Source organism: Oncorhynchus mykiss, chromosome 14 (genome assembly GCF_057628025.1).
Source record: "Oncorhynchus mykiss isolate SJ-2025 chromosome 14, ASM5762802v1, whole genome shotgun sequence".
Taxonomy (NCBI): Eukaryota; Metazoa; Chordata; class Actinopteri; order Salmoniformes; family Salmonidae; genus Oncorhynchus; species Oncorhynchus mykiss.
Genome location: NC_143035.1, coordinates 11,635,426 through 11,751,538, shown reverse-complemented (window position 1 = coordinate 11,751,538; position 116,113 = coordinate 11,635,426). Strand labels below are relative to the sequence as shown.

General features: G+C 43.5%; 9 protein-coding genes, 1 non-coding gene and 1 pseudogene across 11 annotated transcripts; 5 read left to right on the top strand and 6 right to left on the bottom strand.

Moving 5' to 3' along the window:
- The first annotated feature begins 12,226 nt into the window (after positions 1–12,226).
- LOC110488803 (N-alpha-acetyltransferase 15, NatA auxiliary subunit) lies at positions 12,227–27,524 on the top strand. Its single transcript, XM_021561197.3, has 20 exons — positions 12,227–13,019; positions 19,044–19,128; positions 19,454–19,558; positions 19,943–20,100; positions 20,183–20,317; positions 20,586–20,739; positions 20,843–20,962; positions 21,142–21,237; positions 21,388–21,494; positions 21,609–21,681; positions 21,756–21,925; positions 22,055–22,207; positions 22,335–22,463; positions 22,710–22,923; positions 23,094–23,287; positions 23,536–23,644; positions 23,736–23,834; positions 25,186–25,329; positions 25,623–25,720; positions 26,381–27,524. The coding sequence occupies exons 1-20, from the start codon at positions 12,966–12,968 to the stop codon at positions 26,588–26,590; spliced, it is 2,607 nt and encodes an 868-aa protein (XP_021416872.3). The 5' UTR covers positions 12,227–12,965; the 3' UTR covers positions 26,591–27,524.
- Positions 23,324–23,459, top strand: LOC118938776 (small nucleolar RNA SNORA18). Its single transcript, XR_005036033.2, has one exon. It is a non-coding gene; the product is annotated as a small nucleolar RNA SNORA18 (small nucleolar RNA).
- A 5,304-nt stretch (positions 27,525–32,828) lies between the features above and the next one.
- Positions 32,829–36,109, top strand: LOC110488801 (ras-related protein Rab-33B). Its single transcript, XM_021561194.3, has 2 exons — positions 32,829–33,369; positions 33,766–36,109. The coding sequence occupies exons 1-2, from the start codon at positions 33,139–33,141 to the stop codon at positions 34,264–34,266; spliced, it is 732 nt and encodes a 243-aa protein (XP_021416869.1). The 5' UTR covers positions 32,829–33,138; the 3' UTR covers positions 34,267–36,109.
- A 65-nt stretch (positions 36,110–36,174) lies between these two features.
- Positions 36,175–41,129, bottom strand: zgc:113425 (CD20-like domain-containing protein). 2 transcript variants are annotated; one of them, XM_021561195.3, is made up of 6 exons: positions 40,705–41,129; positions 40,506–40,565; positions 40,216–40,347; positions 37,078–37,224; positions 36,888–36,948; positions 36,175–36,751 (listed from the first exon to the last, which is right to left on the bottom strand). In XM_021561195.3, exons 1-6 carry the CDS (start codon positions 40,867–40,869, stop codon positions 36,645–36,647), a joined length of 672 nt encoding a protein of 223 aa, XP_021416870.1. In that variant the 5' UTR covers positions 40,870–41,129; the 3' UTR covers positions 36,175–36,644. The 2 variants fall into 2 exon arrangements, with proteins under 2 accessions (XP_021416870.1, XP_021416871.1); XM_021561196.3 differs by having other exon boundaries at positions 36,175–36,748; positions 40,705–41,118.
- Positions 38,325–39,332, bottom strand: LOC149978289 (general transcription factor II-I repeat domain-containing protein 2A-like; annotated as a pseudogene).
- A 227-nt stretch (positions 41,130–41,356) lies between the features above and the next one.
- setd7 (SET domain containing 7, histone lysine methyltransferase) lies at positions 41,357–52,574 on the bottom strand. Its single transcript, XM_021561190.3, has 8 exons — positions 51,125–52,574; positions 49,582–49,711; positions 49,260–49,461; positions 48,908–49,097; positions 48,734–48,815; positions 47,015–47,132; positions 43,210–43,367; positions 41,357–42,668 (listed from the first exon to the last, which is right to left on the bottom strand). The coding sequence occupies exons 1-8, from the start codon at positions 51,159–51,161 to the stop codon at positions 42,479–42,481; spliced, it is 1,107 nt and encodes a 368-aa protein (XP_021416865.2). The 5' UTR covers positions 51,162–52,574; the 3' UTR covers positions 41,357–42,478.
- Positions 52,575–58,588: 6,014 nt separating this feature from the next.
- Positions 58,589–59,700, top strand: mgst2 (microsomal glutathione S-transferase 2). The gene is made up of 5 exons (XM_021562170.3): positions 58,589–58,774; positions 58,933–59,032; positions 59,118–59,188; positions 59,280–59,361; positions 59,466–59,700. Exons 1-5 carry the CDS (start codon positions 58,714–58,716, stop codon positions 59,590–59,592), a joined length of 441 nt encoding a protein of 146 aa, XP_021417845.1. The 5' UTR covers positions 58,589–58,713; the 3' UTR covers positions 59,593–59,700.
- A 195-nt stretch (positions 59,701–59,895) lies between these two features.
- LOC110488799 (short coiled-coil protein B) lies at positions 59,896–62,790 on the top strand. Its single transcript, XM_021561189.3, has 4 exons — positions 59,896–60,249; positions 61,431–61,502; positions 61,593–61,673; positions 61,768–62,790. Exons 2-4 carry the CDS (start codon positions 61,484–61,486, stop codon positions 61,908–61,910), a joined length of 243 nt encoding a protein of 80 aa, XP_021416864.1. The 5' UTR covers positions 59,896–60,249; positions 61,431–61,483; the 3' UTR covers positions 61,911–62,790.
- A 920-nt stretch (positions 62,791–63,710) lies between these two features.
- On the bottom strand, positions 63,711–94,184 carry LOC110488798 (alpha-1,3-mannosyl-glycoprotein 4-beta-N-acetylglucosaminyltransferase B). Its single transcript, XM_036942946.2, has 15 exons — positions 93,851–94,184; positions 83,324–83,485; positions 80,533–80,664; positions 80,079–80,212; positions 77,176–77,222; positions 76,883–76,996; positions 76,650–76,725; positions 76,443–76,557; positions 72,779–72,909; positions 72,521–72,628; positions 71,722–71,915; positions 70,562–70,640; positions 65,595–65,670; positions 65,030–65,142; positions 63,711–64,460 (listed from the first exon to the last, which is right to left on the bottom strand). The coding sequence occupies exons 1-15, from the start codon at positions 93,933–93,935 to the stop codon at positions 64,443–64,445; spliced, it is 1,584 nt and encodes a 527-aa protein (XP_036798841.2). The 5' UTR covers positions 93,936–94,184; the 3' UTR covers positions 63,711–64,442.
- A 1,555-nt stretch (positions 94,185–95,739) lies between these two features.
- LOC110488797 (saxitoxin and tetrodotoxin-binding protein 1) lies at positions 95,740–97,659 on the bottom strand. Its single transcript, XM_021561187.3, has 6 exons — positions 97,309–97,659; positions 96,914–97,056; positions 96,708–96,772; positions 96,500–96,610; positions 96,194–96,298; positions 95,740–95,860 (listed from the first exon to the last, which is right to left on the bottom strand). Exons 1-6 carry the CDS (start codon positions 97,423–97,425, stop codon positions 95,790–95,792), a joined length of 612 nt encoding a protein of 203 aa, XP_021416862.3. The 5' UTR covers positions 97,426–97,659; the 3' UTR covers positions 95,740–95,789.
- A 179-nt stretch (positions 97,660–97,838) lies between these two features.
- LOC110489467 (matrix metalloproteinase-17-like) lies at positions 97,839–107,950 on the bottom strand. Its single transcript, XM_036943658.2, has 12 exons — positions 107,837–107,950; positions 104,052–104,415; positions 103,397–103,529; positions 103,053–103,206; positions 102,848–102,956; positions 102,453–102,630; positions 101,991–102,167; positions 101,810–101,906; positions 101,589–101,662; positions 101,116–101,265; positions 99,139–99,399; positions 97,839–98,659 (listed from the first exon to the last, which is right to left on the bottom strand). Exons 2-12 carry the CDS (start codon positions 104,208–104,210, stop codon positions 98,283–98,285), a joined length of 1,869 nt encoding a protein of 622 aa, XP_036799553.2. The 5' UTR covers positions 104,211–104,415; positions 107,837–107,950; the 3' UTR covers positions 97,839–98,282.
- Between the last annotated feature and the right edge of the window lie 8,163 nt (positions 107,951–116,113).

The window sequence follows — 116,113 nt, the reverse complement described above, 5'->3', positions numbered from 1 at the left end:
ACTGACTGCTGGACATTTCGTGTGGTTACCCTCGTGCATGTAACCTGTCGGTTACATGTCACTTCATTGAAGATTTTGATCGAGCTGTCTTCTGGACTGCTTTGAGTTCAGTGACAGACACACCAGAGAACTTGGCAGAGGAACTGTTGAGAGTGGCCAGAGAATGGCAAGTAGATGGAAAAGTGGTATGTTGTGTTAGCGACAATGCAGCTAACATAACCAAAGCAATGGACATTTTACAATTTACCCATCATCCATGTCTTGCCCACACAATCCACCTGATTGTAAGAGATGCTCTGAAGGTGAAGACCACTGTGGACAAAGTGAAAGAAGCTGTGGAGTACTTCCACAGGACCACAGTAGGTGCTGAAAAACTAAAGTCTACACAAAGCCAGATGGGGATGCCTGAGCTGAGGCCTGAACAAGACTGCACTACAAGGTGGAATTCAACATGTTATATGTTTAAGCGGTTTCTTGAGTCAAAGGATGCCATCATCTCTACCCTGACCATTGTCAATGCACCTGATGATGCTCTGACCCAAGAGGATTGGGAGGTGGAGGAGGAGGTGTGCAGAGTCCTGGAACCCTTTGAGCAGGTCACTGTGGAGATCAGTGGAGAGAGGTACAGTAAGCAGTTATTACTACATCATTTAATCCAGTATTATATATGTAGATGAGAATGTAGTATCAGTAGACAAACATAAACCTGAACTAATAAGTTACTGTTCTCTCTTTTCAGCTATGTGACATCCTCAAATGATACTCCTGTGTAAGGGTCTGCAGCGAATCACAGCCAGCCGCCAGAGAGAAGCAAATGTAACCACTCGACATGTGACAGAGTTGATGGACACCCTATGTTCATCAATAGACAGAAAGTTCCACAGAATGGGATATGATCACATGCTATCAAAAACTGCTGCACTTGACCACAGGTTTAAGAAGTTAGCCTTCAGTGATGCCAGAGCGATTGATGAGGCACTTCAGAGAATAACCACCGCTGCAGGGAGGGACAGCCCCAGCAGTCCGCTGGCTCAGGCACCAGGGAAACAGGAAGAAGATCTGCAGATCTTCTGAGCTGGTGGAAGAACAAGGCCTCCGTCTACCCACGGTTTACTAAAGTCATGACAGGGAGACTCTGCATAGTGGCCAAATCTGTTCTCTCAGAGGGTCTTCTCGAAAACAGGACCAATAATTACTGAGAGAAGAAACCGCATCAGCCCCTCGACAGTGAGGCAGCTTGCATTTCTGAATGCAAATCTCTCATAAAAGCAAAATATGGTCAGCATTGCTGTGTTTTTCTGGTTATAACATGGCAATAATGAACAGAGAGAAAAGAGGGACCAGTTTAATGTTTTAAGTGGGATGCTGCAGTTTGCACATCATTTTTTATTCTTTATGGTGTAATATTCTATTATTATGTTCAGATTGTATTCATTTTGAATTGTTACATTTATATGCACTTTGTTTATGTACATTAAAGTTATACTTTAAATGCACATGTGTAATAGCATCTTTTCTACATTTCAATTTGTGGGATGCTGCAGTTATGCACATTTATTTTTCTTAGATATGGTGCAATATTCTATTATGCTGTTCATATTGTGTTCGTTTTGAATGGTTAGATTTACATTCACTTTGTTTATATACACTCAAATGTTCTCAAAAAATAAAACACTCAAAAGTACTTTAAATACAAATGTTTAATAGCATTCTTTTCATAACCACAGTGTATTTAATAATGCATTGGTTTGTTAAGGTAGAGTATGATTTCATTTAATAATTTAACTAGAACTGTTTTAACACCAATCATAGTCAAACTAACGCAAACTTTCTGACTTGAAAAAATACAGAACATATATATTTTTAAAAGAGCCGTTTGGGAGCCAAAAGAGCAGCTCTTTTTGGTGAGCTGAGCCGAACGAGCCAGCTCACTGAAACGAGACGGCTCACTGAAAAGCGCCGGAATGCCCATCACCAGCGCCTAGTATAATTGTAATTGAACACAGAATAATCCATTTCAAACAGGTATGATTTTATTTAGCGACATGAGTCTGCGTTCTTCAAATAAAGTACAACTTTAAACCAGTTACTGTAACGTTTTGCAATAAAATAAAAACGTGTATGAAGGTCTAGTTATGTCTGAGAGAGTATTGAATGAAAGTGTTACATGTTTTTGCATGTTAATACATAAGATGCGTTTTTTAATTTTTTTTTTTTATTTCACCTTTATTTAACCAGGTAGGCCAGGTGAGAACAAGTTCTCATTTACAACTGCAAACCTGGCCAGGATAAAGCAAAGTAGTGTGACACAAACAACAGAGTTACACATGTGAATAAATAGGTCATAGTGGCGAAATAGTTACAATTTAGCATTAACACTGGCGTGATACATGTGCAAAACATACTGGAGTGCAAAAGAGCAACAAAAAAAATATACATGGGGATATATATGGGGTGGCTATTTACAGATGGGCTGTGTACAGGTGCAGTGATCGGTAAGCTGCTCTGACAGCTGATGCTTAAAGTTAGAGAGGAGATATAAGACTCCAGCTTCAGTGATTTTTGCAATTCGTTCCAGTCATCGGCAGCAGAGAATTGGAAGGAAAGGCGGCCAAAGGAGGTGTTGGCTTTGGGGATGACCAGTGAAATATACCTACTGGAGCGTGTGCAATGGGTGGGTGTTGCTATGGTTACCAGTGAGCTGAGATAAGGGGGGTTTTACCTAGCAAAGGCTTATAGATGACCTGGAGCCAGTGGGTTTGGCGATGAATATGTAGCGAGGGCCAGCCAACGAGAGCATTCAGGTCGCAGTGGTGGGTAGTATATGAGGCTTTGGGGACAAAACGGATGGCACTGTGATAGACTACATCCAATTTTCTGAGTTGAGTGTTGGAGGCTATTTTGTAAATGATATCGCCAAAGTCAAGGATCGGTAGGATAGTCAGTTTTCGAGGGTGTTTGGCAGCATGAGTGAAGGAGGCTTTTTTGAGAAATTGGACGCCAATTCTAGATTTAATTTTGGATTGGAGATGCTTAATGTGAGTCTGGAAGGAGAGTTTACAGTCTAACCAGACACCTAGGTATTTGTAGATGTCAACATATTCTATGTCAGAACTGTCCAGAGTAGTGATGCTAGGCGGGCTGGCGGGTGCGGGCAGCAATCGGTTGAAGAGCATGCATTTAGTTTTACTAGCATTTAAGAGCAGTTGGAGGCCACGGAAGGAGAGTTGTATGGCATTGAAGCTCATTTGGAGGTTAGTTAACACAGTGTCCAAAGAAGGGCCAGATGTATACAGAATGGTGTCGTCTGCGTAGAGGTGGAACAGAGAATCACCAGTAGCAAGAGCGACATCATTGATATATACAGAGAAAATAGTCGGCCCAAGAATTGAACCCTGTGGCACCCCCATAGAGACTGCCAGGGGTCCGACAACAGGCCCTCCGATTTGACACACTGAACTCTATCTGAGAAGTAGTTGGTGAACCAGGCGAGGCAGTCATTTTGGGCCTCAGCTAATGGTAACGCAACTCATTGGATTCAACAACACTTCCAGTAGCTTCTCAACCCTACACTAGGCGTTAAATTACTACACACCTTTATAGGGTTCTGTGTAGTGTTCCCACACAGCCATATCTCCATGTAACTGCACCAGTGGCAAAATTGTGAACAAAACATGTGGGATGCATGCCAGCAAAGCCACTACACAACACAACACTAAACAATACATTCATTGCACTATAACGGTGACAAACTGTTGCCCACAAACCTTACCACTGCTCCACCTGGCTATCAGATGAGCCTTGTCTGGCAGTGAAACAGTTCATTAAGCCTCATTTACTGCCTTTAAAAAAAACATAGCTGATGTGGCTGACTTGCTTAAAAAAATGTGGTTTCTTCTTACAATTGTAATGTACAAACTATGACATAAGGGTACGACAAGTGGATAACCGTCAATCCGTAATTTCGTTTAAGACATTAATGAGCGAGCTAGGACGGACGTAGTCAATATAACTATTTGTTCAGCACTTTTGAAATGTACAGCAGCAGAATTCAGAACATGGACAGTTCTTACAGTGTTCTCCCTGTACACCAATTCAGAACTGTAGGATAAATAAAGGGGCATATAAGCAGATAATGAAAGCTCTTACAATATTAGATTATTACATTTCTCAAAAACAGGTTATAGGCTACCTGTTCACCACCAAGTCAGAACAACAGGTGAAATTAAGCGGGGTAAATAGACCAAATTCTTAGGGTAAGGCACATGGGTTATTAACAGCTTACTACACAACATCCACATAGAAATACTTTCTTTGCTACAGTATACATATCTCTCTGGCATATGACATTATTTATGCATTAGCATACAATACATTTTTGGACTCACTTGAACAGGAAGGTGGAGCGGAGGTCGTTCGTGGGCAAATGTTGTCATCAAAGTCTGCCATTCTCTGGATTTATGGTGCTTTCAAGACAAATGGGAACTCGAAAAAGGTTGAATCATGATGACGTCAGTGATCTTCAGGTCGCAACTCTAGAAAGAGGCCCGAGTTCCTGATTAACAATTCCGAGTTAGAATAAAGTTCAAAATGTATTTTCTCAGTCGTAGCTCATTTTTCCCGAGTTCCCAGTTGTCTTGAACTCACTAAAGTCAGATTTTGCAGTTCCGAGTTAAGTTGTTTTGAGCGCGGCAGAAATCATGCTTCATTGACAGTATGGCCAATGTTGAATGTTTATCATTTTAAACTAGGAAAAGAGATCCTTAATCTTAGACTTGGGACTACACAGCTACTCCACTGAATAGCAGGCTAATGATTGCTTTGCAATGTGCAATGCTTACAGTTAGAAACTGATTCTATCCAAACGACTCATTGCTGAATTTGCGATTTCCAACTTGTTGTGCAATGTTTATGTCCAATGGCCAATGAGCACCGATACATTTTATCTATCATTTCTCTTCATATGACAAGGATTAAAAAGGATTTGCCAGTAGATTGTCGACTTGATTCATGATGATGACTGCTAGCTAAGATTTGGAAAATATGATGTTGACATGATTAGTCCAATCAACGGTACTGTAGATATAACGTGATTTGATGTCATTTTATCTGTGGCGAATGACCTTGAGCCTTCTTGGATGGGCACTTCTAACTCTATGGCAGCAACCAAGAGGCTTTCATTTTTTAGCTCTACCCTTAAACTTGGCGGTGAAGTATTGTCCCCCTGAGTGACAGAACACTTATCCAATCATGGATTAATGCTCCGTATTTTCTGCTGGCTTGCCCCACCACCACAGAAAGCACTGAGTTAGGCTGAAACACCTGCATTTTGGAGCTCCCTTACTCAAGAAAACAAAAAAGAGACCATGTTTGTATGGGGCTTTATAAACTCAATGATATATATATATTTTTACACTGTTTGCAAACTGATATGTGACACGTATTAATGCCACAATAACAAGCAAAACAGGCAAGTCCCCCCCACCCCACCCCCCACCTGCACTAAATAACGGGTTGCCACTGAACAGCACTTGTTTACGGAAGACATAAGCGGCCACCTGTGCTAATTAGCTGTCTAGCATGCTGAACACGTGTGCAATCGTAACTGGGGAGGAAATGTAGTTTGTCAACTGAAGGCATACAGCGTATGGATCTGCGCAAAACTGTATCTTTATTTGAAAGATTCTTTCTCGCTGATATGAAAGATAAGGGGAATATCAGCATATGTTTGGAAACCCGTTTCGCAAGCAATGATTGACATTTCTAAAATGTTCAAATACAGTGTCGGAATTGTAGTTCACAAAAAAATTGTAGAATACAAAAAATATGTACTTAAGAAAAATTACTGTAACATGGCCTAGTGTCGTCCGTGTTAGGGAGGGTTCGGCCGGTAGGGATATCCTTGTCTCATCGCGCACCAGCAACTCCTGTGGCGGGCTGGGCGCAGTGCACGCTAACCAAGGTCGCCAGGTGCACGGTGTTTCCTCCGACACAGTGGTGCGGCTGGTTTCCCGGTTGGATGTGCGCTGTATTAAGAAGCAGTGCGGCTTGGTTGGGTTGTGTTTCAGAGGACGCATGACTTTCAACCTTCGTCTCTCCCGAGCCCGTACGGGAGTTGTAGCGATGAGACAAGATAGTAACTACTAATATAATTGGATACTACGAAATTGGGGAGAAAAAAGGGGGTAAAATTCAAATAAAAAAAGTAACAATGAAAAACATTAACTAGGCTATATACAAAGGGTACTGGTACCGAGTCAATGTGAGAGGGTACAGGTTAGTTGAGGTAATTTGTACATGTAGGTAGGGGTAAAGTGACTATGCATTGATAATAAACAGCGAGCCTCCTGTGGGGGAAAAGGCATTGTTGTGCCCTCTTCACAACATTCTTGGTGTGTTTGGAGCATGACAGTTTGTTGGTAATGTGGACACCAAGGAACTTAACTCTCGACCTGCTCCACTACACTGGAGTGGGGGTGTGTTCGGCCCTCCTTTTGCTGTAGTCCACGATCATACCCTTTTTCTTGCTCACGTTGAGGGAGAGGTTGTTGTCCTGGCACCACACTGCCAGGTCTCTGACCTCCTCCCTATAGGCTGTCTCATCATTGTCAGTGATCAGGCCTAATGTACCACCGTTGTCGTCAGCAAACTTAATGATGGTGTTAGAGTTGTGCTTGGCCACGCAGTCGTGGGTGAACAGGAAGTACGGGAGGAGACTAAGCACGCACCCCTGAGGAGCCCCAGTGTTGGGGATCAGCGTGGCAGATGTGTTTACCCAGTCCCAGGGTCCTTAGCTTAGAGATTCACTTTGTGGGCACTATGGTGTTGAGCTGTAATCAATGATCAGCATTCTCACATAGGTGTTCCTTTTGTCCAGGTGGGAAAGGGCAATGTGGAGTGCGATTGAGATTGCGTCATCTGTGGATCGGTTGGGGCATTATGCAAATTGGAGTGGATCTAGGGTTTCCGTGTTGATGGAGTTGATGTGAGCCATGACCAGCCTTTCAAAGCACTTCATGGCTACTGACGTGAGTGCTATGGAGCGGTAGTCATTTAAGCAGGCTACCTTCGCTTTCTTGGGCACAGGGACTATGGTGGTCTGCTTGAAACATGTAGGTATTACAGAATCGGTCAGGGAGAGGTTAAAAATGTCAGTGAAGACACTTACCAGTTGATCCGCGCGTGCTCTGAGTACACGTCCTGGTAATCCGTCTGGCTCTGTGGCCTTTTAAATGTTGACATGTTTAAAGGTCTTGCTCACATCGGCTACGGAGAGTGTGATCACACAGTTGTCCGGAACAGCTGGTGCTCTCATGCATGCTTCAGTGTTGCTTGCCTCGAAGCAAGGATAAAAGGCATTTAGTCCATCTGGTAGGCTTGCGTCACTGGTCAGCTCGTGACTGGGTTTCTCTTTGTAGTCCCGTAATAGTTTGCAAGCCCGTCCACATTCGACGAGCGTCAGAGCCGGTGTAGTAGGATTCAATCTTAGTTCTGTATTGACGTTTTGCCTGTTTTTGTTTTGTCTGAGGGCATAGCGGGATTTCTCATAAGCGTCCGGATTAGTGTCCCGCTCCTTGAAAGCGGCAGCTCTAGCATTTAGCTCAGTGCGGATGTTGCCTGTAATCCATGACTTCTGGTTGGGAAATGTACGTACGGTTACTGTGTGGACAACGTTGTTGATGCACTTATTGATGAGGCCGGTGACTGAGGTAGTATACTCCTCAATGCCACTCTCTTGTAGATAGTGTGGTCTACAGCTTATCATGAAGTACTGAACCTCAGGCAAGCAATACCTCGAGACTTCCTTAATATTAGACATCGCACATCAGCTGTTATTGACAAATAGATATACACCACCACCCCGATGCACAGAAAATCCAGACAACTGTATATTATCCATGTCGTAGTCAGCCCCGACTTGGTGAAACATAAGATATTACAGTTATTAATGTCTCGCTGGTAGGATAGTCTCGAACGGAGCTCATCCAGTTTATTCTCCTGTGATTGCACGTTGGCCAATAGAACGGATGGTAGAGGCGGGTTACTAACCTGCCGACAAATTCTCCCAAGCAACATGCGCACTCCTACAGTTGACACAACCTTATCCCCGAAACGACACAATCCTCTATCCCATGCCCTCCTGCACTCTTCCCACATCTTGGAATCTTCGTCCTACACACTACTGTGACATGACCATAAACGTTGCACCTGAAACAGCAGTGGCTTCGCCACAAACGCTCAAAGGATAAATTATATATCCTAACATGAACATGTTGGGTAAAGACTCTGACTCAAAACTCAAACGGACTGACAGTGACTCCTCCATTTTACCACGCTCACCATCGCACCAAAACGCGGGCGTCACAAACACCAGGAATTTTCAACTTCAATTGCTCCACCTCCACACTTATCACTACCCTAGAAATCACTCCTTAAATGGTGTCCTGTTCCTAGAAGCAAAGCAAGAAACAGATCTCGACCCAAGTTGCGTCGCATGGAGCAATAGAAAACTTTGAGAGCCAATGGACGTGAGTTTTGATGACAAGATATTTTGAATGATTTTAATTGGTCAAGGGGCCGTGAAATGTTCTTACAGATGTAAAGGGGAAACAGTTCATCTTATAATACTTGTGGAATATAAAAATACTTGATTGATATATTTTCTAGTTTCTTGAAATACTTTGCAAATGCAACTTATGTCTGAACTTAAATGGTCTATGCATTCCTTTTCCATTTTAGTAGACACTCTTATCCAGAGTAACTCACTCAGTAGTGATTGCATACATTTTCTTACTGGTCTGGTCCCCCGTGGGAATTGAACCCACAACCCCAGCATTGCAAGCATGCTCTACCAACTGAGCCACTTCATCACAATCCACTTGATGTCTCAATGTACTCAATTACTGTGTTGTGCATTGTTTTTTTCATGGTGATGGAAAATCTACAGGTGCATACCTAGATGACCAGCATATGTACACTATTTATACAAAAGTATGTGGACACCCCTTCAAATTATACTGAACAAAAATCTAAATGCAACATGTTGATCCATGTTTCATGAGTTGAAATAAAAGCCCAGAAATTTTCCAAACGCACAAAAAGCATATATTTCTCACATTTTGTGCACAAATTTGTTTACATCCCTGTTAATGAGCATTTCTCCTTTGCCAATATAATACATCCACCTGACAAGTGTGTCATATCAAGAAGCTGATTAAACTGCATGATCATTACACAGGCGCACCTTGTGCTGGGGACAGTAAAAGGCCATTCTAAAATGTGCAGTTTTGTCGCATAACACAATGCCACAGGTGTCTCAAGTTTTGTGGGAGCGTGCAATTGGCAAGTTGATTGCAGGAATGTCCACCAGAGCTGTTGTCAGAGAACTGAATGTTAATTTCTCTACCATAAGCTGCCTCCAACGTTGTTTTAGAGAATTTGGCAGTACGTCCAACCGGCCTCACAACCACAGACCACATGTATGGCGTCATGTGGGTGAGCGGTTTGCTGATGTCAATGTTGTGAACCGAGTGCCCCATGGTGGAGGTGGGGTTATGGTATGGGCAGGCATAAGCTACGGACAACGAATACAATTGCATTTTATCGATGGCAATTTGAATGCAGAGATGCCGTGATGAGATCCTGAGGCCCATTATCGTGCCATTCCTCTGCTACCATCACCTCATGTTTCAGCATGATAATGCACGCCCCCATGTCGCAAGGATCTGTACACAATTCCTGGACCTGAAAATGTCTCAGTTCTTCCATGGCCTGTATACACACCAGACATGTCACCCATTGAGCAAGTTTGGGATGCTCTGGATTGACGTGTACGACAGTGTGTTCCAGTTCCTGCCAATATCCAGCAACTTCGCACTGCTATTGAAGAGGAGTGGGATAACATTCCACAGAACAACTCTATGCGAAGGAGATGTGTTGTGCTGCATGAGGCATGAGATACTGACTGGTTTTCTGATCCACAATCCTACCATTTTTTTAAAGGTATCTGTGACCAACAGATGCATATCCTCCCAGTCATAGATTAGGACCTAACTCATGTAAATCATGAAAATCTTTTAAATTATTGCATGTTGCGTTTATTTTTGTTCAGTGTAGTGGATTCGGCTATTTCAGCCACACCTGTTGCTGACAGACGTATAGAATCGAGCACACAACCATGCAATCTCCATAGACAAACATTGGTAGTAGAATGGCCTTACTGAGGAGCTCAGTGACTTTCAACGTGACACCGTCATAGGAAGCCACCTTCCCAAGAAGTCAGTCAGGCAAATTTCTGCACCGCTAGAGCTGCCCCGGGGAACTGTAAATGCTGTTATTGTAAAATGGAAAGGTCTAGGAACAACAACGGCTCAGCCTCAAAGTGGTAGGCCACACAAGCTCACAGAATGGGACTGCTGAAGCGCGTAAAAATCGTCTGTCCTCAGTTGCAACACACTCACGAGTTCCAAACTGCCTCTGGAAGCAATGTCTGTACAAGAACTGTTCATTGGGAGCCTCATAAAATTGGTTGCCATGCGCCTGTGACCTCAAATTGATTTTGTCCCCCCCACACTAAACACGATCACAACACACAGGTTGATACAGAGGGGCAAAAAAGTATTTAGTCAGCCACCAATGGAGCAAGTTCTCCCACTTAAAAAGATGAGAGAGGCCTGTAATTTTCATCATAGGTACACTTCAACTATGACAGACAAAATTAGAAAAAGAAATCCAGAAAATCACATTGTAGGATTTTTTATGAATTTATTTGCATATTATGGTGGAAAATAAGTATTTGGTCACCTACAAACAAGCAAGATTTCTGGCTCTTTCAGACCTGTAACTTCTTCTTTAAGAGGCTCCTCTGTCCTCCACTCGTTACCTGTATTAATGGCACCTGTTTGAACTTGTTTATGGCAATTTAGTTAGCTAGCTTGCAGTTTCTAGATAATTTGTCCTGGGATATAAACATTGAGTTGCTATTTTACCTGAAATGCACAAGGTCCTCTACTCCGACAATTAATTAGTCATCTGTCCTCCTTCCAGGCTTTTTCCTCTTTGGACTTTATATGGTGATTGGCAACTAACTTTCATAATAAGGTGTATTACCACAACCGACCTCAGTTCATCTTTCAATCACCCATGTAGGTATAACTAATGAGGAGATGGCATGTGGGTATATGCTTCTAAAAGCCAATGAGGAGATGGGAGAGGCAGGACTTGCATCATGTTCTGCGTCACAAATAGAAGCAAAATCTATTTTAGCGCCTGGTAACGCAGACGCTCTTTGGCGTGTGCGAGCAGTATAGGTGCAATGATTGAATAACATGTATGTGTGCATTTATTTTGCGACGCGTCCGGTTTAGGCACCGTGTAAGATCACCATGCACAATGCCAAGTCTGGGCTGAAGTGCAGTAAAGCTCACCACCATTGGACTCTGGAGCAGTGGAAGGCCCTTTCCTATTTCAGCATGCCAATGCCCCCATCCACAAAGCGAGGTCCATTAAGGGAATGGTTTGTCGAGATCGGTGTGGAAGAACTTGACTAGCCTGCACAGTGCCCTGACCTCAACCCCATCGAACACCTTTAGGATGAATTGGAATGGCGACTGCGAGCCAGGCCTAATCGCCCAACATCAGTGCCTGACCTCACTAATTCTCTTGTGGTTGAAGCAAGTCCCAGCAGCAATGTTCCAACATCTAGTGGAAATCGTTCCCAGAAGATTGGAGGCTGTTATAGCAGCAAAGGGGGGACCAACTCCTAATGCCCATGATTTTGGAAAGAGATGTCGACGAGCAGGTGTCCATATAATTTTGCTTATGTTGTGTACAATACAGTCATGTACATTTTATATGAAGTGGTTTGTAAGGATGGTCAATTAATACGGCACAAAAAGTGGTTGTTTTCCATGTTATTTGGTCAAGAAAAATATAAAATAGCATGTTTTGTGGATGCTTTTTGCTCATAACCTTGCACCTGTTTAAGGACAGGGTTTTGTTCTTTCTGGATTCCATTAGAATGATAATCCCAGAGAAAGGGACAGGGCAACAACTCTTACAATTCCAACTATTGAATCCGGAAAGATACTGTTCTTAATTGTACAACTACCCTGTTAGACAAAGCAGAGATGCTGATTTTTTTGTTTGTTTCCCACAATACATACATCTATATCAGTCTACTAATACTAGTAAAAGCCTAATGCACTACTTTTGTTGAGTATATATATTTTCTATTTAGATTTTTCGGGGGTGCTGCTGCACCCTCACCACCACTACCTCCCGCGGCTATGCTAGCGAAATCGTCAGTTTAATAAAATAAAAACAGCACTATTTCGATCTTCTAGATTTACCCTTAATCATTTCGGGGTGATTATGAGTACAACTATGTATTCCATCCCTGGATTGAGGTACTTTTTCCCATCCATATATCGCGCTGGGCTCTGGCTGACCACCTTTCCCGGCATAGCACGGTTCCGACCCAGGATAGATAAATTAAGGAGAATCGGTTTATTTTGGCTAAGTGCAATATACCTCTCATTGACTGACTATATATGAAGGTACCTTTCCAGAATCCAAGGCTGGAGTTAAGAAAAGGGCTGAAAGTGCAATGCAGCCTTATCAGTAAAGAATCCATTTTACATCACGTCTATTGCCGAAGCGATGCACTATACTTTATAACACGTCCCCCCTTCTGTAACTGTCTTTGATTGATTGGTTACATTTGCAACTTTTCATTTCGATCATTTTGCACAGCACGCACGCAGACGCGGAGAACAGCTTGACCCGGGGGAGAAGGTATTCGGCCATTTTGGTCTAAAGGGGGCCTTGGCTGTCACCACGTGAGGAAGAAGAGCCCGAAATAGAGCAAGACAACTCCGGGAACTTTGCCTCAAAAAGACCGAGAGGGGAGAGAGAGGAAACGTCGATTCATGCTTGAAGCTACAGAAGAGTAGCCAGTTTACAGAATGCCCTCAATTACTCTACCGCCGAAGGAGAATGCTCTCTTCAAGAGAATTTTGGTAACGTTAAATGCCTAGCAGTCGCTAGCTAAATCCATTTCAAGTAACTATAACGTTAAAGATTTGATTGGAGTAACGTTGCTTGTAATAAAACAGCATGCAATCATGTCGTCTTGTTAGCTGACATCTGCTGTTCCTTCCATCGCCTGCTCAACGAACGTTAACTTTAGCTAACTCGTGGACTAACATGTTTCGAGGCACTCGAAATGGCCTGCCAGGTTGTCATTAGCCTGCTAGTTAGCAGTTTGTTTGCAACTGGTAACGTTAGGTAACATGCAACATGGCATATAGCTAGGTAACTTTGGTTTATGTGTGGTCCCAGTTTGTTGTAGGGTGATAGTTTAAAATAAATGTATGACTCAAAAACACGGTTGGCAAATGCTTGCTAGCTACGGCTATATAAGTTAGCTAGCTACGCGAACTAGCTATCTGCAAACTCATTCTACGTCCAAAAGCACAGGTGTTTCGTCATTACTCAGCATTTTAGCAACACGATTATCTGTAACCATGTACGCGTTACATTTCACATGCACAACGTGTTTGCATGATGTCCCCAACTATATTACTGCAAACTTGGGTGTGTTAGCTAATGCAATCATTTGCCACTGATTGTACAACTACTAGAGTTAGCTAGCTAACAAAACCTTGCTAGCCAGCCGGCCAACTAGCTGTCACTCACGCTTTGCTGAACCAGAGATCAGATGGGGACTAATTATACAGTTTGTGTCCTATGATGCCAACGAACTGCACACATTTAGTCGACTTTCTCTGCTGAATATTGAGTACCATTCACACGTTTGTCCTATTTCTGGGCATGGTGTTGAACAATTGTTGTAGTTATTATTCAGTTAGGTGGTGTAATTAGCTCGCCATCTCTTAGGGCCTGCAAATTAAAATAACCCACGCCTACAGTGTGAACTACAACCCGTTGGTTACAAACATATTTTTTCATACGACTTCTATATTTATTTCAGCAAAATACACTACATTACTAAAAATATGTGGACACCTACATGTCGAACATCTCATTCCAAAATCATGGGCATTAATATGGAGTTGGTCCCCCTTTTGCTGTTACAACAGCCTCCACTCTTCTGGGAAGGCTTTCCACTAGATGTTGGAACATTGCTGCGGGGACAACCCTGCAGGCTGACCTCCGTTGAACAGTGTTTCCGCCAACACATTGGGGCAGCTGGCATCCGGGTTAAGCATGCGGGTGTTAAGAAGCGCTGTTTCGGAGGACGCATGACTCGACCTTTGCCTCTCCCGAGCCAGTTGGGGAGTTGCCGGGATGAGATGATTGTTATTGGGTCACAATTGGATATCACCAAATTTAGGGAGGAAAAAGGGGTGAAATAATCTAATTGTATGCTGTAGCATTAAGATTTCCCTTCCCTTGACTAAGGGGCCTAGCACAAACCATTATTCCTCCTCCACCAAACTTTACAGTTGTCACTATGCATTCGGGCAGGTAGCGTTCTCCTGGCATCCGCCAAACCCAGATTCGTCTGTCAGACGGGGAAGTGTGATTCTTCATTCTAGAAGAATGCGTTTCCACTTCTCCAGAGTCCAATGATGGCAAACTTTACACCACCCCAGGCACACTTGGCATTGTGCATGGGGATCTTAGACTTGTGTGCGGCTGCTTGGCCATGGAAACCCATTTCATGAAGCTCCCGACGAACTGTTATTGTGCTGTAGTTGCTTCCAGAGGCAGTTTGGAACTTGGTAGAGAGTGTTGCAACCGAGGACAGACAATTTTTACACACTTAAGCACTCAGCGGTCCCGTTCGCCGCTGAGCTGTTGTTGCTCCTAGATGTTTTCACTTCACAATAACAGCACTTACAGTTGACCAGGGCAGAAATTTGACTAACTGACTGGTTGGAAAAGTGTCGTCCTATGACGTTGCCATGTTGAAAGTCACTGAGCTTTTCAGTAAGACATTCTACTGCCATTTTTTGTCTGTGGAGATGACATGGCTGTGTGCTCAATCTTTGGTTGAAATGGAGGGGTGTCCACATACTACTGTGTGTGTATAGACCGACTGATGATATTTCTTCAGGGTTTGCTCTGTACCAAAAAAACACCACTCTGCTGCAAAGCAAACTTGTCTTTACCATATGATCTTTGCTAGATGATTAAACTCAACCCGCGGTTTATGATTGAGTTGAGCGGCGACTAGTGTGGGCGGACTCGATCTTGAACTTCACATAAAATCACATTTTTGTCAAAACTGGTTTCAGCACCACAAGAATAGCCCGCAATTACAAACTACATTGTTCTGTTTAATTGCAGGCTATTCTTTGGGTGCTGAAATCAGTATTAAATTTTTTTTTTTTTTTTAACAAAACACAATTTTATGTGAACTCTGCGTTTGAGTCCGCCCACATTAGTCGCCGCTCAACTCCATCATAAATCGCAGGTTGAGTTAAATCGTCTAGCAAAGATCATATGGTAAAGAGACATTTGATTTGCATCAGTGGTCTTTTTTTAACCGAGCACACACTGAATAAATATCTTCAGTAGATCTATATACAGTGCCTTGCGAAAGTATTCGGCCCCCTTGAACTTTGCGACCTTTTACCACATTTCAGGCTTCAAACATAAAGATATAAAACTGTATTTTTTTGTGAAGAATCAACAACAAGTGGGCCACAATCATGAAGTGGAACGACATTTATTGGATATTTCAAACTTTTTTTAACAAATAAAAAACTGAAAAATTGGGCGTGCAAAATTATACAGCCCCTTTACTTTTAGTGCAGCAAACTCTCTCCAGAAGTTCAGTGAGGATCTCTGAATGATCCAATGTTGACCTAAATGACTAATGATGATAAATACAATCCACCTGTGTGTAATCAAGTCTCCGTATAAATGCACCTGCACTGTGATAGTCTCAGAGGTCCGTCAAAAGCGCAGAGAGCATCATGAAGAACAAGGAACACACCAGGCAGGTCTGAGATACTGTTGTGAAGAAGTTTAAAGCCGGATTTGGATACAAAAAGATTTCCCAAGCTTTAAACATCCCAAGGAGCACTGTGCAAGCGATAATATTGAAATGGAAGGAGTATCAGACCACTGCAAATCTACCAAGACCTGGCCATCCCTCTAAACTTTCAGCTCATACAAGGAGAAGACTGATCAGAGATGCAGCCAAGAGGCCCATGATCACTCTGGATGAACTGCAGAGATCTACAGCTGAGGTGGGAGACTCTGTCCATAGGACAACAATCAGTCGTATTGCACAAATCTGGCCTTTATGGAAGAGTGGCAAGAAGAAAGCCATTTCTTAAAGATATCCATAAAGTGTCATTTTAAAGTTTGCCACAAGCCACCTGGGAGACACACCAAACATGTGGAAGAAGGTGCTCTGGTCAGATGAAACCAAAATTGAACTTTTTGGCAACAATGCAAAACGTTATGTTTGGCGTAAAAGCAACACAGCTGAACACGCCATCCCCACTGTCAAACATGGTGGTGGCGGCATCATGGTTTGGGCCTGCTTTTCTTCAGCAGGGACAGGGAAGATGGTTAAAATTGATGGGAAGATGGATGGAGCCAAATACAGGACCATTCTGGAAGAACCTGATGGAGTCTTCTAAAAGACCTGAGACTGGGATGGAGATTTGTCTTCCAACAAGACAATGATCCAAAACATAAAGCAAAATCTACAATGGAATGGTTCAAAAATAAACATATCCAGGTGTTAGAATGGCCAAGTCAAAGTCCAGACCTGAATCCAATCGAGAATCTGTGGAAAGAACTGAAAACTGCTGTTCACAAATGCTCTCCATCCAACCTCACTGAGCTCGAGCTATTTTGCAAGGAGGAATGGGAAAAAATTTCAGTCTCTCGATGTGCAAAACTGATAGAGACATGCCCCAAGCGACTTACAGCTGTAATTGCAGCAAAAGGTGGCGCTACAAAGTATTAACTTAAGGGGGCTGAATAATTTTGCACGCCCAATTTTTCAGTTTTGATTTGTTAAAAAAGTTTGAAATATCCAATAAATGTCGTTCCACTTCATGATTGTGTCCCACTTGTTGTTGATTCTTCACAAAAAAATACAGTTTTATATCTTTGTTTGAAGCCTGAAATGTGGCAAAAGGTCGCAAAGTTCAAGGGGGCCGAATACTTTCGCATGGCACTGTATACACATAAGTATGTGGACACCCCTTCAAATTCGTGGATTTGGCTATTTCAGCCAAAAATCGAGTCTGTTAGTCCACCCACACAAGTCGCCTCTACTCCATTGTAAATAGTTACGTTTAGTCGGCTAGATCCTTGCATAATTTTACTCGGCAAATGGGAATAGCCACTGCTGTTTTTGGAAGCGCTTAAGGTGATGGTGGGCGGGACTAGTTTCCCTGTTAAATACTCACCACAAGTGTAATGTTTTGCATAGATGTGAATTCTGTTCCCACTCTTTCTGTTTAACATTATAAAAACGTTTGTTTTAGTTGCTGTGTTGAGCACTCCCAAGTTCTATCGTAGCCACTTCCCTATGCCAGTGGGGATTCCTGGGCATTATCTTTGTGTGGGGAGCTGGCAGGCTGGTTACCAGGTTGGTAGGCCACTGCTGACCCAGGCAGATAGGAATCTCTGACCGATTCTCTAATCACTGCATATCAACACCCATCTGACCATACATTCCCACAAAGAAGGCTAGCTGATTTTTTTTCAGACTCAATCAAGAGACGTATTACTGTATTGGGGTTGTGACGTGCTACTGTGCTTGCTTGCTGGATATTATCACAGACAATCTACCTGCAAGTGTTCATGCACAACCCTATATAGACAGTCAACTAGGACTGGGCGACATGGCCAAAATATCATATCTTATATGGTATTTTTCAAAATGTACAGTTTTTTGATTAATAAAAGTTCTAAATTTGCTTTGAGTAGTGCGTGAACCTAGGGTGGCGACACATATATTTATAAATTATTTCAATGGGTCTTTCTCCATTCTGATTGTTTTATACTGTTCAATTCAACTTCAACCTAAAATAATTTCCTGCATTTCCATAAATATCTGCATTTCCTGCACTCATGTAAGATTATTTCCACACCGCCACGATATGGGCAAAAATACTAGGCCTTATTTTTAATCAAATGTTGCGATTTCGATCAAAACACTTGGGTGAACTTTTGGAATCATGGCAATAGAATGGTTATTATAATTCTATAGTTAGTATATAAATAATAGTGGGTACTTTCAATACAGTGTTTGACATGACAGCGAACGAAAAAATGCCATGGACGAGTTATTGTGACAGGGAAGGAACCAAAGTGATCAGTGTTTCCTAGGTGACTCTGATCTTTGCCTACATTAAATCTTTATTCATATAGCCAACATATTCATGCTTCGTCTATTCCTCTTTGATTTAGAAGATACGGTTGTACAAACAACATGCTGATTTTAAGCCTCCACCAGTACTGCTATCAGGCTGTATTAGCTAGCTACGTTTGCTCTGACTCAGTACTTTTATTAAGCTTGTTCGCTAGCCAGCTAACTAGCGATTAGCTTTAGTGGCTAACACGATTTAGCTTAACTTGCTAAGAAAATACAAACTAGCCGTTTGCAGATGTAAGAAACAAACTAATATAGTAATTATAGAATGCTTGCGGATTTATATTAAGATCAGTGGAAACATCGTTGTCATCAACATTGTTGCATGTGCTGCATTGACCATGCAGACTGAACGAAAGTGTCTCGTGGTCAAGCAACAACAAATGCGCTCCTTCAGTGACAGTGGGTGGGACCATGTCTGTGGGGAGAGAGAGCTGACTTGTAGTAGAGTAAACTGTAAAAATTGACATTACACACGGCGTATCACATTTAGCAAACCAAACATTCAAATGCCGTTATAGACCGATCTGTGCATAAACATCGGTATACTGTCAACCCCTCTAGAATATTTGCGTACATTTTTGTAACCATATATTTGGGGGGTTCCTCAGATCAGAACTCTAAGAACAAGCTTTACAAAAACCTTGATGACAACACCTCTCCCCTGTTGCAGAGATGCTACGAGCACAAGCAGTACAGAAATGGACTCAAGTTCTGCAAACAGATCCTCTCCAACCCAAAGTTCACAGAGCATGGAGGTGAGGCCCGCTTCAACAGCTGCTACTCTCACTTGTCATTCAGTAGTTGGAAAGTGTCTCGTGGTTGACTATTCCTCTTTGATTTAGAAGATACTGTTGTACAAACAACATGCTGATTTTAAGCATCCACCAGTACTGCTATCAGGCTGTATTAGCTAATGACTCAACAACCGTCTGGTCCAGGTTTGATATCCAAACTGGGTGACCGTGGACATTTTTCATATCCTTTACTCAGTTTAGAACATGAGTGATGGTAAATCCTCTTCTGGTGTAGTGTTTAGGCTGTGACTAACACTAATCCCTCTCTCAATCATCTGTCCCTCAGAGACACTGGCGATGAAAGGCCTGACCCTGAACTGTTTGGGGAAGAAGGAGGATGCGTATGAGCTGGTGAGACGAGGCCTGCGCAACGACCTCAAGAGCCATGTCTGTATCCTTCTATACTAGGGCTAATGAGGTGAGGTTTTGTATGAAGTTCCTACTCAGAGGCGTGAGGACATTCACCAAAGGCTCATAATAAGCCCAAACTTTCTACTGCATCCCACAAGCCCTTACTGCGCCATGTCTACTCCACGTAATTCAGTCAGGGAATGGGAGAGAGCTAGATTGGCTCTGATTGTTACTGTTGAGGCTAATAGTCTAGGCCTGGTTGCATTAATACAGGGTCCACTGTTTTGATTTGTCACCATAAGTATTACGTTCTTTCTGTTCCCATGTCCTTTCAGTCCTCTAAATGTTTTTTTGTTTTTTTTGCAAGGATTTTTTTTTTTCTCCGAGGGTGTCTGTTTTGCCTCCTTAACCCATCCTCTCCCAGGCTGGCATGTGTACGGTCTGCTGCAGCGGTCGGATAAGAAGTACGACGAGGCCATCAAGTGCTACCGCAACGCTCTGAAGTGGGACAAAGACAACCTGCAGATCCTCAGGGATCTTTCACTGCTCCAAATCCAGATGAGAGACCTGGAGGGCTACAGGGTGAGGACCGGGAGAGAGTCTGTCTCCTCTGAACTATTCCCTCTTGCTTTGTGTATAATTTTGTCTCTCGCTCTCTCTGCAGGAGACCCGCTATCAGCTCCTGCAGCTGCGTCCAGCGCAGAGGGCCTCGTGGATCGGCTACGCCGTGGCCTACCACCTGCTGGAAGACTTTGAGATGGCCGCCAAGATCGTCGAAGAATTCCGCAAAACACAACAGGTGAGCTGGCCTTGACCTCTCTCTGACCTCTGTTTTTGAGTCTAAGAAGTATCGTTGATTACTCTGTGGTGTTCCTGTATCACCTGTCTGTCAATTATTCTGATTGGGCACCCTGCCTGGAGCAGTACACCTGATTTTTAACTTGTCTGTCAGTAATTTATTTGTTGGTTATGTATTAGTGAATCTCATTCGTCCCCCTGCCTGTATCAGCAAATCTGATTGGTCACTGCCTGTTTCAGTAAATGTGATTGGTGGTGCTGTGTTTCAGACATCGCCAGACAAAGTGGACTACGAGTATAGTGAGCTGCTGCTGTACCAGAACCAGGTGCTCAGGGAGGCGGGGCTGTTCAAGGAAGCACTGGAGCACCTCACCACCTACGAGAAACAGATCTGTGACAAGCTTGCTGTGGAGGAGACCAGAGGTGTGTGTGTGTATGGGTGTGTGAAAGAATGCCTGTGTGTTGAGTGTTTGCATCTGGGGGGGGAAGAGATGTGTAGATCTAACATGATTCTGTATCATTGCAGGAGAGCTGCTGCTGCAGCTAGATCGCTCGGAGGAGGCCACAGAAGTCTACCGACAACTCCAGGAGAGGAACCCTGAGAACTGGGCCTACTACCAGGGTCTGGAGAAAGCACTGAAACCAGGTAACCTTTGAACCCCCCCACTGCTACCCACCCCATTCCCACTGGACCCTCTCACCAGTCCCCTCTTTAGCATGAGTCATCTCACTACATTGACTAATGTGTTTGGTAGATTTTGTGACCAGAATTGAATCGGTGTATGAATGCCATGCTCTGACTGTTGGCTTGTTGTGTGTCCCCAGCAAGCATAGAGGAGAGGCAGAAGCTCTATGAGGAGGCATGGGTGAAGTATCCCAAAGGACTGGTTCCCCGGAGGCTGCCTCTCACCTTCCTCACAGGTACATAAGCCTACCGTTATCATTACTGTGTAATTATCCCTGGAATGAGGACCTTTCAAGACGACGGTGGGTAGACGCAAGCATGTTGAAACGTGTGGTGTGTGGAACGCTGGAGAATGGGGTCTGAGCTCCGTTCACTTTTCTTTTCAGGTGAGAAGTTCCGTGAATGCCTGGACTGCTATCTGAGGACCAACTTCAGTAAAGGCTGTCCGCCTGTCTTCACCACTCTGAAGTCCCTGTATCACGACAAGGAAAAGGTAAAGGGAGAACCACCGCCATTCCATTGGCCCCAGCAAGTCACTGAAATAACATGCCTGCCCTGGGCTGAGAAGTCTGGGTAATCTTGCGTATCCTTGTTCCCATCCGTGTAGGTGTCAATCGTTGAAGAATTAGTGGTTGGATACGAGACGTGTTTGAAAAGCTGTCGAATGTTCAATCAAAATGGTGAGTGCAATCAGATTTTCATGTGTTATGAAATCTAATCGGAGTAGTATTAGAATGTCATTGTGTCTGTGTAGATGGTGGTAAGGAGGAGCCCCCCACCACACTACTGTGGGTCCAGTATTTCCTGGCGCAGCACTTTGACCACGTGGGCCAGCAGACGCTAGCCCTGGACTACATCAACACCGCCATCGAGAGCACACCCACGCTCATAGAACTGTTCCTCATCAAGGCCAAGATATACAAGGTAACACACACTTTCTAGAGCTGCCATCACGGTGAACACTTTAGTGTGGCTCAACGTGATTATAGCGCTCTTCTCTGCTAAAGTATCTCTGTTGATTTTGACTATTACTCTCCATCTTTGTGTCTCTAGCATGCAGGTAACATAAAGGAAGCAGCCAGGTGGATGGACGAGGCCCAGGCTCTGGACACTGCTGACCGCTTCATCAACTCAAAATGTGCCAAGTACATGTTGAAGGCCGGCCTGGTCAAAGAGGCTGAGGAGATGTGCTCAAAGTTCACACGGGTCAGTCAGTGTGTGTTAAGCTGTCTGTGTAGACTCCACATAATGCTTGTTGCCTTGAAGCGCCACACACAAAGGGTTATTTATCTATCTATCTATCTATCTATCTATCTATCTGTCTGTGTTTCAGGAGGGTGCGTCGGCGGTAGAGAATCTCAATGAGATGCAGTGTATGTGGTACCAGACAGAATGTGCTCTGGCCTACAAGTCCATGAACAAGTTTGGAGACGCTCTCAAGAAGTGCCATGAGATCGAGAGGGTACGTTTTCTAACTTGGGTGGGAAGCAGGCACTTATTATTATTTTTTTATGATGAAGGTGATTAGTAAGTTAGATTTCCTCCCCCTTAAAATGTGCTCAAATTAAAAAGAGCAATGTGGTCCCTGTTTTTAGAGATGCTCATGCAGATTCACTGAGGGTTAAACCTGTATAGATGGCTCAGTGGTAGTGCAGGTCTGCTCTGTTTGGATTTCATCATAAACCATCTCTGTTCTGTGTCCCATCAGCATTTTGTGGAGATCACGGACGACCAGTTTGACTTCCACACGTACTGCATGAGGAAGATGACGCTGCGATCCTACGTGGACCTGCTCAAGCTGGAGGACGTGCTGCGCATGCATCCCTTCTACTACAAAGCTGCCCGCACCGCCATCCAGATCTACCTCGGCCTGCACGACAACCCCCTCACCGACGACAACAAGGAACACCAGGCCGACGCCGGTACGTGTGTGTGTCAGCGCCAGTTTGTGCGAGAGAGAGGGGGAGTCTGTCTGCGATACCCCAAACCGCCACTTGTTTTGATTATCACTAATTTGATGTTTCCTACAATGTTTTATTTTTGGGGGGTTTGGTGTAGTTGTGATCTCTGAGTGAACCCATGTGTCGCACAGAGAACCTGAATGACAAAGAGCTGAAGAAGCTGAGGAACAAGCAGAGACGAGCCCAGAAGAAAGCCCAACTAGAGGAGGAGAAGAAGAACGCTGAGAAGGAGAAACAGCTGAAGAACCAGAAGAAGAAGAAAGAGGACGACGACGAGGAGATCGGAGGACCCAAGGAGGAGCTCATACCAGACAAACTAGCCAAGGTGCGTGTGTGGAGCCTGTAGAAGATGGAAGGAATCACTGAGGCCTATCCCGGCAGACTCCTCCCAGTGAGCCCTAGTCGTTGGAAATGTCTCAAAGAACAAACCTGTGGTTTAACGCTTTACCCGCATGGCTACTACCATTAGCCTTGTGGGATATCACTGCAGAACATGGTGATATTACACCAATTAGGAGACTGAGTGTTTGTTTGTTTTTGGAATAAGACCCATTTGTTTTCTTCCCCCTGTAGGTGGAGAACCCACTCGAGGAGGCAGTGAAGTTTTTAACCCCCCTGAAAAACCTGGTGAAGAACAAGATTGAGACCCACCTCCTGGCCTTTGAGATCTACTTCAGGAAAGGTAAAGGAACAAGACGCGGATTGACATTCTGACACACAAAGAATCCCGGTACCTTTTGTCAGTGAAAACAAAGTCTCTTTCCCTCTCGTAGAGAAGTACCTGCTGATGTTGCAGTCAGTGAAGAGAGCGTTCTCCATGGAGCCCTCCCACCCTTGGCTGCACCAGTGTCTAGTGCGCTTCTTCAAAGGAGGTACGGTAGAGTAGGTCTTCTGTCAAACGGCCAGGCTGAGGGGCCTTGTCATTACCCACAACTCTCTGTCTCTGAACCCTTTTGTTGAATAGTTGTCTGTGTTCTGCTACAAAGATCTCTACCACGTTCTGATTCTATGCTGTAATGCAGTGGTCACCAACCGGTCGATCGCGAGGCATTCCTAGTGGAAAATGAAAAGACAAACTCCTCAACTTCCTGGCGGACTTTAAGATCTGTGGCCAAATCGAGTGTGCCTACTGCGCTGGCCAATCGTACGGCTCAAATCACCGTGCCCACAGAGCTTCCATGGCCGCTGCCATGACAAAGTTTGATACTAGCCTACATAAGATTTAATAACGTAAAAGTTCCTGTTGACTTTTATATCCAGCACTGTTTTTATTCAACACTATTACAAAACAACATGCTTCTCCCTGCTTTCACTTGCACTGCAATGAATGAGTAGCCAAGTGTATTGATAGCCCTGCGTTGTGCATGAGGTGGAAGACTGTGTCTCCCCTCTGGTCAGTCTCACCGGAGGAAAGGAAGGAGAGAGCAGGGACCATGAGAGGCAGACCCTCTGCTGCTCTTTCCCTCCCTCTGCTGAGACTGTTCAAAACAAGTGGGACATCTAAAATCTTTGACCTCTGTGAAGAATGAGGTCCAACTGGGAAAAATAGTTTTGAACGGTTATACAACTCGGAAACTGGCATCTTTCTAGACCTCTGACCTGAAGACTATTGACATAGTGTTTTGACCTCGTTTTTTTCCCCAAGTTCCCTGTTGTCTTGAAAGCACCATGACCCTCAGATGCAGGTACCATCAGTACAGTAAAAAAAAAATCTAATTTCAATTTATGCTCAGCTGTGCTTCGCAAGTGCTATACCCAACTGATCTGAGTGGCTCAGTGCTTGAAGCGTCACTACAGACACCCTGGTTCGATTCCAGGCTGTATCACAACTGGCCGTGATTGGGAGTCCACATAGGGTGGCGCACAATTTGGCCCCGGTGCCGTCTGGGTTTGGCCGGTGTTGGCCGTCATTCTAAATAAGAATTTGTTCTTAACTGACTTGCCTAGTTAAATAAAGGTTACATTAATCTATTTTCTAATCAAAGCTTGTTTTGAAATATAATCTGGTCTGAGAACAACAATAGACCGGGCATATAGCCAATATGCTGTGATAATGTATTACGCCTACTTTAACAACGAGGTTTGTACAGAACTGTTTTTATTAGGTTATTGTTTTAAAAAATATAAAAAAATGTGTCTGAGCGGTAGATCTAAGCTTACTTTTTGAATGCGAAAGTAATCTTGATTCCGATTGGTGACCACTGTAATGGGTGTGTTCCTCAGTGTCAGACAGTAAGGACCTACCACAGGCTGTGCGGACTGTTTTGAAGCAGGAGATATCGCGGCTGTTTGGGGAGAGCAACCCACAGAGCTTCAACAAGAACTACCTGAGCCAACACTCCAACTCTATACCACACCGTGTGGCTGGTACGTACACACACACTACCTGAGCCAACACTCCAACTCTATACCACACCGTGTGGCTGGTACATACACACACACTACCTGAGCCAACACTCCAACTCTATACCACACCGTGTGGCTGGTACGTACACACACACTACCTGAGCCAACACTCCAACTCTATACCGCACCGTGTGGCTGGTACGTACACACACTACCTGAGCCAACACTCCCAACCAAGCCCACATGAGACTGTACCATTACCACTCACACACAGTGTACTTGTGACTGATCAGCACCATGTTGTCCTCCTGCAGCTGCTAAGATGATGTTCTATCTGGACCCGTCCTCGGACAAGATGGCCTCTGAGCTGGCTACAGCGCTGGATGAGTCCCTCAATGGGAGAAGCATCACGGTGAGCACTTACTCACTGCGCTTTTATTTGAACAAGTACCTTTTGGCATGGTAGTCCCATAGATGCGGTAAAGAGGTCAATGGAACGCAGACCAGGGGGGATAGGACAACGGATTGGTGCACATTCAACAAATCTGATCTAACATAGTAGATATTCGTCAAATTTGTCATGACTGACAGACCCACAATGTGGTTACTGAAGTCTGATTTGTCTGTTTTCGCTGCATAACATTTATAAGTTGTCACTTTTTAGGTTTACAAGAAGTGACTGCTAAATGTTAGCTCCCGTTCGTATAAACTGGTTGAATAGCTAGCATACAGAAATCAGTGGCAGTAGTCAGTTGTTGTTTTTAACTATAATGCAGTCGATTGGTTAAAATGACATGAACATGTCTTGCGGTTGACATCCGTAAAAGCATTTTACCTCAACGTAAAAGATTTTTACCTCAACATAGGCTAATTTTGCTGGGGAGCAATGGAGATTTGGGATCTTTACCCCACTCGCTTCCATGGCATTTTCCATTGTTTTGGTCGAGTTCCATTGACCTCTTTACCACATCTATGCCTGAAACAGTATTCGCGAAAAACAAAGGCAAGGAACAATTGTGAATGTGGTGTGACCCAAGTCTAAGCAGACACCCAATATTGTCTTTCCTATCAGATCTGCACAGAGGTGCTGGAGGCGCTGCGTGATGGAAATCTGGGCGACGGGCAGCAGAAGGCAGCGGAGGTGTACCGCGCCGCATGTAACAAGCTGTACCCCCACACCCTGGCCTTCATGCCCCCTGGTTACGAGGACAACGCCTCCACCATCAACGCCAACGGAGACCTGTCAGCCGGCGAGCACGACGACATGGCAAATGACATGTGAGAGGAGAGCGAGAGAGTAGAGGAGCACACACGCTGCCAGTCGGCAGTGACAAACCCCAGCAAAGGTTGTTTGTTCGTGAATGCCCCCTGCAGTGCACTGACCTGGACTGAGAGCCGCAGAGGGAAGAGGAGGAAAAAACGAATGCCTATTTTACTTTTTTTAAACCCTGTTGACAACTCTATTCTTTAACTGAAACAAAATAAACAGTATGAGAAGAGTGTAAAGTGGTTAGGGTGGCTGCCGTTAAGTCAGGTTTTTACTCCTGTGTTTTCACGCCTGTATTTCTCCTGTATGTGCATCTGCTTCTCACGTTTTTAAAGGTAATTTATATATTAAAAATGACAAAGAATAAAAAAGTTTGCAAAAGTTGAAAGATATCAATTGTAGTGGTGGTGATGGAGGATTGTGGTTGTACTTGTGGACTGGCGTGTGCCAATAAAGAAAGGTGGAACTTTTAAAAGGAGACATCACTTATTTGGGGGAGGCGTAGGAGCGATGCACTCAGTTACTGAGCTCAAACGGTCCTCTGCTTGGCCACGAGGGCGCAGTGGTAGTTCCTGGCGTGGCCTGCAGGAGGGGACAGGACAGCTGATCTGAATGCAGGGAGACAGAACTCAAAGCTCACCTGGACTGCTGTATGACTGACGTGCAGATTTATTGGGTTTTATTTTATTTTCCGCTCAGTATTTTCCTTTCTAGTTGTACCCATGTGAAAGTCTCATAAAACCACCATGATAAAACAAATGTTTGTTTTGGGATCTGTTTGTTGATCAAATGTTGAAAAAAGGCTTAATCCAAGTTATTCCCCCCCCCCCCTTTTTTCTGGGGGGGGGGGGGGGGGGGGGGGCGCCTTCTCAATCATACTGAATTCTGCACATAGACCACGCCAATCTAACACCAAGGAGTTCTCAATAAAACTAAAGTTAAATAAAAATATATTTCCTGATTGTTTTTCCTGCAGAAGTTTGTATTTTATTGTAGGATTCAGGATCAGCATTCCAAATGCCAAGAAAGATGACATAGTTTGATCTTCAAGAGGAACACATGCATGGGCTGTACGAACTATGAGGGGTGTTTTTTTAATTGAACCTTTGTTTAGCTAGGCAAGTCCATTAAGAACAATTTTTATTTACAATGATTGCCTACAAACCCAGCTGGCGGAGGATGGTGACCTGGGGTCTGGTGACAGCTGACCCAGGAGGTCATGGGTGAGATGAGGGGTGTAAATACCATGCTAAGTTTCAGCCTGGGCACGTCCCTTACTGCCCCACCCTCCAGCCTTTTGGCTTGTGAGGTGAGGTTGGTGTTGTCGGTGGTGAGGAACTGGGAAACCTCTCTTCCCCATGTCTGTAGCCATCAACAACCACTGTTCCTCCTTAGAGGAGGGGGAAGAGAACGGCAGAAGAAATTTCTAGGATGGTGGAATGTTAAAGGAGTTCGAAGTTATTTTGGAAACCTCAAGCGCTTGTCCTACTCCTCCTACCTGACAGTGTGTGACACTCCTACCTGACAGTGTGTGACACTCCTCAGCTTCCCCATGACCTCCTGGGTCAGCTTTGTCACCAGATCCCAGGTTACCACCCTCCCATCATCCTCCAGCCGTGTTTGATGGCAGATCCATTGCCACACCTGGTCACAAAATACTACACAGACATCTTTGATGAAATGGACCATGGACTCTGCACTGGCAGAATCCTCCACCTGTCCCCTGTAATATAAGTGACCTCTGCCTAGGGGAGAGCCATGGAACATTACATCAACATTACTCAATCACATATCCGTTCCAAATAAGTACGATGGTTCATCAGGATGATGCATACCCTTGAATTCTCACCTGTGAGCCAAGCATCTATGAACAGGTTTCTTACAGCAATATACTTCAAGCCGGTCAGGGTTACTCCACCCTAGAATAACGTTTTGAGCAGGACAGTACATGAGATGTGGAATTGTATTCCAGAGAAATGTATAGCATTGTGTAGTACAAATATAGAGTAGTACAATGTTATTGAGTAACTATCCGCTGGAATCCAGAGCAGCTCATCAGGGGTAACCAGGAGGTCATCTCTAAGCAGGTGCATCTGGTTGTCACCCTGAGTATGCAGCTGGAAGGGCTGAGGAGGAAGTGGGAGAGAAAGAGGGGATACAGATAGTGTGAGACTGACAAGTGAGAAGGACAACAGTTCCTTGAAAGGTATAGCTTGTGCACAACAGCTCAATGAGTCCAACATCAAGGACTTACTTTCTGCATGGGCTCTTTCAAGCCTAGGTCATACACCATGAAGCCATCAACACCAGCTTTGATCTCCAGTAACTTCAGTCTGAAATGACTGTGTAGAACAGGTCCTTGCCTGGTGATGTTTACCAAGGCTGCTCTATAGGGGTCCTTGTCCTGAGGCAGCAGCAGGGCTGCCATTCCCCCAGTAGCCAGGGCTCCTCTACGATGACACGTCTGGAATAACTTCTCCGTGTTGACGTACTTACTGTGGTCACCTAGGAGAGAATCATACGGCTTTGTGTAAACTAGTAGTTTAGTGATGGAGCACGATATACCCAAAGAGATTTCCCATGTTAAAACAATTGGTGCATTCCGTTTTATAATAAGAAGGCTAAACTGAGCGGTTTGGGACAGAATGGTCACAATCTAAAAAACAACACTTTTGGTTGAAAGATTGAAATCTGAAAGTTGTCTGCTCTAATAGATAGAATTTTGTAGTCCCATACAATCCCTTAGTTTCCATGGAAAATACACTACATGAACAAAAGAATGTGGACACCTGCTCGTCAAACATCTCATTCCAAAAACATTGGCCTTTAATATGGAGTTGGTCCCCCCTTTGCTGTTACAACAGCCTCCACTCTTCTGGGAAGACATTCCACTAGATGTTGGAACATTGCTGCGTGGACTTGCTTCCATTCAAGAGCATTAGTGAGGTCGGGCACTGATGTTGGGTGATTAGGCCAGGCTCGCAGTTGGTGTTTCAATTCATTCCAAAGGTGTTCGATGGGGTTGAGGTCAGGGCTTTGTGGAGGCCAGTCAAGTTCTTCCACACCGATCTCGAGAAACCAATTCTATGTGTACCTCGCTTTGTGCACGGGGGCATTGTCATACAGAAACAGGAAAGGGTTTTCCCCAAACTGTTGCCACAAAGTTGGAAGCACAGAATGGTCTAGAATGTCATTGTATGCAGTAGAGTTAAGATTTCCCTTCACTGGAACTAAAGGGCCTAGCCTGAACCATGAAAAACAGCCCCAGACCATTATTCATCCTCCACCAAACTTGACAGTTGTCACTATGCATTTGGGCAGGTAGCATTCTCCTGGCATCTGACAAGCCCAGATTCGTCCATCGGACTGCCAGATGGTGAACCGTGATTCATCACTCCAGAGAACGCTTTTCCACTTGCTCTAGAGTCCAGTGGCGGTGAGCTTTACACCACTTCAGACGAAGCTTGGCATTGCGCATGGTGATCTTAGGCTTGTGTGGGGCTGCTCGGCCATGGAAACCCATTTCATGAAACTCCCGATGAACAGTTCTTGTGCTGACGTTGCCTCCAGAGGCAGTTTGGAACTCAGTAGTGACTGTTGCAACCGAGGACAGACGATTTTCCCACTTCACAAGAACATCCCTTACAGTTGACCAGGGCAGAAATTTGACAATTATTGACTTATTGGAAAGATAGCATCCTGTGACGGGGCCATGTTGAAAGTCACTGAGCTCTTCAGTGAGGTCATTATACTGTTTGTCTATGAAGATTGCATGACTGTGTGCATGATTGTATGCACCTGTCAGCAACGGCTGTGACTGAAATAGCCAAATCCACTAATTTGAAGTGGTGTCCACATACTTTTTTTTATATAGTGTACACCTGCTCTTTGCATGACCAGTTGCATCCAGGTGAAAGCTATGATCCCTTATTCATGGTACTTGTTAAATCCACTTCAATCAGGGTAGATGAAGGGGAGGAGACAGGTTAAAGAAGGCTTTTTAAGCCTTGTGACGTGATGTGCCATTCAGAGAGTGAATGGGCAAGACAAAATATTTAAGTGCCTTTGAAAGGGGTATGGTAGAAGGTGCCAGGGGCACTGGTTTTAGTGTGTCAAGAACTGCAACACTGCTGGGTTTTTCACGCTCAACAGTTTACTGTGTGAATCAAGAATGGTCGACCACCCAAAGGACATCCAGACAATTTTACACAATTGTGGGAAGAATTTGAGTCAACATGGGCCAGTATCCCTGTGGAACGCTTTGACACCTTGTAGAGTCCATGCCCTGAAGAATTGAGGCTGTTCAGAGGGCAAAAGGGGGGTGCAACGCAATATTAGGAAGGTGTTCCTAATGTTTTGTACACTCAGTGTGTTTGATCTGACTGTCACATTATATATTGCATTGACTCACTCTGTGTGCAATAATAGTTTTTAACATGATTTTTGAATGACTACCTCATTTCTGTACCCCACACATACAGTTATCTGTAAGGTCCCTCAGTCTAGCAATGAATTTCTAACACAAATTCAACCACAAAGACTAGGGGGGTTTTCCAATGCATTGAAAAGAAGGGCACCTATTGGTAGATGACAACAAAAAAGCAGACAATGAATATCCCTTTGAGCATGGTGTTGAGCAAGTTATTAATTACACTTTGGATGGTGTATCAATAGACCCAGTCACTACAAAGCTACAGGGGTCCTTCCTAACTCAGTTGCCGGAGAGGAAGGAAACCACTTAGGGATTTCACCATGAGGCCAATGATGACTTTAAAACAGTTACAAAGTTTAATTTCAGTGATAGGAGGAAACTGAGGATAGATAAACAACATTGTAGTTACTCCACAATACTAACCTAATTGACAGAGTGAAAAGAAGGAAGCCTGTACAGAATACAAATATTCCAAAATATGCATCCTGTTTGCAACAAGGCACAAATAGTAATACTGCAAAAAAATGCGGCAAAGCAATTAACTTTTTTTTTCTTGAATACAAAGTGTTATGTTTGGGGTAAGTCCAATACATCAAACTTAGTCGTGGCTGCATCATGTTATGGATATGCTTGTAATCGTTAAGGACTGGGGAGTATTTCAGGATACTAAATAAACGGAATGGAGCAAAGCAAAGGCAAAATCCTAGAGAAAAGCCTGCTTTCCACCAGACACTAGGAGATTAATTCACCTTTCAGCAGGACAATAACCTTAAACATAAGGCCAAATCTTGCTTATACTTATGTTAATGAGATATTTCTGTATTTAACTTTTAATTCATTTGCAAACATTTCTAAAAACATGTTTTCTCGTTGTATTGTGTATAGATGGGTGAGAAATTGTTTTATTTATTACATTTTGAATTCAGGTTGTAACACAACAAAATGTGGAATAAATCAAATATTACTTTGCTTTGTATCCTGCCATAAAATATTGAGACCAGTTCCTGTAGGGAGATACTCAGCTCCAGCTCCATGCTGTTAGAGTTATAATAACACGCCTCAACTCATGGGTCTATGCAAAGAAATCACTCAACTGGGATATGATAGTGTGTATACGAAGTACTGTACTCAAGTACGTTTCATTTTACCTTTATTTAACTAGGCAAGTCAGTTAAGAACAAATTCTTATTTTCAAGAATGCAACCTTCCGGTTACTAGTCCAACGCTCTAACCACTAGGCTACCCTGTTGCCCCTTACGTCTAGTTGGTTACTGTCTGTCTGTCGATAATAATGTGGTTGGTTCAAAAATGGTTCAAAAAGTCACTGCAACTCAACATCAATAAAAACAAGGACAGAGTGGAAATTAGTGAACTTTCACCAGTCATGACAATAAAGATAATGTTGTCATTTATAACATTTTTTCAAACTGTAATAGGAGGGAACGAGTACTCATGGACATGTTGATGCCTTTTTCACTACAGGAGATGACTTTGGTAAGGAGCACTGACCACTGTTTGGCCAGACACACTGTTTGTTTGAAATTGAGGTTAAAAGACACTTTCTGAAACATTAACAGGATTTCACACTTTTATATATTTTCAAACATCTGAATAACTATTATAATTTCATGTTAATTGTATAAATATTTAGCACTGTAGTTAATTTATTTATTCTCACTTGTGTAATGCTTGTTTTAGTGTTTGACTGGGCTTGGTAGGGAGGTGGGAGGCGGGCTGGTGTTGTAAGCAACGCCCATTGTGTCGAATCTGATCCAATCAAGAAAGGCTTTCACTTTCTTGGTTCCCTCTCGCGAGAGTCTTGTTTTCTGTCAACATTGTACGAGACTTTATATCTAACGTAGGGCAGGGAGGGAGTTAGAAGATTGCGTTAGCTAGCAACGTGAAATTGTCAGTACGAAACTAATGCATGGTCATACATTTATATTTGGAGCTCACAGATTTGTCACGAATGTCCAGTTGCATTTGTATTGGCCGAGATTCCTTGTCTAATTTTAACAGCCCATCCAGCTAGCATTTGGAGGGGCAGTTTTGCAAGCCACAACAGCTCTGTTGGTTTCTAGGCAGTTAGCTAGCTAGCTAGTATACCCTCGAAAATTAATAACTAATCAATATGGCAAGTGTGGAGTCGTCAATGGAATTCACCAGTTCGCTGACTGTCTCGTCTCATCTCCCGCCACCACGGACACGTATTTTCAAGATCATAGTGATTGGGGACTCCGGGGTGGGCAAGACCTGCCTCACCTACCGATTCTGTGCTGGCAAGTTTCCGGAGAAAACAGAGGCCACAATCGGGGTGGACTTTCGGGAGAAACTTATCGAGATTGACGGCGAGACAATCAAGGTGAATTGTTAGTTGACATAAAACATGCAACATTTTTGTTTGGATTATTCTAAAACCGCACAATATTTAACACCATGGGCATGAACGCAGGCAGGTTACCTCATACACATGGGGGGGGGGGGGTTGTTGTTGTGGCATCAATTTCATACGTCTATATATTTGATCTCAAGGGCAGTGGCAGCAGAGAGAACTAGCTATCTGTCTGATGCACCGACTGCTCTCTGTAGAATCATACACATATTACAGTTGAGTTCATCCTCTAGCACCTTCACATTGGACATTAGGTTTAGCTACTGTGTTTCAGTTTTTGAGGACTTTCAATACATCCAAGAAGCTGTTAAGTGTCATATTTTTTTACTCTCTTTCTCCTCCCTCTCTCTCTCTTTCCCTCTCCAGGTCCAGCTATGGGACACGGCGGGCCAGGAGCGCTTTCGTAAGAGCATGGTACAGCACTACTACCGCAACGTGCACGCTGTGGTGTTTGTGTACGACGTGACCAGCTCCGCCAGCTTCCGCAGCCTCCCGGCCTGGATCGAGGAGTGTAAGCAGCACGCCCTGGGCCAGGAGGTCCCGAGGATCCTGGTGGGGAACAAGTGTGACCTGCAGAACTCTGTCCAGGTGGGCACGGACTTGGCCCAGCAGTTTGCAGACGCCCACTCTATGCCCCTGTTTGAGACGTCCGCCAAGAACCCCAGCAGCGACGGTAGCGGTGACAGTATCCGGGGGAGCAGCGATCACGTGGAGGCCATCTTCATGACGGTGGCCCACAAGCTGAAGTCCCAGAAGCCTCTGATACTTAGCCAGCTGCCCAGGGGGGTGTTAGGGGGGGACACGGTAACCCTGATAAGGGGGAGGGACGAGGGCGAGGAGAAGGTGAGCTGGACCTGCAGCTGCTGAGAGAGGAGGGGTGAGAGAGAGCATCGGAGGAAGCAAGAGAGGGAGGTTAGGGGGAGATAAAGGAAGGACTATTATCATATAACGTAAACATCTCAGTGATATGGGAAAGAAAAAGATCAAAAGGGAACTTGTTTGAAATGAATATTGTTGACTGGTTCCACTGAACTGTGTTTGAGCTAGAATACTGTGAGTTTGCCTGATTGATGTACAATATACTCAATTTACATGTAGGAATAATGCACACATACCTCTCATAGTTTACAGCAGGCTATATCAGTGCACATCACTCAGGTGTTTCTGTACCAAAATTCCCATCCATAGGGTTTATAATTGTGCCCCTGCATAAAGCAGACAACTATAAAATGGTTTCCTAAGCAAAGTTACATTATGCTGCATGTCTTACATATCTCACATCTATAAAACAACTATTACAAAATACAACAAATACATTTCTAAGTAACCACACACGTATTCAATCCACTCTACCCTAGTGTGTTGTCATCCCAAATGCCTTTACTATCATCATCATTGCTTTGTGTGTGTTTGGATCACAGCCGGTCCTGTGGTCCATCGCAAGTGTGTGAGTTTCAGCTTTACGTGTGTGACTGTGAGAAAGATGTGTGGCATAATATCAGAGAAATGTGCAGTAAAGTACTGAGTGAAACACAACGTGATGCTGCACTTACCACTCCTCCTGATGAGATCATTGTTGATATGGGGCAAAACTTGTCATTACCTCTTCATAATCTGCTTTGGTTAAAGATGCAGTCCAGGATCTTAAGCACAACAAATTTGCAACATATCGTACGAATTGGACCCCCCAAAATGTATAGATATTTTTTTTTTGCAGGATGCAACATCATACTAAATGGATGACGGAGTGCACAATTGGATGACTGCTATCAATGCATCTTTATCTTTACAATAAGTCTGTAAAATGTGTCAAAAAGAGTTTAAAGAACAGTACCTGTGTTATTGCCTATTAAGCTTAGCTAATGCACCTGAGGGGTATACGACAAATAAGGATCAATGAATTAGCCAGCTAACTTTGATTATTTAATTTTTTTACAATTTACTTTTTGTTACTTAAGAAAGCTAAACTAAGAGTTTTAGTTGAGTCATTTAGACCAGGCACATTTCAAGATTATCCTTCTAACATTATTTCAGGATATCTAGGCAAGTTAGCTAGCTAACTCCTTGATCCTGCTTTGTAATACAACCCCTCTGCTTGTTTGAACATGGGACAGTTGCAATGAAAACCCACCAGTGAAATGACCCTCTAATGAAGACTTGTGACTGTGTTTATGTACTGTATGTCAGATTACCAGTAAGTCTTGTCATAAAATGACTAGCCAGTAGAACACAGATGCCGCATCACATTAATCAGCTGCTCTAAAGTACTGTGGCCTCAGATAGATGGCCTTTTCTCAGGATACAGTTAGAAATTAATTACAAGATTAATATTCACTCTGACCTGTTGCGCTTAGATTGGTCTACAACACTAGACACAGAAAATTGTAGGCTTTATCAATTGCCTTGCACTCTTGTTCTACTTTCATATGGTCTTTAGTGTTATTTTGTAATGTGTTGGTGCTCTGCAGTTCATACATTTAAGTTTATTTTATTTGGACTTTTTGATAGAGGTATGTGTACTGCGTGATAGCTCTTTTCAAGTGCCCCGATAAGTATGTTTGAGAAAGGCGCCATTTATTGCGTTGAGAGACAGAACACATCAGGTCTGAACTTTTGGGAACACAAAAAAGGGAGTGAAGCCTTGCAATGATTTATGGATTGCATTACAAATGTTGTGTAGCCTTACAATAAAGCATTCTGTACATTTCAAGGCATTGTTATTTCATGAAAACATGTCTGCGGTACGGGACGGTTAAAGAAAGATCACCAAAAAAAAACATTACAGAAGATTTATTTAGTTGAATATAACATGGCATATAAAAATCACCTATAAAACAGGGCAACAATCCAAACGTGAGCAGCCTCACAGAAGGACCATGTACATTTCAACAGTCATGGGATACCACAAGGCACTTCCAAGCTGAAACTTTGGCAAATTCATTAAAAAAGGCATATTTACACTAACTATGTGTATATTACACAGGGATTTACACATACAAGTAGATGGGTAATAAGTGGTAAAAAATAAACATATTTGAAATGGCAGTTTTAAATGTTTGGTATATTGCATCTGTTATTCTGCCTCCTCTTGGTTCTCTGTTTGGTGAAATGCTAGTGGACAATAATATAACTAGCTACTCACTTTAACATAACAATCCTCTATAGCTGGGTTTGCTGGTTTTCATCCTAACCTTGTGAAGTCCCCTTTCACGAGGTTAGGTAACCACTGGCCTAGAGGATTCCTCTCAGGTGAGTCTGCTGTAGGGGGGGAGTTTGGAAGGCGCCTCCTCTTCCTCAGGACATCTGTCGCTGAAGTTCACTGGAGAGTTTAACACACTGTCTTCGCCACCTGCTGGGGGAGAGAGCAACTATCACTACAGTCAATACCAAACAAGTGTCTCAACATACAGTAGCAAACTCTCAGCCTAAGACTAGCCAGAGCTCGACCACCTAGCTTTCCCTCTTCCTCACTCACCTAGATAACTTACCTTGCCATGTACACACAAGCTCAGTCTGTGGGCTGGGGTCATTCTGAGGGACCAATATCTCCTGAAACACACACATACACAGTCTGAAAACATGGGAGGATTAGGCAGACAACTGCATATGATTAGCAGGTATGATTATCTAGTGCTGTGAAATGGTTTAGTGTAGTTTAGCACTACTACATGTTCTTACCAGGCCAGTGAGACCATCGTAGCAGCCACAGAGGGGCAGACTGCGACAGCCTACAAAGGCGATGAGAGAGGAGAGGACCAGGCTGACGATACAGACCAACAGTATGGTGGCATTGGCCCCTTTCACCATCCGGCTCAGCATAAACCTCTGTAGAGCAGTCAGAAACACACATTATTATTGATGAACCATCCAAGGTGTGTTTGGGGTGTAAGACGGGTATTTAGGTACCTCCTTAGGATTTAGAGAGAGTACTTTCTGCTTTAGTCAAATCCTTTGTAACCTCATCCCCAGGCTATCAGGGAGGAAGTGTCAGATACCAACCTGGTCTCAGAGCATTTCGTATTATTCTGTATGTCAATCTGACATTCTTGGTTTTTCGATGGTTACTTAAGGCAAATGTACAACGCGAACGTCTAGCAATACAACTTCAGGATTTCAGCAACTTTTCAACTACTTACTACTGTGCAACTACCTAGCATGTTAGCTAACCCTTCCTTTAACCTAACTTCTAAATGTAACAGTATTGCTTCCGTCCCTCTCCTCGAACCAGGGACCCTCTGCACACATCGACAACAGTCACCCTCGAAGCACCGTTACCCATCGCTCCACAAAAGCCGCAGCCCTTGCAGAGCATGGGAAACAAATACTTCAAGGTCTCAGAGCGAGTGACATCACCGATTGAAATGCTATTAGCACGCACCCCGCTAACCAGCTAGCCATTTAACACTGGTTACATAAACTTAACCCTAACTCCTAACCTAGCGAGCTAGCTAACGTTAGCCACCTAGCTGAAATTCGTAACATAATACTTTTGGCAAATTCGTAACATATAATATGAATTGTAATTCGTAACATATCATACGAAATGCGTGATGGACAATCACAAATTAATAAACACCAGCCAAAACGTAACATATCATACTAAATAGAGCAGGGTTACTCAACTACTATTTGAACCATTGTACACGGGCCTTGAATTAAATGTTTTTTAAATCAAATAAAGTGCATGTTTTCTGGAGAACAAAGGATATTAACAAAAATAATCTGCTTTGAACTTTGGTGCAAATGATGTTAGAGAAACTCTGAGACACTGGTGCAAGTGTTCATTGGGGAGCCTGGTGCTGTATTTTTTTTTAAATAATAAACTTAATTGTGGAGAAGGCTGATTTACAGCTGTATGTGGAGCCAAACATGGTCAGGATGTATAGTGCCAGTTTCTTGAGAACAGGGACATCAGCTGCGGGCACCATCTTCCCCAGAATGTGACAGGATCACAAATCACCAGCCTGCTCCTTCAAAGCCACATCTTCTTGCAGCTCAATCGACTCCATTTGCAGTGATGCAACATCTCCTTATTTAAAAATCTGTTTTCCTTCTTCAGACAACTTTGTCACATTTGTGACCAAGAAGGGGTTCTGGATGAGCAGCAGCAGTTCTCTTCCAACAATAAAGTTATAAAAGCAAGCCTTGAAGTTTTACATCAGCTTCTGGATGTGATCAACATGGTTGGGAACATCTTTGTCTCCCTGCGTTTGCACCAGAAGATTGGGAAAGTGGACACGTTCTCCCTGGAGGTCATTCTTGAAAAGCTCCAATTTCCTCTGGAAAGCCCAGACTGCTGTTATCATAGCACACACTGTGTTGTCCTGTCCCTGCAGCTTAACATTCAGTTAATTAAGGTGTGATGTAATGTCTGTCAAAAATCCAACTGTTTCCATCTTCTCATCTTCCAAAAACTGAGTTGCCATGTCACTCTTTTACTCTGATAAGAAAACTTTGATTTCCTCCTGAATGGCCCAAAATCTTTCCAAAACCCTGCCTTTGCTGAGCCATCTGACAGTGTTGTGCAGTAGTAAGTCATCAAAACTGGCATCGGCCTCTGTCAGAATGCCTCAAGTGGTGTTGTAGGGGTGATGTTGCTCTCAAAAAGTTTTAACAGTTTCATCATCGTTGTCATGACCTCAGAATACTCTTTTCCCAGACTGACACACAGGACAGATTGATGAATGATGTGGTGATATTTCAGGTCAGGGTGGTCCTCTTTCAAACGTGCAACCAGTCCCCTCCCTCTTCCTATCATGGCTGGAGCTCCATCTGTGGTGACGGAGACCAGTGACTTGAGATCTCTCCCCCTTCTTGTCAGCATCCCTTTGATGACCTCATGGATATCCTCTCCCTGTGTGTGTGTGCTTCTAGATTTGTTAAGCCCAACAGCTTCTCACAGAATTCCTTTGTTTCGTTATAAAATCTGACAAACACCAGAAGCTGGGTATTATCAGTGTTATCTGTTGATTCATCCACAGCTAATGAAATGCATGGTGCATTCTGAATGGCCTCATCAATTTGTGAAGTTAAATCTTCAGCTAATATTCCAGATCTCCTCATTGCTGTGGAATCTGACAGTGGGATATGGTTGATCTTTTCCCTGAGCTCATCTTTTTGTTTACCTTCAAGCAAGGTGTCAGCAACTTCACACATGCATTATTTTACCATCTCAGCATCTGAAAATTGTTTTTTGTGTTTTCCCAAAACCCAAGCTATCCTCAGTGAACACTCCATTGCACATTGTTGGGCTGTCAGGGAATTGACAAGGACTTTGGTGGACCTCTCATATTGGGATTTGAGTTGGTTAATCTAGTTTGTTCTCACCTCTGTGTTCAGGGGATACATCTGATCGAATTTACTATGCCTGGTGTCATAATGGCGCTTAACAATAAAATTTGATTTGAACACTCACTTTTCAAGAGTGCTACGGACTCACTGCATATCAGGCACATTGTTTTTGTGCTAGTTGCGGGGAAAATGAATAAATACTGTTCCGTCCACTCGTCTTTGAAAATACGGTTTTCAGGGTCAACTTACAAACAAACAGCCATATAAACAAATATACTGGTAACTAAGCTCTTATCTGTGATATTTACAGTTCAATCGCGTTCAAATCTTTGTTTCTTTCTGCCGTTGAGTTTGGCTAAAATAGATTGCCTCAAATTTATGTACAGAACTATACAAAATGCTGTGAGACCAGGTTGGATATACCAGACTAAATCCTTTGTGACAGAAACTGACTGACACACAGACCAGACTAGGGGATGTGTGTGAAAGAGTTCGTTGATCGTTTGTGGTAGGGTCGGGTATTACCACTTCAAGGTTGTTGTGATGGTGGAACACCTCGTTGTCATTCTCGCCATAGGTCAAAGTTAGGAAGGCGTAACCTGACACCATCACCACGGAAACACAGGAGCACACTGAGACAGCGATCATTACATTCACCTGAACAGGGTCAAACCACGCTATTAGAGGATTTATTATTATTTGTCACCTTTGTGGCATTCAGTCAGACAAAATTAACAGTCATGTTTGGTGTGCTTTAATTATAATTCAATAGGAGGAACGTAGCATCAAGCCAAGGCTACCTTTATCACACTTACCAATACTGGGTTTTTCCTTTGGGAAGCAAAGAGCGCCAGCGCACCTGGGCAGGCCATAATCTATAGGAGGAAGTCATTATGAATGACGACAAACAGGCACAGTCCAATGTGTCACCACAAAATCAATATAGTCAAGTGTCATCCTCTATATTTTGATGAATTATTAAATCTGTTTCGATGAAAGAACACTCATACTCACCAAACCCGCCCACACAGGTGCCCTAGTTTCACTGAGTGTGGTGTTTTTCCGAAAAAACGCATCAATGAATCCGCACACCAAGCACAGCGCCGCACATGCTACCTGCAGAATGCCCAGAACGACGACACTGCGCTGGTTAAAGATGAAATACCGGTAGCGGTCCATCTCACGACGCACTTTCACTTTGGCGCTTCCAAAGTCCTTTGTCCTATCGAGTTCACAGAAAAACACCCAGTCCGACTTCCACAATAAGTTCTCTCACTGCAACATGTTTATAATGTATTATACTTTTGTTAAATAGGTCAACTGTCCTTTCACCCTGCCCGCTCATTGACTTTCTTCCGGGCTGTTGTGTTGGTTTGTTGACTCACGCACGACAGGTGAACTTCAGCGCGTTAACCATTAACCCGCCCACGCGCAGGTGCACAGCAAAGAAATACAATGCAAATATTTAACCCCTTCTCGGCCATCATTCTGGTAGGTAGGAGGTAGTTCCTTCTCGCGATGTTGCGTTTCATGAGCTAACACAAATCTGGTTTTGAATACTACTTAACTATTGCCAATCGAGATTAATCAATACATTAATAATTTACACATACTCTTTGTTAAAACTAGCAAGTTAGAATAAAGAAATATTTGCAAGTCACAGTGGGATGGTTCATGTAGTCTTTATTTGTGTTTAGTTTGGGCTACTTCCCATCACAGTTTACCTTTTTATCCAAAAGAGAAGCAGTCTCCAAAGATGAGCTCACTTATTGGTCTGAATCATGTGCAGAGTTGACAACACAAACCAAAAGGTGAGAAATGTGTTGATAAATAAATGTAACTAAATAACTAGACATCATTGGTTAGTATTTAATGCATGTCAAAAAAAGGTTAGAAGGCCAACCATGTTAATTTACTCTAAGTGGCACAAGAGGCCATTTAGAATCTAATTTATACTAACTATACTCAGGTGATGTTGGGGAAATTATTTGGCAACACCAATGTCTTGAAACCTATTTAGATTGACACAGGAACAAGGTTTAAACAGCCAGTACACATCCTGTCACAGCAGAGTAAAAGGAATAGGGGTCTAACTTCATCACAATTACCAAACTAATATCAAGGACACTCCACATACCAGTTCATGTCCATAGGTTGTATAAAAGACAGGCTGGGGAGAACAAGATTCACAAAGCAACAAATACAGCAGTAAACCTTGTACATTACATCTGATTGGTCTCTTGACATGAACCATATGTTCCTGTGTTTAAGTACAAGTGTGGCCGGGTTAGTGCTGATCTCCATAGCACCATAACATCCTCACCCACGTACAGCAGTGTCCCATTCCTATACCGTACAAAGCGACATATCACACCTTCCACCTGTGATGCCAAGCTCTGGAACAATCCTTCAATGTTTGGAAAGAATCTGTGCTATTTGTCCTCAAGGAGCAGCCGTAGCAAGACTGGGGGCTCAGGCAGAGGGGTTCAGTCTAGAGGAGGGCGGTTATCAATGAGTAGGTGGAGGTTGAAGCAGGGCTTCATTGAGAGCACTGTTAAGGTAGAGGGTGTTTGGGTGTAAGGGTAACATTAGTTCAGGTCGGGAAAGTTGCCCCAACTGGGTCGGTATTTTGAAATTATTTTATTTTTTACATTTTGGGACTTATTGCTCCTGTGCAAAGGGCAGGGAGGTGGGTAGCAGTTATACGACTGGAGTAGTAGGTGCTTAATCGTAGTTGTTGTTGTTGTTGTTGTTGGGGTAGATTGAGTGGAGTAGTAGTGTGTTTTTTTTACTGCCCGTTGGTAGCCTGTCTTTGCTGGAAGGCCTGCAGTTCCTGTTTGTACCAGTCTGGTGCTTCCGGACCGCTCTTCCCCGATGGCTCGTGGTCGTAACCATAGGCAACAGTCAGCTCCTCATCCCTCTGCACCGCCTGCAGGGTGCGGACGCACTTGATGGGTCCAAAACGAGGGTGGACGAATCTGAGAAAACAAATTAACAACAGCCGCGTTTTTAATAATGGAACATATACTGGAATAGAACATGACAGAATAGATTAGGCTTGGACGATATATATCGTTTATACCAACGGTATGATTTTTACTGTAAAAAAAAAAACATTGTGGGTTTGGGGCACCCACGCCTCACGGGGGATGTATAACTAAGAAATCAATTATATCCAGCACAGGGCTCCAGCTATGAATTTGGTTTGCTACCTTACTTGCGAAGTGGTTAGATGTAAAGATCAAGCTTCATGGTTACAGCAGACATTCAATCTCAAGATCCCTGTTGCCAAAATTGTTTTGTGCGTTTAATTATTATTAATAGCACACCTTGTGTGTACTTTCGGTTACACCGTATACCCCGGTGTGGTACAGAAATGGTATGAAAATCTGCATACCGTCCAACCATAGAATACATTACATTTCTATCTTTACTCTTCAGAACATTGTACCCTCCTGAACATCATGTTGCTCTCAAGTTGGGTCATATTTGTTCCTGCTATGCTTGGATTATTCTCACGGGTCGTATTTGCAGTTTGGGGTGAAGGAGTGGTTGGCCTTGTGTCCCAGCGAGGCACAGTATCTGTCCATCTGGTGGAAGGGCTGTGGAACGTCGATCACCGTGTCCTCATCCAGGGAGATGGTATTCCCGTTCAGGGACCAATCCCTAGTGTCTACCTGGGAAGCACCGTTGGCAACACCACAAACAACAACAACAAAAACAACAAGTATTTAATTTGAAAATTAAGTTGTGTTTAGCACAGACATCTATATACACAGTATTTGGTTTGCCATGTGAATGATTATTGCCCATACCTGGTCTTTGTGAAAATTTTACATAACATCGCCTAGAGCTTAAGCTGGTTTTGCATGAACACACACGTAAATAGTTAACCAAATAGCTAGCCAGACTATCTGCATTGACCATATTTGCATGAACTATTTTGACTCATCATATACACTGCTGCTATTGTGTATTTTCTATTCTGTTGCCTAGTCACTTTACCCCTACCAACAGTGGTTCCTCCTTTAAAAGTTGCAGCGTGCTGCGGCGCAGCTTGCATGTTGCCGCAGAATTCTATGGCACGTTATTTAAGTGTGAACCACTGGTACCATTAATGCTAGTTGGTGCTAGTTTGACCACCAGAAGGCATCTTTGAGAAGCATTTGATAGCCTTCAATAATGACTGTACTAGAGAATGCGGACACGCAGGCGTTCAATTCCCCGACGGGGAGGAAGGAGTAGGCTGTCCTTGTAAATAAGAATTTGTTCTTAACTGATTCCATACGTGCTATTTCATAGTTGTAGAATAATAGGGAAGACCTCACAATGTAGAAAATCGTAAAACTAAAGAAAAACCCTGGAATGAGTAGGTGTGTCCAAACGTTTGACTGGTACTTGCTTAATTCATTAGATTAATATTATGGTATTTCTATTCCAAGAAAAACCCTCTAGGATGGAACGGAAAATATGGCGCTGTACAATGTGACGGTCAGGAGTACTTTACTTGGCTATTTAGCTAAAGAATCAGTGTCGTGCGGGTAGGGCACGCTCGTGGGAGACCGGGGTTCAATTCCCTGACGGGGAGGAATGAGTAGGCTGTCCTTGTAAATAAGATTTTGTTCTTAACCGACTTGCCTAGTTAAATAAAAGTTACACTAAGAGCATAACATTTCTACAACCTAATTGTGTAATTCTAGTCTAACCAACACCCAAACGGAGATTCAGTGAAAATAATTCTCATTGATTGCTTGTCTCAGAGCAGTGCGAAACGGTAGTGAAATTGTTGTAGGCTATTGCTTCTAACGTCAATATGCTCTTTAAATAAATAAAACCTAAACCACTTTTAACAGCACATTACTCAACACAGACTCATGTCGCCTACGGTAGGTCTACAGTATATCGAAAAATACGTGACTACACCAACAATAACATATAGAGGATGAGAATATTTCTGTAATTCAGTGATATTTATTCCCATAGTAAATCATTATGGATCCATAACTAAATTTGTATCATTATTTTATTAATGAAAGCTTAAAGATGCCATTATTACACTGCTCAAAAAAATAAAGGGAACACTTAAACAACACAATGTAACTCCAAGTCAATCACACTTTTGTGAAATCAAACTGTCCACTTAGGAAGCAACAATGATTGACAATACATTTCACATGCTGTTGTGCAAATGAAATAGACAACAGGTGGATATTATAGGCAATTAGCAAGACACCCCCAATAAAGGAGTGGTTCTGCAGGTTGTGACCACAGACCACTTCTCAGTTCCTATGCTTCCTGGCTGATGTTTTGGTCACTTTTGAATGCTGGCGGTTCTTTCACTCTAGTGGTAGCATGAGACGGAGTCTACAACCCACACAAGTGGCTCAGGTAGTGCAGCTCATCCAGGATGGCACATCAATGCGAGCTATGGCAAGAAGGTTTGCTGTGTCTGTCAGCGGTGTCCAGAGCATGGAGGCGCTACCAGGAGACAGGCCAGTGCATCAGGAGACGTGGAGGAGGCCGTAGGAGGGCAACAACGCAGCAGCAGGACCGCTACCTCCTCCTTTGTGCAAGGAGGAGCAGGAGGAGCACTGCCAGAGCCCTGCAAAATGACCTCGAGCAGGCCACAAATAAGCATGTGTCTGCTCAAACGGTCAGAAACAGACTCCATGAGGGTGGTATGAGGGCCCGACGTCCACAGGTGGGGGTTGTGCTTATAGCCCAACACCGTGCAGGATGTTTGGCATTTGCCAGAGAACACCAAGATTGGAAAATTCGCAGATGAAAGCAGGTTCACACTGAGCACATGTGACAGACGTGACAGAGTCTGGAGACGCCGTGGAGAACGTTCTGCTGCCTGCAACATCCTCCAGCATGACCGGTTTGGCAGTGGGTCAGTCATGGTGTGGGGTGGCATTTCTTTGGGGGGGCCGCACAGCCCTCCATGTGCTCGCCAGAGGTAGCCTGACTGCCATTAGGTATCGAGATGAGATCCTGAAACCCCTTGTGAGACCATATGCTGGTGCGGTTGGCCCTGGGTTCCTCCTAACGCAAGACAACGCTAGACCTCATGTGGCTGGAGTTTGTCAGCAGTTCCTGCAAGAGGAAGGCATTGATGCTATGGACTGGCCCGCCTGTTCCCCAGACCTGAATCCAATTGAGCACATCTGGGACATCATGTCTCGCTCCATCCACCAATGCCACGTTGCACCACAGACTGTCCAGATGCTTTAGTCCAGGTCTGGGAGGAGATCCCTCAGGAGACCATCCGCCACCTCATCAGGAGCATGCCCAGGCGTTGTAGGGAGGTCATACAGGCACATGGAGGCCACACACCAACTGAGCCTCATTTGACTTGTTAAGGACATTACGTCAAAGTTGGATCAGCCTGTAGTGTGATTTTCCACTTTAATTTTGAGTGCGACTCCAAATCCAGACCTCCATGGGTTGATAAATTTGATTTCCATTGATCATTTTTGTGATTTTGTTGTCAGCACATTCAACTATGTAAAGAAAAAAGTATTTAATAAGAATATTTCATTCATTCAGATCTAGGATGTGTTATTTTAGTGTTCCCTTTATTTTTTTGAGCAGTGTAGTTACATTGTTTTAGTTTGAACGTGCAGACTGGCACTAAGAATAGAACAGCAGGAACGTTTCCCTAGTCAGTGCCATTATTAGTGCAATGCCCCTTAAATATTTGAGATTATTTCATTTTCAAATAACGTAAAATGAGCGAGAAAAAGGCCATTCTTGGACATGGGGTGAGACATTGTTACTAATTTGTAAATAAAGCCAGTTAAAAACAGAAATAGTTATTTAGAATGATTTATAGGCATAGAAACCAAAAACCTACAGTCATCTCATGAGGCCAACACGGGTATTGAACTAGCATTTGTAGCAACACAGCTTGCATTAGACCGTTGCGCCACTCAAAAGTATAATCAGTGCTCTAACTCCCCATTGCGCTGGTCTGGAGCAATGAAGTGGTGATGAAGAGTACAGGTACTAAACCACAAATTACCTAAATCTCACGGTGTATGCTCGCAACTTTTAAAGGAGAAACCACGGTACATATCTACCTCAATTACCTTGTACCCCTGCACATTGACTTGGTACTGGTACCCCATGTATATAGCCAAGTTATCATTATACATGGTCTATTATTTCCTTGCGTTATTATTTCTCTATTTTTTCCCCCTCTACATTGTTGGCAAGGGACCGTAAGTAAGCATTTCAATGTTGGTCTACACCTGTTGTTTACAAAGCATGTGACAAGTAACATTTGATTTGACACACAAACACAGCTCTGTCTCCCTCTTACCTCTGAGTGTGTGATGCGTACTCCGTTGTAAAAGGCCATTACAACATTGGCCTCAACATCCATCTTGGCAAACAAGCCTTCTCCTGCTCCTGAGATCAGTGAGTCTGCCACAAATACCCTGTGACACAACGGGGAATGAAGCAGCAAAACTGACTTCAGATCAGCTTCTCCCTATTATGCGATAGCCGAAGGTAAACCCATAGGATGTCTATGCACAAACAAATGTATTAAAAATGGAAAACAGAAATCACATTTACATAGGTATTCAGACCCTTTACTCAGTACTTTGTTGAAGCACCTTTGGCATTGATTACAGCCTCGAGTCTCCTTGGATATGACGCTACAAGCTTGGCACACCTGTATTTGGGGAGTTTCTCCAATTCTTCTCTGCAGTTCCTCTCAATCTCTGTCAGGTTGGATGGGGAGCCCAGCTGGGCCCCTCAAGGACATTCAGAGACTTGTCTTGAAGCCACTCCTGCGTTGTCTTGGCTTTTTGCTTAAGATCGTTATCCTGTTGGAAGGTGAACCGTCGGCCCAGTCTGAGGTCCTGAGCGCTCTGGAGCAGGTTTTCATCAAGGATCTCGAGCCGGACTAGTCTCCCAGTCCCTGGCGTTGAAAAACTTCCCCACAGCATGATGCGGTCACCGCTACGCTTGAAAATAGGAGCTCAGATGCAAAAATGTAATTACCTATTTAATTAAATTTAATTATTGGCTGTCTTCATCAGGCTACGCTTCACCATAGGATTGGTGCCAGGTTTCCTCCATACGTGGCGCTTGGCATCCAGGCCAAGGTTTTCAATTTTGGTTTCATCAGACCAGAGAATCTTGTTTCTCAAGGTGCCTTTTGGCAAACTCCAAGCAAGCCTGATTGGTGGAGTGCTGCAGATATGGTTGTCCTTCTGGAAGGTTTTCCCATCTCCACAGAGTGGGTCACTCTCGGGCACCTCCCTGACCAAGGCTCTTCTCCCCCGATTGTTCAGTTTGGCCAGGCGGCCAGCTCTAGGAAGAGTCTTCGTGGCCAAAATTCTTTCATTTAAGATTTTTTTTATTTGACCTTTAACAAGTCAGTTAAGAACAAATTCGTATTTTCAATGACGGCCTGTTCATGGGCAGAACGACAGATTTGTACCTTGCAAGTTCAAATCCCCGAGCTGACAACCTTCCGGTTACTAACCACTAGGCTGCCCTGCCGGCCCAGAATGATGGAGGCCAATGTGTTCTTGGGGACCTTCAATGCTGCAGACATGTTTTGCTTCCCTTCTCCAGATCTGTGCCTCGACACGATCCGGTCTCAGAGCTTTATGGACAATTCCTTCGACCGCATGGCTTGGTTTTTGCGCTGACATGCACTGTCAACTGTGTGCCTTTCCAAATCATATCCAATTAATTGAATTTACCACAGGTGGACTCCAATCAAGTTGTAGAAACATCAAGGATGATCAATGGAAACAGGATGCACTTGAGCTCAATTTCAAATCTCATAGCAAAGGGTCTGAATACCTATGTAAATAAGGTGTTTTAAAATGTTTAAAAAATATATATATATATATATTTGCAAAAATGTCAAAAAATCTGTCTCCACTTTGTCATTGTGAGGTATTGTGTAGATTGATGAGGACTTTTTATTTATTTAATACATTTTAGAATAAGAATGTGACGCAACAAAATGTGGAAAAAGTCAAGGGGTTTGAATACTTTCTGAATGCACTGTACCTACCTTTTGCTTTCATAGGGGTCTGGAAGAAGAGTGTGGGTAGCGATACAGGTGGAAGTGGATTTATCATAGGAGTACACAGGGCCTAAGAAAGAACAGGAAATGCTGAAATTTTAGAAACCATATAGCATTATATTTGACTACCAGTTTACTTGTGCTGTGTCTCATGTCACTTACTGTCAGATGAAACGTCCAAGTGTGGTCTGGTGGTCTCCATGGAAACGAGGGCGGCGAGTCGAGCCTCGATCAGCTCCCCCTCCACGAAGCTCCCGTAGAGAGCCGTTTGGCCATCAGGGTAAACATACGCCACCGCTTTACCGGTCATCTCGCCATCCTCGTTCACCTGCCCAAATACACTGCCACGGTCCTGGACACACACACACAGCAATTAGTTGAGTGTTCAATCATTTCATTCTTCATTATTGAATATGGAAAAGCAACCAAGTTTAGTGGTAGGTTCTCCTCCCTATAACATCTCAATGTAACTTGTGTAGTGTAACATAAGTTACAGGTGAGTATGATGACTCACAGGGTAGTAGATCCAACACTCCCCACAGCGGCTGTTGTCTTTGTACTGGCCTTCAAACATCAGCCGGCCCTCAGAGTCAAACTCCTGTGCAGGGCCGTTGAGGTCCCCATCCATATAGGTCCCACGGAGGACCCCTCCATCCTCATACGAGTATACCCCCTGACCCTGTAACGCATCGTCCACATAGAACCCCTCCAAGGTGCTGTGGAGGGGAGGAAGGGAGAGGTTTAATTAAGGCAAGGCAACGTAGCTTGATAAGAGCCTGACCGAGCGAGTGAGATCAGTCACACTTGAATGGACTGTGTATGCTTTTCTGTCATACCTGCCATCGAAAAAGAAGAACTTGCCCTTCCCATTCTTTTCTCCATGTGTAAAATGTCCTTCAAAGCGATCACTGGAGGAGAAGGTGACTGTACAGAACCCGTGAGGCTGGTCATCCTCATCCAGAGGGCCTGGATACGCACACACATCAGGATTGGACAGAGGCACAAGACAGTTTACACTGGAGTTCAACAGCCTCCATTGCTACAAATCGTCTCGGAAAAAGAACCACACATTTAGGAGTCTGCATTATTGCCAATTCACTGTATTTGGGCCCAGTTTTTCAAAAGTTATCAGATAGGATTAAATGCATAGAATAAATAGAATGGATGACTTATCGACTTGAATGGCGACACCTGTTCTATTCCTATGCATTTAATCCTATCCAATTGGCGAAAACGACCAGATAGTTTTTCAAAAGTTGAGTCCAGATGATAAATGCACCCTTCGCTGTGCTTGCTGTCCTGATCCAGATCAAAGTCTGATGATATTCGGGCAACCTGACCACTTGGTGCCATGGCAGCACCACTTCAGGGTTGGTAATACTATACCTTGCTTCTCTTGGTTTCCAAAGCAACATTTCTTTCATCAACCAAAGGCACAATCCTAGTCATATAATATGACTAGGTGTGTGCCTCTGGCTAGTGATTTTTTAAAATTTGTAAACCAAGAGAAATGCTGGTTTCAATGGCATACGAGTAATAATTCCTTCAACGTTACTATGGTCGGGTTTTGGCTAAAACGTCCAGGTTTCAAACAATTACATAGAGTGTGTGCAGTAAATCATGTGTGGGTTGCGAAATGCACTGGCCTTTCTCTGCTCTTGTGATCATTTTAACTGAATGGGTAGCCTATGCCATCGAACCCTTTTTATGCGAGCTATCAGGACCACATCAACTGCTATGAATTACTATTTGGGCCATGGAGTAGGAGCTTTAAGACTAGTTGGTTCTCAGGGTGTTGCAGCCGAACCTAACGGTTGTCTGCTATATTTAATTATTTTAGTTTAACTCAACCCCAAACAAAATATAAGTAACCAGGTGCCAGCAGCTACATATGGAATTGTCAACATGTCAACATAACAAGAACTCGCACGCACGCGGTCGTCTGACCCTATGCATATCGAATTACCCCTGATATTCACTAAAAACAATGTTACTGCGTCAATAACAAAACTATGTTCTAAAAGTAACAATTTTGTGATGTAAAAGAAAGTAGGCCTACGGTTAGTAAAGTGTCACGGATTTAGCGCAGCACCTAATATGACAAACTTTAGGTCAAGTCTACAATTTTGGCAAACGCATCGACGTAGCCTACGTGAGTGTCAAAGCACATCAGCCCAGTTTTGTGTCGCTACTGCTGCCTCGCTCGCCCGAAGAGTGGGCTTCCATCGGAAATAAAGTCCCGGGCGCTACGGGCCCACAACCCCTGTCAAAAACCATAATATCAATTTGTTCATGGTATATTATGCGGAGAGTTTACCGGAAAATATGTAACAAATACACAAAAAACGACGCATATGCGTTTGTCAGCCTTTTCCGTACCTTCAACCACTTCTTCCATATCATCATCGCTGTCCATAGTGGCCCTTTCCGTGGATTACACGCGCAGAGAATTGACGTGTTGCGGTCGATTTTGTAATATTCTGCACTTCATCAACCACTACACTGCTTCCCTCAGCTCTTTTCTTCTTCTTCTTTAAAGTGTTATGACAGAATACACCTATAGGTGTATTGCCGCCACCTACTGTACCGGGTGTTGAAAAAAAACAAAAAATAATATATTACATTGCGGGGAGACGGAGCATTCATCAACAAGATTCCTTGTAATGCCTCTGCAGAAAAGTTCGCAAGTCCCAAAAAACGCTCAATTGCACTCACAATCATGCCAATTTTCTCCGATTCTATTTCCGTTTGCTCTGTGCAGTTGATAACCAAAGTAAACGCAACAAAGTTCACCTTCTTAATTAACATGGAACATGTCAGGATCCCTCTGTAGAAAAGGAACATCATCTTGTGTCTCTACTCCTACTACTATTACTTCTTCAACTTCATGCCTTTCTTCCACTCTTCTCAATGCCTACGGATGGGAGACATTCTGGACAGCCCTTATTCTTGCCACCTCCATCTCCTTCTCCCTAACAGGACACTTCAGAAATTTGGGTGGATGTTTACCAGCACAATTGCAGCATTTTGGCTCAGCTGGTATATAATACTCCTCCTGTCTACATCCAGTGCATTTGTAAAGTACAGTCATGGCCAAAAGTTTTGAGAATGACACAAATATACATTTTCACAAAGTTTGCTGCTTCAGTGTCTTCAGATATTTTTGTCAGATGTTACTATGGAATACTGAAGTATAATTACAAGAATTTCATACGTGTCAAAGGCTTTTATTTATATTTGCAGTGTTGACCCTTCTTTTTCAAGACCTCTGCAATCCTCCCTGGCATGCTGATAATTAACTTCTGGGCCACATGGCAGCTGATGGCAGCCCATTCTTGCATAATCAATGCTTGGAATTTGTCAGAATTTGTGGGTTTTTGTTTGCCCATCTGCCACTTGAGGATTGACCACAAGTTCTCAATGGGATTAAAGTCTGGGAAGTTTCCTGGCCATGAACCCAAAATATCAATGTTTTGTTCCCAGAGCCACTTAGTTATCACTTTTGCCTTATGGCAAGGTGCTCCATTATGCTGGAAAAGGCATTGTCACCAAACTGTTCCTGGATGGTTGGGAGAAGTTGCTCTCTGAGGATGTATCATTCTTTATTCATGGCTGTGTTCTTAATCAAAATTGTGAGTGAGCCCACTCCCTTGGCTGAGAAGCAACCTCACACAGGTCTCAGGATGCTTTACTGTTGGCATGACACAGGACTGATGTCTTCTTCGGACAAGCTTTTTTCCGGATGCCCCAAACAATCGGAAAGGGGATTCATCAGAGAAATGACTTTACCCCAGTCCTCAGCAGACCAATCAATCCCTGTACCTTTTGCAGAATATCCGTCTGTCCATCTGGAGAGAAGTGGCTTCTTTTTTTCTTTTTTTTTTACCCCTTTTTTGTCCTCCCCAATTTCGTGTTATCCAATTGTTGTAGGCTCAGGAGAGACGAAGGTTGAAAGTCATGCATCCTCCGATACACAACCCAACCTAACCGCACTGCTTCTTAACACAGCGCGCATCCAACCCAGAAGCCAGCCGCACCAATGTGTCAGAGGAAACACTGTGCACCTGGCAACCTTGGCAAGCGATCACTGCGTCCGGCCCGCCACAGGAGTCGCTGGTGCGCGATGAGACAAGGACATCCCTACCGACCAAGCCCTCCCTAACCCGGACGACGCTAGGCCCATTGTGCGTCGCCCCATGGACCTCCCGGTCGCGGCCAGTTACGACAGAGCCTGGGCGCGAACCCAGAGTCTCTGATGCCAGAGTCTCTGATGGCACAGCTGGAGCTGCAGTACCCTGCCCTTAACCACTGCGCCACCCAGGAGGCCAAGAAGTGGCTTCTTTGCTGCCCTTCTTGACACCAAGCCATCCTCCAAAAGTCTTTGCCTCACTGTGCGTGCAGATGCACTCACACCTGCCTGCTGCCATTCCTGAGCAAGCTCTGTACTGGTGGTGCCCCGATCCCGCAGCTGAATCAACATTGGGAGAAGGTCCTGGCGCTTGCTGGACTTTCTTGGACGCCCTGAAGCCTTCTTCACAACAATTGAACCGCTCTCCTTGAAGTTCTTGATGATCCGATAAATGGTTGATTTAGGTGCAATCTTACTGGCAGCAATATCCTTGCCTGTGAAGCCCTTTTTGTGCAAAGCAATGATGACAGCACGCATTTCCTTGCAGGTAACCATGGTTGACAGAGGAAGAACAATGATTCCAAGCACCACCCTCCTTTTGAAGCTTCTAGTCTGTTATTAAAACTCAATCAGCATGACAGAGTGATCTCCAGCCTTGTCCTCGTCAATACTCACACCTGTGTTAATGAGAGAATCACTGACATGATGTCAGCTGGTCCTTTTGTGGCAGGGCTGAAATGCAGTGGAAATGTTTTGGGGGGATTTAGTTCATTTGCATGGCAAAGAGGGACTTTGCAATTAATTGCAATTCATCTGATCACGCTTCATAACATTCTGGAGTATATGCAAATTGCCATCATGCAAACTGAGGCAGCAGACTATGAAAAATAATATTTGTGTCATTCTCAAAACATTTGGTCACGACTGCACTCTGACCCCTTAACTTTTTTCACATTTTGTTACAGCCTTATTCTAAAATAGATTACATCTCCCCCCTCAATATACACACACAATACCATATAATTACAAAGCAAAAACAGGTATAGACATTTTTGCAAATGTATAAAATAAAAAAATGGAACTATTACATTTACTTTAGTATTCAGACTCTCAAATCAAACCCAAATCAAATGTTATTTGTCACATACACGTGTTCAGTAGTTATTGCAGGTGTATCGAAATGCTTGTGTTTCTAGCTCTAACAGTGCAGTAATATCTAACAATTTCACAACAATAAACACAAATCTAAAGTAAAGGAATGGGCGAGCAATGTCAGAGCGGCATAGACTTAGATTCAGTAGAATAGGATAGAAGACAGTGTATACATATGAGATGAGTAATGCAAAATATGTATACATTATTAAAGTGAGTAGTTCTCCATTATTAAAGTGGTCAGGGATTCCAAGTCTATGTATATAAGGCAGCAGCCCCTAATCTGCTAGTGATGGCTATTTAACAGAATTTAACAGTCTGATGGCCTTGAGATAGAAGCTGATTTTCAGTCTCTCGGTCCCAGCTTTGATGCACCTGTACAGACCTCGCCTTCTGGATGATAACGGGGTGAACAGGCAGTGGCTCGGGTGGTTGTTGCCCTTGATGATTTTTGGCCTTCCTGTGACATCGGGTGCTGTAGGCCTCTCCGTCCAGTTCTCTGCTGCCAATGACTGGAACGAACTACAAAAATCTCAAACTTGAAACACTTATCTCCCTCACTAGCTTTAAGCACCAACTGTCAGAGCAGCTCACAGATTACTGCGCCTGTACATAGCCCACCTATAATTTAGCCCAAACAACTACCTCTTTCCCTACTGTATTTAATTAATTTATTTATTTTGCTCCTTTGCACCCCCATTATTTTTATTTCTACTTTGCACATTCTCCCATTGCAAATCTACCATTCCAGTGTTTTACTTGCTATATTGTATTTACTTTGCCACCATGGCCTTTTTGCCTTTACCTCCCTTATCTCACCTCATTTGCTCACATCGGATATAGACTTGTTTATACTGTATTGTTGACTGTATGTTTGTTTTACTCCATGTGTAACTCTGTGTCGTTGTATGTGTCGAGCTGCTTTGCTTTATCTTGGCCAGGTCGCAATTGTAAATGAGAACTTGTTCTCAACTTGCCTACCTGGTTAAATAAAGGTGAAATAAATAAAAAAAATTAAAAAAGGTGTCCTGAAGGGCAGGTAGTTTGCCACCGGTGATGCGTTGGGCAAACCACACCACCCTCTGGAGAGCCCTGCGGTTGTGGAGATTCCATATCAGGCAGTTATACAGCCCGACAGGATGCTCTCAATTGTGCATCTGTAAGAGTTTGTAAGGGTTTTAGGTGCCAAGACAAATTTATGCGGCCTCCTGAGATTGAAGAGGTACTGTTGCGCCTTCTTCACCACACTATCTGTGTGGGTGGATCATTTCAGTTTGTCAGTGATATGTACGCCTAGGAACTGGGAGCTTTCCATCTTCTCCACTACGATCCTGTCGATGTGGATAGGGGGGAGCTCCCACTGCTGTTTCCTGAAGACCATGATCAACTCCTTTGTTTTGTTGACGTTGAATGAGAGGTTATTTTCCTGGCACCACACTCCCAGGGCCCTCACCTCCTCCCTGTAGGCTGTCTCGTCATTGTTGGTAATCAGGCCTACTACTGTTGTGTCATCTGCAAACTTAATGGTTGAGTTGGAGGCTTTTGAGGCCATGCAGTCATGGCTAAACAGGAAGTACAGGAGAGGGCTGAGCACGCATCCCCGTTGTTGAGTATCAGCGAAGTGGAGGTGTTTTTTCTTACCTTCATCACCTGGGAGAGGCCCGTCAGGAAGTCCCGGACCCAGTTGCACAGGGCGGGGTTCAGACCCAGGGCCTCAAGCTTAATGATGAGCTTGGAAGGTACTATGGTGTTTAATGCTGAGCTATAGTCAATGAACAGCTTTCTTACATAGGTATTCCTCTTGTCCAGATGGGATAGGACGGTGTGCAGTGCAATGGCGATTGCATCGTCTGTGGATCTATTGGGGTGGAAAGCAAACTGAAGTTGGTCTAGGGTGTCAGGTAAGGTAGAGGTGATATGATCCTTGACTAGTCTCTCAAAGCACTTCATGATGACAGAAGTGAGTGCTATGGGGCGATAGTCATTTAGTTCAGATACCTTTGCTTTCTTGGGTGCAGGAACAATGGTGGATATCTTGAAGCATGTGGGGACAGTAGACTGGGATAGGGAGAGATAGACTATGTCCGTAAACACTCCAGCCAGCTGGTCTGTGCATGCTCTGAGGACGCGGCTAGGGATGCCGTCTGGGCCTGCAGCCTTGCCAGGGTTAACACGTTTAAATGTTTTACTCACATTGGCTGCGGTGAAGGAGAGAGCCCGCAGATTTTGGTAGCGGGACATGTCAGTGGCACTGTATTGTCCTCAAAGCGAGAAAAGAAGCTGTTTAGTTTGTCTGGGAGAAAGATGCCGGTGTCCGCGATGGGGCTGGTTTTCTTTTTGTAATCCGTGATTGACTGTAGACCCTGCCACATACGTCTCGTGTCTGTCAGTTGATTTGCCACTCTACTTTGTCTCTATACTGATGCTTAGCTTGTTTGATGGCCTTGCGGAGGGAATAGCTACACTGTTTCTATTTGGTCATATTTCCGGTCACCTTGCCATGATTAAAAGCAATGGTTTTAATAGTCACCGTGGGTACAACATCACGATGCACTTGTAAATAAACTCGCTCACCGAATCAGAGTATACATCAATGCTGTTGTCTGAGGCTATCCAGAACATATCCCAGTCCAAGTGATCGAAGCAATCTTGAAGCGGGGAATCCGATTGGTCGTACCAACATTGAACAGACCTGGGCAAGGGCATTTCCTGTTTTAGTTTTTGTCTGTAGGCTGGGGGCAACAAAATGGAGTCCTGGTCAGATTTGCCGAAATGAGGGCGAGAGAGGGCTTTGTATGCATCACTGAAGTTAGAGTAGCAATGATTGATCCAGAATGCAGAGACTGGACATTAGCAAGTAGTATACTCGGGAGCAGTGAGCGATGTGCCCATCTACGGAGCTTGACCAGAAGACCGCTCCGTCTGCCCATTCTGCAGCGCCGTTGTTTTGGGTCGCCTACTGTGATCCGAACCATTGTCCTGGGTGGTGGTCCAAACAGAGGATCCGCTTCGGGAAAGTCATATTCCTGGTCGTAATGTTGGTAAGTTGGTGATACTCTTATATCCAAAAGTTCTTCCCGGCTGTATGTAATAAGACTTAAGATTTCTTGGGGTAACAGTGTAAGAAATAATACATAAAAAAACAAAATATTGCATAGTTTAAGAATGCGAAGTGAGGCAACCATCTCTGTCGGTGCCATTCTGCTAGCGCCACCCCAGAGATAACACCCTTTATAGACGCCCTGCTTCGAAGATCCACACATTACACATTCCAATCTGACATCTTCTTGAGGCGCAAAACACGCTCGTTCTGATCCATAGAAACACACACCAAAAAAAGCCCATGTCTCGTTATTCTCATCGACGCCACCTCATCCATGAATAGAGACTTCAAACGGATCTCCCAGGTAACACAATCGATCCAAACCGTTATTCCAACCAATAAAAACTCATAACTAGATTTGGATTTACTACCACTTTACTTCTCTTATTTATTTTTGCATTCGCCCCTGTAATCAAATTCTTCTCACTCTCATCTCCACTCGACACGTCATCCGATTCAAACAGAACATCCACTTACGCCATTTCCCTACCCCAAAAACAGCTCTCTTTTCATCAGCTAAGAGCTAATTTATGCTTTATCCGAAAATGTGGTCGGAGGTGCCGTAAGGATGGTGTTATGCAATTGTGGAGGATCCGGAGGCACATACAGGCCAAATTGAGGTCTGTACTGCACCGCTGTACGCCTCTCAAATTTTGTAACAATGCGGATGTCTACTTTATAGTGCGGCATTGACATGATTGGTTGATGGTAGGTGGGGGCGGGAGGTCCTGTATAAACACAAACTCACTTCCTTGACAACTTCCATCACACAGCTCTGCACTGCTCTGCAAAGCGCAAGAAGTATGAATGCCCTGACTTCTGCAGTGCTGTATCACTGCAAATTCTGAATGGTAATGCAGACGTTGGATTTAAGATGCTCTGACATCACCGATATTGAGCTGCATAGTGCCTGTCGATCACTATACAACCAAAGCATGCGGTGGGGTCACGGCAAAGATCTAAAGAACATCAAATCACAGTGAGGTCATCATGTCACCTCCAACATTATCCAAGTTCTTCTGACAATATAGCCTACTACACTGAATGACTATAGCATTGCATACTGTATATAATACTGAATATTATACATAATGTACAGAACCAGTGAGAGTGTGCAAAGCTGTCATCAAGGCAAAGGGTGGCTACTTTGAAGAATCTCAAATATAACATATATTTTGATTTGTTTAACACTTTTTTGGTTACTACATGATTTCACGTGTTATTTTATAGTTTTGATGTCTTCACTATTATTATGCAATGTAGAAAAAAGTAAAAATAAAGAAAATTCCTTGAATGAGTAGGTGTGTCCAAACATTTGACTGGTACTGTATATAGGTCTACTATATTTTTATTTTTTCTATCAGAAGTGGACTTCCATCTGTTTTCACCAAGCTTCCTAAAACAACCTCTCCTCAATATTATGGGCGGGCTATAGAAATTTTGCTCTGGGCCATTCATAATACAAGAACATACTTGTTGACAATGGGTGTGACTTGACTTTCCCTAAGGAAGTTACTCAAACCAACCCTGAGTTTTAACAGTGGGCAAACCGTATCTCTCTTAGGCTAAAACTATACTCAAATCATGACTACAGAAATACCCGTTCTGCTGGCTGCCGTGTCTCTGTTTTCTGCCCTTCAAATGGGTAAGCAAACTAAACTTTCAGGCCTTACCCTGTAATATGGTTGACTGTACGGATATCTATGACCCTGCTTATTGGAACAGACCCATGAAGGCCTACATTGTGTAAATATATAATTTTGAGTTTGTAAGATTGAAGTGTTGTTGGGGCATCTTCTTCAGTGTACCTGGCGAGACAGGTGGGGCTGGCGAGAATGACACACAAGGTCATGCCACCCACTGTCACTGGACCACCGGAGTTTGAGAGAACATTCCGGGCACAGTAAGATTTTTAAACATCATTTTAGATTAAATGTTGTGTCTGCATAACTCAATTTTGATGTGTGTGTGTCCTATTGCATCCCTAGTCAGAACAATGTTGAGTTGTACCCAGTCTTCCTAGTGGTGCTGTGGACTTCTGGACTGCTCTTCAGTGAAGGTAATTCTGCATGTCTGAGAATGTTTTAGAGCATTCCTTACATTTTGCACCATAAAATACCCTTACATACTGTACACTTGTGTCTTCCTAGTGCTTGCTGTTCTTGGAGGTGTTGTGTATATGGTGGCTCGGCACATGTATTTCAGTGGATACGTCATGTCCACTAAAAAAAGGTAGGATTGCTTGAAAAAGTGAACATGGCTTAATCTGTACCATACCTTCCCCTGTTAATGAATATGTGAACTGGACTCTAATGCAGCTTTCTTTGTATTTCTAGGTTGCCTGGGTTTTACCTGACTTTGGGTGCCTTATTCTTCTTGTCTGTGCTGAGCACCATTGGTATTCTTCATGGCATTCTCCTTGAATACTTTTACAAAATAGTTTCTATGATGGTAACACATTAGCAATGAATATTAACAAATGGATGGAGGAAATGCCATGGTAGTGACGTTTCTGTTTTGTTCTATACAATTGTGAAACTCCTAAATAAATAAAATATATATTTTTTAAAAGTGTTTGACCATGCTTTTTCCAGTCTGTGTCAAACTGTCAAGTCAAAGCAGAGCAATAGCAAATATTGTAACACTTCGAAAACACTGACAAGAGTCTTTGCATTTTGGGACACCAGGATTACAGTAATTTCCAATGAAACGCTGCGATTGCCTTTCAGCATTGCTTTGCAGAGGCAGTTTTAGTGCATTCGGTGTGGTGCAATCATTGGATTTATCGAAGTATGCTCAAACTGTATGCGTAGACCGCTTGACAGAATGGGAGCAGAAGGTGAATGTTGAACTTTTGTTGCATACATATCCAGATGATGCTGCATACTTTTGTGCGCAAATACACTGTCGGTGTGTTCGAAGCGTATGCAAATGCGTTAGTAGCTACTGTAGCTCAATTATGCTCAGGTTTTAATAATCAGTCTTACGTCATCCCCCAGCGGACACACGTGGCACGTCATCACACGAATGAGGCGCTAGACACATTGAACAGGATTGTTGTATTTTTCTTGTCATTTTCCATTTCAGCACAACATTCAATCATTTTCTTGGTCTTTGTGGGTAAGTAAGTTACATATTTTCTGTCAATGTCGACTCGTGCTGTTTTAAAGGTTTTGTAGAAAGTATTGTTCTGGGTAGCAAATAAGAGGTCTGTCAGGGTTTGTTATTGTTTCGCCAGCTGGCCTCTGTCGGCGTAGCTAGCAAGATTAGCTAACCGGCCAGCTAGCCTGCTAACGTGGCTAACTTTGGTGCTTAGCCTGGACGCCGGTAGAGGAACATGATTTATAACCTTACTGGTAGCATATCACCTTTCGGTGGACAAGTGCTTCTAAATTAGCTTTTTGTGATTGCGGACAGACGAAAACCATTCTTTAGCTAACGCTAGCTAGCTACTATACTCGCTAAGGTAACGTTACCTAGCTAACGTTATCTCGTTATCTGTCTGTTCAAAGCTAGGGTTAGGGTAATAATAGGGTAACGTTAATAGTATTGTAGGCAGCAAGTGTATATTATGTAAATAAATTAAAGGGGACATCTGCAGTTCAAACAACAACAAATCGGATCCCCGCCACTGTTTTGGCAAACAGCTGAGGGATGGGTCTGGAGAAATGTAACCACGCTCATATTCAGAGACGGAGCTATGCAAGGACTGACCATCCATGATATCCTTGGCACAGTTGGTAGAGCATGGCTCTTGCAACACCAGGGTTGAGGATTCGATTCTTATGGGGACCAGTACGAAACAACTATCAATGTATGCACTCACTCTGGATAAGAGCATCTGCTAAATTACTCAAATGTAAATGTAATGCAAGGACTGACCGTCCAATAATTAAAGGGTACAGCTATATCATTACATTTTAAAATCCAAAAATTGATGTAGCAATCCCAAGTGTGCCCCTTTAAAGCAGCTGAAGGGAAATGTTGAAATGTTGCCTATAACTAACTTAAACAGAAGTGGAAGTGTATCACTTGGCTGGCAGATTGAACGGAGCAGTGGGGGAACAGTGCCATCAAATTTAGGCCTACGAGTAGAGACTGTTGCATTGATTGGATTGAATCATTTACAGCAAGTCAATCAATCCTAAAACTGTTATTAATCAATCCACACATGCAGGCACCATGTTGTCACAAACCTCTACTTTTCTGAACTACATAATAGAGTTGAAGAGGTCAGTCATGGGGTCATTGAACCTTGCCTTACGTCCCATTCCTTCACATTTTTTGTTGTCCACTTCCAGTGTCCTTGTAAGTCGCAGCCCTGCATTCCAAAAAGGAAGACGAGTACTTCGCCATGAGCTCCGATGGGGACGGTAAGAGACAAACACTTCTGGGAAATGTGCAATGCCAGCAGCATTTGATTCCTGTGGATGTGTTTGCAAATAAATTCACTGTGTTTGTAGGTGACATGGAGAATCAGGCTGAGCTGGAAGAAAAGACTAGGCTTATAAACCAGGTGTTGGAGCTTCAGCATACTCTAGAAGGTGAGACATCTGGATGTGTGCAGACAGACAGGCGAAAGCAGCAGTAAATTGTTAGATATTGCAGTTCCTTGAAAATCATTGTTGTCATTGTCAGACCTGTCGTCGCGTGTGGACGCAGTGAAGGAGGAGAACCTGAAGTTGAAGTCTGAGAACCAGGTTCTGGGTCAGTATATCGAGAACCTCATGTCTGCCTCCAGCGTGTTCCAGACCACTGACACCAAGAGCAAACGAAAGTAAGCGACCAGCCAGGAACCCCCCCCCCCTTAACCAACCCACCTCCCCTGGCCCCCTCTACCTTCAACCAAATCCCTCATAACCCATATACCACCCCATAACCGCCCCCGAACTACAGCTGGTAGAGTTTATGCCGTTGTCATCATGACAACCCTAGACCCTTCCCTCACTTTGCTCCCTGTAAGATTTTTTCAGTGAAGCTCAATTGTTTCCCTTTTGTATTTGTTACAGTATTGCTGTCATTGTTGCACAGTTGTTGTATCCAAAATGATGTTATTTTGTGGTGTATACGTTTATTATCTGTTACTACACAACCTCACCTGGAGGAAAAGACAAGGGAACTGTGTCATTTCAGATTGCCTTGTAGTTTAGGTTGCAAAATTCTGTTAACTTTCCCCAAATTCTCAGGTTTTCCATTAATTCCGGTTGGAGTATCCCCAGATTTCCTACTTAATCTTTTTCTAGAAAACCAGGGAATTTGGGGAAAGTTACTGAAATTTTGCAACCCAAAGGCTAAATAATTTAATTTAGATTGTCATGTTTTAATATTGTTAGTCATCAATATTATTAGACTATGGTTTTAGATCTAGGCTCAATTGCAATGATGATTACTTCTCTCTCAATGCCAAAGTTTTCCTCAAACAATTTGTTAAAGCAGAGCTCAGCCCTTGTATTGTCTCACATATATTGTCATTGAATTAATAATTTGGGGCTTGCTAATATGTGTCACTGGTGGATAAAGTTAATTCATTGCATTTGTGATCCAGAGGAAGTCAGCCTAAACCTGCCGTGTATGTATTGCGTTGCCGGTGTGTACATTTGACCATTATGTTGCTCTTTTCAAATACATTTTGTTTTAATAAAACTGTTTTATTTGCCTTTTTGATTGAGTGCCTGTAGTGGTATTCCTCTCCCCTGGTGTAGTCTTTTCATAGTCCTCTCTCACTAAACTATATCTCCATCTTCCACCCTTCCACAGGGGCTCTAAGGGTGCCCGGAAGGACAAATGAGGCACAGCCACCTTTTGAGTTTTGACATTCTGCATCTCATTGTCAGGTCATGCTGTAAATGTATCTGTTGAAATGTAAAGGTATTGTATGTCAGCAGCTAACAAGGCTCAGTATCTCACAACAATCTGGAACATGTTCTTATAGTTAACATTATATTTCAAATTCTGGCACACTTTGCTGGGGCCTGTTGTAGCCTGATATTCAGTTGACATACAAATCCCTAGATTGAAGGTCATTCCCTTTTTAAGGTCAATCCATTGAATTGGATAAGAGGAATGTCTCTGGGAGATTCTCAATTTGGAAAAAGTCTGTCCTCTCCTCAAATCCTCAGTCCTCCGTGAGCTGGAAACTGATTAGTGGTCGCCGTATGTAGGAGTGTCTTCATTATAAGGCAAAAGGAGGAGTTTGCCCTTCTCCTTGATTGCCTCCTCCAGCTGATGATACACGGATGTATTCTCCAACCGGCTAACGAGGAAGTGTTTTCAAATCCGGAGGAGAGGAAAACTAATTAAGAATCTCCCCATATATTCTCCATAGAAGTGATTGTTGAGTTGATCCAGCTGCTATACTCGTGCAGTAGTAGTGCCCCCTGCTGGGGAACATTAGCTGTGACCTGACTGAGCAAATGCTACTCATCAACTTGGTCACATCTGTGAATATAAGTAAGTCAGTAATGTCAGACAATGTTCTTGTTTGTAGAGAGTAGAGGTAACCTGTGTTTTTTGTCTGCTGTAAGGGTTGGGAAAAAAATGAGAATTTGCCAAGCAGTTAAATTCTTATACACATTCAAGAATGCTTTCATGTTTGTTCTTTATTAACAGCACATAGTAACACATGTACTGTACATACATTTGGAGTGGCTGCTCTCCAGTGATCCCCATTGAAACTAGCAGTTCACTACCAGAAACACAACAGAAGATTTACATAGAAATCCACCTATGGCAAAAACGCTACTTGAGGAATGAACCTGATCTACAGCATTTTGGCCAGAGACATGAACTCACACACACTTGCGCAGACAGTGTCAATAATACACTAATACAAACAATTGCACCAGTCCATCATTTTTCTCACACACAACACAGTACATTGCATCCATTACCCACCGAGGGTATCAATCCATTCACCTCTCACTGAACCTATCTTTCTTACACGATCATAGCCCTGTACATGTTAATCATGTTTTCCCTCTAGAGAACTGAGACTAAAGCCACAGCTGAAAGCTGGTGCCCAGTACAAAGTCTTCCACAAATGTAGAAGTGCTCAAGTTGATTGACAAACTCATTTAGGAACAGAAAAACACACTTTCTCCTCCAGATTCACATTATAGTCAAAGGTTGAACAATTCTCCGTTGTGCGTAAAGAGAACATCCAGAGTGTGTGTGTATGTGCTTCCATACAGTAGAAGGTGAGGCGCTTGGAGGAACTGCATTGACTGTATGTCCAATAGAGGTCACTGTTGATCCAGGTGTGGAGTTACATGCGAGCAGCGCATGCCCTCCAAGGTGTCTCCTATCTCTTCCCCTTAAAGTTGAATAAATATCTGACAGACAGAGAAGCATGAGTGTTAACCAAACCTTAGCTGATGTAATCCTGTGTGTTCAATTCAAACTGTCACCACTCATTACATAAGTACACAGACACACTATTGTACCCCTAACCCCCCCCCAAGTTATTACTAATTAACATAATGAATGCTTAACATATTTATGTTTTCCCATTCTCTACTTGTGACACTCACTTGTGTACGGGTGGTCACTTGACTAGTTACTGAATGTTATGGTTTGTTCTCATATCTGTTTATAGCGGTTGACGTCAGAGCTACTGAAGGTACCAAGGACACATTGTTATTGTGAATAAGTTCACAGAGATCCCTTTAAGTTTAGAGAGGGAACTAGGTAGGAATGTGACATGTTTTTCTAGTGAAACAAGTCCTCTTCTTCTTTCGGTGGAGCACCTAGAAGCAGTTTCAAAACACATTTAAATCTATTCAATCATTGAGACTGACTAATAAAACAACTATTTCCTGTCACTTACACTTACACACACACACACACACACACACACACACACACACACACACACACACACACACACACACACACACCTCACCTCGCTGAGCAGAACCCACATGTCAGAGTCGCTTTGTACCAGTAGACGTAATGCAGAGATGGGCTGCATCTGTGCGTCTATCTGTCCCTCAGCCACTCCATCCACAAAGCAACCTACAAACATGACTCAAACATTTAAAACATATCAGTTACCTGAATGTAGCATTATTCTGAACACCTGGCAGAATATACAGTATATTATAACAGTACAACCAGTCATGTACAAAACAGCCCACAGTGGGACATAGCCCGTTGGCAAGCTGGGCATAGAAATAGCATTCATGGCATGGGTACACTCATTATGGCTGCTGATCCATACATCATGGTACCTTGACTTGAAGGGGAGTGATCATTCTAGTCATTGCATTTCTATGATTCAGAATCATCCTGATACACAGAACAACACTTTGATGGAGCTGTGTCTGCCTCTGACAAGTGTTTTGGTAATAATATGAGATGGGAGTATTTCCCCTTACGCTGGGCCCTAAATAGTTTTTCCTGGTCACGTCATATGTTCAGTAAAACTCCTGTCCTAGTAATAATATAGAATATTGAAACTCATGTACCAATCACTATGAAGCCTCCATAAGATCCTTTGTATTGAGGAGACTGGCCACCCACCAGTCTGTCTCTCACTGAGCTCTGGAGAGGAAAAACACACGTTACACCATGTTATAATAAATGTTCTCTCTAAACTGTGCACGCTTTCAGTATCCCAGAGTTTGCTGCACAGTCCCCCGGGACTATCAACCCACAGAGAGAAGCACGAGATTGAACTTCACTCAACTGTCAAGAGCAGTGGTCACCAACCGGTCGATCACCAAACAATTCTGTAAAAAAAAACAACGATAAAGCCTTATGTTCTTATTTTGTTTTTATTAGTCTCGGGCTGTTGGTGATAGGTGCACCCGATTCAGCTGCCCTGCACACCAGGTAGGCGAACTGTTTCCATTTTGAATTATTTCATGTGTCTGAACTCTGCCTTCCCGGTGGGCCCAGAGAGCAAATCAAGTGCACTATTGAGTTAGAGTGGCTTGCGAAAGTATTCACCCCCTTGGCATTTTTCCTATTTTGTTGCCTTACAACCTGTAGTTAAAATATTTTTGGGGGGTGGTTTGTATCATTTGATTTACACAACATGCCTACCACTTTGAAGATGAAACATATTTTTTTATTGTGAAACAAACAAGAAATAAGACAAAAAAACTGAAAACTTGAGCGTGCATAACTATTCACCCCCCCCCCAAAGTCAATACATTGTAGAGACACCTTTTGCAGCATTTACAGCTGCAAGTCTCTTGGAGTATGTCTTTATAAGTTTGGCACATCTAGCCACTGGAATGTTTTGTCCATTCTTCAAGGCAAAACTGCTCCAGCTCCTTCAAGTTGGATGGGTTCCGCTGGTGTACAGCAATCTTTAAGTCATACCACAGATTCTCAATTGGATTTAGGTTTGGGCTTTGACTAGGCCATTCCAAGACATTTAAATATTTCCCCTTAAACCACTTGAGTGTTGCTTTAGCAGTATGCTTAGCGTCTTTGTTCTTATGGAAGGTGAACCTCCGTCCCAGTCTCAAATCTTTGGAAGACTGAAGCAGGTTTTCCTCAATAATTTCCCTGTATTTAGCACCATCCATCATTCCTTCAATTCTGACCAGTTTCCCTGTCCCTGCTGCTGAAAAACATCCCCACAGGGATAAGGTTCTCGGGGTGTTGAGAGGTTTTGGGTTTGCTCCAGACATAGCATTTTCCTTGATGGCCAAAGAGCTCAATTTTAGTCTCATCTGACCAGCATACCTTCTTCCATATATTTGGGGAGTCTCCCACATGCCTTTTGGCGAACACCAAATGTGTTTGCTTATTTCTTTCTTTAATCAATGGCTTTTCTCTGGCCACTCTTCCATAAAGCCCAGCTTGGTGGAGTGTACGGCTTAAAGTGGTCTTATGGACAGATACTCCAATCGCCACTGTGGAGCTTTGCAGCTCCTTCAGGGTTATCTTTGGTCTCTTTGTTGCCTCTCTGATTAATGCCCTCCTTGCCCGGTTTTGGTGGGCGGCCCTCTCTTGGCAGGTTTGTTGTGGTGCCATATTCTTTCCATTTTTTAATAATGGATTTAATGGTGCTCTGTGGGATGTTCAAAGTTTCTGATATTTTTTTATAACCCAACCCTGATCTGTACTTCTCCACAACTTTGTCCCTGACTTGGAGAGCTCCTTGGTCTTCATGGTGCCGCTTGCTTGGTGGTGCCCCTTGCCTAGTGGTGTTGCAGACTCTGGGGCTTTCAGAACAGGTGTATATGTACTGAGATCATGTGACAGATCATGTGACACATAGATTGCACACAGGTGGACTTTATTTAACTAATTATGTGACTTCTGAAGGTAATTGGTTGCACCAGATCTTATTTAGGGGCTTCATAGAAAAGGGGTGAATACACATGCACACACCACTTTCCTGTTTTTTTTAAACATTTTTTAAATTTAATTACATTTTTGAAAAAAGTTATTTTTTCATTTCACTTCACCAATTTGGACTATTTTGTGTATGTCCATTATATGAAATTCAAATAAAAATATATGTAAATTACAGGTTGAATGCAACAAAATAGGAAAAATGGCAAGGGGGATGAATGATTTTGCAAGGCACTGTACCTCTGGCCAATCGGATGGCTCAGATGACTATAGTCTGTCTGCAGTAACGAAGCAGGCATAAAAGAAAGCTACAGCAAAGATGATACTGTGAGTTTTCAAAATGTTTAAAACCAAGACCAGAGAGAGACTGTCAACGAATACAGCAAAGAGATGCTGTTTTTATGAGGGAGTTCATGTTTAAGTTCTTACTCAGCACTGTCAACAATTTGTATTTAACACTTTTATAAGCCATAAAATGTGTGTTCTTCCTATTTCCACTCAGCGCTACAACAAGCACTGCAGCAGGAATAGCAGTAATAAATGAGTAGCAAAGTGTATCTATAGGCTTGCATTGTTGTTATTATTATTAGCGTTGTTATTATTAATAACATGAATTTGTGCATGAGGCAGAAATAATGCGGTGCGTGCCAGTGGAGGAAAGGGAGAGTGGAGGGATGTTGAGAGGGGAACCCTCAGTCTGCTGCTCTCTACCTCCACTGAGCCTGACCATCAGATCGAGGCACCCTCAGCCCAGTAAAATAAAAAGCAAATTATTTAAATGTATGCTCAATCAGCTGTGCTTCACAAGTAATACAACAACGAATCTATTACCAGTGTGATCATATGCTGTAGCCTACCTCAAGTTTTGAAATATATATATATTTTTAAATGTCCCGAACAACAATGCATTGGGAGGACAATTCAAACAAAGCCAATATGCGGTGATAATGTATTGTGCCTAAAGCTTACTGCACAAACCTCATTGCTACTGTACGGATAATGTAATGTTAAAAAAAGAGCAGTAGATCTCGGCTTGGCATTTTGATTCAAAGTGATCTTGACTCAGAAAAGGTTGATGACCACTGTTCTAGAAGTTTTCCCTGTGAATACTATCGATGTTTCCTTTTACTGTGGCAATTGTGATCGAATCATTGCAATATTAGCCACTTTCAATGCAAAATACCGAAACAAAACTAACTATTCAAAATATTTTGTTGTAGGCAGAACACATCGGAGTAGGATTCTATTGCACTGACACGCACTACTCAGCCTGTACTCTACACAGACCGGTGTGGAATAAACTAATCAGAGTTGCAGTAGCCCTATATGCAATTAGACCAATGCCATAAATGGATCTGTGCCATATACTTTGAACTAGACTGTTTTGGGATCAAAGCTAAAGCTGCACGTAGCTACGTGTGCACATTTTATTCATATTCTTTGCAAGTTAGTGAGTTATTAGCCCAGTTATAGATAATTTGTAGTCAGCAATAGGGGAGTGACTGCTTTCTACAAGTGCCCAAAACGGTACATTTCTAGGCACATTTGAAAAGCGAGTCAGATAAAGAGCGTTTTTTTGGTCTTAAAGGGGCAGTGTTGTATTTTCAGACCGGCTTGAATAAGCCAATAGGCAGAGGGTAGCATCATTTGTCTGATTCTCTGTAATAATGCATTTTATTTTGTAAAGTGGTTTCTTGTATGAAACAACACAACAACATGTTCAGTCACCTCCTTGTCTGAACGATGTCAAGACCTGCATGATTATTTTTTTTAAGTCTCATGGAATGTAGACCTACATTGAACACCACACATTAGCTGCTACTGTAGGCTGAATGATATAACAGCTATTTCCATGTTAAAATTGTTGAACAAATTGTTTTTGATGGTAGGCCACTCTGGTAGACCTACATTATGATCAAATAGCCACAGTAGCCTACTTGACCACTGTTGAAACTAACTTAAAGCGGGTACAGACTCCGTGTTCATAGTAAACACGCGCTGGATGTTGCACAGAATTTTCACAATTTTCACATTTCCGCTGAGCAGACCAGAAATTTGCTTGGTGCTGAAAAAGATTAGAGGGAACATTGTTACAATGTATTCTCTTCACTATCCCATTAATCACTGAAATATGGACCGGATCTGCAACAATTGCATAGTTCTATGGAAAACAACCATTAAGAAAGACAAAGTTCTAGGGAGCACAGTCATTGAGTTAGTATACTTTCAATGTAAATAGCCACACAACCACAATATGAACAGAGGTCTATGGAACACATTCAATATAACCCTAGCACTTTGTGACACAACCTGTATCTACTAGCATTAGTGCATAACTCTGTTGTCCTCCAAAGGCATACGACGATCGCATTGGTTTACATTAAGATTACTCATGGGAATATTTCAGATAAATCAAGTTCACATTCAGTTAAGAGTTATTAGCACAGTGCTTAGCATATTTATACACAATGTCCCGTGCTCTATTTGTGACACTAATTTGTGTGCGGGTTGACGGTCACTAGCCTAGTTACTGAACGTTATGGTTGGTTCTCATATCTGTTGATCGTGATTGACATCAGAGCTAACGAAGGTACCAAGGACACACTTGATTATTATTCTGTTGATGACACTATGAACACTGTGTGATTCGGTAGCAGCCTCCCAGGCTGATGTTTACAGAACATTTTGGTACAGTCTGATTAGAATATAAAAGGGCCTGTCTCCAAGAGGCTGTTAGACATGTTCTATGCTTCTGTTCTGGGAGTGTCGTACTGAATTTAATCAAAGGCAGTTAACCCACTGTTCCTAGGCCGTCATTGAAAATAAGAATTTGTTCTTAACTGACTTGCCTAGTTAAATAAAGGTCAAAAATAAATACATTTTAAAAAATGACTGCTCTCCTTTTTGTTCACCTGGAAATTCCCATGACATACATCATTACATACACAGGCCATCAGCGTGTTAGCAGATAGCATGTAGTGGTTGGCGTTTCCTGTCACCTTGTTACTTCGTCTCCAGGACCTAACACCTGAGAGCCAGAGTCTCTTAGACCAGCTCCATGACACACACTCGTGCACACACAAACACCGTTGGCAGTTAGTGTGACCTCCATGGCACTTACATCACTAGGGAGCACCGACACGGTGGTGTTATAAAAATGGTCTCCGTTGTTCTCAATGTTTCCACTGCGAAACAGGTACCTGGAGAGACAAAATCACCCATTCATTACCAGTTGGTTTGGCCAACAAAGAATATCCCTCTGTCATATATCCCTCTCATGCTTTAAATCATCCCACTGAAATGTAGAGCTTTACACTAAATTGCCCCTTTTAAATGTCAAGTCATTACCTTAATCTCTATTGTTTTAACCCTTATTTTACCAGGTAAATGAACTGAGAACACGTTCTCAATTACAGCAACGACGACGGGGGGAACCAATTGTAAACTGGGGATGATTAGGTGGCCATGATGGTATGAAGACCAGATTTTAGCCAGGACATCAGGATTAACACCCCTACTCTTATGATAAATGCCATGGGATCTTTAGTGACCACAGAGAGTTCAGACACCCTTTTTAACATCCCATCTGAAAGATAGCACCCTATACAGGGCAATGTCTCTCATCACTGCCTTGGGGCATTGGGATATTTTTTTTAGACCAGAGGAAAGGGTGCCTCTTACTGGCCCTCCAACACCACTTCCAGCAGCATCTGGTCTCCCATTCAGGGACTGACCAGGACCAACCCTGCTTAGCTCAGAAGCAAGCCAGCAGTGGGATGCAGGGTGGTATGCTGCTGCCTTTGAACATGCTCATGAAGATACTCACTGCGTGTCTAATCACAGTGTGTTGATGACGATCACACACGGCCAAACGTGTTAGTCTAGAGTGTTAGGAAACAACACTGGTCTGTGATATTAGGGCAGGGCAAACATGACCTACTGGATTCCATCTTGATAATGACTGTGACAAGTGGGAAACACAGTGAGAACCCACAAAGTCTGTTCCACAACCTTTATACAAGCAGGTACACAGGTGGAACTGGGGTCAGCGTCAAGTAGGCAATATTTAAAATGTGACCTGTGGTTGGAGTTTTAATTCCTGTGTGTGTGTGTCCAACATAGGAGGCTGCAGAGGGGAGGACAGCTCATAATAATGGCCGGAACGGACTGGTATCAACCACATGGAAAACATGTTTGATTTGTTCGATACCATTCCAGCCATTACTATGAGCCCGTCCTCCCCAATTGAGGTGTCACCGGCCACCTGTGGTGTCCACTGACCTGGTGACAGTGCGTGGCTGTGGGAAGCTGAGCAGTATGAAGTCCTTGGCGGTAGGGGTCAGGCCCCAGAAGAAGTCCTGGCCATTGTAAGCCCTCTCCAGGGTGTGCTGCTGGTAGTGCTTCAGACTACTGCTCAGCTCTGCAGGAGGGTTGGTGTGGGCTGTGAATAGTGGCACCTTCCCAAAGTCCTTATCCTGGACAAACAGACACTTTAATTATAACTTCCGCTATATGTCTTTATCCTGCACAAACACACACCAGAGAGGGGGTAGTACAAGAGGGATGGAGAGAGAAAGGGGGGGGGGAGAGAGAGAGGGGTTAAAAGAGAGTGAGAGAGATAGAGAGAGAGAGGGGTTAAGAGAGAGAGAGAGAGAGAGGGGTTAAGAGAGAGAGAGAGAGAGAGAGGGGTTAAGAGAGAGCGAGAGAGAGAGAGGGGTTAAGAGAGAGCGAGAGAGAGAGAGGTTAAGAGAGAGAGAGAGGGGTTAAGAGAGAGAGAGAGAGAGGGGGGGGTTAAGAGAGAGAGAGAGAGAGGGGTTAAGAGAGAGAGAGAGAGAGGTTAAGAGAGAGAGAGAGAGAGAGAGAGGGGGGTTAAGAGAGAGAGGGGTTAAGAGAGAGAGAGAGAGAGAGAGAGCGGGGTTAAGAGAGAGAGAGAGGTTAAGAGAGAGAGAGAGAGAGAGTGGGGGGTTAAGAGAGAGAGAGGTTAAGAGAGGTTAAGAGAGAGAGAGAGAGAGAGAGGTTAAGAGAGAGAGAGAGAGGGGGGGGGGGGGGGTTAAGAGAGAGAGAGGGAAAAAGTGCTTACTTTCAGTTTCTGTAGTTTCCCAGGCAGAGAGGAGTGAAGGCCTACATGTTGAAACAGAGAGGGTTTATATCTCAGCTTGAGCAGGCCCTTCTGCAGGTTGCAGTCTTTCTGGATGGGACAAAATATGAAAAACCCATCAACTCTCAATTGAATAAAGGAATAGTTCACTCACAAACTCAAGTTTGATGAGTTTGGACATTATATAATAATTTTCATTTTATTCTCTTGAGCAAAATACTTTTGTTGTGCACAACTCACAGCATCTTTTTCTGGGTTACAAGCCTTCACCCACAGGATGTGGTCCAGCAGCCAATCAATGGGCTTGTCTTTGTAGAACATCAGAAAGAATTCTGCTATCATTGGTAGATCACTGGCTCGGAACATCTTGCCTGACAAAGATATAAAACACACACACATAATAAATAAAGTAAAATGACCTAAGACATTGTGGGGAGAATAACCAAAGTGAAGAAGAGTCTATAAAAGTGTATTGGTCACATACACAGATTTAAAGATGCTATCGCAGGTGCAGTAATATCTAGCTCCAACGGTGCAGTAATATCTAGCAATACAATAACACTCCACACATAATCCAAAAAGTTAAAAAACAAACAAGAAATTAAGAAATATCAGAACGAGCAACGTCGGGAATATAATGAGCCATGACTATAACAGTATATACAGTGCCTTGCGAAAGTATTCGGCCCCCTTGAACTTTGCGACATTTTGCCACATTTCAGGCTTCAAACATAAAGATATAAAACTGTATTTTTTTGTGAAGAATCAACAACAAGTGGGACACAATCATGAAGTGGAACGACATTTATTGGATATTTCAAACTTTTTTAACAAATCAAAAACTTCAAAATTGGGCGTGCAAAATTATTCAGCCCCCTTAAGTTAATACTTTGTAGCGCCACCTTTTGCTGCGATTACAGCTGTAAGTCGCTTGGGGTATGTCTCTATCAGTTTTGCACATCGAGAGACTGAAATTTTTTCCCATTCCACCTTGCAAAACAGCTCGAGCTCAATGAGGTTGGATGGAGAGCATTTGTGAACAGCAGTTTTCAGTTCTTTCCACAGATTCTCGATTGGATTCAGGTCTGGGCTTTGACTTGGCCATTCTAACACCTGGATATGTTTATTTTTGAACCATTCCATTGTAGATTTTGCTTTATGTTTTGGATCATTGTCTTGTTGGAAGACAAATCTCCGTCCCAGTCTCAGGTCTTTTGCAGACTCCATCAGGTTTTCTTCCAGAATGGTCCTGTATTTGGCTCCATCCATCTTCCCATCAATTTTAACCATCTTCCCTGTCCCTGCTGAAGAAAAGCAGGCCCAAACCATGATGCTGCCACCACCATGTTTGACAGTGGGGATGGTGTGTTCAGCTGTGTTGCTTTTACGCCAAACATAACGTTTTGCATTGTTGCCAAAAAGTTCAATTTTGGTTTCATCTGACCAGAGCACCTTCTTCCACATGTTGGGTGTGTCTCCCAGGTGGCTTGTGGCAAACTTTAAACAACACTTTTTATGGATATCTTTAAGAAATGGCTTTCTTCTTGCCACTCTTCCATAAAGGCCAGATTTGTGCAATATACGACTGATTGTTGTCCTATGGACAGAGTCTCCCACCTCAGCTGTAGATCTCTGCAGTTCATCCAGAGTGATCATGGGCCTCTTGGCTGCATCTCTGATCAGTCTTCTCCTTGTATGAGCTGAAAGTTTAGAGGGACGGCCAGGTCTTGGTAGATTTGCAGTGGTCTGATACTCCTTCCATTTCAATATTATCGCTTGCACAGTGCTCCTTGGGATGTTTAAAGCTTGGGAAATCTTTTTGTATCCAAATCCGGCTTTAAACTTCTTCACAACAGTATCTCGGACCTGCCTGGTGTGTTCCTTGTTCTTCATGATGCTCTCTGCGCTTTTAACGGACCTCTGAGACTATTACAGTGCAGGTGCATTTATACGGAGACTTGATTACACACAGGTGGATTGTATTTATCATCATTAGTCATTTAGGTCAACATTGGATCATTCAGAGATCCTCACTGAACTTCTGGAGAGAGTTTGCTGCACTGAAAGTAAAGGGGCTGAATAATTTTGCACGCCCAATTTTTCAGTTTTTGATTTGTTAAAAAAGTTTGAAACATCCAATAAATGTCGTTCCACTTCATGATTGTGTCCCACTTGTTGTTGATTCTTCACAAAAAAAATACAGTTTTATATCTTTATGTTTGAAGCCTGAAATGTGGCAAAAGGTCGCAAAGTTCAAGGGGGCCGAATACTTTTGCAAGGCACTGTACATATGAATTAGGTAAAACAGTATGTAAACATTATTAAAGTGACCAGTGTTCAATGACTATCTATGTACATAGGGCAGCAGTCTCTAAGGTGCAGGGTAGAGTACCGGCTGGTAGCCGGCTAGAACAGTGGCTAAGGTTCAGGGCAGGGTACCCGGCGGAGGCCGGCTAGTGGTGACTGTTTAGCAGGCTGATGACCTGGAGATAGAAGCTGTTTTTCAGTCTCTCTGTCCCAGCTTTGATGCACCTGTAATGTCTCCACATTAGTGGGTGGCTGAGGTCGTTAATGATCTTCTTGGCCTTCCTGTGACACCGGGTGCTGTAGATGTCCTGGTAGGGCAGGCAGTGTGCCCCCGGTGATGTGTTGGGCTGTACCAGGCAGTGATACAGCCCGACAGAATGCTCTCGATGGTGCATCTGTAGATGTTCGTGAGGGTCTTAGGGGCCCAGCCAAATTTCTTCAGTCTCCTGAGGTTGAAGAGACACCGTTGAACCTTCTTCTCCACGCTGTCAGTGTGAAGGGACCATTTCAGGTCCTCAGGGATGTGCACGCTGAGGAACATAAAGATTTTGGATGTGTGCTCTCTCTGCTGTCTCCTGTAGTCCACGATAAGCTCCTTCGTTTTGTTGACGTTGAGGTCATTTTCCTGGCACCACTCTGCCAGGGCTCTCGCCTCCTCACTATAGGCTGTCTCTTTGTTGTTGGTAATCAGGCCAACCACTGTGTCGTCAACAAACTTGATCACTGAGTTGGAGACGTGCATAGCTACGCAGTCATTGGTGAACAGGGAGCTGGGAGCTGAGCACACAACATGGTGGGGCCTTAGTGTTGCGGATCAGCGTGGCAGAGGTGTTGTTTTCCTCGAAGCGGGCAAAGAAGCTTGTCTTTCCCGTTATGATCCATGATTGTCTGGAGTCCCTGCCACATGTGTCTTGTGTCTGAACTGTTACGATTCTACTTTACCCCTGTACTGTCGTTTTGCCTCTTGATTGTCTTATTGCGGTCATAGCCGGTCTGTTTGTACACGTCCATGTTCCCAGTCACCTTGCAGTGGTTAAAAACGGTGATTCACGTTTTACAATTTTGCGTGAAGGCTGCCATCTATCCACTCTTTTTGTTCTAATCGTCACAGTAGGAAGATGCTGCCATCTATCCAAGTTATAATTGTCACAGTAGGAACGACATCCTCTATGCACTTCCTGATTGACCTGGTCACCAAGTCAGTGTATACGTCAATACTATTCCCAGAGGTGACCCGGTACATTTCCCAGTCCGCGTGATCAAAACGGTCTTGAAGCATAGATTCCGATTGATCAGACCAGTGTTGAACAGTCCTTACCATGGGTGTTTCCTGATTAAGTTTCTGCCTATAAGTGGGGAGGAGCAGGTGGTGTGTGTGACCCGATTTGCCGAAGGGAGTGCCTTGTATCTGTCCAGGAAGGGAGAGTCATGAGTCTATTGTATCCACATACACGTGTACATACTCTCATCTGTGAGAGGTAATACATAAAGTGTGTGTTCATCTGCTTTAGTTCCCACAGTTGTCTTACTACTAACTACGCCCTCCTTTTCCAGAAGCCCTGAGAACAGACACTTTCGCAGAAGAGCATAGACTCACCGATGAAGCCGAGCTGAGAGAACTCCAGGAACATCCAGTCATCGGTGGCCAGCTTTCTGACGTATGTTTTCATGGTCTGAGAGTAACCAGGATTAGCCACGATGTCATCCTCCAACTGACAACACACATTTTTAATGAGGATGTGTTAATACATGAATATGATTTCAGACTGACTGACCAATCAGAGAGGTGGAACTTTGACCCCACCTGTACATAATAGGTTCCCTTCTCCTGGGCGTAGAGCATCAGGAAGCTATAATCCAAGTTCTGCTTTGTGCGCCATCTGAAAACAACCACAACACAAACCACTTACTGCAGGTGCACATGATGTGACGTGTTAGACTTCGATTTCCGTTTTTTTCTTCCCCCCCCCATGATTGTAAGACCACGCATCTGTATGTGTTGGACTGTGTTGGGTTGTGCATGAGTCCGTTTCTCACTTGACTCTCTCCTTGGAGTCTCCGAAGGTTTCCCTGAGTCTGCTGAAGTTGGGGTAGAAGTACTGAGAAGGGGACACTACCTCCAACAGGCCTGAGTGCACATCCTTAGGAAAACTACAGCCACACACAACCACAGGTGAACTACAAAACACAGTGAAGAAACAGACCAACTACAAAACACAGTCAAACTACAAAAAAACACAGCAAAACATTTTTAAACTACAAAACAGTCAAATGACAAAACATAGCCAACAACAGTCAAATTACAATCACAAACGACCAAAACTTCTCACTTCTTCTCTAGGAGTTCTGCTACACTGTTGACGTATTCTGCATCAGTCTGAAATAAAGATACAGAGAGAATGGGAAATAAATGAGAGAATGGGAAATAAATGAGAGAATGGGAAATCCAGTGAAAGCCAACCTGAAACATGAGGGGTGTGTGTGTGCAGTAGAATCAATGTAGATGAAACATGAGGTAATGTTACTAGAGGGGTGTGTGTGTGCAGTAGAAGCAATGTAGATGAAACATGAGGTAATGTTACTAGAGGGGTGTGTGTGCAGTAGAATCAATGTAGATGAAACATGAGGTAATGTTACTAGAGGGGTGTGTGTGTGCAGTAGAATCAATGTAGATGAAACATGAGGTAATGTTACTAGAGGGGTGTGTGTGCAGTAGAATCAATGTAGATGAAACATGAGGTAATGTTACTAGAGGGGTGTGTGTGTGCAGTAGAATCAATGTAGATGAAACATGAGGTAATGTTACTAGAGGGGTGTGTGTGCAGTAGAATCAATGTAGATGAAACATGAGGTAATGTTACTAGAGGGGTGTGTGTGCAGTAGAATCAATGGTTTGCAGTTTTACTTTAGTGCCTTATTGCAAACAGGATGCATTCATTTAGGTTAGGTTAGTATCGTGGTGTAACTACAATGTTGTTTATCCATCCTCAGTTTCCTCCTATCACAGTCTATCACAGTCACCATTGGCCTTAAGGTGAAATCAATGAGCGGTTTTCTTCCTCACTGGCAACTGAGTTAGGAAGGACGCCTGTATCTTTGTAGTGACTGGGTGTATCGATACATCATCCAAAGTGTAATTAATAACTTCACCATGCTCAAAGGGAAACTCAATGTCTGCTTTTTAAAAATTGTAATCACCTATCTACCAATAGGTGCTTTTCTTTGCAAGGAATTGGAAAACCTCCCTGGTCTTTATGGTTGAATCCATGTTTGAAATTCACTGCACGACTGAGGGACCTTAAAGATAATTGTATGTGTGGGGTACAGAGATGAGGTAGTCATTTAAAAATGAATGTTAAGCACTATTAATCCACAGAGTGAGGCCATGCAAATTATTATGTGACTTGTTAAGCAATTTGTACTCCTGACCGTATTTAGACTTGCCATAACAAAAGGGTTGAATACTTATTGACTCAAGACATTTCAGCTTTTCATTTTTAATTAAATTGTGTCTATGCCAGTGACACAGAATCTGAAATGAATTCATTATAAATTCAGGATGTAACACAACAAAATGTTGAGAAATTCAAGGGGTGTGAAAATACCTTCTAAAGGCACAGTCAATTGATTGCATTAAAATCGATTCATATCTTTGGTTTGGTACTGTTGATTTTATCATACACGCCTGTCCATCGCAGGACTTCAAAATTCAGGGTGCTCTCTTTATGAAAGCTGCTAGCCACAAACAAATACATGGATTGGACAGTCAAGCTATCACTCAAATGAGAGTCAATCCATGTCATCATTTAGAACTTCCTGTGGAGAGATGATTTGTTAAAAATGATCCAGTCAAAAGTGTGTCCTTTTTCGTATTGGCCATATCTACTGTAAACACTGTCCCACAAGGACATGAGTTGACAAATGGCTACTACAGGTTTATGTATCGAGAGTTATACTGTTTATGTAGTATACGCAAGTTCGTTGTGGTTTGTCTTTCGGAGGAGGGCTATGGGCACATGTAACGGCAGCAAATTGTCCTGGTTCCATTGATTTCCATACAATATCGATGTGACAGATTAATATGCGCACGCTATTGATTACAGTAGATTTCAGTCTGGCGTGACGGCTTGGTAAATGTCGATGCGTGGGCAGTTAAGGTACTAATTTAGCAAAATACAAGCAATCTGAACACAAGTGTGACACGTGTGTGTAGGGAGTCATTTGTATTTATCCGTCTTCAACATATCATCATATCACTTATTTAAAAATATGGATTATAAACCTGCACATTAAAAATTGGTGTTTTAACACACAAAAATACATGACGACAGGAAGCAGCAACAGTATACTTTTCTACTTATGTTTTAGGAATATTAATGGTACTATTAACAATATTTTTCAACATGATTATACCTAAATCAGGTAAAAACTGCTGAATGAGCCCAAAAAACGTGCTATGATTTCTTTATTTGAATAATATTTGTGAAATTGTGAAAATGAGTGTGTCCTGGCTAGCAAGATGATCATTTATTTTTGGTGCCTACTATATACCAGAAGTATTCAAATCCTACCCTATGAGTTCCAGACTACTGCTGGTCTTCTGTTCAACCTGGTAATTAATTGCAACCACCTGGTGTGCCAGGTCTAAATCAGTCCCTGATTAGAAGGGAAGAAGGGAAAAAAAGCAATGCAACTGGCTTCAAAGTACAAATTTGAATTTGAGGGCTATATAAGAGCCACGTACTTAGATAGACATCTGCTTTTGGGCTACATAGTTTGTTCTGAGGTCTTTAGAATGAGTTACTTAACTGGGAATCTAGAACAGGCATTTCTCGTAATGTGCTCGTCCATTCCTGTAGTTTAGGTGTGTAGTGTGATAACATACATACTGTACCTAGGCTTCTGAAAGGCACGGTCACACAACAGGTTTAGCAGGTCTTTCCTTGAAAATGAATCACTACATTTTTTTCATCACAATCAGTCGATATTCTGCGTTAATAATAGGTCGATTTGACCCGAGGCAGAGACCAGACCGCAGTCTTCCCACCTCAAGCTACATTACCCCATCTAAAAAGTAAATTATTTTTATGATTATCATCTAAAAAAGACACTTTAAGTGACATGATGTGGGCCTATTGTTACTGTCAAGTGTTTTGTTTTAAAAGCAGTTTGATTGGCTAAGACCATCCCATGTGTTTCTATACGCCCCTATCAGGTTATCTGAGCAGGTTACCTCGGCAACAAAGATGATGATGACGGTGTCGTTCCGTTCAGAAGGTGAAAGGTCGTAGAGGAGGGAGTTCAGGGTGCTAACCAGGTAGCTCTGCTTCTGACGCTTCACTGTAGGGATCCCCAATACCAGGGACACTGACACACACACACGCACACACACACACACACACACACACACACACACACACACACACACACACACACACACACACACACACACACACACACACACACACACACATATACACACACTACAGTAAACCATTCACTGGAATAAAGTCAACACTGAGCAGGGTGGGTGAGGTGGCAGGATAGGGGTTACAGGCTGCGGGCCACAGTACAGACTGACACTAGCAAACCACACCAAGCTTTGTAGCCTCTCACTTTAACACCCCTCTGGTTTGTCAAAGAGGACACGTTTACTCAGAGACATTTTTACATGACTCGTCGCTCACCTCCAGTTCGGCCTTGTCCCAGGACCACGTTAGGAATCAGGCTGTCTGGGTGATCCCGTAAGTGGGGCAGGTAGAGGTAGGCGTTGGGCAGTCTGGAGGACAGCAGACTGAGATTTCTCTTTATCGGTCCTTCTACACTCCACATCACCAAAAACCAAACCAAACACACAAGTAACGGTCAGACATAAAACAATAATTTAGCTTTGTTGACACTGCTTACAGTTTTATCTTGACTTCTCAAAAGTGCAGCGAGAGGGGGTGAGAGAGGAGGTGAGAGAGGGGGTGAGAGAGAGAGAGAGAGAGAGAGAGAGAGAGAGAGAGAGAGAGAGAGAGAGAGAGAGAAATTGGGAAGATTCCACCATTGTTCAAAAGCATGTATCCATTAAGATCTAAGGCCCTCAAGTTCTTACCTTAATGAATGTCCCCTTAATGCTCTCCTCGGCACCAATTGTATTGTGGACTTGACTGAACTGGTACTAACCCCCAACTATTTTCTCTTCAGAGGAGACTTTTTCTTCCAGACCAAAGGGACAGCGATAGGGAGTACTATGGCTCCTAATTATGCTAACCTGTATCTAGGAATGATTGAAAAACAGGTGGTGCTGAATCCATACCTTAACCCATTTCTCCCCAATATTCTCCTCATTCGGATATATTTGGATGATATTTTCCTGATCTATACAGGGACTCAGGAAGAGCTCTTGGAATTCACCATTGGGGAATGTATATAAGGACATTACCAGAAAGCACTGGTACATTATTGACACTGCCCTAAATATCCCCCACGTATGGTCTTTAAAAGACCCCCAAAAGTTCTTGAAATATTCCGGATTGACTGACCTTCATGTCTAAAAGTAATGAAGGACTGTTGTTTCTCTTTGCTTATTTGAGCTGTTCTTGCCATAATATGGCATTTTACAAAATAGGGCTATCTTCTGGATACCAACCCTACTTTGTCACAACACAACGGATTGGCTCAAAAGCGTTAAGAAGGAAAGAAATTGCACAATTTAACTTTTAAAAAGGCACGCCTGTTAATTGAAATGCATTCCAGGTGACTACCGCATGAACCATTCAATTATTGTGGGCCGGCTAAGGAGTATTGGTGTCTCTGAGGGGTCTTTGGCCTGGTTTGCTAACTACCGCTCTCAAAGAGAGCAGTGTCTCAGCCACTGCCTGTCACCAAGGGAGTACCCCAAGGCTCAATCCTAGGCCCCACGCTCTTAGCACAGGCAGTAGGAAGCTCTCTCATCCATTTATATGCAGATGATACAGTCTTATACTCAGCTGGCCCCTCCCCTTATTTTGTGTTAAATGCTCTACAACAAAGCTTTCTTAGTGTCTAACAAGCTTTCTCTACCCTTAACCTTGTTCTGAACACCTCCAAAACAAAGGTCATGTGGTTTGGTAAGAAGAATGCCCCTCTTCACACAGGTGTTATTACCACCTCTGAGGGTTTAGAGCTTTAGGTAGTCACTGCATACAAGTAATTGGGAGTATGGCAAGACGGTACACTGTCCTTCTCTCAGCACATATCAAAGCTGCAGGCTAAAGTTAAATCTAGACTTGGTTTCCTCTATCGTAATCGCTCCTCTTTCACCCCAGCTGCCAAACTAACCCAGATTCAGATGACCATCCTACCCATGCTAGATTTCGGAGATATAATTTATAGATCGGCAGGTAAGGGTGCTCTCAAGCGGCTAGATATTATTTTCCATTCGGCCATCAGATTTGCCACCAATGCTCCTTATAGGACACATCACAGCACAATATACTCCTCTGTAAACTGGTCATCTCTGTATACCCGTCGCAAGACACACTGGATGATGCTTATTTATTAAACCCTCTTAGGCCTCACTCCCTCCTATCTGAGATACCTACTGCAGACCTCATCCTACACATACAACACCCGTTCTGCCAGTCACATACTGTTAAAGGTCCCCAAAGCACACACATCCCTGGGTCGCTCCTCTTTTCAGTTCGCTGCAGCTAGCAACTGGAACGAGCTGCAACAAACACTCAAACCGGACAGTTTTATCTCAATTTCTTCATTCAAATACTCAATCATGGACACTCTTACTGACAGTTGTTGCTGCTTTGTATGATGTCGTCTCTACCTTCTTGACCTTTGTGCTGTTGACTTTGCCCAATAATGTTTGTACCATGTTTTTGTGCTGCTACCATATTGTGTTGCTACCATGCTGTGTTGTCATGTGTTTCTGCCTTGTTATGTTGTTGTCTTTAGGGCTCTCTTTATGTAGTGTTGTGTATCTCTTGTTGTGATGTGTGTTTTGTCCTATATCTATACTGTATTTATTGTTTTAATCCCAGGCTCCCGTCCCCGCAGGAGGCCTTTTGCCTTTTGGTAGGCCGGCATTGTAAATAAGAATTTGTTCTTAACTGACTTGCCTAATTAAATAAAGGTTAAATAAAAATAAAATAATTACATAAAAAAGCTGGTTGAGAAAGTGGCAAGAAGAATCTCAAATATATATATATATGTTGATTTGTTTAACACTCTTTTGGTTACTACATGATTTCATATGTGTTATTTCATAGTTTTGATGTCTTTCTACAATGTAGAAAATAGTAAAAATAAAGAAAAACCCTGGAATGAGTAGGTGTGTCCAAACTTTTTCCTTGTACTGTATATTCTGTTGGTTCAACATAATTTAATTAAAATGACGTGGAAACAACGTTGATTCAACCTGTGTGTGCCCAGTGGGATGGCTGTACTGTCACCTGTGATGCGACTGTACACGGATGATAACATGATAACTCTGTCCCTCACCTGGGATATTAGTGGAGGAGCTGTTGTTAGGTATGGTGAGGTTCCTCAGGCTGGTCAGAACACTGCTGAGCTCCCTGGACAGCAGCTCCCCCTTGAACTCTGCAGCCAGCAGACGTTCATACAGCTGGATCATAACTGGGTGGTTGGAGGGTTCATCCCCATCTACACATACACACACGCGTGTACACATACCGACAGGCACACACACACGCACCCATACAGTTGCATGACAGAAAGAGATAAGAAGAGATAGAGAGAGTATAACAGTTACAAGTCCATGTTTGAAAGTGTGTATTTGAAAAAGCTCCATCGACATCAAATTTGCAAATGTATTGAGGAGTTGGGTGCAGGACAACAATAGGTATAGGCTAATCTTCCCATAGTCCCGTTCCACTGCTGTGATTTCCATGACAACCTCATTCATACCACATAGTTCCTCAAACAACAAACCCTGTGTTTTAGTTACTGGGTTACACGTCTAAAGCAGAAAAAGAATGGTGTTTCCCAGACAACAAGGAACTCACACACTAGTGGTTTTTAAGTCATTGAATCAAAATCAGTCAAATTGTTAGTCACATGCTACGTAAACAACAGGTGTAGACTAACCGTCAAATGCTAACTTACAGGTCCTTCCCAACAATTCAGAGAGAAATAGAAAAATAATGGAAAAATAATAACACAAAGAATAAATACACAATAGCTTGGCTATACAGTACACATGGTACAAGTACCGGGTCGATGTGCATGGGTAAGAGGTAATTGAGGTAGATATTTACATATAGGTCTGAATAAAGTGACTAGGCGACAGGATAAATAATAAATAATAATAAACAGTAGCAGCAGCATATGTGAGGAGTCAAAAGAGTTAGTGCAAATTCGGGCAGCTATTTGGTTAACTATTTAGCAGTCTTATGGCTTGGGGGTAGAAGCTGTTCAGGGTCCTGTTGGTTCCAGACTTGGTGCATCAGTACCACTAGCAGCGAGAAAAGTCTGACTTGGTGGCTGGAGTCTTTGACAATTTTTAGGGTCTTCCTTTGACACCACCTGGTATAGAGGTCCTGGATGGCAGGGAGCTCGGGCACCAGTGATGTACTGGGCCATACGCACTACCCTCTATAGCGCCTTACGGTCGGGTGCCCTGCAGTTGCCATATCAAGCGGTGATGCAGCCAGTCAAGAGGATCTGAAAGTCCATGCCAATATATTTCAGCCCAAAGGGGGAAGAAGAATTTGTCGTGCCTTCTTCATGACTGTGTTGTGTATGGACCATGTTAATTTCTAAGTGATGTGGACACGGAGGAACTTGAAGCTCTCTACCTGCTCCACTACAGCCCTGTCGATGTGGATAGGGGTGCGCTCGGACCTCCATTTCCTGTAGTCCCACAATCAGCTCCTTTGTCTTGCTGACGTTGAGGGAGAGTTTGTTGTCCTGGCACCACACTGCCACATCACTAAACTTCTCCCTATAGGCTGTCTCATCATTGTCAGTGATTAGGCCTACAACTGTTGTGTCGTCAGCAAACTTCATGACGGTGCTGGAGTCGTGCGCAGCCACACAGTCGTGGGTGAACAGGGTGTACAGGAGAGGACTAAACACGCACCTCTGAGGGGTCCCCATTGAGGGTCAACGTGGAAGATGTGTTGTTGCCTACCCTCACCATCTGGGGGAGGCCCGTAAAGAAGTTCAGGATCCAGCTGCAGAGGGAGGTGTTCAGTCCCAAAGTCCTGAGCTTAGTGATGAGCTTGGAGGGCACTATGGTGTTGAACGCAGAACTGTAGTCGATGAACAGCATTCTCACATAAGTGTTCCTCTTGTCCAAGTGGGAGAGGGCAGTGTGGCGAGCAATAGAGATTGTGTCATCTGTGGATCTGTTGGGGTGTTATGCAAATTGGAGTGGGTGCAGAGTGTCTGGGATGATGGTGTTGATGTGAGCCATGACCAGCCTTTCAAAGCATTTTATGGCTACAGATGTGAGTGCTATGGGGCGATAGTCATTTAGACAGGTTATCTTGGGCACAGGGACTTTGTTGGTCTGCTTGAAACACGTAGGTATTAGTCAAATCAAATCAAATTTTATTTGTCACATACACATGGTTAGCAGATGTTAATGCGAGTGTAGCGAAATGCTTGTGCTTCTAGTTCTGACAATGCAGTAATAACCAACAAGTAATCTAACTAACAATTCCAAAACTACTGTCTTATACACAGTGTAAGGGGATAAAGAATATGTACATAAAGATATAGGGGATGAGTGATGGTACAGAGCAGCATAGGCAAGATACAGTAGATGGTATCGAGTACAGTATATACATATGAGATGAGTATGTAAACAAAGTGGCATAGTTAAAGTGGCTAGTGATACTGTATTACATAAGGATGCAGTAGATGATATAGAGTACAGTATATACGTATACATATGAGATTAATAATGTAGGGTATGTAAACATAATATTAGGTAGCGCTGTTTAAAGTGGCTAGTGATATATTTTACATCATTTCCCATCAATTCCCATTATTAAAGTGGCTGGAGTTGAGTCGGTGTGTTGGCAGCAGCCACTCAATGTTAGTGGTGGCTGTTTAACAGTCTGATGGCCTTGAGATAGAAGCTGTTTTTCAGTCTCTCGGTCCCAGCTTTGGTGCACCTGTACTGACCTCGCCTTCTGGATGATAGCGGGGTGAACAGGCAGTGGCTCAGGTGGTTGTTGTCCTTGATGATCTTTATGGCCTTCCTGTAACATCGGGTGGTGTAGGTGTCCTGGAGGGCAGGTAGTTTGCCCCTGGTGATGCGTTGTGCAGACCTCACTACCCTCTGGAGAGCCTTACGGTTGTGGGCAGAGCAGTTGCCGTACCAGGCGGTGATACAGCCCGCCAGGATGCTCTCAATTGTGCATCTGTAGAAGTTTGTGAGTGCTTTTGGTGACAAGCCAAATTTCTTCAGCCTCCTGAGGTTGAAGAGGCGCTGCTGCGCCTTCTTCACGATGCTGTCTGTGTGAGTGGACCAATTCAGTTTGTCTGTGATGTGTATGCCGAGGAACTTAAAACTTACTACCCTCTCCACTACTGTTCCATCAATGTGGATAGGGGGGTGTTCCCTCTGCTGTTTCCTGAAGTCCACAATCATCTCCTTAGTTTTGTTGACGTTGAGTGTGAGGTTATTTTCCTGACACCACACTCCGAGGGCCCTCACCTCCTCCCTGTAGGCCGTCTCGTCGTTGTTGGTAATCAAGCCTACCATTGTTGTGTCGTCCGCAAACTTGATGATTGAGTTGGAGGCGTGCGTGGCCACGCAGTCGTGGGTGAACAGGGAGTACAGGAGAGGGCTCAGAACGCACCCTTGAGGGGCCCCAGTGTTGAGGATCAGCGGGGTGGAGATGTTGTTGCCTACCCTCACCACCTGGGGGCGGCCCGTCAGGAAGTCCAGTACCCAGTTGCACAGGGCGGGGTCGAGACCCAGGGTCTCGAGCTTGATGACGAGCTTGGAGGGTACTATGGTGTTGAATGCCGAGCTGTAGTCGATGAACAGCATTCTCACATAGGTATTCCTCTTGTCCAGATGGGTTAGGGCAGTGTGCAGTGTGGTTGAGATTGCATCGTCTGTGGACCTATTTGGGCGGTAAGCAAATTGGAGTGGGTCTAGGGTGTCAGGTAGGGTGGAGGTGATATGGTCCTTGACTAGTCTCTCAAAGCACTTCATGATGACGGAAGTGAGTGCTACGGGGTGGTAGTCGTTTAGCTCAGTTACCTTAGCTTTCTTGGGAACAGGAACATGGTGGCCCTCTTGAAGCATGTGGGAACAGCAGACTGGTATAGGGATTGATTGAATATGTCCGTAAACACACCGGCCAGCTGGTCTGCGCATGCTCTGAGGGCGCGGCTGGGGATGCCGTCTGGGCCTGCAGCCTTGCGAGGGTTAACACGTTTAAATGTTTTACTCACCTCGGCTGCAGTGAAGGAGAGTCCGCATGTTTTCGTTGCAGGCCGTGTCAGTGGCACTGTATTGTCCTCAAAGCGGGCAAAAAAGTTATTTAGTCTGCCTGAGAGCACGACATCCTGGTCCATGACTGGGCTGGTTTTCTTCTTGTAGTCCGTGATTGACTGTAGACCCTGCCACATACCTCTTGTGTCTGAGCCGTTGAATTGAGATTCTACTTTGTCGCTATACTGACGCTTAGCTTGTTTGATAGCCTTGCGGAGGGAATAGCTGCACTGTTTGTATTCAGTCATGTTACCAGTCACCTTGCCCTGATTAAAAGCAGTGGTTCGCGCTTTCAGTTTCACGCGAATGCTGCCATCAATCCCCGGTTTCTGTTTAGGGAATGTTTTAATCGTTGCTATGGGAACGACATCTTCAACGCACATTCTAATGAACTCGCACACCGAATCAGTGTATTCGTCAATGTTGTTATCTGATGCAATACGAAACATATCCCAGTCCACGTGATGGAAGCAGTCTTGGAGTGTGGAATCAGCTTGGTCGGACCAGCGTTGGACAGACCTCAGCGTGGGAGCTTCTTGTTTTAGTTTCTGTCTGTAGGCAGGGATCAGCAAAATGGAGTCGTGGTCAGCTTTTCCGAAAGGAGGGCGGGGCAGGGCCTTATATGCGTCGCGGAAGTTAGAATAACAATGATCCAAGGTTTTTCCAGCCCTGGTTGCGCAATCGATATGTTGATACAATTTAGGGAGTCTTGTTTTCAGATTAGCCTTGTTAAAATCCCCAGCTACAATGAATGCAGCCTCAGGATGTATGGATTCCAGTTTGCAAAGAGTCAAATAAAGTTCGTTCAGAGCCATCGATGTGTCTGCTTGGGGGGGAATATATACGGCTGTGATTATAATCGAAGAGAATTCTCTTGGTAGATAATGCGGTCGACATTTGATTGTGAGGAATTCTAAATCAGGTGTACAGAAGGATTTGAGTTCCTGTATGTTTCTGTGAGCACACCACGTCTCGTTAGCCATAAGGCATACGCCCCCGCCCCTCTTCTTACCAGAAAGATGTTTGTTTCTGTCGGCGCGATGCGCGGAGAAACCCGCTGGCTGCACCGCCTCCGATAGCGTCTCTCCAGTGAGCCATGTTTCCGTGAAGCAAAGAACGTTACAGTCTCTGATGTCCCTCTGGAATGCTACCCTTGCTCGGATTTCATCAACCTTGTTGTCAAGAGACTGGACATTGGCGAGAAGAATGCTAGGGAGTGGTGCACGATGTGCCCGTCTCCGGAGTCTGACCAGAAGACCGCCTCGTTTCCCTCTTTTACGGAGTCGTTTTTTTCGGTCGCCGGCTGGGATCCATTCCGTTGTCCTGGTTGAAAGGCAGAACACAGGATCCACTTTGCGAAAATCATATTCTTGGTTGTACTGATGGTGAGTTGACGCTGATCTTATATTCAGTAGTTCTTCTCGACTGTATGTAATGAAACCTAAGATGACCTGGGGTACTAATGTAAGAAATAACACATAAAAAAACAAAAAACTGCATAGTTTCCTAGGAACACGAAGCGAGGCGGCCATCTCTGTCGGCGCCATGGCAACCAAACCCATATTACAGACTGGGTCAGGGAGAGGTTAAAAATGTCAGTGAAGACACTTTCCAGCTGGTCAGCGCATGCTCCAAACATGCATCCTCGTAAACAATGGTTCTGTATTGCTTGCCTTGAAGCGAGCATACAAGGCATTTTGCTTGCGCACATTCAACAAGTGTCAGAGCCAGTGTAGTAGGAATCCACCTTTGTCCTGTATTGCTGCTTTGCCTGTTTCATGGCTTATCGGAGGTCGTAGAGGGATTTCTTATAAGCTTCCGCATAAGTGTCCACTCCTTGAAAGCGGCAGTTTTAGCCAATAGCTCAGTGTGGATGTTGCCTGTAATCCATGGCTTCTTGTTGGGATATAAACGTACGGTCACTGTGGGGAAGAAGACGTCACAGCACTTACGAAAGAAGCCGGTGAATGATGTGGTAAACGTCTCAATGTCATGGATGAATCCCGGAACATATTCCAGTCTGTGCTAGCAAAACAGTCCTGTAGCTTAGCATCATCGGACCACTTCCATATTGAGCATGTCACTGGTACTTCCTTTTTGAGTTTTTGCTTGTAAACTGGAACCAGGAGGATAAAGTTATGGTCAGATTTGCGAAAGGGAGAGCCTTGTATGCATTTCTGTGTGTGGAGTAAAGGTGATCTATAATTTTGTCGCCTCTAGTTGCACAGGGGACATACTGGTAACGGATTTCAGTTTCCCTGCGTTAAAATCACCGGCCTCTGGGTGTGCCTCTGGGTGTGCAAAATAAGAATTTGTTGTTCAATATTTAGTTTGTCAATAGATTATTGGGTTTATATGTGTTGCATCCCCGGTTAAAGGAAGCAGGTTCTTTTTAGTTATTGTAAAGATAAACTTTACATTAACATCACAAAGAGGTTTATTTCCAACATGACAGCGTATACAACGTTGCCGGTTCCAAGCTGAGTCCATCTCCACCCGCTCAAAGGGAAGCACACTTGAATACCTTGGCCAACAACCAATGAGGGTCTGCCAATAAAACTATGCGTATCCAATCAGATACATATTTCCAATATCACGCACTGAATACGTGCATACCATTTGAACCAGGTGTGCATAATAACATGCTGCTTATCTCTTAAACACTACAATATGCCCTGCCTTGGCATAGGCTCGGAGATTAAATAGGCAATGATGTCGCGCTCCTATCACATAGCAATAGGCCTACTGTAGCCTACCCATACTGTCAAATATTTGACATAAACTATCGGTCTATTTAATGTGTTGGCAGAATGTTTTCATCTTTAGCAGTAATTTATTCTGTATCTGGATCATGACGGTCAGTTTCTGAATGAGAAAACACTTGCAAATTGTCGTGGACCTGTCAGCAGAACGTTTTAATTTCAACAATGTTTTATATTGACTTTTGCCTCAACCTAAATATGATGGACTGTCCAGAATTCTGAAACATTGTAGGGCAGGCTAGTCAAAGAATGCAATTACAGTACTTACACTATACAGTTCTATTTACAAGCCAGATTTCTAATTATGTTTTTTGTGCTACTTGACCATTTTTTTTTTATAGTACTACTGATATTAATTACTACATTGTTGGGAAAGAGCAAGCAAGAAAGACATTTCACTGTACTTGTGCACATGACAAACTTGAAACTTGATACTTAGGCATACTTCAATATAAAATATCAGCTCTTAAATTAGACTGTATAACGGTATTATAAACCATGCTGCCTATGATATTGCAAAATTTGAAATACATATATCTATTTACCAGGCTACTAGGTGCAATTAAATGAGAGATACGCATGGTTATTTGTTGTATGGGTCCTTGGGGAATATCATGGCCAGAAAAGGTGTGAATATATTCTGCATTGGTTATGAAAATAAAATAGAAAAAAGATTCCTGTGTCAAATTATTTTAGATTCTAAAAAAACAAACAGATTGTCGCTTTTCTCACCAATGGTGCATTGTTAATAATGTTTTCCTGTTTTCCTTTTTTTATTTATTTACTTGCCATCTTTCAATACAATAATGATTTCAATCACTAACAGATGTGCTTACACATGGTCTAAGGTTTGCAGGGAGGTGAGCACATTCTCACATGAAGATATCTTTTTAAATAAATGCCAACTTTTGCATTAAAACTGGCGCATGCACATTTTAGGGTATATTTTGTACTTGCAGTGTTTATAAACGTGGCCCCTGGTGTTGCAAAATCATGGCAATACATCTAGATGAGAACCATTCAAATTCTAGGTAGACCTATATGATTCAATATATTTAAGCAATAAGGCCCGAGGAGGTGTGGTATATGGCTAATATACCACAGCTAAGGGCTGTTCTTATTCACGACGCAATAAGGAGTGCCGGGACACAGCCCTTAACCGTGGTATATTGGCCATATACCACAAAGCCCTGAGGTGCCTTATTGCTATTATAAACTGGTTACCAACGTAATTAGACCAGCAAAAATACATTTTTGTCATACCCGTGGTATACATTCTGATATACCAGGGCTGTCAGCCAATCAGCATTCAGGACTTGTACCACCCAATTTACAATTAAGTGATAATGCCCAAGAAGCCGGTGTTGGGCGGATATAATGGCACGGGTGTTATTGGCACCGTGCCAATATAACCTCCAAACAACAGCTTCGAGGGCATTATCACTTTCATACAATGGCTTACCAACATATTCAAATAATGATTTACATATTTTCATAAAAAATGTTATTTATTCATACTATTTCATCCTTCCACAAGATATAGTCCCAACAAAAATCTAGGGTTGCTACCCAAGCCGGCTGGTCGTTCGTTCTATCTGTTCGATTGCCAGAGACGTAACCCAGTCGTTCGTTCTAAATGTTCCATTGCCATACTGGCTGGAAACATTCTTATCCCTTGCTTGCTAGAAAGCCAACTACGGCTAACTTACAGTCACGTCAAAAAGTCCAGCAAGAATAACAGCAAAGTAGCTGATTTTGCATTAGTTTAAGCTGTTTTCTAGTGACATTTATTTGGATACATCCATAACAATGAGCTAGGGCTCTGAGAGTGTGATGTCAGGAAAATAACCTCTCACTCAATGTCAACAAAACTAAGGAGATGATTGTGGACTTCAGGAAACAGAGGGAGCACCCCCCCATCCACATCGACGGGACAGCAGTGGAGAAGGTGGAAAGTTTTAAGTTCATTGGCGTACATATCACTGACAAACAAATGGTCCACCCACACAGACAGTGTGGTGAAGAAAGCACAACAGAGTCTCTTCAACCTCAGGAGTCTGAAGAAATTTGGCTTGTCGCCTAAAACCCTCACACGCTTTTATAGATGCACAATTGTGAGCATCCTGTCGGGCTGTATAACCGCCTGGTATGGCAACTGCACTGCCCACAACTGCAGGGCTCTCCAGAGGGTGGTGTGGTCTGCACAACACATCACCGGGGGCAAACTACCTGCCCTCCAGGACACCTACACCACCCGATGTCACAGGAAGGCCAAAAAGATCATCAAGGACAACAACCACCCGAGCCACTGCCTGTTCACCCCGCTATCATCCAGAAGACGAGGTCAGTACAGGTGCATCAACGCTGGGACCGAGAGACTGAAAAACAGCTTCTATCTCAAGGCCATCAGACTGTTAAATAGCCATCACTATCAGAGAGGCTGCAGCCTACATACACATACTTGAAATCACTGGCCACTTTAATAATTGAACACTATTCACTTTAATAATGTTTACATATCTTGCATTACTCTTCTTATATATATATATATATATATATACTGTATTCTACACTATCTACTGTATCTTAGTCTATGCCGCTCTGAAATTGCTCATCCATGTATTTATATATTCTTAATTCCATTCCTTTACCTAGATTTGTGTGTATTAGATATTTGTTGTGAAATTGTTAGATATTACTTGTTATAAATTGCTGCACTGTTGAACTAGAAGCATAAGCATTTAGCTACACCCGCAATAACATCTGCTAAACACGTGTATGGGATCAATAAAATTTGATTTGAATTGATGAGGTGCAATTTTTCCTGGCATAGAAAATGTGCTCACTTGTCAAGACTCTGTTGTTCAGAGGAGCTAGCCGACAACACAGCTAACACAATCACTTCAAACTGAAGCTGCAGAGAGTGCAAACTAGCTGCACTTCATTTCACTTGACCTTTTTTCAATTGAAAAGTCTTTGTATATATCCATAAAAATGATTCCGGACGATTTATGATTTTGATTGGCTAAGAAATGCTGCCTGCCTGTCTGTCTCATCCTGGAGATCGAATTTGAATATTAAAACAATGTTGCAAATGTCGGAGAGACTGACAGCAAGGTTTCTACAAATCTCTGCTGTTGAACACTAAATGTTAGTCTAAAAGAAATGTGAGATAATGTCTAGATGCTCTTTATAGCGGGTATAAAGTTTATAAATTGCCTGGCTAGGCTGATGAGACAGCGGATTGCACAGTCAGATGGAGTAAATAGGCATTTTCATGTCATGGATTTAGCCTGTGGTAAATTGTGGAATAGACACCGGCTGGAATGCAGTTTTAACCAATCAGCATTCAGGATTAGACCCACCCGTTGTATAATTAAGCAATAGGACATGAGGGGGTGTGGTATATGGCCAATATACCACGCCTAAGGACTGTTCTTATGCACAATGCATCGCGGAGTGCCTGGACACAGCCCCTAGCCGTGGTATATTGGCCATATACCACAAACCCCCGGGTGCTTTATTGCTATTATAAACTGTTTACCAACGTAATTGAAGCAGTAAAAATAAATGTTTTGTCATACCACGTCTGTCAGCCAATCAGCATTCAGGGCTCGGACCATCCAGTTTATAATGTTCAATTTATCACGTATTTAGCTTCCAGTATTACCATTTGAAAACAATAGAAAATTTAATTCAGTTATGTACAAGGTTTAACCTTTTGAAAAAAGTTTGTAGCCTAATACATCATAATGTAAAAAGAATAGTGTGACATGTGCGACACCTTACCATTTCCATTATGAGCGGTTAACCAGGTTAGAGAGAGAAAAGCACAAGCCAGAATACATCCAAGTTTTATATGGGTGAGCCTCATCTCATCTCTCAAACTGTCAATAGAAAACTTCCGTCTGACTTCGGTTTATGCTGAAAACAGTGCTGCCGTTGAAATGAATCCACAGGTGATAGTCCACTCAGGTTCTTCTCACGTTTACTCCATGACTGCGCAAAGGACATTCTATGAGGAAAAGCCTGAAAGTCACTTCCTTATCTCTTCATAAAATAGATTGACATACATGACAACCCCTGGTTAGCCTACAACATTTCCTTGAAAAGGTGATGCGACAGTTGAGTTGCGCCTGTCTCAGCGCGGTCTCATCCCCACCTACTTGCCAATTGTGGAACTGCGTGATTTCAAAATAAAATTGTATTGGTCACATACACATGGTTAGCAGTTGTTATTGCGAGTGTAGCGAAATGCTTGGGCATCTAGTTCCGACAGTGCAGCAATATCTAACAAGTAATCTAACAATTCCACAACAACTACCTAATACAAACAAATCTAAGTAAAGGGATGGAATATGAATATATACATATAAATATATGGACGAGCAAGCATAGGTAAGATGCAATATATGGTATGAAATAGAGTATATACATATGGGATGAGTAATGTAAGATATGTAAACATGATTAAAGTGCATTATTAAAGTGACCAGTGATCAATTTATTAAAGTGGTCAATGATTTCAAGTATGTTTGTAGGCAGCAGCCTCTCTGTGTTAGTGATGGCTGTTTTACAGTCTGATGGCCTTGAGATAGAAGCTATTTTTCAGTCTCTCGATTTGAATTTGAGTTCAACTTAGTGTCACACACTGATCGTTTTCATCTTTCTTTATGCTTGTCTCCCCCTCTAGGTGTCGCCCATCTTCCCCATTATTCCCTGTGCATTTCTACCTGTGTTCCCTGTTTGTCTCTTGCCAGTTCTTCTTGTCTTACCAGTGTGCTTTCCAGTCTTCCTATTTTCTCAAGATTCTGTTTCCTAGTTTCCCCGGTTCTGACCATTCTGCCTGCCCTGATCCCGAGCCTGCCTCCCGTTCTATACCTGCCTGACTCTGACCCGATTACTAACCTCTGCCTGCCCCTGAGCCTGCCTGCCGTTCTGTGCCTTATTGACTCTGCCCCGGATTACGGACCTCTGCCTACCATTGACCGGTCTTTTGCCTGCCCCCCGTTTGAGTCAATAAACATCTGTGATTCTAGCCGTCTGCATCTGGGTCTTATCCTGAGTTCTGATACTTAGCAGAAGTATTTGAGTTAAGAATGCCTTGGAGATGCGCATGGGTGTTTGTCTTATCCATGTATTGAATAGTATATAGTCCTACAATAGGCCTAGTTATAACAAACATGTAGGCCAAAAGAGTCCAAGCTGCATGGACAAAAACAATGTCCAATATAACCAATTGCTTTACCACTGAGACCAGCTTTTGGTGAATCTTTAATATCACCAGTAGCGCTGATTGAAATTGGCACATTGGTTTTTAAGGACACACCTTGAATACTTCCACCCCTACCACCTCAGCACAAGTGAGCTGATATAAGACAGGTAAATTACCAACCCTGGCATTCATTGGGCATTGGGGGACGTCTGTATAACTGGATCCCGGACTTCCTGTTCGATCGAGTCATATGGGAGAGTATGGGGTCAGAATTGTCAACGTGGTTTGAAGTTGACAATGGTACTCCTCAGGAAAGTGTGATGAGTCCGGTGTTGTTCACCCTGGTCCCTGATGATATATTACATATTTAAAGAGGTAGAACAGGGAGTGTGTGTCTGCCTGTTTGCGCGCGTGCTTTACTGTGTTTGTGGATGAGGATGCGTTTCAAAACAAGCAGTCAGTATAAGAGAACACCATTTTATTAATGCAAACATTCCATCCTCAGTAGCCATATCACTGTGAACCATCCTTCACATCTTGTGACTCAACAGTGTGTGAGCTCTCCTTTTTCTCAGCGCAAAACTCTGCAGAGAGAAGAGAGGAGACATTAATGAGAACTTGGACAAGGTTTAAATGAACACAGGACTCATGCAACAGGGATCTATTCTAAACGGATGATTGACAACGTAAATGAATAATAACCTTTTTATAAGCTTTAAAATTGCAGGCAAAATGTGGCTTCTATCAATGTGATTGTCTGCATAATTCCCAATCTCCTATATATATTATTTGGTAAATATATATATTATTTTAAATACACAGTATATATTTTAAATATATTTTTCTTCAACCCTACCACCATAATACTAAATGTTGCCTGGTGTTCCTTTGATGAATAGGTTAGGGTTAATAATGACCTGTAACTCCATCATAGGAAAACTGTGCAGGCTGAGGATACTGGAGGCATTCTGCCTGCTTCTGGAACTGTTTCAAATCGGCCTCCGGCAGTGTCCTGCTCTTCCCTGGAAATAGAAGAAGAAAGAAACTGGATGATTCTATGACTTGATTGACCAAGGTTTCCACATTTCTGTTGGGTAAATGTTGGTTCTGGCCATTGGAGGGATCTCAAAAGCACACACACACACACACACACACACACACACACACACACACACACACACACACACACACACACACACACACACACACACACACACACCTACCAAAGATATAGAGAGATCGGATATGCACTTCGTCCATGGTGCTATTGAGGTCCATGACGAGACAGTCAGGGCAGGATAGTAGGAAGTGTCCAGTGGCAGTTATATTATTCTCTAGGTAGGAAAATAAAACACAGTAACTCACAGTACTTTAACAGCCTATTTTCTATCAGATCATGGATGGCCTGCCAGTCAATAATGTTTGACTTACGTGAGATTTGCCAAATGTTTTTGGAAAAGGTCATGTTGGCAGAGGAGTCAAGACATTTTCCATCACTATCAGAGGAAATGAGATAATCACTAGAAAGATATTTTTCTTAGAGCTGTAGAATGTCTATTCACATAGCATAGCTATTGTGTCAAATGACATATGACGAGTGGTTAGAGATAAGGCTGTAGAGAGTTACTATCACTTACATCAAGTTTCCCTGGTTCAAAAGGACCGTCTCGGTGTGTGAAGTGGGAAGGATTTCAATCCATGAGCTGTTGGTCTTTCTCAGTAGTGCGTTGAACATCTCATGGTTCGAGAAACCCTCGATGAAGATCCACTTCCCAAAGATCTGTGGGAAAATGTATTGGTCTGTCATTTAATTTCACACATTTCTGTTTTATAGCACTATTTGTCTGTGAAGCATAGTGCCTGAGGGCAGAGGCTGTATACTGCCTATAAGTTGGAGTCAAATGCCTTTTAAACTCCATTAGATTCAATACAACACAGTTCACAAATTGGAAATCAACACTATTTCTAACACACCCCAACACCACCGTGGGCCTCTATTGAGGTCCACTCCATAGATAGGCGATGTACTCACAGTATGTTGGTCTTCCTGTGCGAGCAGTTTCACCAGATGTCCACAATCCTCTGGCGCCGGTGCTGCTGTTCCCACTGACAACAGAGCAAGGAGAGGGGCCAAGTAGAGGACACACATTGTGTAGATCAAGGTAAACTGAGCCTTCAGAGAAGTAAGACTTAGCAAGAGTAAAGTCTCGGTTGTCAATGAGCTGAAACACCTTCAATATATACAGAGGTGGAGTGTTTTAAGATAATGTTTCTCCCCAAGTTATGTAATACTGAAGTTACCCAAATTGGCATGTGGTTGAACGCTAGGGTGCAGGGAAATTCCAAAACTACCCCAGTGACAGCAAGATTAAACAATTGGACCTCTACAACTATTAATAATTTATAGTTTGTTTGGTTTGGTCAAGGACCTATAGGGCAGCACCCCAAGAGGCACGTTTTGACGGTGACTATGAACCTAATGGTGACGTTTATTGCTGTTAGTATCAAAATATAATTTAGTCGTCTGCGGTTATGGTTTAACAATGAAAACTGAAGGCAATAGAGTTGTTTTTATTTTATTTGGTCAGATAAAATGTTCTGAAATCATCAAGTGTAGGCTGTACAACAAGGTGCTATGGGATACATTTCACAGACAGACAAAGAGGTACACCAGCAGCAGATAACTGTTCATAATTCATCTGAAATGTCCAGGACAAACATTCCTCCTTTGGGGTGTAGGGACTTCTTGGCTGTGTCCCAAATTCCTAGCTTCTCCTAGCCCAACCCCTATACCACAGCACTAAGGGTAGGCATGTGGAATGGATTGTAAGGGTGCATGGCAAACTTTGTCATAGTGGAAGGTGAGAAAGGACCTAGCACCATTGACAACAGCAGCCACAACCTGGAGGGAATGGGGGGGGGCATTGTTGAGTATTGGGACGTAGCCGTGAGATAGAAGGGGGTGAGAGGAGGATGCCGTCGAGAGTATTGGGACGTAGCCTAACATCACACAGTTATCAGGGAGAGGAGAGTCAACAGCAGGGCACATATGAACGAAGTCATGCTCACGCTGCTAACTTTTGCTCTATTCAGGCAAGTGCAGGGCCAGTGCTGTAGTCCCTCTCTGTCTGTGTCTCTGTCCAGGCCATGGCCACTCTGGCCCCCCCTCTCTTCTCTCCCCCTCTCCTCCTTCTCCCTCTCACGGAGCTCCTGTCGTCCAGTAGGGGGAGACGGAGAGCGAGAGAAGTCGTCTAGGACAGGTGCGGAAGGGTGAGGGCAGTCCAACCAATCGGTGGCCAGGGATCGAGGGTATCCTACCTCTGGGACAGAAGCTGGGTAGGGGAACTTCCAATATGAATCTCCTTTGAAGAGGTAGATGGAGCCTGAGGAAGGGATCAGACTTGGTATTTCAATGACCTTCAATACATTTCAAAACAAGTATTCTGATAACCTTTATTATAAAAAATGAAAATACCCAAATACACTGACTCAAATACATTTAAACCAGTTATTTCAAGATAGTATTTGAAAAAAGTATTTAAAATACTTTCAAATACATTTTGGTATACTATTTGTTTTTTTACAAATAACCATTCAAATATGAAAATAAAAGTACTTGTTTGGGCTGTGCATTTGAAGATATTAAAATATACAGAAAAAAAATACTAAAATACACATGTATTTGAACCCATGTCTGGAAGTGATATATAGCATGGGGCTTAATTTTTGTTGACAAACATTCACACATGTACAGTATTGTACATTGTGAGGTGTCTCACATATAATCTTTCACAGTCAGTCTCATAGAATCTCACAAACTCTCGTTCATCTCTCTCTCTCTCACACTCACTCTCGCTCTCACCGTCTCTCTCTGTCGTAATCCCGTTCACTCCTCCTCTGATGAGCTCGGTCCAGGTCTCACTCTCTTCTTCCTCTCCTCCTGCTTCCCCTTTTCCAATGTCCCCCCACATTGGTCCTTCCTCTGGGTCCCACATCAGGCCCTGCTCCTCCTCTCCTTCCTCTCCTCTCTTTCCTTCTGTCTCTCTCCCTTTCCTCAGTGCTGAGAGGGGGCGGGGGTAGCCCTCCTGGAGAGAGAGGTCATTGAACAGCCAAAACTGGGATTCTAAAACACAAAACAGAAAGAGGCAATAAAGAGTCTTCTCAAGGTTCAGGTTTGGTTTACAATTCATAAGGATATATGAATATGGGTGGAGAGAGAAACTAGAATCATGTTCATTTTTCTAAATTGCTAAGACACTTTTAATGACAACACATCCGCCACGCTGATCCTCAACACAGGGGCCCCTCAGGGGTGTCGTGCTTAGTCCCCTCCTGTACTCCCTGTTCACTCATGACTGCACAGCCAGGCATGACTCCAACACAATCATTAAGTTTGCCGATGACACAACAGTGGTAGGCCTGATCACCGGCAACAACAAGACAGCCTACAGGGAGGAGGTCGGAGACCTGACCATCCAGGACCTCTATACAAGGCTGTGTCAGAAGAAGGCCCTAAAAAATGTCAAAGACTCCAGCTACCCTAGTCATAGACTGTTCTCTCTGCTACCGCACGGCAAGCGGTGCCAGAGTACCAAGTCTAGATCCAAGAGGCTTCTAAACAGCTTCTACCCCCAAGCTATTAGACTCCTGAACATCTAATCAAATGGCTACCCAGAATATTTGCATTGACCCCCCCCCCCCCCCCCACCTTATTTTACACTGCTGCTACTCTCTGTTGTTATCATCTATGCATAGTCACTTTAATAACTCTACCTACATGTACATATTACCTCAACTAACCGGTGCCCCCACACATTGACCCTGTACCGATACCCGCCTGTGTTTGGTCTCGCTATAATTATTTTACAGCTGCTCTCTTTTGTTACTTTTATTTCTTATTCTTACTCATATTTTGAGAACTTGTGTTGGAGGGCCAGTAGCAGGCACCGTTGCCTCTGGACTAAAAAAATATCCCAATCCCCCAGGGCATTGATTGGGGACATTGCCCTGTGTAGGGTGCTATCTTTCGGATGGGACGTTAAACGGCTGTCCTGACTCTCTGTGGTCACTAAAGATCCCATGGCACTTATCATAAGAGTAGGGGTGTTAACCCTGGTGTCCAAGCTAAATTCCCAATCTGGCCCTCATAAAATCATGGTCACCTAATCATCCCCAGTTTACAATTGGCTCATTCATCACCCCCTCCTCTCCCATGTAACTATTCCCCAAGTCATTGCTGTAAATGAGAATGTGTTCTCAGTCACTTTCCATGTAAAGTAAGGGTAAAAAAAAAACATGTTAGGATGTGTTGTAGTCAGTATTTATTGGGCCATTGTGTAACGATTGGTTGAAATAATCAATCAAATGTGTTTATAAAGCCCTTCTTACATCAGCTGATTTCACAAAGTGCTGTACAGAAACCCAGCCTAAAACCCCGAACAGCAAGCAACGCAGGTGTAGACTTTTCAATTAATAACTTTTCATGACATAACAGGCTGTATATTTTGAAGGAGGTAGTTGATCTTGTGTAATGTATTTAATGATTTGAGTGTCATTTTGACAAATGTGCTCAAGCAACCGAGAAACTTTAACAGTTTAGTCAGTTGAGTAGCACTAATTCTCCTCTGTTGATAATGCGTCACTGATGCATTGAGATGCTATGTGGAGTAGAATAATCAGACGAATCTGAGGTCAGTTTATAATTTCCCTTCTAAATGGTTAAGGTTAGGAGTCAGGAATGGAATGCTGATCCTAGATCTTTGGTTTAGGGCAAATTCTACCCAGAGCTATCTGTGTGGAGGTCTACTGTGTGGGGTGGCTGGGGTCAGAGGTTGCCTACCAGTGATGAAGATGATGGCGTGGTCCAAGTGTCTCTCCAACACTGCCTGCAGAGGGGGCAGGTTAGGGGGCAGACCCCCCCACAGCCTCCTCACCGAGGCCCCCCGGCCCGACACCAGCCCCCCAGTACTGACCCGCCACATACTCAGCCCTGCCAGAGAGGGAGGTTGGTAAGGAGGTGACAGATGAGAAAGGGGGAAAAAAATAATGTAGAGGGTGAACGAGGGCGGGAGCGAGGTGAGGAACAGAGAGGAGGAAGGCACGGTAGGAAAGGTACAACGAGAGAAATTAGGATGAAGAAAGGGGTGAAGAAAGAATGAAAAGAGGTGAGACAGAGAGGAGTTCAGTACACAGCCCTGTAATCGTGGATATATCCACCGGGGGGCGATGATGCCAGTAGAATAATGAGGGAACCTGGGGACAATAGTCACAGCAGAACCCAACCAATAGGCAGCCTACCTACACCACACTCACCTTTAAAGAAGAACGTCTCTCCCCTAATGTTGGCCACTGCATCAAAGCTAGTGTTACAGCGGTCTACAGAATGTCTGAAAGAGAAGGAGAGAGCATCAGAGAGGGCAGGAGTGAAATGGAGGGAAGGAGGGAAGGCCAAGAGAGTATTATTTGTTGAGTGGCTAACCCTTATCCTCTTTTGTTTCCCTGTCTGTGTCCTTGTGTCTAAAGTTTGTCAGTACCTGTGTCTGTGTCGGTGTCCGTGCCTGTCGCGATGCCGCAGCTGAGGTTCAGGCGCCAACCGGGGAACGTCTGTGACCATGAGACGATTTCTATTACCTGCAAACACAACACCGTCGTTTCAGAACCAATCACACACACACATATACACACACAGACAGATAAACACACACAGAGACTGACCGTAGAGCCTGGTGATGTGCTCCAGGTCGTGGGGGCCCAGGCGGTAGTGTAGAGGATCTCCTACGGGGCTCTGGTAGTAGGGTCTCATCACAGAGCGCCTGGCAGACGAGTGGGACAAACCCAGGGCATGGCCAAACTCATGCACCAGGACCGTGAACAGGTCAGTGCCCTCAGAGGCTGGGGTGAGGTGGGAGAGGGGGGTTGGTTCAGGTTAGGGCGATTGTTAGTAGTGTGTTGACTGCGTCCATAACATTCTCCAAATTGAAAACTTACATCCAAACCCATTTCTATTGTGAACCTCAGGGGAGACTCAAACTTAAATTCCACCTACCTTACCAGAGGGCTATCAGTGCAATACGAATACCTACCCTTAACGTTCAGATCTACTGTTGATTTGGATAGGGACCTTGAATCCCCCTGTACCTCTTTCTGCTGTCTCTGGGTCTTTTTGTTGTCACTCACCTGGCTGGCGGAACGCCCACTCCTCCTCAGCATCCAGGTGTACTCCGCCCGCTCTAGCAGGGTCAGAGGGGAAAAAGGCGTGGCCAACAGCTCCCCCAGCCCCATCGAAGGGGTATCTGTCACCATGGAAACCGTGGAGGAAGTCCACCTGCATGTCTGCCCCTTCTGAGCCTCCCACCTGGTAACAGGATAAACATGAAGTGAGGTCAGAGAGAGAGAGAGAGAGAGAGAGAGAGAGAGAGAGAGAGCGCGAGAGAGAGAGAGCGAGAGAGAGCGAGAGAGAGAGAGAGAGAGAGGAGAAGCGAGAGAGAGAGAGAGAGAGAGAGCGAGAGAGAGAGAGAGAAAGAGGGGGTAATCTTTGTATTCAACTAACACATCCAGGGAAAGAGACTGACCTCGTGGAACTCCAGTGGGGTTGGGTCCGCCCACACCCTCAGGGCGTAAAACACCAGGGAGCGAATCGTCTCACGGGAGAGGGAGGAGGAGGTGGGGTATGAACGCAACCTAGGGAGAATTAGAGATGTATTGAGAATGAAAGTGACAATGGGTTGATTAGTGAGATACAGAGATGAATGAATAGTGAGCAGTAGTTTAATGAACCTCCAGTTGATGTTTCTTCCTGTCCATGTGGTCATAGCCCTCTTTCTCCTCAGGCTCTGCCCCTCCTGGAGCTGATTGGCCAGTGGTTTTGGCTCCTCCCCTTCATCTGGCAGTGAACATCGTGGGGCTTGCATCAGAGCCAGTGTCTCCTCATCTGAGAGAGGACAGAGAGAGAGGAGGTCAACAATAGGTCAGCAACACAGGAGTGAAAGAGAGAGAGAGAGAGAGAGAAAGCCAGATCGGGAGAGAAAAAGAGACAGAGACGGAGGAGTGAGAGAGACAGCAACACAGAGAGGATGGATATAATCAACCTCATTTTCTCAACCCTATTTCTATTTTCTCACCTGCAACTCCTGTATCCTCGAGGCCTGCGAACCTCTGCATGGCTCTAACAGCATGAGTGACAGCTGTCCAGGCCTGTAGCTGTCCAGTAGAGCGGTCTGAAGGCGGGAGGTAGCCATACCTGGTCAGCCAATCCTGGGACAGGAAACAGAGGCATTGCATTGAGAGGCATTATAGTAGGTCAGTCCTACTTGTGCTGCTTAGAGACATATGTTGAGAAGCAGAAGTCGACGTTTTGAGAGGGAAAGAGATGACTAAGCTAAGTGAAGATTAGATAAGTGAAAATCAGCGTTTGACTGCTCTTCAAAGTGTGTCTATGTACAGTATCTAGACTAATCCTGTGAAGGTACAGCTCCAAGTCCATGTGAGCCCAGTTTCACAATGAAACATATAGGCTCAACACTCTGGCCTTGCAGGCAAAGTGAAAAAAATGTATGATACAAAATCAGATAAGGCAAATTATTTATCACTTTGGTAGTGAATTTGTATTCACATTTTTTTCTATTCACTATTTCACTTTTTTTTTTATTTTTTTTTTTTACTATTTTCACTTCAAAGGCCATCATAAATCTTAGCAATTTGCTGAAATAAATAATCCATGCTGGATGAATAATAAAATAGCCCTAGGGTATTGTACTCCTCTGCATTTTTCCTCACCACCAGTCCAGTGCTTTGGTCGTCAGTGGGGGTAACAGGAGCAGAGGAGGTGGATGCTGTTGTGTCCGTTGGGGCAACTGTCGAGCCCTGGATCCCGGGCACGGACACGGTTTGCGTGCACGCGCACAGCAGGAGAAAACTCCACGCTGCTGCCTTCATCCCGCTGGCGCTCGCATATTCCAATGAAACTCGCAAAACAAAATGGGAGGGAACATTTATCGCTTTAGGTCAGTTCATCCAGGCGAGGGGTCCGGGTCTCCGAAGTGTCATCCGTCCTTCATGGTCGGGTTGACGTGAGGAGTGTGGATAAGCTGTGACAGGACCAGTCCTTCTCGAGACGTTTTGGCACTACTGGTAAAACGCTCTGGAGATGGGAGAGCACCGATTTACATGTTAGTTTTCTGCTGTTGTTTCCAAAGAAAACTTTCATGCTATCATTACATTACACACTTTATGTTAAAGGCTTTCAATGGCCTTAAAACGCTTGGCCTTTGCACTATATGTCGCAAATCCTTTAAACATGCAGAGGTATATACATTATCATAATAGCCCAGCAGTGTATCACAACGAAGCTGTATAGCCTAGTTTTTTACTCAGCATAAAAATGAGTAAATCTCTGTTATCATTGAGAAAATTGAAATATGTAGCCTAAATAATGCAAAGATACAATATTATTCTGAAAATAATGGTGAATGAAAACGTCAATGAAGATAGTCAGTAGATGTAGGCTATATAGTTGAAGTCTGAAGTTTACATACACCTTAGCCAAATACATTTAAACTCAGTTTTTCACAATTCCTGACATTTAATCCTAGAAAAAAGTCCCTGTTTTAGGTCAGTTAGGACCAACACTTTACTTTAAGAATGTGAAATGTCAGAATAATAGTAGAGAGAATTATTTATTTCAGCTTGTATTTATTTCATCACATTTCCAGTGGGTCAGAGGTTTACATACACTCAATTAGTATTTGGTAGCATTGCCTTTAAATTGTTTAACTTGGGTCAAACGTTTCAGGTAGCCTTCCACAAGCTTCCCACAATAAATTGGGTGAATTTTGGCCCATTCTTCCTGACAGAGCTGGTGTAACTAAGTCAGGTTTGTCGGCCTCCTTGCTCGCACATGCTTTTTCAGTTCTGCCCACAAATGTTCAATAGGATTGAGGTCAGGGCTTTGTGATGGCCACTCCAATACCTTGACTTTGTTGTCCTTAAGCCATTTTGCCACAACTCTGGAAGTATGCTTGGGGTCATTGTCCATTTGAGACCAAGCTTTAACTTCCTGACTGATGTCTTGAGATGTTGCTTCAATATATCCACATCATTTTCTTTCCTCATGATGCCATCCATTTTGTGAAGTGCACCAGTCCCTCCTGCAGCAAAGCACCCCCACAACATGATGCTGCCACCCCCGTGCTTCACGGTTGGGATGGTGTTCTTCGGCTTGCAAGCCTCCCCCTTTTTCCTCAAAACATAACGATGGTCATTATGACCGAACAGGTCTATTGCTGTTTCATCAGATCAGAGTACATTTCTCCAAAAAGTATGATCTTTCTCCCCATGTGCAGTTGCAAACTATAGTCTGGCTTTTTTATGGTGGTTTTGGAGCAGCGGCTTCTTCCCTGCTGAGGTTATGTCGATATAGGACTCGTTTTACTGTGGATATAGATACTTTGTACCTGTTTCCTCCAGCATCTTCACAAGGTCCTTTGCTGTTGTTCTGGGATTGATTTGCAGTTTTCGCACCAAAGTACGTTTATCTCTAGGAGACAGAACGCTTCCCCATCCTGAGCAGTATGACGGCTGCCTGGTGTTGGGGAATAATCAGAATTGGTTGGTAACATAGGTAAGATGTTTTATATTCATCATATGTTTGTAAGTTACTGCTCATCAGAATGTTATTTTTATATAATACTGTGGCGGGGTTGCAGTATCTGTTCTATGTCAAGACTAAGTTGCTTGGGCCGGAGAGAGGGGAGAGGTCAAGCGTGTATCTCTTGGCTCCACAATGTCTGTGTGCCAGTCAGTGTGTCTCTGTGATCTTGTCAAGATAGGATGGATTTGATATATGCCTGTTGATATGGAGGATTGGTTTATGGTTCTGAGTTTGAGAAAATAACATAGTTTAGGAGACAAAGCTGAACGATAAATTATGCCTATGCTGTCTCACTATGTGTCTTTGCTATAAAGGATCTCAGTTGAAATGTGTGAGGGACTCTCAGAGAATTCATTGATAGACACTGAATTGATCTGAGAGTCACAGGGTTGTGATAGAGCTCATATAATTAAAGATGGACTTTGTGATAACTAACTCTGACTTGTGTATGGTTTGCTCTCATGATTTGGTAAATAGAGGAAATTTCCACGACAGTGGTCCCATGGTGTTTACGCTTGCGTACTATTGTTTGTACAGAGGAACATGGTACCTTCAGGAGTTTGGAAATTGCTCCCAAGGATGAACCAGACGAGTGGAGGTCTACAATTTTTTTTCTGAGGTCTTGGCTGATTTCTTTTGATTTCTCCATGATGTCAAGCAAAGAGGCACTGAGTTTGAAGGTAGGCCTTGAAGTACATCCACAGGTACACCTCCAATTGACTCAAATTATATCAATTTGCCTATCAGAAGCTTCTAAAGCCATGACATCATTTTCTGGAATTGTCCAAGCTGTTTAAAAGGCACAGTCAATTTAGTGTATGTAAACTTCTGACCCACTGGAATTGTGATACAGTGAATTATAAGTGAAATAATCTGTCTGTAAACAATTGTTGGAAAAATGACTTGTGTCATGCACAAAGGAGATGTCCTAACCGACTTGCCAAAACAATAGTTTGTTAACAAGACATTTGTGGAGTGGTTGAAAAACGAATTTTAATGACTCCAACCTAAGTGTATGTAAACTTCCAACCTCAACTGTGCATGTTCAATAGGCAGATGAATCAATAAATATCTAATCAGGAGATGGAAGATCATTTAACATAAAATAAGTAGGGGAGGGTTGTGTTAGTGTGCACAAGAAGACACTCGACTTAAATGCAGAGGGAAAGTGGATGGGATGGGTGTAAGGGGGCTGAGAAGAATGTGGTGCTTTAATTAAATTAGCTGGTGTCATTTAGTTAAAGGATGGGGGCAAAGAGGGCGGGATGGATGGAGGGATATAGCGATGCTGGAGGACAGTTGTAAAGTAATGAGATAAAGTGGAATGGGGGTTCAGTCCTTTTCTCAAGGGACAGATAGAAGGAGAAAGGGAGGAAATAAAAGCTGCGGTGTCTCGGCCTTTGTTTCAAGGTTGAAGGGAGATAATAAAGGGATGAGAGAGAGAGAGAGAGACAGAGGGAAGGTAGGATATACAGAAAGAAAGAAAGAAAATAAGGAGGGTGGCATGTTGTGGTTGAGTCATGAAAGTGCAGTGAGGGTCATTGGGTGTTAATGAATGGATTCTTTAATTATGTTGGGTTCTAAACACGCACTCTGGACCTGGACCCAGCATCTGGTCCAGTGCATGTGCATCACACACAATTGGTTCTAACACCCTCTGTCAGACAAAATGGCAAAGAAACACATGAGCTAAAAAGAATATTCTGTACATGCTAATATACATACTGCTAGTCTACTAATGAAGAGAGGGTGAGAAACATATAATACCAGTTAATGCTAAATACACCGATACTGGGAACATAACAAACTAGTGCATACACAGAAACACAGTGTGTACACACATACGACAGTTAATGATTGACAGAGCAGCATTAGGCAAAACAAGATAAAATGCAGTTTATCCTATGCTTACCAGCTCTTCTTCCCGGACTTTTATGTCCTTCTTTCGCTGATCTCTTGCACTCTCTCTTCTCTCACTCGCACTCAATCTGAACAGATGTGTCCCTCTCTCCCTCTCTCATCCCTCATGCTAACCCAACCCCCCCCCCCCCCCCCCCCCTCAATTTTCTGAGCTCTCACAATAGTTTCCTCCATACAGCCCCCACCACTCCTACATCAAAATCTGTGTGCGTGTGTTTGTACGTGTGGTGTGTATCAATGGAGATAAAGCCTCTTTCCATCCCGTAAGAAGATTGACAGTTTCCCTTGCTCTCTCTATCACTCACTCACACCATATGGCTGCCAGTGCTTTCCAACTGTACAGCTCCTAATCAATGGTGAGAAGTTCCTATGTAGCCTAGAGCAAATTCAATATGAAAACCACATTCTGAATGAATCCATGTTTTTAAAGTAAAACAATTAGGCTCAGAAACATGTTTGGCACTGCGTATACAAATGTATTGTATGTGTAACTAAAGCCTCTCCCTGTTGGATTAGTGAGAACGAGACAGCGTAGATTGTGTGTGAGTGTGTGTGTGTCTGTGTGTGTGTGTCCACATGTTTGAGTGTGTGTAGTGAGGGGGGGGGGGGGGTTAGTAACATTTTGATGAAATCCTCTTAACGACAGGATTAAAAAAATTAAAGACAAAAATTTGAACAGATCTCGCTCTCTATTTCACTCGTTGGCTCTCTGTCTCTGTCTCTCTATTTCTCTCTCACTCACTCCCTCTCTCTTGCCCTCTACAGGGGTATTATTGAAGCCAACTGACCTCCTTCTGGAAATAATACTGATTAAGACAGACAATTCCAAAGACAATCACCAAACAGTAAGAGAGAAATAATATATACCAGACGCTTTTATCCAAAGCGATTTACAGTCATGCATGTGTAGCAGTGTGATGTTGTTCCCCTAGATTATGCACCAAGTTGCACACAAGGACCAATTCAAATATGCCAGGTCAAGAGGGGATGTTAATAATTTGATAATAATAATAATAATTCAGTGTATTTTTTACATGTAATTACAGCTGCATAGCTAATGTTTTTCTTTGGTGTACAAACACTTTTTCATATCAATATTGGGCATACATGTGATTGTAAAAGTTTTGTATATTTTGGTTTGGCCCATCGCGGGTTATCTGTATTTCCGTACCCCCTTATTGTTCTCTTTTGCCTGACCTTCGGCTAGCAAGGTGCCTGAGAGCTAGGACTGTGCCAAGGGTTAACATAATGTGTGTCGTCTCTTCGTGTGCAGGGAAAATAAAAATAATTCCACTAGCAGACCTTCAGTTGTGGCAGCGTCCTAATTAAAAGTACACAACACAGAACGAACCACGCTACAAACTGGTGCCGCGACCTGCCGACTGGTCAGCTCAAGCCGACCACCGGAGCTGTGCATTGCTATAAGTGAATTGATACTGTAAATAGTGAAGGTGAATGTAGCATATTCACTAGATAAGGGAATTTGTGTTTATTTGCTTGTTTTGAAGGAATTTGTTTATTGCATTTTTGGGGGGTATTTGTCTGCAGTAAATTACATTGTATTTTAGTGCTCTATTGAGCCATGGAAGACTCTCAAGTCCATAAGATGAGTTATGCTGGGGATTTTAGTGTGGGTAGAGGGAGGGATGTCCTTGCATTTACACCATTTGTACAGTCAGCTCCTGGGAGTAGAGTGTTTGCTAGTCCTGAGTTTACAAGCACTGGGAGGGGTAGGCTGTTTACTCCACCTGACCAGGGTATCCCTCCTCTGTCTCTTGATGTACCATCATCCCCAGTCCTCAGTAAAAATGTGACACTTCCAAGTCAGTTTAGTGACCTTATTAAGCAGATTGGTTCAGAGATAGGAGAACCTATCAGAGTTTACTGCAGCCTGGGACTTCGAGTCTTTGTCCTGCCCGTTCCCCTCAACAACCCCAGCAGTTTCCCCTGTCTGAGCAATGTGGGTCAACTTTTATTGATGCATCCAAGCTGAATCTGGTTGTGAAGTCAGATGTCAGTGCTACACCTTTCTTTAGGGGTGATGGCTCAGGTAAGTACTCTGTCCTGGAGTGGGAGGAGCTGATGGGAGTCTACCTAGAGAAGAGGGGTTGCACTGGGTCTGAGAATGTTGGGGAGGTGATGTCTAGGCTCGTGGGGAGGGCACGGGATGGGACCAAAGTCTGGATGCGTAACAACCCTGTTGTCACAGATGTTAAGGCAGTGTTCAGTGTTCTCAAGCAACACTTTGGGGATACTGTCTGCTCAGGTATGCCATTAGCTGATTTCTACTCAATCAAACCATATGCTAATGAGGGCCCACTAGATTTCTGGATTAGGCTTAACAAAGCTGCAAAGGCAGCTGAACAGTACCTTGTAAGTGAGGGTAGGACCTTGCCCAATCAGTGCTCAGAGTTGGCAGCCACGCAACTGTCCTGATAAAGAGTTGCAATGCAAACCCCTTCAAACCCCAAATGCAAACCCCTTCGTGACTGGACAGCCAATGAGGTATAGGATCGTTTGGATGAACTGTTAAGGGAGCGCAAAGTATGTAGAACACAACTTTCACAGCAGGTGGCTGCCGTCTTTGACTCCCCCCAGGAGGAAGTGGATCCTGTGAGCAGACCTAATGTGTAATCTTTTTCTCGATGTGGCCGTGAACCAGAACAGGCCCCATCTGTATCTGAGGGTGGGACATTAGAGAAAGTTTTGTGTATGTTAGAGAAGGCTCTTGTCAGCAATACTCCGTCTGTGAACAGAGGGCCCCGTAAACAGTTCCCCAAACGTCAGCGTGAGTGCTCTGTCTGTGGAAGCACTAATCACTGGACCAAAGCTCACTGTCAGATGCACCAGCTGTGTTTCAAATGCTTCTCTCCAGGCCACATGAGCTTTGACTGTAGTGAGACTGGGAAGCGAAAGAGCCCTGGATGTGGACAGACGGGCAGGTCTCAGGAAAACTAGAACGCCTCCATTCTGAGGAGGGCAATGTGAGGCAGTCTAATTTTTCCTCCACTGATGATGATATCAATGAGAATGACTCATTTAGTTTTGGTACAGGATAAAGTTGAGCTGAAGGGGATGTTAGATGGTGGGTCCATGGCTACTACTCTGCGCGCAGATATTGTACCTTGGTTGAGGGAGGCGGGAGTGATAGAGGGGAACTTTCTAGCTCCTTCAGACATCATCCTGGTGGGTTGTGGTGGGACACAAACTAGCCCAGTGGGCATGTGTGACTTAAAAATACAGCTTTATGGCTTCAGTTATGTCGTCCCAGTGCTTATTGTAGATGGGCAGGTTGATGAACTCATTGTGGGCACTAACGTGTTGAAGTCTCTGATTAGACAGTTCAAATCGAATGCTACTGGCAGGTGGTGGATACGCCAGATCTTTCTGGCCAGTGTGACGACAGCTACTGGCGGGTGGTGGGTACGCCAGGTCCTTCTGGCCAGTGTGATGACAGCTACTGGCGGGTGGTGGATACGCCAGGTCCTTCTGGCCAGTGTGATGACAGCTACTGGCGGGTGGTGGATACGCCAGGTCCCTCTGGCCAGTGTGATGACAGCTACTGGCAGGTGGTGGGTACGCCAGGTCCCTCTGGCCAGTGTGATGACAGCTACTGGCGGGTGGTGGGTACGCCAGGTCCCTCTGGCCAGTGTGATGACAGCTACTGGCGGGTGGTGGGTACGCCAGGTCCCTCTGGCCAGTGTGATGACAGCTACTGGCGGGTGGTGGGTACGCCAGGTCCCTCTGGCCAGTGTGATGACAGCTACTGGCGGGTGGTGGGTATGCCAGGTCCTTCTGGCCAGTGTGATGACAGCTACGGGCGGGTGGTGGGTACACCAGGTCCTTCTGGCCAGTGTGATGACAGCTACGGGCGGGTGGTGGGTACGCCAGGTCCTTCTGGCCAGTGTGATGACAGCCATTTCCTGCGTCTCCTATCAAATCTGGAGAGATGGAGAGGAGACTCCATCCAAGATAAAGCGGGCACCATTAAGTTGAAGAGAGCAGTAAAGCTCCAACCCATGAGTGAGCATCTGGTGTGGGGCCGCCTACCCCCAAAGACAAAACTCTCTGTGGGCAGTACTGTTGTTGAGCCCAGACCGTCTCGTTGTGTGAATCGACACATATTAGTAGGGAGAGTAGTTACACCTCTGTGGGGGGGTGGATGGCTCCCTGTGAAGATTGTGAATCCAACAACTTCGCCAGTTACCCTGAGACGAAATGCTAAAGTGGCAGATGTGTACCCTTGCATTGCATTGGAGGATTTTGATGATGTCAAACAGCAAGCAGCTTACCAGAACTTGGCAAAAGTGCAATGTGACTGCTCACATGGCAGTCTTACAGCTAAGAGTTCAGTTGGTGGCAGTGTAGTTAATGGCAACAGTACACTGAGCAATCTTGGACTTCAAGGCCTGTCTGTTGAGGAGTGTCCAGTTTCACTGTTCTGGAAAGACAAACTTGTCGGTTTAATTGAAAAGTATGACACAGTGTTCTCTAGACATAGCCTGGATTGTGGAGAGGCAAAAGAGTTTGCCATTGCATACGCTGACTGATGATCGCCCATTTAGATTACCCTATCGTAGGCTTTCTCCAGCTCATTACCAAAAACCGACTGACAAGAATTCCATATGATGTCCTGCTGGAGGAAGCCAGAGGTCTTCGAGTGGATGATGTCCAAGACATGTTCCGTCTCTCCTGTGAGCAGCCAGAGGCTGGCTGTAGAACGTCTATGGCTCCTGGGAGTGAGTTGAGTAGAGCTGGTGATGATGTCAGCGGGTTGGTTTCCTGTGAAGAGGTGTCTGCTGTCCTCCATGCCCATCGCCGATGGGATGATGGTGTCACAGTGAGGACAGTTTCACATGTGCAGCACCTTGAGAAGTTGATGTCCATGGGTCAGAGCCCTTTACCTGTCCTTACACACAAGGAGTTGTATGATAACCGGTCACTGGATCCTATCATCAGCAGAGTTATGCTCTTCGTAGAGCGAGTCTTTGAAGCTAAAGAAACAGTTTATACTCTAAGACAGTGGAGAAAACTCACCACGCGGTTAGGGATTCTGTATCGTGCATTTATGGGTTCGCTGATTGTATCCATTCTGACAGGGGTGCTAACTTTGAGAGTTCACTTATTGCAGAATTGCTTCAGTTATCTGATGTTGAAAAGTCCCACATCACACCTTATCATCCCATGCGTAACGGTCAAGCAGAACGTCTGAATCGCACACTGGGTAGGATGATTAGAGCTCTGCCAGCTAAATTCTCCTATAACTGCACTGTTCATGAGACTACTGGGTTTCCACCCTTCTTCTTGATGTTCGGACGCACCCATAGGTTGCCGGTAGATGTTATGTTTGAAAGTGTGCTGTTGGATGGGGACACAGTAGATGTGGATAAGTATGTCCAGTCTCTGGGTGAGGATCTGAGAGAGACCATGACATTGGCCCAGCAGCATGCCAGTAAGCAACAAAAGAGACAAGCCGAGGTCTACAACAGACGGTCTAAGGGTCACGCGGTGCAGAAGGGTCTCAGAGTTCTACTTGCTAACAAGGGGGAGAGGGGCAAGAAGAAACTGGCTGATCGCTGGGAGAGTGTGGTGTACATAGTGGTTAAGAAGAACAGCTCACTGAACACATATCGTATCCAACACCCTACCACTGGATGCATCAAAACTGTGCATAGGAACCTGATTATGCCAGTCAACTTTCTGCCTTTGCCTTCGTGGGAGGAACCTGAGGGTCACGGATCTCTATCGAGTGGTGACGTGATCTCTGAGATGTCTGCAGAGTCCAGCCAAATGGATGGGAGTGACGCCAGGACTGTCCACTGGGTAGCAGGCCTTCCTGAGTCTTCTGGGAGGATACTCCAAGAGGATGGTCCCAGCTGATGGAAGTGAGGTGGAACAACCGTATGAAGTCCCCTTAAGTGAGGTGTGCTCAGCGGAAGTGGACCAGAGAGATATCCCCGAAGCCTACAAGAGTTCTGATTGCGAAACTCCATTCAGTGTGGATGATGCTGTGACAGATGATGTTACCTTGGTTGAAGATGCTTCGTCAGTGTGGTCTGTGACAATCTACCAGGATTCTGATCAGTCGTCTGACACTACTAGTGTTGAGTCGGTAACTGAAAGTGTGCTGGCTCCAGATATGCAGATCTGTAATACTCCCCATCCTGAGGTCAGACCTCTGAGCAGGGTTAGTGCTGTCTGTGACATTCCTGCTAGGTTTTTGGGTGAGGGTGTTCGGACTAGACTAGGTAGATTTAGCCAGTGAATAGGCAAATCCAAACTATGTCTACACAGGAAATGAAACAGTTCCTGGTTTCTCTGTGACGGTAGGATATTGCCTACCTTTTCTTTTTTATATATATATGTAGTAATCTAAGTGTGTCTTAGAATGATTTGTGGATTTGTCTAATATACTTGACAATTCGTGTAACTTTGTGTGTAGTCCATCGGCATTAAAATGTATATGGCATTTTTCGTGTACGTTTGAATAAGGGGATTAGCTACCCCTTATTTTTCCTAATCCTTTGCGGGATAGTTTTCCAGCTGATCAACCATTTGTGGGTCTAGAATTAAGGGACTACACTGGGTTACTCTGTGAAATGTATTTTTTCTTTCTTTGCTTTGTTACCTTCAAGGTAATGTGTTTTTTGCCTATAATCTAGTGTAAAACAGTGGGGATGAATGTAGCAGTGTGATGTTGTTCCCCTAGATTATGCACCAAGTTGCACACAAGGACCAATTCAAATATGCCAGGTCAAGAGGGGATGCTAATAATTTGATAATAATAATAAGAATTCAGTGTATTTTTTACATTTAATTGCAGCTGCATAGCTAATGTTTTTATTTGGTGTACAAACACTTTTTTATATCAATATTGTGCATACATGTGATTGTAAAAGTTTTGTATATTTTGGTTTGGCCCATCGCGGGTTATCTGTATTTCCGTACCCCCTTATTGTTCTCTTTTGCCTGACCTTCGGCTAGCAAGGTGCCTGAGAGCTAGGACTGCGCCAAGGGTTAACATAATGTGTGTCGTCTCTTCGTGTGCAGGGCAAATAAAAATAATTCCACTAGCAGACCTTCAGTTGTGGCAGCGTCCTAATTAAAAGTACACAACACAGAACGAACCACGCTACAGATGCATACATATGGGTGTCCCAGGAATCAAACCCACTACCATGGCATTACAAGCACCATGCTCTACCAACTGAGCTACAAAGTGATACAGAGACAAAAGTAAGCAGATCTGAGTGACAATGCAGGAGAGGGGGGCTAGAAAACAGAGTACTTTTCCAGATGCACCAGTAGAGATGCACCGTCTCTCTTTCTCCTTCATTATCTCTGTCTCAGGGGAAAATGTATGATTGAAAAAACATGCATAGATAGGACTCCCTTTTTTATCTACAAGGAAACTTGATCCCCCTGATCTTTCACCATAACCTGTCAAAGCAGAGACAAAAATGGATAAAACGCAGCAAAATTATCACCACCACTCTTTGTTTAAATCCCTCATTCTGAACCTCAGCCACTCAACACAACAACACCAACGTCACCCCATTAGTCTGTGGTTTAACTCCACTGACAATATTCAAATTCCTTTAATCTATAGAGTTGGCTGCCAAACTAAAAAAATATCAAAGGTGATGTGTGGAGGGGGAGATGGTTAATTCATGGAGGCTGTATTTTTGGACCCCTGAAACAGGCAAGGGGGTATAAGATTGAATGTGTGAATGGGCTAGTGTGTCTGGGAATCTGTGAATGCCCAAATCGTGGGGCTGAACTTATGGTTTCTCAGGCAACTGAGATAATTTTTGGGCACTCAGCATTGCATGTAGTCTTTGTTTTTCACTCAACATGTAGCATACCTCACAACTGACATATTTTCAGATGTGCTGTTTTTTTACACTATTGAACATGGAGGATATTGTAATTGTAATTGTATTTGTCACATACACATGGTTAGAAGATGTTAATGCGAGTGTAGCGAAATGCTTGTGCTTCTAGTTCCGACCATGCAGTAATATCTAACAGTAATCTAACCTAACAATTTCACAACAACTACCTTATACACAAGTGTAAAGGAATGAATAAGAATATGCACATAAAAATATATGAATGAGCGATGGCCGAACGGCAGAGGCAAGATGGAGTAGATGGTATAGAGGACAGTATATACATATTAGATGAGTAATGTAGGGTATGTAAACATTATATAAAGAGGCATTGTTTAAAGTGGCTAGTGATAAATTTATTACATACATTTTTCATA

Bases quoted from the DNA above. Each gene is read 5' to 3' on its own strand.
- LOC110488798 (XM_036942946.2), bottom strand. From the start codon at position 93,935: ATGAGGCTCACCCATATAAAACTTGGATGTATTCTGGCTTGTGCTTTT. The intron at 76,558-76,649 runs GTGGGGTCAAAG...GTGTGTTGTCAG, and splicing joins AGGGAACCTATTATGTACAG to TTGGAGGATGACATCGTGGC. The intron at 65,671-70,561 runs GTAAGTGCCATG...TTTCCTCTCCAG, and splicing joins TGTCGGTGCTCCCTAGTGAT to AGCTCAGTGAGAGACAGACT.
- LOC110488799 (XM_021561189.3), top strand. The intron at 61,674-61,767 runs GTGAGACATCTG...TGTCATTGTCAG, and splicing joins GCTTCAGCATACTCTAGAAG to ACCTGTCGTCGCGTGTGGAC.
- zgc:113425 (XM_021561195.3), bottom strand. From the start codon at position 40,869: ATGGACCGCTACCGGTATTTCATCTTTAACCAGCGCAGTGTCGTCGTT. The intron at 40,566-40,704 runs GTGAGTATGAGT...TTCCTCCTATAG, and splicing joins CACCTGTGTGGGCGGGTTTG to ATTATGGCCTGCCCAGGTGC. The intron at 40,348-40,505 runs GTAAGTGTGATA...GACCCTGTTCAG, and splicing joins AAAGGAAAAACCCAGTATTG to GTGAATGTAATGATCGCTGT.
- LOC110489467 (XM_036943658.2), bottom strand. From the start codon at position 104,210: ATGAAGGCAGCAGCGTGGAGTTTTCTCCTGCTGTGCGCGTGCACGCAA. The intron at 101,907-101,990 runs GTCAGTCTCTGT...TTGTGTTTGCAG, and splicing joins GCACATCACCAGGCTCTACG to GTAATAGAAATCGTCTCATG. The intron at 98,660-99,138 runs GTGAGAGCGAGA...TCCCTTCCTCAG, and splicing joins GATTACGACAGAGAGAGACG to GCTCCATCTACCTCTTCAAA.
- LOC110488803 (XM_021561197.3), top strand. From the start codon at position 12,966: ATGCCCTCAATTACTCTACCGCCGAAGGAGAATGCTCTCTTCAAGAGA. The intron at 23,288-23,535 runs GTGCGTGTGTGG...TTCCCCCTGTAG, and splicing joins TACCAGACAAACTAGCCAAG to GTGGAGAACCCACTCGAGGA. The intron at 23,835-25,185 runs GTACGGTAGAGT...TGTGTTCCTCAG, and splicing joins AGTGCGCTTCTTCAAAGGAG to TGTCAGACAGTAAGGACCTA.
- setd7 (XM_021561190.3), bottom strand. From the start codon at position 51,161: ATGGACAGCGATGATGATATGGAAGAAGTGGTTGAAG. The intron at 47,133-48,733 runs GTAGGTACAGTG...GTTGTGTCACAG, and splicing joins GACCCCTATGAAAGCAAAAG to GGTATTTGTGGCAGACTCAC. The intron at 43,368-47,014 runs GTAAGAGGGAGA...GGTGCTTCCCAG, and splicing joins TACGCATCACACACTCAGAG to GTAGACACTAGGGATTGGTC.
- LOC110488797 (XM_021561187.3), bottom strand. From the start codon at position 97,425: ATGTGTGTCCTCTACTTGGCCCCTCTCCTTGCTCTGTTGTCAGTGGGA. The intron at 96,773-96,913 runs GTAAGTGATAGT...TTCCTCTGATAG, and splicing joins TTGAACCAGGGAAACTTGAT to TGATGGAAAATGTCTTGACT. The intron at 96,611-96,707 runs GTAAGTCAAACA...TTTCCTACCTAG, and splicing joins AAACATTTGGCAAATCTCAC to AGAATAATATAACTGCCACT.
- LOC110488801 (XM_021561194.3), top strand. From the start codon at position 33,139: ATGGCAAGTGTGGAGTCGTCAATGGAATTCACCAGTTCGCTGACTGTC. The intron at 33,370-33,765 runs GTGAATTGTTAG...TTCCCTCTCCAG, and splicing joins TTGACGGCGAGACAATCAAG to GTCCAGCTATGGGACACGGC.
- mgst2 (XM_021562170.3), top strand. From the start codon at position 58,714: ATGACTACAGAAATACCCGTTCTGCTGGCTGCCGTGTCTCTGTTTTCT. The intron at 59,033-59,117 runs GTAAGATTTTTA...TTGCATCCCTAG, and splicing joins GAGAGAACATTCCGGGCACA to TCAGAACAATGTTGAGTTGT. The intron at 59,362-59,465 runs GTAGGATTGCTT...TTGTATTTCTAG, and splicing joins GTCATGTCCACTAAAAAAAG to GTTGCCTGGGTTTTACCTGA.